A 107,256-nucleotide genomic window follows, 5' to 3' on the forward strand; every position below is an offset into this window, starting at 1 on the left:
GTTCTCGAAGCTACCAGCATGAGTTTGACCAAACTGCGGGAGGCAGTGGAAGACAGGAGTGCCTGGTGTGCTCTGGTCCATGGGGTCACGAAGATTCGGACACAACTAAACAACAACAAAGTGGACAGAACAGATACCATTTCTGAAAATGCTATCTTAGAATGTCCTCAGCGTCAGCTTCTTACCCACACTTGTTTTCCAGGACCTTAGAGAGATATTTCCTAATGTCACTAGCACAGATAGTCAGGGTATGCAGTAGCTACATGACTAGATTCAGATCAGTTCAGCACTTTGGAAAGCAGCTTGCTCTGGTACAAAGCACTTTGGAGGCTCAGGGCCTGAATCTGTTGCATCCCTCCCCCCCCCCCCTATTATGGGGAATCAAAAATAGCTGCAACTCTCCCCAGCTCCCCCCCCCCTTAGACAGAAGTATGTGCAATCTGCAGGTATAGTAGCCCCTACAAACTGGATAAAGCCTGCCAAATTATAGGGTCCAGGCACCTTTAAAGTTCAGTTTGTGCGGACAGGAAAACTAATAAATTTGCTTTGCTCTCCGTGGTTAATTACGAATACGGCATACATCATGCAGATGTCTCTGGAAAAGTAGCATTTTCAGAAGCATGGGGCCAATAACAAGGGAGTAATGATAAATGTGTGGGGAACTTCAAGCTGGTGTTCTGCTCAATTGGCCCTGTAAAGGAATGGGAACTTACTGGACTATTTGAATGGGCCTTGTATGATGGACTGATGCAAATCATATGGGAATTTGCATCTTTGTTGTCTGCTACATCTCTTTCTTGATTTGAGTTTAGAGTTAACGTGTGAAGCCTGATCTGCTTTGGGGCTCAGCAGAACTTCATTGTGTATGTGAGAAATGGGAGATCTCTGGTCCAAGAGTGGGGAAAATTAAAAGCCACTAATTTCCTGAAGCCTGCAGCTCAAGGGGCAGAGCATGTGATTGGCAGGGAGCAGGTAGAGAAAGGGCATAGAAAAGGGAGCCAGGCTGGAGGTGGGTCTAGCATAAGAAGAAAATGCTCTGTAAGCTTGGAAGAAAGGAGAGTCTGGTAAAGTGAGGGATGGTTTATGTTCAGGGAAAGTGGCTGGTACTTTAATCTACTTTATTTTGTTGTTTTGCTCCACTGGGGAATTTGCTGAATTTGCATATTTCCTTGAAACTCTGTATTTTTTCCCCATCTTAGTATACCGTTGACTTGTTTCATAAACCTGTGTGGCCTCAGCTTATTGTAAACAAACTCATGTCTGGAAACAATAAACTGTGCTACTTTGAGAGACTTCAGGGAGACCCAAGGCTAGAGTTTAGGCTGGTGGAGAAAGGGCACACTAGCAGAGAAAATTTCCCCCAGCAAGTTATTAAAAGGGGAAAGGGAGGGTGCAAGACATGGGTGCGTATTCTGCTGTGGCCAGATAATAATAATAATAATAATAATAATAATAATAATAATAATAATTTATTATTTGTACCCCACCCATCTGGCTGGGTTTCCCCAGCCACTCTGGGCGGCTTCCAACAAAGATGAAAAATACACTAAAATGTCACATATTAAAAACTTCCCTAAACAGGGCTGCCTTCAGATGTCTTTTGAATGTTAGGTAGATGTTTATCGCTTTGACATCTGATGGGAGGGCGTTCCACAGGGCGGGCGCCACTACCGAAAAGGCCCTCTGCCTGGTTCCCTGTAACTTGGCCTCTCGCAGTGAGGGAACCGCCAGATCTTCTTTTCCCTGGAAGCACGGGACCCAGGCTGCTGGGAGACGGCTGTCACAGACACCCATTGATAGGTAGGAATGTGTGGGAATGTGCCACACAAGGACTTGAATGTCCAGCATTTCCAAGCAAGTAGCTATGATAAGATCACAAAACAGACAAGAACAAGGTGATGTTGTTTCAACATATCCTCCTTAAAGCACTATATTTGGAGAGCTCTGTAAAACTATCCCCCCTCTGATTTGAACCTACGGCTGACACTCTTAATAGGATCTCAGTATTGCTACACCACAAAAGCTCAAGACTTGAAAAACGTAACTGAAATTTTTTAATCATTAAAAAAACCCAAACATTGTGCAAAAACAGTTACACTAACCCCAAACTGTGCACCAGTTAAGACTCTGCAAAACTGTTCCTTGAAATCCTATTGATTTCAATACTGTGTTCCCACTCTTAAGTTTATGCACATATTTAAATACTGTGTTGACAAAGGAAGCAATCCACCAAGCATGGCTGATCTGCAGTGCTTCCATCCATTTGAAGTGGAAACTGAGTTTGCATAGTCCCAGTGCCTTGGTGGAAGGGGGCACCTAGCTTAGTGCCACAGATAAACACCGCCTGAGTCTTTGCGCTAACAGCTTCCAACTGTTCTTCTTCAGCATTGTCCGGCAGTCAAAGAGAGAAGAAAAAAACAGTAAGGAATTAGGGGCCAATTCGGTTTTAGCACTTCTGAAGCCACTTAAGCTCTTTCCGATTATATTTCCGCTTGCCATTTTGTCCCTTCATTCCTCAACACTTTCATTCATTATACTTGGCCAGTTTTAATCTGGGTATAATGTTCATAGACTGGAGTTCTTGGAATAACAGTTTACAGGCATATGGTATGCGCAGGGAAGACACATGACAGGAAGACTTGCAGTAATGGCACCTGAAAGATAGGAAAGAAACACCAAGGTCATTGTATATTTACGTAAAAGAGACCAAGAGATATATCCATTTCTTTATTGTATTTTATCACCATCTTTTGGCTAAATTCCTCCCAGGTTGGTTAAGAATTAATTGCAATAAAATAAATACAGAAAAAACAATTAAAATTCAATCAGCCTTTATATTGGTTAGTTTACAAAATGTTAAATTAGGAGAGAGGGGAGAGTATTTGCATCACCGCCAAAATGGCTTTGTCCCTGGTTGCTGCCTGCTTCACCTATGATGGTGAAGCACTTGGAGGAGAGAGTCTGCTGATGACCTCAAAACACAGACAGGTTTATATGGGAACAGGTGTTCTTCCAGGTACAGAGGATCCCAAGGTACACAGGGCTTTAAAAAGTCAACAGCAACACTTCAAATTGTGCTCAGAAATGAGGTAGAAACTACTATTTAAATGTTTAGCTTGGGGTAGCTGCCCCAATGAAGGTGGCAAATCATAAAACTCATGCTATTTATGAAGAATTACTACTCTGCCCAAAGTCATCCAGTTGTGGTCACCTAAGGCAGGGTTAGCCAATGTAGTGCCTTTAGATGTGGCTGGACTACAACTCCCATCAGCTCCTGCTACCAAGGCCAATGGTCAGGGATGATGGGAGTTGTAGTCCAACAAAACTATGGAGGGCAACATGTTGGCTACCCCTGAGCTAAACTCTGTGTACTGGCACTACAGAGCTGAACCTAATGTAAAATAAAGCCAGGCAAATTGTTCTTATGGTAGATGAACAGCTGAAGAAGGAAACTACATTACTTTCCCTACAGAAGGCAGACTGGCTGCCTTTGCAGCCAAGGAACAGAATAGCATCTTACCTAACCAAGACCCCAACTCTTCCCCCACTTCAACAGCAGTTCTATTTAATTTTCCCACAATCCCAGGGAGAACTGCTATGATAGAAGCATTCAGGGACATAGTAGGATTTTTAAACAGTGACTCCGCTCTTCCCCTTGAGCACCAGAAAAAGGGGGGCAGGTCCAGGACAGTCCTTCCCTGTCAGGGTGCTGAACCCCAAACAGCTGCCTGATGACACCTGGTACTGATGCTGAACTTGTGTGTTGCAATTTTGGAACTGGATTATAGTATCACTTTGGCGATTGGTGGCTTTGAAAGTGCTGCTTTTGAGTAATTATTTTACACCTCTTTGCAAATTACATTTTAAGTATGAAATAGGTCAGCATTATCTTATAATGAGCTAATTCCAGTCTACAAAGAAGGGTCATTCTGTACGAGTTCCCTTCCTCTCCCACCCTACTTCCACTACTGGCCCACCTGCTGTAAATGTTTAATGTAAACTGGTGTGCTCCCCTAACTGCAGTACGAGCCTCTGTTGCAGCCCTGTATTACCAAGGAAACCTTCAGTCAGAGGCACAGAAATGTTAATTGTGGTATTCCAATTTAGGGGTGAAGAATGAGGTGCCCCCTCAATCTAATTTGTGTGCTGAATGAATGGCCAGACCTGTACTTGCTGGAGCTGAGAGGAAAGACAACAATACGTTCACCCACACACCACAATTAACAGGTTTCCCTGAGTACGCCTGTCCAAAAGCAAAAGGGAGCCCACTAATTCAGTTGCTCATGGTTTCATTACGGCCAAGCACATACATTTTTAGGGATGATTAAAAAAAAGAAAAAAGAAGGTGGTTTGGGCTGTTTGGATCTTACTCCCCAACCTGTGTAGTGAGATTAAAATCTTCCTCCCACAAGTCATTTGGCATCACATTGAAACAGAGGCAATAGAGGGGGGAGGCGTGTGTGCCTAAGTCCTGTTTCCCCCACTGCAGGTAGAAGAGCAGGGGGGCTAAAAAATTTCCAAAGAGCTCCCAGGATGTCAGTTTTCCTGGGTTGATCATATATGTAGCTGGGGATGCAGCTAAGGACACCATTAAGTTGGGCATTATTGTGCCTTTGAAATGCCCATAAGCATCATCCTAGAGCCTACCCAGAAAAGGTTACACAGCATGTTGGGAAGAGAAAATGGCAACATGAAGACTAATCCTAGAAAGTGTTGCTTGGAGATAGGAGACCACAGATCTTGTTTGCTCAGTGGGTAGTAGCCCAGTTGGGAGCATGAGACGCTTAATCTTAAGGTCATGGGTTTGAGACCCCTGTTGGGCAAAAGATTCCTGCATTGCAGGGGGGTCAGACTAGATGACCCTCACGGTCCCTTCCAACTACAATTCTATGATTCTAAGACAAATATAAATAATAAAAATTATCAACCGCAACCATCTCTTGTATACTTAAATCCTACAGTTTGGCTGCATTTCTGGATAATGCACAGACCTAACTGCTTTGGGCAAGGGTCGCGGCTCGGCAGTAGAGCATTTGACTTGCATGCAGATGGTTCCAGAGTCAATCCCCAGCAAGACCAAGCAGGGCTGGGACAGACTCTGAAGAGCTGCTGCCAGTCAGTGTGGACAATGCTGAGCTAGATGGACCAATGGTCTGACCTGGTATCAGGCAACTTCCTGTGTTCCTAGAAGTCTGCTGGTGGTACAGCAGGCTCCAAGATTGCCTCTCTATGTGCCCTGCCTCCCACTGCAGGGCTTCTTCATGCAAAGATGGCAGAGTCAAGAAGAATGCACTTTCGACCGACTGGAAAGAAAGGCCAAGAGGTCGTGTGCACTCTTTTGGGTCCATACTGTTTATCCAATTCCCTTTCCTACTTCACTGTGAATATATAGCACCATCTATGTGCTTGATGCTTTATAAATGATGAGACAGGTCTCTGCCCCAAGGGGCTTGTAATCTATAATTCCACACAGGGAAGACAACAGGTGAAGCATGAAGGCTTATTTGCCTTAGGCCTGCCTACAAAAGGGTATGTGGAGCAAGAGAGGCTGTGCTGAAGGCTTCCCAGAAAGACAAATACTTCCAGATCTGTGAGATAAAAAATCTGCTTAGCTCAACACGTCATCATTCTCCTGGATTTTCTGCTTTGGCAGCTGCATTCATATAGTCACCAATTCCAGCCCTCTCATAATGGCTTTCCAAAATAAGCATTTAGAAACTCCAGCTTAAGGCAAGGCAGCCTCCCACAACCTGGGGGCCTCTGGATGTTTGAGACTGCAACTCCCATCAGCCCCTGCCACCATGACCAGTGACCAGAGATGATGGGAACTGCAGTCCAAAATGTCTGGGGGCACCAGGTTGGGGAAGGCTGGTGTTAACGTCCTTGCTGAGTGCTTGAAATTCTGGACTAAGGCAATGCATAGCTGATGATTGCATAAAGTAAAAACATTCTGGATAGCATTCTTTTTACTCTGCTGTCCCCCTCCTTGAAGGAGCCCAGTTCTAGCGCCAACAAAATTGTCCATTGTTAAGTTGCACTAGAAATGCTATCTGGTTGACGGTTCTTGGTGATACGTCCAACTCAAATAGCCACCTTCCTTTTCAGTCCATGTAGTTTTGAGAGTCATGTCGTGCAATAAGCTTGTTTATATACCAATTCCTCACTAAAGCTGGCCAAGACCATTTCAGAGGTCTGGAGCTGCTGTAATTGCCTAGTTTCTATTGTGTTGCTCATTACAGGGCTGCTTGGCTCCCACTATTGACAGACAGAACACATCATCACCTAATAAGAACCTAATAACTGGACAAGAAACCCAATTACAGGTTATGCTCCCTCAACCAGTAAATACATTAGAAGACCAGAATTGCATGCCTTTCCAGAGTTTATATAGGGCAAATCACAACATTTGAACAAGTTTTATGAAATTGCAAATGTCATTCTTCATATTTACCTTAAAGCTGTAATCTTTTCCTGTAGTAAGTGGCCATAGCTATGAATTGTAATTTTCTGCATATTTAGCTTTTTTTTTTTATGGAACCCAACAACGGACACAATCATGTGAACCTCAGTTGTTGTTTTTTTAAAAAGATCTAGTTTATAATCCTTATGAAAGTATGAAAAGTAGTCTGAAGATTGCAAATTCAAATGTTCAAGAAGCAAAGCTCCTACACCCTTCCATGGCTACATGCATCTTTTTTATAGTCTTCAGTTGCTTTCCTCTGACCTCTAAAAACCTCTAGTTCTTGTTTCTTCCTTTTGTTGCTATACTACACCTGGCAAAGTATCTGCATGCATATTGAGGATGCAGAATCTTCTCTGCTTTGCTGCAAGAAAAAAGCCCAACCCTTGCTGCACTTGCAGATAAATGCATGCCGTGTATAATGCTAGCCTTTATGTTTCCTACATCCACCAAATACCAAAGGAAAAAATATATATGAGAGTCTAAATTAAAGCCCTTAAGCTTTATGAAAAGAGCTAAATGACATTCAAAATGCCCGGTGCCTGAAAAGCCACATGATGATGGTTTATATGTATAATTTGTCTTGGCATGAAAAGCTGGGTGTCAGAGTTGGAACTGGGCGTGGTGGCATACAGTCCTTGAAGGAAGCCAATCGTTTGACGTGTTTTCTTCCTAAAGGAAGAGGTAGTTGGGTTCTGGCCAATGTTGCCATTGTGCAAATGGGGGGAGACTTCTGCTCATGTAATGGGACTTCAACCTGTAGCCACCCCCCACCATACACCCTCAAAACTCTGCTTCAGGAGGTCGGGAGGCCCTTTAGAGCAGATTTCTGGGGAAGTAGAAGTTCTGTTGCTCGAGTGGAAGTCTGCTTGCACAGCACTGGATACAACCCATAGCCTTTCCCCTTTCCACTACCTTAGTAATACTTCAGGTGTCTGCCTCCATTTATCAGGTCTTAAGTGTTTTGAGTACACTGTGTAGCAATCTGTTCACCATTGAAGAAAAGCTTCAAGAATTTTCTAGGTTAAGCAGGAAAACCCATGCACACAGGTAAGGCCAGGGAGGGCCACTTGATTTTACAAGCAAAATTTGCAGGGAGAAAAAAAAGTCTCCCTCACAATCTCTGTTACATCCCTTCCCTCTGCTTTTGCTCTGCACGAGTCCAAGCCACTGAACAAAAGGTATAGCCCCACTAAGTTCTTTTGCCAGCCTTTTCAGTGTGGTCTAATTTGGATCTTAGATGAGAAAAGGACATTGACACAGCTGGTCTCCTCTCTTCTGAAAGCACTGTGATAAGTCAGCTATTTGTAACATGGGTGAGACAGGCAATCACATCTTTGTCTCAATTCCTACACTCAGCCCTTTTTGTTTGCCTAAGTTTAGATGGTAGCTTTTATATATATATATATATATATATATATATATATATATATAGTTGGAATATCTCCAGAAAAGTAGATAATCTTCTGCCAAAAACACAAGGGAGAGCCCAATTCCCTTTTAAATGATTTTTGTCCTGTAAAGACATAATCCAGAAGCTCTGCGGGCACTACAAAAACTTCGCTAAACCCCTGACTAGAAGGGACTAAATAATCTTTGAGGTTTGCTTTGTAAGAAGAACACAGGCATCACATTAATGCCAAGAATAAATTATTAGCATTTTTTTTAAAAAGCCTTGTAAAGAGCTACCTTCCTTCGAGTTTGGCATTACAAGTATCCTCTGTGTCACAGGTCAAAATGCAACTTGTGCAAAGCACCGTATTACATTCATTTGTCGAGGGAAAGCTCTCACTTAATGTAAAAGCAGGGACCACACACATATGCAAGCTTCTGGGTAAACCACATTGAAACATTAAAAGTTCGGTTGTCTGCTTACCAGCCAGAGTAGCCTAACAATCCACATTGGCCACACACATCCACTTCAAATGCGTCGCTCGAAATCATAAGTCTTTCCAGCAGTAGCATGCTAGCTCCATAGCCTATCAGGCAATCCCGTTCCATTTCTCCCAGCCGTAAGCCTCCATCACGCGAGCGGCCTTCCGTCGGTTGCCTTTCAATCAAACAGGTAGAGACTTTTGAGAATGTTGTCCCACTGAAACAGGTAATCCCACCCCCCACCCCCAAAAATAAACCACATCAGAATGCTGCTAAATGTTCAGCATCAAAAGAGTGTCTATCTCTGCTACAGGAGTCTAGAGCAGGATTAGCCAACATGGGACCCTCCAGATGTCGATGGATTCCCATGAACCCCAACCAGCACGGTCAATAGTCATGGATGATGGGTGTTGTAGTTCGGCAACATCTGGAGGCCATGACACTGGCTATCCCTGGTCTATGTAAGGCTCATACGTATGGTCTAACTTAAGGCTGTAGTTAGGCCCAATGATCCAAAAGGAATGAGGCTGGCCTAAGAGGAGGCATATGCAGCAGAAAAGGGGCATGCATTGCTCCCTGATCCTCATTCAATCGGCTTATAAAGGGCGACTGGGTGTGGAGAAGTAGAAGAATGGGAAGAGGTTTCGATTCAGCTAGAAGACCACTTACCACTTCTAACCGCCTCTCCTGGTATGTCCCACAGAGGACCTTACGGTCTTCAAACAAAAACATATTGGAGTTCCTGGGCCACAGAGAGGTTAGGCTGGCCTCAACCAGAGCCAGGGCTTTTTCGGCTGTGGCTCCAATCTGGTGGAACGCTTTGTCACAAGAGACTAGGGCCCTGCGGGACTTGACATCTTTCCACAGGGCCTGCAAGACAGAGCTGTTCCACCAGGCCTTTGGCCAGGAGACAGCCTGACGCCCTCCTTTGGCAATCCTCACAGAACTCTAGCCCAGTGGTTGCCATTAATCTGATTTGAACTGATTTTATAATGAAATGATTTTAGAATGTTGTATATTTTGCTGTTGTTAGCCGCTCTGAGCCCGGCTTTGGCTGGGGAGGGCGGGAAATAAATAAATAAATAAATTATTATTATTATTATTATTAAAGAATAATGTCTCTCCACTTGCTATGTGAATTGTGTATTTTTCTTTTTAAGTAGCATCCAGATTCTGCCCCCCCCCCCCTTTGAAACCAAAGAACACCAACACGTCACTCCCTGGCTTCAGAATGACCCGTTTACATTTTTTCAAGCTATAGTTGAAGCGGAGAGCCTTTGCATTCTGTGCAAGATTCTGCACGGCTCTAGCTGTTGAGAAATGGAGCAGACCTGAAGGCTGCCGTTTGGTGTTGTGCATTTGTGCTTGTGATCCTGTCTCTGCCATACCTGGTAAGGACAGCTCTGGGCCCTCGAGCTCTTGCATGCATCTTATCCAAAACCATGTGCTTCAGTTTCTGGTAATACACTGGCCCAAAATAGATGTAGGCTTCTAATGGCTCCCTGAGAAGGAAGAAGAAAATTTCTTTCAGAGAAGCTAAGAAAGTATTGTTTATATAAATAAGATTACAAAATGGAAAACAGGTATTAGTGACTGTGAGAGTGAGTAGGATAAATCCCAGTTCCCCCAAGTCCTGCACTTTCACCAACCACTAGGCTTCCGGTTGACACATTCTCTGCACCCCCTTCAGAAATAACCCACAGAGAACTTCAGGAGGATGATACCTCTGTGGATACCTTCGAGAATAACTAAAATGTTAAATAGCTTCAAGAGAGTTCCTCCAGCTATTAAGATTCCAGGTCATGGGCGAGTTTCCATAAGTCATCCTCTTAAGTCAGTCTATAAGCTGGTATGTGGAGCTGCTCCTGAATTCTTGGTAGGTACAATTGCAATCCATTGCTGTTACATGACCTTCAAGAAAATTATTGGAACTGAAAATGATAGTGTGGGAGAAGGGAAGCAGTTTTTGGCACCCGAAGCAAATGTAGACAAATTAGAGGATTTCAAAAAACACATTGTGGGGCAAAAGAAAACATTTTCCACCCTGCATAATTTCCCTAAAGGAGTCATACTGCCAATGTTTTTCAGCTAGGATCATCCTCATCTATTAACTGAAAGGTCTCCAAGTGACTTACAGCACATTTTAAAATGTAAATGCATCATACCATTAAGAGATTCATACAAAACACCTGCAGTTCATTAAGATAAATAAACGTATTCCCCCCTATCCTTAACTGGAGTAGCAAGCCAGATTTAGGACAAGCAAAGATATAGTTTATGAAAGAGGAAGAATTGACAGATGGAACAGGTTAGTGGCCCAGATTATGTTGGTGTTAGAGTGGGGGGGGGGGAGGATGTGGTAGAAAATAGAAAGGTAGGATTAAGATACATTTTAAAAACACAGACGCGTTGGGCCATATGGCCTTGTCTTGCTTCCTAAACCTTCTCATATTCCTTTGAACTCCACATCTCTGAAGACAGTCTGATCAACACAGCAGGAAGTTAACAGACCAGCCAACTATGCCAGACCGACTCCACAATTGGCAAAAGCCGCTCACAAAAACTCCCAACGGACAAGCACCTGCCTTCAATGCCGTATTTTGCTATTGCGTTTGGTTTAAGGCTGCTAATCATATTCCAAGAGCACACGGCACCTCTGCCAAAACTGCTTAGAACTTTTTGTATTTTAAGTGACAAAAAAACAACCTCACTGCAAGAAGAAGCTGGCTTCTTAATTTTGTTTGATGCTCTAGTGGCAGGGTTCTTTTTAAATAATAATAAAAAACCATGTGCAGCTATTCACATTAAAGTTATCCACACATGGCACTATTAGATATTAGAAACAGGAACATGTACATGGCACAGCGGTCGCCTGCAGGAGGTTCTTACCCGGTAATGCCAGATGTTACATAGTCCTTCCCCAGGTAGTTATACCCGTGACGCACAAGATCTTCACACACGTCCTTCACTTTACTCCCGCCAAACGCAGTTCCGTAGTGAAATCTGCCATCCAGGACACCAGCTTTTCCGGCCAGAAGTTCAATTAGTTTCCCCACCTATGCAGCAGAAAGCAGAGATGTTTTAAGTTTGGCGAGAAGTCTCCAAATATTGTAGTCTTCTAGAGATTTCTCCCTTCATCTGTCTAAGGTGCAAAGAGAAGGAACTGACGAGGATAAACAAAATCCTGTGGGCAAATACTAGTCCAAACAAGACAGGCTACTAGGCCCGCATATCCAAGGGGATATTGGGCTTGTGTCTCTTGTTGCATGGCAAACTGAAGGGACTTTCAGCAGCAAGCAGCCTGTGAGGTGGAAGGGGAGGCTGCCGCTCAAATAATCAGTCAATTAATATGTCCCACTGGGTGGGCCCAAACCCATGAGCATACTTAAAGCAGCTTTTCAGACCCCAGACAGAAACCTGAAGTTGATCCTATATTCTGTAATCATGGCCAATGTTAGGTAGAACAAGTGAGCTGTTTCAGGTAGATTGAATTTGGATATTTTATAAAGGCAGCATGTTGTTACGCACGCGCGCTCTTTCTCTCTCTCTCTCTCTCTCTCTCTCTCTATATATATATATATATATATATTTGTGCCAAGGAAGGGGAGAAGAGGTTGTGAAATTTTCAGCATCAGGTACCAAAATTACTAGGTTGGCTTTGGGTACTATGCACCCTGAGCTGTGGGAATGGGGGAGGGCATTTGTTGCTGCACCTCAGGCTGCAAAATGCCTTGAGCTGGCACTTGGCCAGGCAGTTTTCCTGAACCTCTTCATGTTATTCCCACGCAGACCAATGTCTGTCAGCACTGGAGAGCACTACCTGTCAAGATACACAACTTTCCTATGCCACCTTCTGCCCTATGAAGAATAATGCACAGTGTAAAAACTTGCGCTTTTCTTTTATTAACAGTAAATAGATATTTACTCCAAAAGGGTAAGTAGCATTTTTTAATAATGCATTAAGGTCAAGGACTGTAAAAATGTTACAAACCGTCATGCGAGATGGGAAGCCGTGGGGATTCATGATAATGTCAGGACAGATTCCTGAATCACAAAACGGCATGTCCTCCTGAGGCATAATCAGGCCGCAAACCCCTGAAACACAGAATATATACAGGTTTTTCAAATGACAAAAGCAAGCAATTCATTTTGCAGAGCCAAATGGACAAGAGCTAAATGCTATTTTAGCCTATCCAATTAAAAATAGTTCACTCAAAAACAGACATTCCCTTACTAAAGGTGTTCATGGAAATGTAGCTAATAATCCTGACTAGGATAAATGAAAGATGTAAACTTAAAAAAAAATCATTTTGCAGTGATTAACACCACCACTTGGCATCCTACAATCCAGACTACTCTGTACTTTGTGGGAGTCAAGCTATTTTGCAGAGGCTTTTATCTGAGATACTGACCCCAGAATATGTATTCCTTCTAAACTCAGGCCCAATACAGAAGCTTTGACTAAATTTTGAGGAAATTGAGAGTGGGGGAATCCTCTAATGTTCCTTGTCTTTATTTATTGAGTAGGGTACAACTTTGGTCCACCTGTCAGAGGGAAGGACCTGCTTGTGCAAGGAACTTCCCTCCCTGCCCTGCAGAAGGTTGGGGAAACATTAGCAATATTGGATTACATGTGTTTAAATAACTTGAAAACCTTATGTGTTTATAAAAAAACCAAGGATGCATACAATTGAACCACAAACATTTAGAACAAAACATCATCTATTCTTTCCCACGTCTATGCAAACCAAATTTTCTCACTGTGTATGGTGGCTTTATTACAGGTGGGCAAAAAACTAGTTGAGCGGCACAGTAAAATGTTTTAAAATACTTTAGAGTTTGTAGATTTTTACAGTAAAGTGGGCAATACATTTTATAACTGGAGAAAAGAGTTTTGGACTGGAGAAGGTTAAGCAATGTTTACACACTCTCTAAACAAGGGCTTACTCGACCAGGCACTTGTGGAGAAGGGCAAGAAGAGATTGTGATACTGGAGCTTGGTCAGAAAACACCAACATCCACTGCCCAATTAAAACAACAACAACAACACACACACACACACACACACACACACACAAAAGAAAATAAGAACAGGGCCTAGGTGCATGGGATAGCTGTTAACAGTATGTGGAAGGATCGATGCAATGAAAGAACCAGATCAAGCATTTCTATAGTTTATTTTGTGCTTTTCAATTTAAAAAAACCACATGATTTTTACCATTATTACTGGTTCCTACCCCACAAAAAATCCTTGTCAAACCAATCTTTTGGTGGTAACACCATACCCACAAAAAAATCATTTTAGTAATTTTCTCACGTGTGAAAAATACGCAAAAGAATTGCAACGTAAAATTTACACCCACTTAAATTGTGGGTTTGGCCAAACATACATCCCTCCCCCTCCTCCAAACGAGGAAATTGTGTTTGGTTGCATGAGGAGGAAAGGGCACCTGTAAGCCAAAAATTAAATCTGCACTAACTTAAAATTACTTCAGGCGCTGGAAACCCTTTTATATGCCAAGACGGTTCCCATAGCAGACAGGCGCTGTGTTGTTTGTTTTGTGTGAAAGTGAATGATAAAAGATCCATGAAATCGACACAGAAAGGCAGAACAGCAGAAAGAACCGAGGCCCCTCCATCATAGCAGCTTCTACCCTTTGCTGACTTGTATAACAATGGAATCGAGACGTCCAACTGCAGATCTAACACAGCTGTGCATTTCATTAGATGAAGAGTACTAGTGACACAAGTAAATAATTAACTTATTCTGGTCCGCTGACTGTGCTTATGAGACCAGTCATAGCTGACAGATTTTAATACAAGTTAAACACAAAGAGAGCATAATGAGATTAGACGTTAAAACAAAATATTTGGACAGATTTGGAAGATGGGGCGAGTGGAGTGAACCCCATCCAACTCATCGGGCAACTTTGAAAGTTCTTCTTTCCAAAATAAGTGAAAAGTTCTTAATTCCAAGAAAAAATCTTTTAGCACTCTCGTTTGTAAATATAACTAATTAGCTTCCTAACTAACTAAAGCAGCATCGGTCTGTGAAGATCTGAGAAAGTACAACTGTACATCTGCAAAAACTCTTTTTTTTCTACAAGTTTATTTTAAATTATTTTCAGCCTATTTAATATAGATATATTCTTTAATCAGAGAGTTTTATTTATTTATTTATTTATAAAATAATGCCAGTCTACATATTACCTTAAATTTAATGTTCATGACTATTTTAAAACAAGCTTTCTGTCTTTCTCAAGTTCTAGAAAGAAACAGAAACTGTTGACACATTTGCCATGCCACCTGTTTTAAGGTTCATTTCATGAGCCACAAAATAAGTATTTTGAGTAAAGCAGAATAATGCAAAGCAGTCTTCTAAAGGGGCTACAATGACTGCAGGACAACATCTCCAAGAAACTTTTTTTTTTTTTTGGCTGCTGTCCTTTGCACACATTACTTGGGAGTAAACCCTACTGAAATCAACAGTACTTCCTTTTGCATATATGTGCATAGGATTACGTTGTCCTCCTTATTTGAAGATACATTCCATTTAGTTATATACAGTGCTTACAAAACTCTCCAGCAGTAAAAAAAACTAACCATGCTTAAACATTAAAAATCCAGCACAATGACTCAATCCAAAACTAAGAATTATTTCAAAATACCACTTTTTCATCAAGTAGCCTGACCTTACTAAAATATAGAACTTGCTTATGGAAGATCACCAGATATACACTTTAATAAAAATGCCTTGTATTGCTTCCTAAGCATTGGAGTGGAAGTGGACTTTCCACAGATCAACGGCCTGCTTGGGTGATGAGGTCCTTCAGAAAGGACTTCACCCATTTTTTTCTGTCCCACCCGGCACCATCGGATGTGCATTTGGCAGGAACCTGAGATAAGACCTTCTCACTAGGTATGCACAAACTTCAGAATTCCCTATCGAGCAAAGTCTGCTTAACCTTCGGGTTCTTTTCAAGTGACAAGTAGAAACCTTTTTTTAATTAGTATTTAAACAGGTGTTTGACCCACTGAGCTAATTTGTCTTGCTCTGCTGCACCGTATTTAAAAATTACTTATTTGTTTAGGAGGGGGAAACACCATACAGAACTGAAGACATAAGAAACAACCACGTGAGAAAGATATAAAGCAAAGGATACAGTTAAACGATAAGTGAAATGAATGATATTCAAATGAAGTTTTACTACGGCAATGAATGGACCACAGTTTGACAGGACTATTAATTTCAATGGGTCTGGTCTGAGAACTAGCATTGGATACAACTCAGTATATAAAAGGTAAGGTAAAGGTACCCCTGCCCATACGGGCCAGTCTTGACAGACTCTAGGGTTGTGCGCCCATCTCACTCTATAGGCCGGGGGCCAGCGCTGTCTGCAGAAACTTCCGGGTCACGTGGCCAGCGTGACAAGCTGCATCTGGCAAGCCAGCGCAGCACACGGAACGCCGTTTACCTTCCCGCTAGTAAGCGGTCCCTATTTATCTACTTGCACCCAGGGGTGCTTTCGAACTGCTAGGTTGGCAGGCGCTGGGAACGAGCGACAGGAGCGCACCCCGCCGCGGGGATTTGAACCGCCGACCTTTCGATCGGCAAGTCCTAGGCGCTGAGGCTTTAACCCACAGCGCCACCCGTGTCCCTTAACTCAGTATATATAATATACAAAAAAAGTACAACGTCCCGAGCAATGTGTGCAGTTCAACATTATCTTACATTTTGTGGTGCCAAACTATATTATAAAGAGGCTACCCTTGTCCACAAAATGACCAGTAAGTTGCCTACTTTCCTTTATTCTGTATCTTAAAATTTGTACCACTCGCCACGCTTAAGATAACCAGTCCTCTAATGTAGGTGGTTTAGAGGATCATAACTATTTACCACCTGTGGAGCTGTTGATAATAGTAATAATGGATAATGTTATTACTGTTAATTGTATTTATTAGCCACTTCCCACTCCCCAAAAAAGTGAAACAAAGCAACTTGTAACCCCCCCCCAAAAAAAACACACACACATTAAGAACATGGGCAAAATAACCTAAAATACAATATGCACACATACACCAAATCCATCTCAAATCCACCTAACTAGAAGATAAGCAAAAAATGAAGCTCCAAAGGGCTGGATGAGGAAGAATGTTTTTGCCTGGTGCTTATAAACAAACATTGATGGAGCCAGGTGTGCCTTCTTGGAGAGAGTATTCCATAAACATATATATATTCACTTCTTCTAATACGTGCTGCACTGTCTTTTAAGTTTAACACGTTTTTAGCTAGCTGTCATCTTCTGATTTTTTTTAAAATGGCCCTTACTTGTCACATTGTTTTTACTGTGTTATTCTTTATTATGTTTATTGTTATAATCATTGCTCACTTTTTTAGATGATGTATTTTAATTGCATTTTGTCGTGTGTCAGCTTGGGCATTTTACAAGGAAAAGCAGGGTATGAATTTAGCAAAACAAACAAGGCGGTTCTGCAAGACAAGGAGCCACAGCTGAGAAAACCCCTACACACACAAACACACACCAATCTGAGATTTCCGGTCCAAAGAGACAGTTGCCTGGGGTGCAGTCCCATGTGGCTGGCAAGCCACATGATGCACAAATTTTGGCTGGGTTTTCCCCCACACAGATGTCATGCTTCCTCCTGTACAGGATTGCACAAGAAGGAAGTGGCTCCCATGCAACAACAAGGTACACGTGAGAGGTGGGGGAGAAGAAAGACCCCCACCACAAAGAAGAACCTTTCCTGATCATCTTAACAGATGAGTGATCTCAATGTGTAAAGATTAGCATAGGACATAACTCAAAAGGTGGTTCTCCTGCACACAAAATACCAAAACCATTGCGACAGGGGTAGGAACTTTTTTGGGGACTTGGGGGGCACCCTGTCATCTGGGCAAACTCCAGGGGTCACTCGTTGGTGGTGGGTGGAGACAGCCGCAAGAGAGGCATGGAGGGCTGTGTTTGTCTCCCAGGCCTGTGGTTCCCCAGTCTTGCATGGGAAGAAGAGCAAGAGCACAAATCAAAATCTTAATTCCTTTCCAAGAGGCAATCCCAGTGGATTGTGTACAAGGCAGCCCCTAACGTAGCCCCTCTAGAAGAGAAATTATAGTTCCAAATCAGATTAATGTGAACAATTCACATATTATCCCAGCAGGGTGACCGGAAGCGGAGTCAGGCATATGGGAGTTCACCTGTGTGATTTGGACGTGCTTAGATCCATCCCCAAACACAGATCCTCAAATGAATGAACATTAGACAGACAAGCTAGATAGATGCTTTCTTCCGATGGTAAGGGACCCAACAATTCTGTGCTGTTTCAAATACAATCACATGGAGTCGTGGGTTTGCTTTTTCTTTTCTTTTCTTTTCTTTTGAATTTCACAAAAAGGGTATTGGGTCATTGAGGGTACAATTAAAATGTTATTTATTTATGCCACTTAGATGCTGCCCAATAATAAAAGTCCTCTGGCAGATTACAAATGAATGAAGGGGAAAAACCTACATGCTCAGATTATGTGGAGTTGTTGAGTATGTGCGGAAGAGAAGAGCTGTAGCCCAGTGGTAGAGAATTTGCTTTGCATGCAGAAGGTCTCTAGATCAAACCCTGGCCATTTCAGATAGGACTGAGAATGACCCTTTTGAAATTCTAGAGAGCTCCTGCCAGTCAGTGTAGTTACGGAGCTGAATAGGTATATTGCAGCTTCCTGGAGTTTACTATGATCCTGAATGCTGTGAGCTCTCACACTTAGCACCACGATAGCTATATTATTGGATTCTGCAATTGAGAATCTATTTTGGTATTATTTTCACTCATGCCTCAAGGTTATTAGAAATGGATACTAGCAAGGCATTGCCAATTTATGTTTCAACATACGTTCATTATAGATCAGATACCATTTATCTGTGTATTCTCTATAGCGTCTGCTTAGTAAAAAGTATAACCAATATGCCCCATTTTCTGTGGAATACACATCAAGTAACTTTTTGTAAGGAGCATGCAAGATAGCGTAGATGTTTTGCACAAATATATATATATATTGGGCATAAGACATAATCAGACAACTGTTGATAATTTTGCCTCATTCAAAATATTTTAGCGGGGAGTAGCACAAAATCAAAAGCACCACATATATTTTAGAATACTTTGCAAAAGTATTTGGGCCTTTTGTTTGGGCTTTACTGGTCACGGAGTTAGTGGCCTCAGAACTTGCTCTAAAAGACATAAAGACCTTAGAATTTTACCCTGGCTGCTTTTGTTGATGCTCCCACATAGCTTAGCTATTATTGAGAGATCTGATCACACGGGGAGTGCTGGGCACATGGGCCCTGATCCACTAATATGGCATCCTGCAGCTCATGAAGAAGCAGTTTCCATGTGTCCAGGGTCCATGTGAAGGGCCCTGTAAATATCAGAGCCCAGATTGAATGGGGCTGTGGTTCCAGTTTTCAAGCCCAAAGTCTTAGGCAGATATCCTGAAGCTTTCAGATATATCCTGCACCAGTTTTGTGTTTTCCCTCCATGTACAAAATCCAAGGATCCATGTCAATTATAGCAGAATATGTTGCTTTCATAATAATAATAATAATAATAATAATAATAATAATAATAATAAACCCATATTACTCAGCTATCAACAAAATCTGTCAGTAGGAGTAAAATCATAAGCATAATATACTTTTCATAAGGGCAAAGCTCTTAAGGTTCTAAATAAGGCAAATAATCCTATCATGCTTAAAGTCTGATTCAGCCCATAGTATACAGAGTGCAAACTATGACACATTTGGGTCAAAAGCAACAGCTGCAGTGCTGCTAGTTTCTGTTGGGTAGGACTGCCATATTTTAAAGAGCAAAAAAGAGGACATTATGATGGCCATTCAAAGCAAATAAATACAATTTGTCTTGAATTTTACCTTCTACTGTTCTATGCCGCTCAAGCAGAGATCTCAGAATGTGCAAAAATGCTTTTAACTGTATGCTTTCAAAGTTCACCCACAAGCCACATGTTCAAGGTGTGGGATAAAGATGATTTAAATAAATGAACCGATTCAATGCTATTCCTGGCATTAAGAGACCCAGATAATGTGATCTAAACCCATCCCTGTCCCCCAAAACCCTCTGTTAATTCAGAATTGTATGGAAGTATTTGGGGTTTCAATTTATCATATAGCAAAATAAATTATTGCAAATGCCAAAGCTACATGGTCTTCTAGTTAGCAGACACTATTTGCCTAAATATGTGCAAGGGCAAAGCAGCACCAATTAATTATAGTTTTGTTCCGTTGCTGAATCATTTCTGGATCTATCCTATCACTTAGTACTTCTCATATGACATCGAGACGGCCAGAATTAAAATTGACAGATAAATAATACATAAGCAAACTTGATTAGCTTCTTTATTAAAACCATTTTAAATTAGAGGAGGCGCTAGAAGACAATGCAGCTTGTACACTGGTTTCCCATGAGCTGCTGAATGGTCTGGTGTGATAAATTTGCATAGTCTGAAGCACACAAAGAGCTGATTAACTGAAACCCCTACAATGCTCCTGGAAGCAGCTATTGTAAAACAATAACCATAGGAACTTTACAAAATACACATAGCTGAATGACTTGAGAGCTTCAGAAAAATGTGTTTAGGATATATACTATTTGGAAACAGAATTGGGAGATTTTTATTCTGTGCCATAAAATGCTAAACTACCGTAATTTGGGAGAAGGGAGGAGAGGGGGGAAATTGGGGGGGGGGGAGAGCTTTACTGAAAAGGGTCAGAAGGTTACCTGTTTGTTATTTGAGTTAAAATGCTTACTTGACACTCAGAACAGCAAGTTAAGCAGCGGTTAAAAAAAAAAAGTTACGAAAGTTGGGAGTCTTGTATGGACATGCTTCAAGTGGAAAGGGGGGGAAGGGGGGATAATTCTGTGCTTCGTTTTAATTCAATACAATTTTGTAATGCTTTCAGTGATACAAGGGATGAGATGGGTTAAGACAGTGGTGGCCAAACTTGGCCCTCCAGCTGTTTTGGGACTACAACTCCCATCATCCCTGGCCACTGGTCCTGTTAGCTAGGGATGATGGGAGTTGTAGTCCCAAAACAGCTGGAGGGCCATGTTTGGCCACCACTGGTTAAGAGATCCAACAAGATGGAACCAGATGTTATGGTTAAAACAACCTGTCCCCCAACTCCGAGTTCCACTAAGGCATCAATGGCCATTTCTCTTCAGGCAGAGCTAATCCACATGGTGCTCCCCAGTTGTCGGACTCCAACTGCTGGGCAGGGCTAATGAGTGGAAGCCCAACATCTGGATGGCACCATGTGGGCTACTCGGGTCTAAAATATATTGCTACTACTCCAGATTATTTAGTACTTAATGGATTGACTCCCATTTTCACAAGGAATCTTAAAGCTCCAAAACTGCATGGAGTTATACAAGACGCTTGTGTGTGGCAAAAGTCACAAGAAAAAGAAAAACAATGAATTCACTTATGCTTAGAAACTATGAGCAATGCTTCCTGCCCGCCCCCCCAGCCCTCAAAACCTCCTTCTGTATATTTGCCCAAATAACTCATTGCTGGGGGTTTTCCCCCAAAGCGGTCCAAGGCCTCCACACTGGAGCTTCATGCACGATTTTAATTCTTTCTACTAGAATTATGTATTTGTCTTCCAATGGATTAACTTGAGTTCTGCCTTTAATAGCATTTTAATTGCAGTTTTATTGCACTTTTAGGCTGCAATCCTATACATGCTTCCCTAGAAATAAGTCCCATTGAATTCACTGGGGCTTACTTCTGAGCAGACCTACATAGGATTCCTCAGTTAATTGGATTGGCTGATGTAAGCTGCTTTGGAAGCCTGCTGGCTGAAAAGCAGGACAAAAATAGACTAAGAAAGATACTTCATGTGGTCCTCAGGTCACCATATATTTTAAAAGGAATATGTCTACCATCCTGTGTTTGAGTTTGTCAGACCTGTGCTTTTAATAGTGCACACTAATTAAATAATACCAGAGAAGAAAAAGGCTATAAGAGGTACTGGATATTGTGAATAATGTATCTTTATTCTGCACTAGTGAACACGCACTATCTCAATGCGAAGGGCCACAGAACTTTGTTTTCCTAAAGATAGCATTTATGAATTTGAAGTCATTTCCTTGTCTTTAGAGGCATTTTAGTGCAAATACTTCAAGAAATGTTTAAGCCTTTATCTGGGATCTTTAGCTATTAAAACAGCTTCTGTTTGCCATTTCAATCCTCCTTCCTTAAATACAGTTCTTCCACTTCAGGAATACTGCTCAGCATTGCTGCTTAGCTCTGTGATCTGCAGGACCATTGTTGGAGGTGTTAATCCTTTTTCACATGAGAGACTGCAAAACCTTCTTTCAGAGAAGTGATATATTGCTTTTTTCACATCAAAGGAGCCTAACTTTCCCCCTTCACTGGGACTTTTACAGAAGCAAGAGGAAATCTGGAAATATAATGATCTGGTGAATATAGAAGTCAGAACTTCTGTGTTCTCCCAGCCCTCTGTGGAATCAAGAACTGATTTCAGTTTTTGTGAATTTGAAAAACAGTAAGCATGGCTGCTAAATCATTCCTTTTGCTTGTTAGAACTCAATCAAAAGATATCTGGTGGAAGTCAAGCTACTGATATAACAACATGAATATTATCTCAAATGGGTTTAGGTTTCTCTGTTTGGCACTCCAAAAGAATGCAAGGATGTTCCTTGCAAAATTTCAAGTATCCCCTAAACTGTACCCTTTACAGAAGGGTAAAAAGGAGAAGCACCAACAAAGTGCATCATTACTGAATAGAGTGTGGTTTTACGTCTGCTTATCCACAACTTTCAGAAGATACAGAATTCTGAAATATTATTGAAGCAGCATTTTTTTTTAAAATGACTTTGGGGCAGTATTTTCCCTAGCTTCCTCCTTTCAGTAAATACAATTTCCACTCTGTTTTGTCAACTGCAGAAATGTGGGTGCTGCAGAAGTTTCTGGGGCACCTCGCAGCATACACTCAGCTCCCAGGGGGCACTGACTGAGGCTCTGAATGTTCTCAATAATGTCTCGTGCTGCACAGAGCAAGAGAAGATCGCGAGTGGTATGTTTTCAAAGGGGTCTCATAAAACAAAGAGGAACCAATACTGAGCCTATCCGCTAAGGACAACTGTACCCTTCTCTTGCAAGAAGATATCTTTTTTAGGTTAGACATTATGGGGTGGGTTCAGGGGAACAGTCATGCAGACTAAGCAATGGAATAAAGTTCCAAGGTATGCTATGGCATCTCCTGCACTGAAATATTTGAAGAAGAAAGGTTTGATGGGCATTTGTTGGGAGCTGTTTCCAACAGCAGAACTGCGGCTTGGAAAGTGGTCAGGCATCTAGCAAGCTCCAGCTCCACGTTTTTCTATGATTAACATAATTAGGCACGGTATGCAAAGCAGTCAAGCATACCATTCCAAGTGCACTGAAAACAATGCATATATTTTGTAGAGCACTTGGGGAAATTAACAAGTCTGAATGCCTTACGCAGGAGATGTCCTTATCAAGAAACTTCACCTGGGGGATTCCTATTGGTTTCCCCCTAGATTCTCTGAAAAGCAGGTCTGCTACCTTAATTTTGCTGCAGAGTTGCTAAGGGAAGAGGTAGACACTGAGGCCTTATCAGCAATGCATCTGAGCAAGTGGTTTGTTTATAGGTAACAACCTCATTTTCACACTGTGATTGATGCCTGATAACAGAAAGCAAACGAGGCACTTATGTGACAATATTCCTAACTTGATTTTTATTTATTTATCATTTGTTTGTTTGTTTCATTTACAACCTGCCATTCCTTCACGAAGCTAAAGTTGACACACACGATACTGGTCACTGCCTTCCAAGACGTTATTGTCACAATCACTCTGTGAGGTAGGTTAGGCGGAAAGATAGTGACTGGTCCAAGGACACCCACTGAGCTCTGCAGCATTAAAGATGCATTATCTTTCAAAAAAGATAGCTGGTAGCTTCTGCTTATAAAAATTCCAGGCATGCTCCAAAAGGCAACCCCATCAAGGTCTTGGAAATATTAGAATTTATTCAATTGCCCAAGCTGTTGAAAGGCAGGTTTTTCATCAGCTAAATATTCCTTAATAAAAAGTTAGAAGATATAGTGAGTTTTACACAACTGAGAATTATAAGTAAGGGGTCCAAATTCAGTTTGCATCAGTCCGTCACTGCAAATGAACTCTGCATGTTGTACCATCTTTTAGCCAAGTGGCCCTGCAGTGACCAGAGTAGGATGAAGTACCACCTAAGGTCTGGACAGCAGATTGGAAGTGCTGAAACACTCCTAATACTCATAGGCAGAGCAGGCTAGAAACATCGTGAACATCATGAAGGGATAGTCAATTGCTTTACTTCAATCTCCTGCCACTGCTGCTTGCCATGCACCCATAAAGTAAACCAAAAGGCAGCACAATGGTGGTTGCACTCAGCTCCAGTAACCCTTTTAAAGTTTCAACAGATCAGTGATAAGTAAGGTAAGTAAGATAGCAATTCCATCTCCACTTGGATATATGCATTCACACACATACACACACACACAGACAGACAGACAGAGAGAGAGAACATGCACAAGCACAGAGAGATTGGAATATTTTGGCCAATTGTGTGCAGAATTGTTATTTCAAAACAGAGCAATTTCCATTCTTTGTTAGCACTGTTACATTGTTATATTCTATGTTTTACACCAGTGGCGTAGCATGGGTTGTCAGCACCCGGGGCAAGGCAAGTAATTTGCGCCCCCTAACCCTCGCTCTCTCTCCGCACCGCATGCCTGGCACCCCCCCTCCACAGTGGGCGGCGACCCGGCGGCTCGGATCGGATTCGCACAGCCAGCACTGCAGTGAGAGAGAGAGAGTGAGTGAATGAGCCAGGTAGGGGCAGAGAGCTGCGAGTGCGAGCGCCCCCCCCCCCATGTTGCGGCCGGTGCGGCCAGCCCCCCTTGCACCCCCCACGCTACGCCACTGTTTTACACAGTATTAGGCTCCCAGTCATTTGCATCCACTGACACATTTTTAGTAACAGGAGCATATGTACTTATGAATAGCTGAGAGCGGCATATATGTATATACCAATTTTATGCAGATACCCCCATATGCTGTAAAATAAGCAATGCATCTTGCATTATTTCAAGGACAGCAAACTAAAAAAAAATTAAACATAACAATGTATATACCTTTTTGCCCATGGCGACTGCTAAATTTGTCTCCAATTTCTGGCCGCCTCGTTTGCCTCAGCAATATTTTGATCAAAAATGCATCCTCAGCATTTGAAGATATCATGACTTTTTCAATGTATGAATCAGTTGCACCTTTGTAACTAACGATTAGGAGAGAAAACATGTATTTAATTTCTCAGAAATAAAGCCACATTGCTTGTGGGACATCAGGTTGCAAGCTTTAAGCTCAGACAGCAAATGTACTTTTTTATACTAAAACTACTGCTAAAAAGTATTTGGAATTAAATTATAAGGAAAGGAATGACAAACACCTTTCTGTCCCTGATTTAAAAATGATACCACTGCGCTTGAATATTAAAAAAGAACATTAACAGATAAATAAAGAATAAGTTGCAGCCCAGCCCTTCCACGATAAATGAAAATTATAATAGAAATGACGTTTACCTGAACAACTTCTGCATTTATTGTTACATGAGTTTTGGATGTTCTCTTCAATTAATATACAGCTCTACAATTCTGTGATTCTATATATTTGAGGTATACAGCATGTTCCAGAATGGAGCTAGTTTTCTTTCAGAATAAAAGTGGCCAGCTTAAGCACTTTAACAGCATGATTAATGCAATGTGTACTTTAGCCTACAGTTATTCTACACTGCACAACCTGGAAAACGAAGTTCACTAGCCGTGATCCAATGAAGTTCCTGACCTGGTCTCCCTGCCTTCTATTGCTCAGCCCTATTCCCCACTTTTCCAGAACTAAGCACGAACTATCCACTCTTCCTTTTCCCCCTTTGGCTTTTAGAAATAAAGTATGATGGTGTGACATACGTTATGGGCACATCTTTATATTGTGGTTGCTGCGGGATGCTGCTGCCTTCCAGAGGCGCCTGGGTCACAGTTGGCATTGATTTGTTCACAAGCACCTGCTTGTTTTCTACCTTCTCACCTGTAAGGACGTAGGAAGAAGAAAACAGGTTGTGCTTTTTTAATGCATCAAGTTGATCAAAATTATGAAGTACAGTGGTACCTCGGGTTACGTACTTAATTCGTTCCGGAGGTCCGTTCTTAACCTGAAACTGTTCTTAACCTGAAGCACCACTTTAGCTAATGGGGCCTCCTCCCGCCGCAGCGCGATTTCTGTTCTCATTCTGAAGCAAAGTTCTTAACCCGACGTAATATTTCTGAGCGGATTCTGTAACCTGAAGCGTATGTAACCTGAAGCGTATGTAACCTGAGGTACCACTGTATTTAAAAAAGTTTTCAAGTAAAGAAAAAATTGGCAGTGAACAGACTACTGAATCTTATTATTCTAAGTGGACAGTTTTAAAAAGCCACCAATAAGCTTCTTATTATTATTTATTGCACTTATCTGTTAATATTACATAAAATGTCTCAAAAAGACATAGAGTTGTAAAAGAACATCAAATACAAAATTTTAAATAACATTAAATCCCCATCAATGACTAAAAGTGCTCATCCTGCAATGTTACAAAAGGACAATCATGTTCCGTCCCACTAAAGGATGAACACATAGTATTATTTACTAAAAGTGATCATTTTCATGACAGTGCCTCCTCCATCATACTAAAAGATGAACACCAATACAGGCTAAGGTTTCAGCGTATCATCTGATCCCAATTAATAGGGCTGGCCCAAAATATTATGGCACCTGAGGCGGACCCCAAAATGGTGCCCCCTCCTCATCAGGGAAGAAGGGGTGAGGGAATATCTACATCAGGAACAAGGTGGGGGGGGAGAGATAGATTGTCATCAGGATCTTCTGCCCCTGTGACTCCTACCGCCTGAGGCAGTCACCTCACCTTGCCTCATAGGTGGGTCGACTCTACCAATTAAGAACCAAATGCCAGGGCAAAGAAGAACATATTTGCCTGGCACAAAGTTTTCACTTTGTTTAGCTATACTCCATCTTAAAACTTAACTTCATCAACAAAGCATGTATTATAATTTCAGCTACTCTCTGTTACACTGAATGCTTCCCCACTATTATTACAGTGGTACCTCAGGTTAAGTACTTAATTCGTTCCGGAGATCCGTTCTTAACCTGAAACTGTTCTTAACCTGAATCACCACTTTAGCTAATGGGGTCTCCCGCTGCCGCCGCGCTGCCAGGGCACAATTTCTGTTCTCATCCTGAAGCAAAGTTCTTAACCTGAAGCACTATTTCTGGGTTAGCGGAGTCTGTAACCTGAAGCGTATGTTCAAGAAGGACACTGACAAACTGGAACGTGTCCAGAGGAGGGCAACCAAAATGGTCAAAGGCCTGGAAACGATGCCTTATGAGGAACGGCTAAGGGAGCTGGGCATGTTTAGCCTAGAGAAGAGGAGGCTAAGGGGTGATATGATAGCCATGTTCAAATATATAAAAGGATGTCACATAGAGGAGGGAGACAGGTTGTTTTCTGCTGCTCCAGAGAAGCGGACACGGAGCAATGGATCCAAACTACAAGAAAGAAGATTCCACCTAAACATTAGGAAGAACTTCCTGACAGTAAGAGCTGTTCGACAGTGGAATTTGCTGCCAAGGAGTGTGGTGGAGTCTCCTTCTTTGGAGGTCTTTAAGCAGAGGCTTGACAACCATATGTCAGGAGTGCTCTGATGGTGTTTCCTGCTTGGCAGGGGGTTGGACTCGGTGGCCCTTGTGGTCTATTCCAACTCTATGATTCTATGATTCTATTCTATGTAACCTGAGGTACCACTGTAATCCCTCAGCCCTTCATATTTACTCTGTTACTTTGATGGAATGCCACAGGACAAGGGGCTGCCGTGTTCTGTGTTGTACCTAGCACACTTGCACAAAATGACAGTTTCTTAAAATACACAAAACATCACTGTATACCTGGAGAGCAAATACCATCAGCATCTAGAATTTCATGGCGCCAGATTGGCTTGTGTGTAGCTGCATCCAGCATGGGTCCCATCACCTTGTCAAATGTCTGGTTTGTGTAACGCTTCAGAGTACACTTGGCATTCTTGTACACGAGACACCTTCCAAAACCTCAGAGAAAGCAAACAAGTTAATCAAAATTCCTACCATGAGAGGTAAGATAGTTAAGTGAATATTACATTGCAAGTTCACAATCTACCTCTACAGTACAGAAATGGACCCTCTGAAAAGTTACTTATAACAGTGCTTCTCAAGCTATCTGATGTGGTAGACCGGCAATTCCCATCCCAAGGTGCCAGGGCCTGGTACCCTATTGAGTCCCTGAAGCATCCCACCCAACCTGGGCTGTGGTGGAGTCACTGGGGTTTGGCAGCCGATGGCTTGTGAACTGGCACTGGTCCGTGGACCACCACTTTGAGTAGCACTGATTTATAAGATAATGCAACTAAAAATATATTTCCCAGACACCTTTAAAAGTGTAGGGCTGTGATCCTGCTAGAGAGGGCCTGAAAAAATATATATGGAAAACATTGGCGTGGGAAGTAGGTCTCCTGCCCAATTTTTCTGGTCTCCCCCCCCAAGCTTGCACATATCTAGTTCCTATGTGTAATTGCAAGTATAGGATCAGGCTGCACCAATTTTGGCATGGACCTCTGCAGGCTACAAAAGCCGGCATTTATTTATTTATTAAATTTATATCCTCCTCTTTCTCCGTGAAGAGCCAAGGGCAGCAAAGATAAAACAACACAATTAAAAATAAAACAAAAGAACACATTTAAAACATTGCAAAACAATTAAAAACGTCTCTAACAAGTACTATGAAAATGCGATGGGGCCTGGTGAACGCAATAAAATTGCGTTAAAATTGTGTTTGGTGGGCCCTTATGACGCAATAAAATTGTTAGTTTTAAAGCTCCAGAGATTTCTAATATGGCTACTCTTGTTAAAACTGTGAGTTCAAAGTGGCCAGAAACTTTCCATAGTTTTAATAAAGGCCTCAAAGTATTGTTTAAAAAAGAAGTATCACCTCTAGTTTGCCCTTCTAAAAATATCAGTCAATAATACTGATAACTTTTGCTTGTAAGAACTAAAAGTTAGAGCTAAACATACAAATGCACTGAGTTTCCTTCCTTAGCCCTAACTGACTAAAAACACTTACATATTTCTAAACACAAGTAGAATGCCTTTGAATAAACTTTGGATTGAAAACCCAAAAATAGCTGTAAGTTATGCTTGACGTATCTACATTATTCAGTGATACGAAGTAATTCTGAACAGTCTTTGATTTCTCCCCAATGTTAGCAGTCTGCAAGAAGGAAAACATTCTGCTTTAAATCATGTCTGCCATTGTTTTAGAAAAAAAGAATAAATTAAGTGTGCAGACATTAATGCCAAAGATACATGTCTAGGAATACGAGTAAGGCTGCCTGGCAACTAGCAAGGAGGGGTGCAAAGGCTGGGGAAAGTGTGCTAGGATGTATCAGCACAAGCTGGCAGGAAAGTTTTGTGGCCACGCAAAATAAATGTTAGGCATTTCTCAAGGGAGATGGCACTTTGAAAATGATTGTTGGCACAACACTAAAACCAGATCATCCAGACAAGCTTCATCAAAGTGAAGACAGCAGGATACATTCACACACAAACACCAACCTCCGGCAAAATTTAGTACGTTCCTTTTGGTCAGATGCCAGCTCCGCTAAAGGATATATAACACTGCAATTGTACGCATTAAAAAGCACTGGTTTAGAGAGCTTGCTTCCTTTTCAAAAAGTACTCTGGTTCAGGATTAAGTATAGAGATTTGCTAGGCAATTTTATACTGCCTTTTCCCATTTTGTTTGCTGTAACACAGTGGCTGCAATTAGGTGTAATGATAAACGATGGTTTATTGTTATGGGAAGAAGTCAAACTATGGTAATAGCTTAGCCCTAAACCATAATTTAGGCTTCAAATGTACAGGCCAATTGGGTTCAGAGATGCCTGCTTGCTTTTGTTTTCAATCAGCTCAGCATTCCCAGTTTTATCTTGCAGGGGCTTCTGAAATCAGAGCAATGGCCACAACTATGATTTTCTGGTTCAGGAATCATACGAAACCATAGCTTTTACAAACCACGGGTTTAAAAACACATGACAGGTCACAAACCATCTGCCCTCCAGTACTTTTTGGACTCCAGCCCCCATCAGCCTCAGACAGCATGGCCAATAGCCAGAGATGATGGGATTTGTAGTTCAGCAAAATGTCTGAAGGATACCACGATGGCTACCGCCTCCACTGAACTGCAGTTAAATTTATGTACCATGGTTGAATGAATTGAGCTGAAGAAAGAAACATAGCACTCAATCCACTGATAACGGCAGAGCATTACGAGGTCCTTCTTACCTCTGTCTAAAGAAGCTTTGTTTAACACAAGAGCATCTTCAATGTCATAACCACTGTAACTCATCACAGCAACTGTGGCATTCTGTCCAGCCGGCAGTTTCTCAAAATCTATGAGTTCTATGGTTTTTGTTTTAACCATTGGTCTTTGGGGATACGCCAACAGATACATAAGAGTATCTATTCTGTTTCTCTGATTATATCCAATGGTACCTGCAATTTTAAAAAGATATTAATTATTATCATCATCATTTTATTTATACACTGACTTTTTTGCTGTAAGGACTCAAGGTAGCCTACAAATGAAAACAAGAATTGCTAAATACATTGAAAAAACAATAATAAAAGCAAACAACAGTAAAAGCAAACACTGATAGAATTAAAACCATAAACATACAGAACATATGTTTAAAACATACAAATAAATGCAATAAAAACAGCCCAGCACCAGCCCTTTCACTAAAAGCAGACAGTTTCCCCAAAGCCTGTTGGAACAAGGGCTTCGGCTGCCAATGGAAGGACAGGGAGGGAGCCAATCTAGCTTCTCCAGGGAGGAAGTTCCAGAGTCTGGGAGTAGCCACTAAGAAGGCTCTGTCCTGCATCCCCACCAAGCGCTCTTGTGCGGGTGGGGTGACCAAGAGGTAGGCCTCCCCTGAAGATCTCAAAACCCAGATGGGCTCGTATGAGGGAATACAGTCTTTCAGATAGCTTGGACCCAAGTCATGCTGGGCAATTATCATCAGCAAAATAGCTTGGATGATTCTTGAAAACGCTGTTTTTTACAATACCAACTACTAGTAAGTGGTATGGAAAAGTCATCAGAAAAAGCTGCAAGTACCCAGGCTTTATAATTTGTCTGATAGTGCTTTCAAATAAGAGACTCTAAAGAGTGCTCCATATAGCACTTCTTCAATCTACCTTCAGCCAAGTCTCATCTGTCCTCCTCCTCTGTCTATGTATGCAGTATTTATAGAAGAATGCAGCAAAGTGGCACACATATCAAATGAACAGCAATATATATACATGGTTATAAAAGGACCGTCGTTCATATTTGTAGACCCATGGGCATTAATGGACTTAAATTAGTCATGTTCATTAATATCAGTTTGGGCCCACTTCAAGTATGACTAGTATTGGAGACAGTGGGTCTAATCCCTAATGGATCTATGCTGAGTAGAACTTAGTTGAATAAAACTCATAGTCATAGTGCCAATAAGCAAATGTTATTATTAAAACTGTGGAAAACAGGAGTGCCTGGCGTGCTCTGGTCCATGGGGTCATGAAGAGTCAGGCACGACTAAACAACAACAACATAATAAAACTATCCATCTAAACAACTTTATATTTTAAAAAAACCAACCACCCTGGGTTCACCATTGCCTCAGTGTTTCTTTCAACCTCACTAACCAAACAAAATTTTACAATACATGACTTTTCTTTCTCCCTCTTCTCTCTTTTTAAAACAGTAACATCATAAAAACCTAAACCTAAATCAAGAAATGGCTTGTACAGTGGTACCTCGGGGTAAGTACTTAATTCGTTCTGGAGGTCCATTCTTAACCTGAAACTGTTCTTAACCTGAAGCACAACTTTAGCTAATGGGGCCTCCTGCTGCCACTGCACCGCTGGAGCACGATTTCTGTTCTCATCCTGAAGCAATATTCTTAACCTGAAGCAATATTTCTGGGTTAGCGGAGTCTGTAACCTGAAGCGTATGTAACCTGAAGTGTATGTAACCCGAGGTACCACTGTATCTCCAAAGGCCTGAGCGCATCAGTCTACTTTTGGCAACATTTATTTACCTCAAGGTATCACCTGTCAGCCCTTGTGTTACCCACCCTAGAGCTAGGCTGCAAAAGCCACTATAAAGTCTATTTCTCTATCAAGAACTGGGCTTGCAGCAACCTAGTTAGAAATACAGCAGCTATTTCAGTGGATTAGCCATGGGGCAAGGCATAATGGCTGCAATCCAGAGCTGTGCCTGTAAAAGTTTCCCTTTTCAGAGACATGAATGGTGAGTGCATTCCTGAGGTTCCATAAAACCTTTAGATAGCAATCAGTGTATGAACATCGCTCCCTGAAAAGGCCAACCTTTCCTGTATGTTTGGAACTTTACTAATGAACAAGGCACAGAGAGCTGGATCCAGACACATTCCCATTGATTTCAATACGTTTATTCTAAGCGTGACTAAGTTTGGATCTCACCCTCAAATATTTTTAATAAGCAGAACAATTCATCACCAATATTTTAAATAGCAACATGTATCTTTCTTAAATATGAACATATTTGACAGCTGCATGAGAAGCTAATATGCCAGTTAACTAGTCTAGGTACCTATTCCATTTGAGCTTTTGGAAGTACAGTGGTACCTCAGGTTACATACGCTTCAGGTTACATATGCTTCAGGTTACAGACTCCGCTAACCCAGAAATAGTGCTTCAGGTTAAGAACTTTGCTTCAGGATGAGAACAGAAATTGTGCCCTGGCAGCGCGGCGGCAGCAGGAGGCCCCATTAGTTAAAGTGGTGCTTCAGGTTAAGAACAGTTTCAGGTTAAGAACGGATCTCCGGAACGAATTAAGTACTTAACCCGAGGTACCACTGTATGTATTCTTCCCACTCCTCCATAAACAGAGGAAAGAATGGTAAAGTATCAGTTTGTGTTTTTAACACAATTCAAGAAACACTGATAGTTATGAATCCTCATCTGATATCCTGCTTTGCTAAACTATGGTTTGCACAAATTAGTTTTCTGTAATAAGACAAAATAGGAAACAGCAGTTTGTTACAAACCATAAATGGCAGGTTAACATTTCCTCTTTTTGTGTGGGAAAGCAGAGAAGAAGGGCAGGGTGGCATGTGAGTTCCAAATACTGGCTGCAGCATGTTCTTGTAACAACAAACCATAGTTTGCTGTGACATCTTATGTTTTTAGCTTGTTCTGTTTTATCTGTGTAAGCTACCTTTAGTCCTGGACTGGGGAAAAGATGGGAGATATATATATATATATATATATATATATATACTACTCCTCCTGTTGCTGCTACTGAATGTATTATTTATATGGATAATTTATCTCTGAGTTCCTTTTAATATTATGGCTGGGATCCAATAGCCTTGCACATCCAAGCATTTCCACATGTGCACTAAAGCTTCCTCCAATTCTGTTCTACTGAAATAACGCACACCGCATGAGACAAGAGACTTGAAGGTCCTCCAGAATTTGGAGCAGCTTCTCCACAACCTCTAAAGTTCTGCTGCACAAATAGAAGCTACTCAAGAGTCCCTGTCATCATTCATCCAGAGACTGCTTGGAGGAATATGATACTATTACATTGTTAAAGCCTAGCTAGGTGTCACCCTGCTCAGTGCCTGGATGCAACACCACCTGGGAGCCTCAGATCAGTTGCATTCTAAGCTTCTTGAAGGAAAACCAGGATATAAGCATTATGAGTAAAATGCTTAAATAGTCTTGCAACAGCTCACCCAAGCCTATAACCTAAAACCATATTTTTCGCTATTGCGTATGCCTCCCATACTTTCCAAAATACATCTACAGCACCTGCATATTATGGGACACACCCATTTCCCTCACTTGAATGACTGCTAAGCCCAAGGATGCAATTTTTGCAAGAAATGATAGCATTTCAGTGATCAGAATGGGGCAAGGCTGAGCAATGGGTCCTTTCTTCTCAGCAGGAAGCTAAAATGCTATCTCAATAATCCCAAGCTCTTGACAGCCCAGGAAGTGACTAAATGGACTTGAACATGGATCTCCTCCAGGACAATACAAAGACAGTTAGTGGCAGCAGGGGGTGGGCAAAGATGACTATAGAGAGGGCTGGGGTGATTTTTTTTAAAGGGCAAACGTATCTGATGAGATGAATCACTGCAGACAGACTCAAAACAGTCAGTTTATGAGACTCAGCACAAAATTTCCTCCGTGCTGATATTACTTAGCAAATATCCTAGCAAATCTAGGAGAGAATTGCAACTATGACCACATAGGGTGTTTTTTCCCCTGGTGGGAGGGAGGAGATTCCATAGGTTTTTCGCAAACGTTCCGCATACAATGTTAAAACTCAATTTAAACAAATCTGTAATATGCCAACTTTAGAAATGCAGTTTTGTCTCCCTGCTCTTTCTTCAGAGTCAGGTGCTTTGCAATAGCAGACAGAAACAAAGCCTTAAAAAAAAATATTACTAAAGATATTCAGCAGCTTTTGTGTTCCCAGCGTCAGCAGTAACGTCAGAGGATTGTATCCAAGGAGCTAAATGTGCAAGACCCAGGGTCAAAGCAGCTGAATACACCAACCTCAGAAAACACAGACAATGAATTGCAAATGACACTGAAAACAAAACGAGAAAAAAAGACCTTCACACAGAAAACTACAAAAGAACTCTACAGATACTGAATTGGCTTTCTGTACACACTGATCCTGCTTAACTGTGTGTGGTAACTAACCAAACCTTCTGAGGCTAATAGTCCTAAAATAGAGTCCCCAGGGCAGGGACGGGGAGGATCACAGTAAAAAAAGAGAGGCAAAAATAAAATAAAAAGTACGCATATATTTTTTTCTGCCAGAAGAAGTGACAGAGAAGGAACACGATTCAGTTTAAAAATTTATTCAGGGAAATGTGATTTCCAGAAATAACACATACATAATAGTAAAGTATTAATAGTAAATATTTTAAACACAACTTGGTGTTAACTTTTCAAGAGTAAGTCTTAATAACTGAACATGAGATAGTAAGAACACAACTCTCTGGCACTGCTTGCAACTGAAACTGCTCCAGATAAATTTTTCAAGGACAGTATCCAAGAGTGGGGATGGGATGGGATGGGATGGGAGAGATTTATTCACAAAGTTTTTTTTTGGGGGGGAGGGGTAAATGACCCAGTTTAAAGCTATATGATACAATGCAAATTGGTAAGCCCAGGAAGTGCTAAGTTTATTTTAATGAAGGCTTGAAAGTTTGTGTGTGTGTGTTTGTGTGTTATCATAAATGAGCAAACATATGATACAGGGGTCAACATGCGCACAATGCACCCATGCATTGCCCCATTCATTTCAATGGAAAGAGCAAGTTTTGTGTCCACAGGTTCTACAGACTGGGGAGGTGGATTTGCACCCCTGGAATTACCATGCTCATTTAACGAAATAATAGTGATTGCTAGATTGAGACAAAATATCTTTTTTGGAAGGCGATATTGTATTCCTGCATTGACTTATGAACTGCATAATTAGCACACTCTAATATGAACTACTGGCAGGTGGGTTTGTTTGTTTTTGTGAACCTTATACACTACTTTATATGTATTTGTAATAAATAACTAATGGGGAAAGGTTTAGCCAGCGAGCAAAAGATGGCAAAACATTTGTGAAATAGGACAGCGATGCATTACTATTTGAAATTTAGCATATATGAGAATCTGCTGCTTTTCCACAGTTGTAGTTTGGTATTATGTGTCTTTGCTCAAAGGTATCATCCACTGAACTCAGATCTGTAAATGTACTTAAGATTTCAATGCTCGTATTATTTGTTACCACATTAAGAAGCCACTGATAACGAGTGCATTCCAGCTTTTCCCAGAAAGGGAAAATTCATTGTAACTACATTTCCATATTTAGATCTTGTTGTTAAAGAACTAGCATTTAATACTGAAAGGTTACACACATTAGTGATTGACAGGAAATCTCCATGTTCTCTGTCAGTCTTTGTGTGCAGTTTTTATTTTTATTTTAGAAAAATATATAGAGCACAGAACGCTGCAGTGCAAGGTGACATAAAGACACTTACTAGCTCTCCAGCAACACTGAAAAAGCAAGTACAGTAACTTTCATACTAGCAATGCTGTTTTAAGCATCTTTAAAAACAAATTTGAATCTCACATTCCACTATGGAAAAATCGGCTTATCATCAATGGTTTTAAAATAATTTAATACTATAGAGCTTGCATAACAAAGCAACTACTAAGATGTGAAGCACAGGTCTTACCCATAGCTTGCTTCCCCATAGCACACTGGTAAGTGTTTCTTGGAGACTGGTTATGGTGAGGGTAAGGAATGAGGCCGGCACACACGCCAAGAAGAGTAAAAGGTTCAATCTCCAGGTGTGTTGTCTCTCTTTTAAGCAGAGGTGGGAGGAAGGGGAGAGAAACAAAAAGATCATGAGTATGTCGTTACGTTTCGGCTCCCAAATGCCGAAAACCTGGAAGTAAATGCTCCGGTTTTTGAACATTTTTCAGAACCTGAATTTCCAACACAGCTTCCGCTTGAGTGCAAGAAGCTCTTGCAACCAAGCCTTGGTTGTCAAACGTTTCGGAAGTCAAACGGTCTTCCGGAACGGATTACGTTCGACAACCAAGGTTCGACTGTATTGACAAACATGAAGGCTCAAATATGTATTTCAGGGCTTTCATGAACCAGGGAAATAATGGAAAAGTCACACAGTTAGACAGCGAAGAAGAGAATGGCAAATATAAGGGCTGCATCCACTCCATACATCTGAAGCACTAGTATACCACTTTAGCGGTGGTGGGAACCCTGGGGACAGCAGCTTGTCAAGTCTTCTGGGAATTGTAGCTCTGTGACAAAACAGTATCATCATGGTGTGACTGCGACCATGCATTCTAAATCACACAAAGCGTTCCTCTATTGCATTTTACAAGTCAGTAATCTAGTGATGCCTTATAGGCTGGAAGCTCCAGGGTGTACAAGAAATCCCCCACCCACTCCAAGGGTTTCCATAGGGGGAAAATGTAAAGAGATATGCCGCCCTGGGACCTTTGGATGAAGGGATGCATACAAATTAAATAAATAATAACAATATAATATGACTGATCTAAATGGGGAAGCACGCTTGTTCAGGAGCCCCGTGAGTGCATTCACAGTTCCATCAGGTATACAAATGAAAGACAACATAAATATCCCTGAGGAGCATTTTTCATAAATATATAGCATACTTTATCTCAGATATCTGCATATATATGCATCATTCCCTGCTTTCTCACTCCTGCAGGCCACTCAGCACAACATGAGGAACTCCCTCCTATGCCACTACCAGCTTTACCACACAAATTTCTTAACGCAGAACACTTACTTTGTGATTGTATGTTCATACAGTGCAATGTTGCAGTCATTTTCCTCGTTCACATCCAAATATTCAACCAGACTTTCGTGTAAAAAGTCTTCAAAATTCCTGAAGGCAGAACATGAATATGTAAAAATAACTTACAAATTCCACATTAAGCCTGTGTTATCGCATCTATTTTAAAAAGTGAATGGCCAATTTGTGTAGAAACTGAACTGTTACTCTACTGTGAACTAAATTCTTCGGAAAACCAGCTCATATACTAGCATGAAATGAAAGTGGGGTTTGAGGCTGCCTGATACAGGGTCAGATTGCTGGTCTCACTAGCTCAGCATTTCCTACACCAGGGAGGGGAAGCCTATGGCCCTCCACATGTCACTGGACTCCAAGTCCCATCAACCTCAGCCAGCATAACCAATGGTCAGAGATGATGCAGTAGCTGAAAAATATTTGGAGGGACATGTTCCCCATCCCTGGTCCAAACTGGTAGAAGCATCTTCTTTTTTAATTGCTACAGGATCACCTAATGTGATTTATCCTAATTTCTGCATAGCTATACCTAGACAAGGAAACAAGCATGCTGCATCTTGCCCGGTTCCTTACCTATAACCTTGTGCAAGTTCTTCCATATGCTTGCCTGTAACTGCAGGTTTTTGCTTCTTTACAATAATGTAAGGCCTGCATTAGGGGAAAGGAAGAGAGTTAAGCAACACGTTGCATATTGGTTGATAAATCCTTCAGGAGCCTCAGGAGCTGTAGATCCAAACAGTTTTCACTTTTCTCAATCCTCTCCTTAATCAGGGACCATATTTTAATTTCAGATGAAGGTTTCAGTTCATCATACCAAGTCCTGTACAGTGTTCCTTCTAACGGAACAGTATTATTTAAGCTTGCCAATGAGTATCGCAACATTTATTAAGCTTAGGTAAAGGTAAAGGGACCCCTGACCATTAGGTCCAGTCGTGGCCGACTCTGGGGTTGTGGTGCTCATCTCGCTTTACTGGCCGAGGGAGCCGGCGTGCAGCTTCCGGGTCATGTGGCCAGCATGACTAAGCCGCTTCTGGCGAACCAGAGCAGCGCACAGAAACTCCGTTTACCTTTCTGCCGGAGCGGTACCTATTTATCTACTTGCACTTTGACATGCTTTCAAACTGCTAGGTTGGCAGGAGCAGGGACCGAGCAACGGGAGCTCACCCTGTCGCAGGGATTTGAACCGCCGACCTTGTGATCGGCAAGTCCTAGGCTCTGTGGTTTAACCCACAGTGCCACCCGTATATAAAAGGACAAGGGAAGTCAAGTTTATTATATCACGCAGGAGATCTAAACACCAAAACAAATGCTGCTGTATGTAATACAGCAGCTAATGCAATAACTAAGAAACATTAGCAAGGGAATAGGAGGGGTATAATATATAATATATTGATCAGCGAATATAACATTCCGTTGGTATCACCTACCTAAGTCCAACTCCACACTGGAGAACAAAAGTATAAAATTTTTTGCTGTTTGGCAGCATAGCTTTCAAGCAGGAATGATTTTTCTAAAAGGCTTCTACCAGCACCACCACACAGAAACACTGATACAAAGAATGGCATGCACAATCAAAACGTCAAGGGCTGTTTCTGTTTGGACAAGACGCTCTCGCAGTGTGCAGTAAATAACTGCAATATACTTGGGAATTCCACTCCAAGAGTCCATGCTAATAGTTCAGAGGCTAATTAGCACTTTTAAATGTTGAAGTGGATATCGGAACCACTGCGAAAGGATTACGAGGGAGTTGGGAAAAGCCACAGGAAAACTGACAAAACTTATTAGTCACCCAGTGGCCCAGTTCAGACAGTTGTTCAAGGCTTCATAAAACATGGTTTGCAAAGCTGGGAAAGAGCACTAGGACTTAGCAGTCCTCCTTCTCTCCTCCATCCTAAGTACTTGCTGGCTTAGGGTTGTAAATCTTGACTACTTAAAATTAAGCCAGAGTTTCCTGTTATGTCTGAACTAGACTTAATATCAGTCAGCTGGTTAACTTTGTTAACGCTGGCTTATTTTATTGGTTTAACAACTGCCGTTAAAAATAGATTTTCCCCGTTTGGGCAGAATGAGGAACTCTGCTATAATTCCAAGCTCAGATCTTCAAAATGAAGCTGGCATGTGATGGGAGGAGTCGAGCTCATTTCTGGCTTAAAGCCTTGAACAATCATCCAAACTGGTCCAATGTCAAATACACTGGTGCTGCCTTTTATTGCTGAAACATGCATCCATCATGCTGGACCTTCTGGACAAAAAAGGGTTGTTTAGCAGTCACCTTGTCAAGTGAGTTTATACGAAACCTGTTCCTGAGAATGAGCTGAACGAACATGAAACTGCAGTTGCAGTCATTCAGGGAAGGTGTATTTCAAGTTTCTTACCTGCACAATCGTCCTCCATCGGAGGAAATATACACACATCTGTCGGTAAGATTTGTAGAGATTGAAACAAACTCGTTGATATAACCAGCTCTCCGCATTAGCCGAAATGTGTAGACAAGTTTCTGATGGTCTCGGATGACTCCGAGGATGTTGCCTGTTCAATAAAGCAATTATGTTAAGCACTCTCATCTCCATTACCCGCTATTGCACAACTCTGCCACCTTTCAGACAGAAGGGGCCAACCGTGGCCTATTTTGCTGCCAGTCCTGCTCAATCCCACTCTTTCCTAGGACTTCAGAATTCACGACTCAGACAGGTGCAGTGCTAACGTTTGTAAACCACAAAGAAGTTTTATTTGCAATGAAGTGGTATACAAATTCTGTCAAACAAAATAAAATTTTAATCTTCCACCTATACTTCTAAGCTAAACAACCCAGAAAATTTCAGAAGTGCCATACCGTTAAGGAAAACAAGGAACACATTTGGATAGGAAAGTTCTTCTCCACACAAAAGGTTTACATCTTCTACTCCCAGGTTACCAGCTAATTTAATTATAGGACCATCTTCCATATCAGTCGTAATGTGAGTCATGAGCGCTAGGTTTTTAACCAAGCCACAGGCCTGAAAGGAAAAGAAATAATAATGAAAAAATACGCACAGTTAATTCATATAAAATTATTTTATTTATAGCCAAATAACCAGAAAAAGACAGCACAACTGCCTTATATAACAATAAGTGGATTTCCTTAACTCAAAACTGACCAATGACAAACTGAGTTTAAGGAGTTGACTGGTCATTTAGAAAGTGACGTAATTGCCTTGACCTTAATTCAACAGAAAATCTGGAACCGATTAAAGAAACTTGTTAGTCAGAAGCAACCAAGGAATAAAGCACAATTGATAGAAGCAATCATATAATCTTAGTTTCACATGATAACACCTGACGAACTAAAATCCTTGGTTCATTTCATGGGATGCCATTTTTAGGGCTGTAATTGCGGCAAAAGGTTTCCACACTAAGTTCTGACAGAAATGGTGAGAAGTTATGAAATATCCTTTATTGTGGTTTTCTGTGTATAACTGATTTTATTTGGCTATAACTTTTGATAGGATAAAGATAATCCAACACAGCTTGTTGCATTATAGTCTGCATTAACTAATCTTTCTAATGATATGCAATATTTCAGTATTATGTTATGGAATTATTCTAAAGAAGATTGGTGTTATGAGCCATCAAACCTCAGAAATACACATTTTCCAAAAGGTTTTCACTATTTTGGCCACTAGTGCAATTGTTCAAGTTCAACTGATGGTTCAGCATATCAAATTGTGATGGGGGAAAATAAATCAAGTTTATGGTTCTTACCTCTCCTTCAGGCGTGTCTGATGGACACAGCATACCCCACTGAGATGGCTGCAGAGATCGGGGACCACTCACTTTTCTAGTCTTTTCAAACTGAGAAGAGATCCTTGTCATCATCCCCAGAGCAGAAATATAGGACAGGCGGGACAATACTTGAGTCACACCCTGACGATCCATCTTGAATCTCTTCAGTGACCAATTCCCCTAAAAGTCAAGAACGACACAAGTCTGTCAGAATGCAGTAGAGATTTTTACTTTTAAAAGTGGTAAAATAGTATATGAAAACAGATCAATCCATATTTGAAAACATGGATGATTCTTAACTATGGTGGTAAAATAGCTTCAGCTTTCCACCTGTCCTCAAGACTTTAGGGCAGAAAAGCCTGGTGAATATTTGCATAAACAGTAACAATACAAACCAGTGCTATTCTGAAATCAAACTGTGCAAGAACAGGAAGTGGAGTTTGCAGCAACCACCAGTCAGCTGGTTGGCAAAGACTCCAAGCCACACTTTCGGCAGAGATAGACATCACTTGGAAGCAACCAAGGGGATCCAATCCCAGTGGCGATTGCATTTGGTGACAAGCTTTAAAAGGTGCCAAATGAAAGCCTGGTTGTCAAGGGCAAATGGAAGCACTCCTGAAGGATGCTTTGCATCCATGTATTTACCTGCCCCACTCCTGACATCATGCATGGCTTGGGGGAAATGTTCTCATGGGCCAAATGAGGACCCCCTGTCCAGCCTAATCAGGCCCATGGGTCAGAGATTCCCCAGTGCTCTCCTACCCCTTCCACAGCAAATGAAACACTTACAGTGGAGATGGCATTCACCATGCCATTGGTGATCTGATCTTGCCGCATGTGCTTAACTACATCAAACTGGGCTGCTCTCTGCTTGGGAATTACTTGGTCAGCGATCTTTTTCAATTCAGAGTTAAATTTTTTGAACAAGTCTTCAAACAGAAGGGAAAGAAGCTGCAACAGAAAAAAGGAGATTTACAGCGGGAAGCAAGCAATGGAAGTCACACTGGAGATACATTAATTGTAGGGCCATTCCTTTACGTTGCTCATCCTGAAATAAGAATGGCACTTTTCACAATCTGACCAAACGACTGCAACATAAACAAATAATTCTAGTTTATGGGTAAAGTAGTAATCTGATTTTCAACAAGACAGAGTCAGAACTCTTTCAGCCTGTTCTTAAGAACACTTGAAATAAAACAGCTAAACTGTTATGTAAACAACACAGAGAAGTTCTATTGAAAAGTACTGTAAAAATAACTAACTAACAGATATATAAAACACCAGAATAGGCCTGTTTAAACCCTGGATTCTATAAACCTAACTGCTCATCTGCTGGCTCACCAAATGACATCTTTTAAATTTTAAATGTAGAGCTTTTTAAATAGATATGCCACATTACTATAGAAGAACTACTCTAACACATTTTCATTTTCAGAATTGCTAACACATATGTAAATGTCTAAGTAGCCAAAATATGTTATGAAAATTGAACCGGGAGTAACTCCTTGAATAACTATCAGTATGGGGAAAGGAAGTCCCCATGATGTATGGAAGTGAGAGCTGGACCATAAAGAAGGCTGATCGCCGAAGAATTGATGCTTTTGAATTATGGTGCTGGAGGAGACTCTTGAGAGTCCCATGGACTGCAAGAAGATCAAACGTATCCATTCTGAAGGAAATCAGCCCTGAGTGCTCACTGGAAGGACAGATCGTGAAGCTGAGGCTCCAATACTTTGGCCACCTCATGAGAAGAGAAGACTCCCTGGAGAAGACCCTGATGTTGGGAAAGATGGAGGGCACAAGGAGAAGGGGACGACAGAGGATGAGATGGTTGGATGGTGTTCTTGAAGCTACCAGCATGAGTTTGATCAAACTGCGGGAGGCAGTGGAGGACAGAAGTGCCTGGCGTGCTCTGGTCCATGGGGTCACGAAGAGTCGGACACGACTAAACGACTAAACAACAACAACAATAACAATGGGGAAAGGATGGTCCTTTCTAGCTTTGTAAATCTGTATTTGTTCTTTATTGAATTATTTCCTTCCAGCTATTTCTTTCACTTTTTAACATCACACTCGTCTTTTGGTTTGCTCTCCAATTAACCCATTCACATTTCACCCAACTTCTACTAATGAACTTTAGTGGGAACTTAATCCATCTAAAATTTTGCACTGCAAGCTACACATGGATTGAATGCCCACTCCCCACCCACCCCTGCTCCAAAGAAAAGCCTTTCCTGCATCCCCTAAAGAAGAAGTATAAGCTCTAGAACTTGGCAATTCTATTCTAACTCTTGGTTTTTACAGCAGCTCTGTCAGGAAGACTAAAAATACAGCAGCTACCGAATGCCAAAAATACAAGTTCCCAGTATACAAAGCATTGTTAACTGCTAAACAAACTAGGTATTCAAACGGGCCCTGTTAAGACATTCTGGAGTCTATTGCATTATTTAATTCCTCCATGGAATTAAACCAATTTAAAACTGTCTCCATTTTCGAAGACGCATTAACACTACCGTGACCCCCCCATTGGCCATGGGCCAGTAACTGAATCTACTCTCCCAATGAACATTTCCACTCACTGTATTTGCCATCTTTTCATCATTATCACGTCCCTGCTGATTTGCAAAAAGCACAGACCATTCTTTGCCTTCCATTGCATAACATAATCGTGAGAATTCATTTGATGACTAAAGTTGACATTTATGTGGGATAGTAACTTGAATTTAGGTCAGCTATAATGATCTAGTTGGGAACTGTCACAGAGGTCAATCATGGGTCATGGGTAGATGGGATTCTGTGTCAATTGCACATATCAGTGACTACTCAAAACCAATGCTGGGCACTGGAATCTTTCCCCCTTTGATAGTCAATCTTTCCTTACATCATGCAAAACTGAGTTTCCCATGAGATAGTTCCTAAAGGATCACACAGTGGCAAGTAAATGGTAATGTAGATTAATCTACTAATGTGAATTCATCTGCAGAACCTGTGTGCAATGCAGATGCTCTATATCCCTTCCCCTAATACTAGAACATGAGGTCATCCAATGAAGTTGAACACTGAAAGATTCAGGACAGAGAAAAATACCCGATCCTTCGTATAGCCCACAGTTAAAAGTAAAGAATTAGCTACCCCAGGATGCACTAATAGCCCACAAATTGGATGATTTTAAAGGGGTTCATGCAAATTCATCAAGGTTAAGGTTCTTAATGGCTGCTAGCCATTATGGCTCTGTATTACCCCCAGTCTCAGAGGCAGAATGCCTCAGGAATACAAATGGAGTGCTAACACACTTGTCATTTCCAGCCTGTAGGCTTCCGATATGGTTAGTCACTGTGAGAACAGGATCCTGGAGTTAGATCAGCCTTTGGTCTGATACAGAAGGGCTCTTCTTATGCTCAGATTCTGAAGTGAATTTTGGGAAGAGGCCAATATGGCATGTCCTGGACGTTCACACATTACTTGCAGATCTCTGGTTACTTTGGGGCTTGGGTACCCATGTGAATGCTATCAGAATGAATCTTCCCTGGATGAGCCTAGGTAAGCCACAGGAATTTGCCTTATGATCCATCTAACTCACTACTGTCAACACTGACCAAGATAGGGGTCTTTCGGCGCAAAGTACCACTGAGTTATGGCCCTTCCCATATCTTTCTCTATCTATATTTTAAACAAGTACTAGGAAAAGGGCTGTTTCATTGATGGCATTAAGATTATTAAATAATTAGTATATACATAACTAAAAATTTCAACACTGACTTCAGAAGAAGTCACCACTGAACACCATTTCCCAGCCCCTAATGTTCAAAATAATATAGTTAGGTTAGGGGGATACGCTAACTTCTTGACATTTTTTTAGTCTAAAGCATTCCTTGGCTAATTCCAGTACATCCACAGGCTTTCTCTAAGAACATAGCAAAGTTTCACAATAGACCGTTTTTAGGTCAAGAGTAAGTGATTAAGGAGTAAACGGGATGGAATGCTAGTGATAATATTCATTTAATTTTTGTAGTGAACCCAGGGTCTTTCAGACAGGAGCATTGAAGAGCAAATTAAATTTGAGGGGTGGTGGCGGCGAAACATAAGGGAGAGGAACTGACAGCTCATCAATTGATTTCCATTGAAAATCCTGAGGAAAAAAATTAATAAAGTAGTTAAGCTGCTGAAATACAGTTTCACCAATTAGCTTAATGTCAGAGAATTCTAATTAGGCGCCTTGAGATTGCCATTTAGTGTTTAAGGCTTTAGAGTGCCAAATTCTCCTTTTCACACAAACTGGTTGCAAAATTAAAGACATTAGGCAGCCTTAATTATATTATCAGAACAGCTGGGATTAGTCAATCTCTGAAGTCAAGGCGGTTTTCTTTTGTCACAGGGTAAAAATCCCTTCCTTTCCAGGGTGCCGGATTTTGGTGCTGTTCCATATCTCGCCCATACAAAGCAAGCTGAATTAGAAAGAAAGGGGGGGAAATGCCAAACAAACCCTGAGGACAAAGACGAGGGAAATGCTCGGCAAATAATGAACACATTAAGGAAAGAGAAAAGGTAGGTGAAAAGATTAAGCTTGGAATCGGTAGGTTTCGCTAACACCTCTGCTGGCACCTGGCCTGCCAAGCCTCTAGTGGGCAGAAAGACTAAGAGAAAGCTCTGTAAACCAGCTTGGCTAGCGGAAACAACTGTTATCTAAAGCTAAAGCACATTTCGTACTCCCTTGTCCCATGGGGTGTGAAATTAGCTGCTATTGTTTTCACACATTTTTATAGACACAATGCCTTTTATGTCTTCACATTGTGTGGACTGCTATGCTTTTCCTCCTCATACAGGAACAGTCTTTTTCATTCAAATTTTTAAGCAACAGGATTTTTAGCTCAGAAACACAACCAGGGGTGGGTGTGGGTAGGTGGTGTGTTATAGGCTATTTGGAAAGAAACTCTAGCTGAAAACACTGAGCAATAGGCTTAAAGTGAGGTGTTCTATCAATTTGCAAAATACAGTCAATCATATGTCAACAATAGAAAAACACACACATAAGGGATAGAAGTCTGCTTTCAGATGTATTTTTAGGAAGCTAGACTAAACAGTTTAAACCGTTACACAACTCTCAACATATTAGGCATATGCCAGTATTTATGAACCTTTATCGTTTCAGAATCACTAATCAACAGAACCCACTGCAACAAGCTTAAAGTGTGTCTGAACCAGAAGCATCTGGGGACCACAACACACACGATTATTTTTCCACACTGAACCTGTTGTGCTGCAGCCTAATTCTCTAATTCATCATTTGGGTTGCCTTGGGCAAGGTAAAGCAACCAACAAATTTAATAAATAAATAAATAAGATGGTAACTCCATATCAATGTTTGCATGTTGTATAAAAACCCCCAGGGTGGACTTACCTGTCCTGCCAACTCCAATCGTTTGTTTCCATAGTAGTCTCTGTCATCCACTTTGTTGTCCCCCTGAGCTAAAATCACTCTGCGGACCATCACAGCTGTATAAATGCACTTTGAGCGGAAATTGAACTCTTTTACCTGGAACACAGAAAAGGGGAGTAAACAGTTTCTAGTAAGGAACAGCTAGTCATTTGTCCAAAATGCAGCTTAGGTTAAACTCATTTTGCAGTTCTGCAATATTCCCCAGATTCAGAACAGTGTGGCAACATTTTCTCATTGCATTCACCCTTCCAAAAGCCCTATTAGACCTTCACAATAGTTCTCATTTCACGAAGAGAAAGAGAGATCAAGCAACAGCACCTTGCTTAAGAAGATCACTAGGTCAGTTTATGGCTAGATCACACACACACACACACACACACACACACACACACACACACAGCTTCTGAATTTTACATAGTGTTGCCTCAACCCAACACCAGTAATCACAGGTTAGTGTGCAGAGAATCACATACAGAGCTTCACATACCATACTGCTGGCATGCAAAAAATAATGAATCAGAATACTAATCAACAGAGGCATTAGATCAGGAGCAGAAAGTATCTGACTCCTCCTCTAATACACACAAAGAATTAACGATAGAACTAAGCAGCAGCTCTTCCTGAGGTGCCTTCCTAAATAAGATTGGGATGATGAACAATAGGTGAAGATACAGTCACCCTCACAAGTTCACCATGGATTAGTGAAGGTGCTCTGCCAGAGGACATTCAACCCATTCAGGACTTGTATGGCAAGAATCCTATTTCAGCCCACACGCCCTACCCCAAAATCTAAGATTTACGGTCGTACAGGGACATGGGCAAGAATGGTTGTTGCCAGCAGCTCTCTTGCTTCTTCCATCTTGGTTTTTTTGGGTCCTCCCCACATTCTCTGCCTTCGGACCTTATTTCCCAGATACTTCAGTGCCTGTAAAGTGAAATCCAAATCCAAGTTAGCATAGTACAAGTTAAAAACTCTTCTTGGAAGTCTCCGCTTTCAGGGAATGACATTGCATATTAACAACAGATGACTGTGTATTAACAAGATAATCAGCATGCCAAAACCTAAGTTTTTAAAATGTAAAACAAGACAGCAGCGTAAGATGCTTCTTTAATAAGATGACCAGTGAAAATGGACTAGGCCAATCTAGGACTGGTATCTAATGAAGAAGATCTGTTAGCACAAGGGTTTCTGTTTGCACCACGGATATTCCTCTCTCTCTCCGCTCCTAGTAATTCCCCAGCACCTCCCCCAAATCTGCTCCAGAAGGTTGGGGGTCACCCCTCAAACTGGTTTAGGGGGCATGTGGAGGGACGCAGGGAGAGGAGTGAGGAGGAAGTTCCGTTGCACAGCCAGAAGTCCTTGCACTAATGGAATTACTCTTTGGACGCTGCCCAAAGGTACACAACTAACAATACTAACAATAATTATATTTCCTAGTATGGTTTTAACCTTCCATGAACAAAAACCCCATGTTCTGGTCAGTGGTCCTCTAGTCACTACTGTTGTAATAACTCCTGTCTAACTCCTGCTACGGTTCCAAGGGGTTGCTCGTGAGCAAGCAGGGAAATATCTCCCTGGCTGGCTGCGAAAGTAAACTTTATCTGTCCAGAGCACCACTCGCCCATGACTGACTCAATCGCTGGCAGAATCCGTGAGTGGGCGTTTCTTGAACTTCCTCAAACAAAGAAGCTCCTTGACGCCCAGTCTGCGCCGTCCCTCTCTGCGCGAATGCCTTCTGCGCAGAGAGGGCGTGGGCAGTGGAGCACCCCTTCCCTCCTCGCTTCTCCCAGGCAAGGAGTCCTGGGACCGCCTTGCCATTTCCGACGTCTGCGCCTCCTCTCCACTGGACCTGCGTTTATCCTCTTCCCCGGAAGAGGAGCTACTTCTCCCGATCCCTGGAGGCTCTCTATAATGCACCTGGCTTTTGCTCTCTCCCTCCGGCACTGATGGCAGTTCCCTGACAATACCCAACATTTCTGCTAATCATGCAAGCCAAAGTAGAATTTTGTTAATAAAGAACTGAACTCTGAGAAGGACTGAAACAGGAAAGAACAGCCACAGTCACAATGTATAAAATGATCTCTTGAGGTCATGCTAATTTTGCTGCTTACTTACACAGTCCTCCCAAACAATTTCCCCATCTTTTGCACCATAATGTTCATTCTATGTCCACTTTTAGCCATGATCAAAACTCTTCCACCTCAGCCTGAGTAATGCACAGATCAGCTCTCAGAGATGGGCTTTCTTACTTGGAAAATAACTTTTCCAATCTAGAGAAAGCAAAGGGGCTTGACAGACAGAAGACTGTGGCCAGTGCATTCTCTGAGCCGTTCCATCAGCTCACAACAGGCAAAACTAAGAAGCCATTTTCTTCTTAGACGGATGCTCAAAATGTCACACACCTGCATCTGTGTGAAAATCTGAGCTTTTTGGCACTCCTCCAAGCTGGGACCAAATGCAGCCATCACATGCTCCTCTGTACCAATCATCTGCACAATCTCCTGGTCACTCTCGACGCCCATAGCCTAGAAGAGGGAAGAAAAATAAAAGGTAGAAAAGGAGAGAAAGAATGTTGGCGTGGTGCTAACTTGCTGACATTTGCTTATGCTAATTTTGCCATTGTAGTCAGTATTACTCCTAACTCAAAGCGACTTCTCTCAGAAACAGGGCCATCTGGCACTGGCAACAGCACATACTCAAACTATGAAATGGAAATCTTGATAAGCCAAAGCAGCAGCAGCAGCAGCAGCAACAGCAGCAGCAGGAAACACAAACGAAAGGAGTAGAGTAACGCTATTGGCAGCTCATTTGCAGAAGAAACCTCATATAGTTTAATAAGAAGCAATGCTCTGCTACAGTATTTGTATGGGACAAATGCAACAGAGGAAGCCTGTTGAAGAGCTACAGGAAAGGAATGAATGGTATCTTTTTATACACACACCCTCTCTCTCAAGTTATGCAAACTTGCTAACGATTTTGTGCATAGCTGGCGATGATTAGCTCCCTTTTTCAGCAGTAGCTGCTCAGTTAGGTGGTTCACAGGAGGCTTCCAACATTTGCCACTGAACACTGCTGCCTGAAGGAGGGGTGACTTGGTGCTATTGAAGTAGAGAAAGTGGGGGGGGGGGTTAATAATAAGAATATAATAATAATAAATTATTTATACCCTGCCCATCTGGCTTGTCTTCCCCAGTCACTCAGGGTGGCTTCCAACAAAATATTAAAATACCGTAATACATCAAACATAAAAGCTTCCCTAAACAGGGCTGCCTTCAGATGTCTTCTAAAAGTCTGGTAGTTGTTTTTCTCTTTGACATCTGGTGGGAGGGCGTTCCACAGGGCGAGCACCACTACCGAGAAGGCCCTCTGCCTGGTTCCCTGTAACTTGGCTTCTCGCAGTGAGGGAACCTCCAGTAAGCCCTTGGCGCCGGACCTCAGTGTCCGGGTAGAACGATGGGGGGGGGGTGGAGACACTCCTTCAGCATGCACTGTGCAGGTGCATGGAACTCATGAACATCATGTGGACGCTGCCAGCCAATCGGCAGCCTTGTACCTGTACCATGCTGAATTAACCTCCCCCACATTTCTTCCATTGCCTCAAAATGCATTCTGGTAAGATTTCCCCAACCAAGCTCAATGTCAGCACACGACATCTTCAGGCAGCTGCTGGGGTCCTAACACCATGGCAGGTCCCACCATAACTGCGCTGAGGTCTGCTCCCTCAAGCCGAGAGTCAATGCTGCTCCATTGGGCCCCATGTGAGGGTACTTGGAACCATTGTTTTAATTTCCCACAGTGTCAATGACACAGTGTAGGAAATTATAGAATCATGGAGTTGGAAGGGGCCCCAAGGGCCAAACCCCCTGCATTGCATTACAGTGGTACCTTAGGTTAAGTTCTTAATTCATTCTGGAGGTCCGTTCTTAACCTGAAACTGTTCTTAACCTGAAGCACCACTTTAGCTAATGGGGCCTCCCGCTGCTGCTGCGCCGCCGGAGCACGATTTCTGTTCTCATCCTGAAGCAAAGTTCTTAACCTGAAGCACTATTTCTAGGTTAGCGGAGTCTGTAACCTGAAGTGTATGTAACCTGAAGCGTATGTAACCCAAGGTACCACTGTATAATGGCGGCAAGGCATAATAGTGGCTACATGTCTGCCTGCCCAAAGAATTTTTGCCAAGATCACAAAATCCTGTCAGAGATAACTGGCACAGGAGAGGACCCACTAGAGGGCACTTTGTCCAGGACCCCTCAGACTTGGAGGCAGCTCTGCTCCGTCTCCAGGCAGGTGCACTCAATCACAGGCACTGGTAAATTGCCTCACAAGTTGCCTCTCATGGGTTGGGGAGAGGCAAAGGGAAGGCAAAGAAAAGGATTTCACACAGAAAGCCATCTTGAAAGCCATTTTATCTTGGTTTTTTCCCCACAGATCCTTAAGCACCAGGTTATAGCTGATATTGTAAAAGAGGCTTAATACGTTAAGAAAATGTTTAACAGGTTTAGAAAGGAAAATCTCCCCAATCTCTCTGTGAATAAACTGTTTCAAGGCAGCAGCCAGCAGTGCGGGCCTTTGTATGTTCTAGATAATGCTAAAGCTTCTCCTTTCACATATTTGTCTGGAGTTCTGCCATATCAAGAAACAGGGAATCAAGTCAATAACACCTCTTTTTGGCAGAGCTACAATATGCTTCTCAGAAGTTGGAAGGGTGAAAAGCTATGCCTTGCATTAATGTTTATCTTTAAACTAGGCATAACAAAGATACACCAGCGAACACACAGTGTACTCTTGGGCTCACTGTAAACAGACAATGCACCTCCAACTCACTTTCTTTTTAAACTGCATTAAATTCCTACCTAATTAAATGTGATCACTGGGCCTATTCCTTTTAGAAAGCATTTGCTGCAGCCATTGGCCCCTACAAAATGTTGTTTAGGAAATTACACATTACAGAAGGCAGCACATGGCAGTGCTCTGAAATACATACTCCCAGTGCCCTGAAGATGTTCCAGACCCCACACAGCTAAGTGACAGTAGTGGTGCTCTAAACAGCTGGTTTTACTGCTAACAACTCCACCTACAACACCCCTGGCCATGCAGCAAGTAGTTGAGGGTAGAAGAAGTTGTCCCTAATGCTCAAGCCAAGCATGTCAAGAAGGACTTTAAATAGTACTGCCTATGGCTTTGCCCTCTCCCTTGCAACTCCTTCCCCCAGATAACAGACACAAGCAGGAGGCATCAGGCAGCTATAGCTGCTTTAGAGCAGAGCTGGGGAACCTGTGCGTCCTCCAGATGTTTCTGGACTCCCAATAACCAGCATTGCCAGTGCAACTGAGAGTCCAATACCATCTGGCTTCCCAAGCAGGTTTTCCATCCCTGCTTTACATGAAAGCTTCCAGTCCCTTGGTCCCAGACTCCACAGACCCCCTAGCTACAAAACTATAGTCCTTGCTGCAGAATGTCACAATTTTAAAGGTCATTTCACATATTACACTGCATGCACACACATGCTGAGTATTCAGTTGCATTTGAAGCAGTTGCATATACAAGGAATGGCAGCAGATTGCAGCTCCCTCCGGAACATGAATGTGATAGCTTAGACACGGCTTGCCATTCCAAGGGCGTGCAGCTTACAAAGCAGCTCTATTTATGTTATTTATATTTCCATTATGCACCACTCAAAATGATTTGCAGCCATAAAAAAGAACCCTTGGGTGGGAGTGCATGTGCTGAGCGCCACACTGGAAGGCATGCACCAGTATAACAGCTTTCTGACAGTACTAGATATAGATCAATGGGCTGCAGACCCCTCAAAGGCTGTGGAGTTATCTCAAGGGGTTTGTGAGTAACTCTCCTCTGGCCAGTGAGTGACTGACTTCCTCTGCTGCCCTCTTCACAACAGCATCTCCAGAACCACTGCCTCCTAATTACTGATTGCATTCAGGTTCCTTAAAAAGGTAAAGGGACCCCTGACCATTAGGTCCAGTCATGACCGACTCTGGGGTTGCGGCGCTCATCTCGCTTTATTGGCCGAGGGAGCCAACGTACAGCTTCTGGGTCATGTGGCCAGCATGACTAAGCTGCTTCTGGTGAACCAGAGCAGCGCACAGAAACGCTGTTTACCTTCCCACCAGAGTGGTACCTATTTATCTACTTGCACTTTGACATGCTTTTGAACTGCTAGGTTGGCAGGAGCAGGGACCGAGCAACGGGAGCTCACCCCATCACGGGGATTCGAACCGCCGACCTTTTGATCAGCAAGTCCTAGGCTCTGTGGTTTAACCCACAGCGCCACCTGGCATTATTGGGGATTGCTTCTGGGGTTTACTGGGATAAATTATGTGGATGGGAGTTGCCTTGTTCTTTTGGGGGGTGCCAGCTTTTTTCTAATAATGATGATGATTTTATTCTTTATACTCCACCCATCTGACTGGGTTACCACAGCCACTCTGGATGGCTTCCATCATACATAAGAATGGCTTAGGTCGTTTTGGGGAAGTAATTTTTGGGGCTGTCTGTTGTCCTGAGTAGCATTTGCTGTTCGGGAGTTATTACCCCAATGTACCCACCAATCAACAACCCAAGTAGTTATCTCCAAAAGAGAGTAAATATAAATGTATTTATTCACAAACAGAAATTTATTTATTTATTTCCCTGGTATGCCCACTGATCAATTCATTATTCAAAAGCTGTACAAGATCATTTATTTATAAATAAATATTAATTCATTTATTTCCCCAGTATACCCAATCAGCAGCCCAACTAATCAGTCAAATTGTACTAGATACAAACTTATTCATTTCCAAGTGAACTCAGTTGAACTAATCCCCCAAAGAATTAAAATTAAACTTTAATTGCCACTGATATAATATATTCCTGCTTACAGAATCCTCAAGAGGGTACTCATCCTTTTTTCTAAAGTAAGGGGAGAAACGGCCTCACGCAGGCTTTGGAGATTATTCCATTAGTTAAGTCTTGGAGAAGTGCACATGAAGTCCGTGTAAAACGGTGGCAACTGGCCCTAGATTTTTACTCAGGGCTCCAGCTGATCCTCACCATATCAAACAAAAAAAGTACAAGAAAATAATAAAATGTTTATTCTTAACTCCTCCCGCAGTGGTCAACTATAGTGTGTTGCAGAAATAAAATCACACTGTGGGGGGGTGTTACTTCCACCAGCCTCGTGGTTTACAGACATTCTAAAGCAGGCATGGGGAACATTTTGTGTCCTTTAAATTCTGCCAATGCTTGCAAGAAGAGCTCCACAAGATTGGCTCCTGTGAACAGTACCTGATCAGAGCCAATCCCTGTCAAGAGTGGGGCTTGCTGTCAGCACTGGATTTAAATCCAGTACCAAATGCCAGTCTTGCTTCTGGCAGAATTTTTTTGCAGTCACAACTTGGTACCAATGGAAACATTTTTATAATTCCACTTGTACCACCAGATGTGTGGTTACAGTTGCAATAGGATGAAGGGTTAAACATTACTTCCCTATGCAGTACATTCCTAATTTTTTTTTTTTAATAAATGGGAGGAATTATTTTAAAGTATAATGTGATTGGGAGCGACACAAATTAGCATCCCATGCAGTAGACCCTTAACCGTTATAGATGTTCTACCTTAAAATAGATAAGGTAGCAACCCAGTCCACAAATCCCACCCTGTTACATCCACACAGCATTATTTACACATTTAAGTTACAAGCAAGTGCTGCCCTCTTCTGGCAGTGCTCTGCGATCTTTTTAGGGTATCGTTTGGCACATTCCCTAAAGCTGTTCTAGCAGCTGAATACATTATATAAAACAGGAAATGAACTAAATATAGAACCAATATGACCAAGCCAACATTCTGGCCAATAGCTGATGCTCTCACTGGGAAAGATTGCAATCAAATCTTAAAGGGGAAAAAAATCCACATGAAAAATTGCATTCTCTCAAGGTACGCATTCTCTCAAGGCATTTTGATACTATTTTTGAACCAAGAACTGTGTAGGAAATTTCAGGAAGTGCGAAAGCACTGAAAAATTACCGTATTTTTTGCCCTATAGTACGCACTTTTCCCCCTCCAAAAATGAAGGGGAAATGTGTGTGCGTCCTATGGGGCGAATGCAGGCTTTCGCTGAAGCCTGGAGAGCGAGAGTGGTTGGTGCGCACCAACCCCTCTTGCTCTCCAGGCTTCGGGCAGATATCCGCAAGCCTGGGGAGCCCGCGGAAGTTCCCGCAGGGCTCCCTAGGCTTGCGGATAGCAGCCTGCTGCCCGAAGCCCAGGGCGCGCAGCGGAGCGCACCCCGGGCTTCGGGCAGCTCTCCACAAGCCATGGGAGCCCGGCGGGAAGTCGCACCGGGCTCCCACAGCTTGCGGACAGCAGCCTGCAGCCTGAAACCTGGAGAGCGCAGCGGAGCGCACCCCGGGCTTCGGGCAGATATCTGCAAGCCTGGGGAGACTGGCGCGACTTCCCGACGGGCTCCCTAGGCTTGCGGATAGCAGCCTGTTCTGGGGGCTGGGGTCGGGGGAAGCTCGGGGTTCCCCCACCCCAGCCCCGTGCCTGGGGGGGGGAAATATTTTTTTCCCTTTATTTCCCCCCCAAAAAACTAGGTGCGCCCTATGGGCTGGTGCGCCCTATGGGGCGAAAAATACAGTAAGTTCCAACCTGCAAATTGAAATTCTCAAACATCCCTGCCTGCAACTCACTTTTATTCCCCGCCCCCATCTCCCCTACCCCTGCCTTTTCCTCCTTTTCCATTTTTATTGGCTTAAAAAAAAACCAAGCAAAAGTAATGGCAATTGTGCCAAAGATGAACCTCACATTCCAACACTTCAAGACTAGCAAATAAAAGTTTCCTACGGTGTAGAGCAAACAGCTAAAAGAAACTTGAACATAGACAAAGAACAAAAATAAATAAATATTGACTCTTAACCTCAGGGCTGTGGGTTTGAGGTCCATGTTGGAGAAAAAAAATTCTGCATCGCAGGGGCTAGACTAAATGACCCTTGTGGCCGCTTCCAACTCTAAAATTCTACGATTCTATTATTTCCCCCTTTATACTAAGTATTTGAAGTTCTTCTATAAACTGTTCTAGGCTGTAATTTTATACAGGCTTACCTGTGAGAAAGCCCCACTGAACTCAGTGACACGTACAGGATTGTACTCCAAGAACTGATAATGGAGATTGTTCTTTTAAAAAATTACCTTGAAGATTATTGCAATGGGAATATCTTCCGACAGGGTGTTATGCTTAAGGTAGAATCTTCCTTGCTTCACAGTTATATTAGTTCTGCTCTTCTTTTCATGAGTAGAACTACACATTTGTAAAAAGAAAAGGAAAGACCTCATTAATTCTACAAACCCTGACAGCGAGGGGGGAAACTTATCATGGCTTTGTACATCAGAACACAGGATTGCGAAGGTTTTTTGTGCATAAAACCTGGGATCTTATTACTATGCCAACCTCCTTCCAATTCATGTCTTCTTTGATTGCAAACCTGTAAGCCAGGGAAGGGGAACCTATCATCCTCCAGATGGCCCTGGCCATGCTGGCTGGGGCTGAAGGGAGCTGGAGTCCAGTAAGATCTGGAGCGCCATCTGTTCTCCACTGCTACTGTAAGTGGTTATCTATTCTGTCTTTTGTACCATATTTAATTCTTGGTTTGCAGGGATTAAATAAATAATTTTGTCTGACTATCTGCCGGTGTTTTCAGAACACAGGCATGTTGCATTTTTCGGAGCACTTAAAATACAGCAAACTTTGCATTTTCTACCGATCCACTTATTTTAGACTAACCCAAGTGGTTTCCCCCTTCCACAAAGCTTTGGTTGAACTTCTGCTCTGTTATTTTTAAGGACCAAGTTGCAAACGTTTGGAATTACGTTTAACAAATGGTTACCAAATGTGCATGAAAAACGTATTCAAACACAAGGCTCTTTCCATGATCTTTGCATGAGCGTACAACTAGTTCTGTATACTCAGTGGAACTTTGAACTCATGTTCCTCAAGCTCACCCTGCCGCCACAATGAAATATAGAAAGCCGCTTTTCAGTTAAGTAATGTTCAAAAGCAGTTTGTTATATGGCACTGAGCAGGCTGCCACTTTTTTGGGGAATCTGTGTAGTGCAGTGGTTAATGCGTTGGACTAAGACCAGGGAGGTGTAAGCTCAAATCCCCACTCAGCCATGAAGCTTCACTGAGTGACCTTGGGCCAATCATGCTCACTCGGCCTAACTTTCCTCACGTAGTTGTTGTAAGGACTGTGAGGATAAATGGAGAAGGGAGAAAGCTGTGTGTGCCACCTTGGAGGAAAAGTAGGGCATAAATAGCACCCTCATCATACTAGGCATGCCCAGACTCCTGGCTGTGCCTAAAGTAATTATTTTGATCCCAGCCATGGTATCATAGGAAACCAGCCCGCAGTTACTAATGAGTTCTTTTACCTGGTAACTGATGCGCCAACCGTCCCTTTTCTGTCAGCTTCCACAATTATTCTGTTTTTCGATAACTGCTCTTGAATAAGAATTACCTTCTCTACACCTTTGACAATGAAGTAGCCACCTGTCCAGTGGAGAATGGAAAATCTCGATTGACATTAGTTTTAAACATTAATGGACTTTGCAAACCTCTGAAATGTACATTTTTGCTTTGTCAGCTACACTGGCCTGCAGTATTTAGTGAGGAATAATAATAATAATAATAATAATATCTTTATTGTCATTGCCCCCTCTCAGGGACAACGAAATTACTCGACTGCTCCATAAAAACACTAATTAAAACAATACAGTATAATACAGCAAGGAAGATTAGATGACTTTCAAAGTCCAGGCTTCCCATTCAGGGCTGAGATCGCTCTGGAGAAGAAGCTGTTCTTAAGACGGCTCGTTCTTGTCTTCATCGTCCTGTATCTCCGTCCCGACGGCAGGAGCTCGAAGAGACAGTGACCAGGATGTGATGGATCTTTTACTATGTCCAGTGCCTTCCTATGGCACCTTGTGGCATAAATCTGCTCTAAGGTGGAGAGTGGGCAGCCAACAATTCTCTCTGCTGCCTTAACAACTCTGCACAACCCCATCCTGTCCTGGGTAGTACAGCTTCCGTACCACACACATAAGCCATAAGTGAGCACGCTCTCAATGGCACAGTGATAGAAGGCAAGCAGCAGTTTCTGCGGGAGATGGTTTTTCCTTAGAATTCTCAAAAAGTACAGTCTCTGCTGCGCCTTCTTCACAAGCCCCCTTGTGTTGACACTCCAGGACAGATCCTCTTGTAATTCAATGCCCAAAAATCTGAATGTTGTTACCCTCTCCACACAGACCCCATCAATCAAAAGTGGCTGGATATTGCTGACTCCACTTGTAATTGCAGAGACTGCTATACAATGCCTTCAGTAAACCGAAGAAGGCACCTTAATGCATGGACCTACTTCCCTCAGTATGAACTATGAACTTAAGATGGCTATCTAGTGAAATTCTCCATTGTGCTATCATGACCTCCTGAAACCAGAAGCGGCATAGACAAAGTCTTGGAAGATTCCAGGAATACTTGGGAAATCTGTACAGCAAGTAGATGACAAGGCTTGCAGCTACCAATGGTACTTCCCTGTCCCTGGGTAGGAATCTTAGTAAACTGCTCTAATCAAAGCAGAAACTTCGCTTAGACCCCTCTACAGTCTGAAAATCTCTCATTCCATAATCTGTAGCGGCTCATGTGTTAGAAGGCTCCATTGAGTAACATAGCAAAAGGGATCACAAGTCATTCAAAAGGAACAAACACTATTAGAAAATGTTGTTACCTGGATCTAAAGGGCATTCATTAAGCTTGGCAAATTCTGCTGGAGTTTTTCCAGTAAGAACACAATTGGAACTTCGCAACATTACTGGCATCCTGCAAGAACAACAAAGTAAAAATTACCTTGCAGGCTCAGAGTATAGACTGGATTGCCCTCTTTGATTAAAAGCAAAACAAGTCTCTCACATTTTATCACAGCAATTAACACAGAACGTGACCAACACACAAAAGTAGTATTTATCTTTATATTGGTAACTTACCTGCCAACAGGTAATGCATTGCGAATAATCCTCTGGCTACCTCGGGTGTATTCAATGTCTACTGTAATTGGAGCAGAATACGTCATATCTCTCAAGCGACACTTAAAGAGAAGAGCCACACGGTTAAATATTTTTCAGGTGGAACGCTACACTCCTTTGAAGTCCTCGTATTTGTTCTTTTTCCAATCCTCAATCATTAAAAATCCCAGAGACTAAAATTTATTTGCTAGATTTTTTTTCTTAAGTTACTGCAAAGAAGCAAGTCTATATATTGCAACACACACAGCACATGCAAGTCCTCCCTCAGATGAGACATGGTAGCTTCTCTCTCCAAAGATCTGACTATTTTCAGCAGTGAAAAGTCTAACCTAATCTTGCAGGTGTATCAGACCTCAATATACAATTAACTGAAGAAAAAAATATGAGTAACAAAAATGCACCATGCAACAGTAATATACTCTTCGGGACATAATATGACCAAAAATCAGTCACAGTTCTTTCACAGTCATCAATTACAACAAGAAGCTCAATTAGCTGGTTCACACAAAGGTACAAAAAGGCTGAGTAGATGCAAATACCTCATGAGGAGAAACAGGTCTTGTTACATTAAAGCTTTCTTCAACATCTGGAGTACCCACATATATATTGAGGTATCTGCAATGAAAGACCCAACTTAAAAATGGGATACAACCCAGTTGCCCAAATATGCAACTCACATTCCATTTTGTTAAACCTTTGGTTTACTAAAAACCAATGAGAAATATATAAGAAGAACCATAATCTTAATGGGAGCAAATAAAGGGATAGTTTCCCCTCAGCTATACAAGTGCTCACCAGATTCTGCTCGAAGAATGGGAAGATTCCTGGGCTGACATCTTTCTTTGTATAGAACCAAAAGGGGGTGGAACCCTCTTAACAGCAGATGTGAGGAATTAATGGCCCTCCAGATATCCCTGAACTGCAACTCTCATCAGTCTCAGCAAGTAGGGCCATTGGCCTGGGATGATGGGAGCTACAGTTCGGCAACATCTGGAGGGCCAAAGGTTCCCTGCATTTGTTAACAGTAAGGCAAGAGTATCATTTAAGATGGGGTGTGTGCATGTCCATGAAGCAGAATGGGCAGCCTACCTGTAAGTAGGAATGAAGCCTAAAGCTAAATGTAACCTAAACCAAACTTCAGAAAAGGATATAATGGACCATATTGCAACTGAATCCTATTCAGATGGATCACTGACACCACAGACCATTTTGTACATTTATGCTGCTCCACACAGGATTTCCACTGCCTCAAGGGCTTTATTAAATTAAAATGGATTAACCCAAGGACTAAGAGCTACACAGAAAGTATATCAGGATATTCAAGCACAAAGCTCATATGTCAGCTGTCCACCCACATTCTCTATCACCACCACCAAAATCAAAGTCAGACTTACTTTAAGTACCACATTGGGTCAGCATCACTTGTAATTTTCTCATTGGCTTTCATTATTTTCTTAATCTGGAAATAAAAGAAGTCTAAGTCTACACATTGCTGAAGGGCATGCAATTTATTACACGTGTTGATCTTTCTGATGTTGCTTAAAAAAAAAAAGCTTACCTCTACATTGATGAAATAATTGAATGAATCTATGTGCTGCTTTACAAGACCTTTCACCTAAAATAATCACAAAGGGACATTACCTGGGGTATTAAAAAGAAAGAAAAAGAAAAAAAGCCCAGAACAAAAACATCCAAATGCATAAAGAGACATAATTTAATTAGCACTCAAAATAAAATTTACCATACAAATCTTAAACATCACTCATGAAAACCAATTTTTCAACCAACTCAAAGAATGAATTTATGCTTCCTAAAAGAAGGGCACTTACATGACTGAAAATGTACACCAGCTATATTCAGTGCTTGCAGTACTTATCATTAATGAAAACAATGAGATTATTTCAGATTTTCATTTTCAATTTACTTCAATTTATTAAAACCTGTAAATGCCATCAATGGCAACTGCACAAATATACTAACCTTCAGAAACGCTGGAAGTAATCTCCATTTTTCCTGAAAACAAAGGTATAGGATAAAACAACTTTTAAAAGATAGGGAATCAATTTTCAAGAAGCTAAACAGGTATATACTCTTCTATGTAAAATGCTTAGTTCACTTGTAGGATGATATTGATCTTATTAGTAGTAATAACACTTTTTAGATCATCAAGCAAGCTCTTAAAGTCAATTACTCTAACTCACAGATGTGGATGACTGAGGTTTAATTATTTATTAAGTCCATTTGTGTTGTCTTCTCTTCCATCATGGAATTCAAGGCAATGTACATAGCTTACATTACTGGCAGCAGCTCTCCAGGGTTTCAGGCAAGGGTCTCTCCCAGCTCTACTTATGAGATTCTGGGGATCGAACCTGGGACATTCTGCATGCAAAGCAGATGCGCTACCACTGAGCTATGGCCCTCCTGCTAAATTGCAAAATAACCCATTAAGCCAAAGAGAAACCAGCTCAGTCCTTGCACTTTAGCCCCTCTCTTCTAGAGCCCCTGAAACTTCTCATCAAACCTCAAGACCTAGGGAGCTATCGGTCACAGGAGATCCAGACAGAACAGCAGAGTCACAAAGAGAGATGACAATGCTTGCAGGCTTTTGTCTATGTGTGCTACAGTAACGTTTCTTTCTTTCTTTTTTAATGTGCATTTTTTATTTGATAGCAAACAAATATTATCCAGACAGCGTCCATGTGACAAGAGCGGGTGGAAGTGCCTTGTGCCATTCGGATTAACAGGTAAGTAGCAGCAAGGACAGACGCAGGTGGCGCTGTGGGTTAAACCACAGAGCCTAGGACTTGCAGATCAGAAGGTCGGTGGTTCGAATCCCGGCAATGGGGTGAGCTCCCATTGTTCGGTCCCTGCTCCTGCCAACCTAACAGTTCAAAAGCACGTCAAAGTGCAAGTAGATAAATAGGTACCGCTCTGGCGGGAAGGTAAACGGCATTTCCGTGTGCTGCTCTGGTTCGCCAGAAGCGGCTTAGTCATGCTGGCCAAATGACCCGGAAGCTGTACACCAGCTCCCTCGGCCAATAAAGCGAGATGAGCGCCGCAACCCCAGAGTCGGCCACAACTGGACCTAACGGTCAGGGGTCCCTTTACCTTTACCTAGCAGCAAGGACAATGCCCCCTCTCCCACCAACAAGTTCACCAAGATAGCTTAAAGAAGATTAAGGAAGTCCAAGTCTTACTAATCACTATTACAATATATTGAAAGGGGGAAACTCCAGTTCATCTGATGCGCAGATACACCAGGGATATGGACCATGTGACCATCCAAAGGCTATTGGACTCCAACTCCCATCAGCCCACTCAGCATGGCAAAAGGGCAGGGAAGATGGGAGCTGGAGTCTTTTTAAAAAAAAGCACCTGGAGGTCCACAGGTTTCCCATCCCATCACTACCCTGGGACCCGCCAACCGACTTGTCCCTGCTGTATCCCCGAAACGGGGAAGAGAGTATCAGGTGACTGAAAGGGGAGCTCTGCGCATGCACTCCCTCCCTCTGCCTCGGGGGCCAAACAAAGGCCCGAAAGAGCCGGAGCGGGAAGCCGGAGCGCGCGTCCCCCTGAAGCCGCACCGACGCGTCGTATTTAGTTTTCCACAGCGAGGAGGCGCCTCGGCAGCCAAGGCGCCGCCCCCGTCTCTCCCCTGCTTCCTTCTCCTTTTACCAACTTCTCACCTCCACCGTGTTTACGGGAGCCGCCGCTTGCTCCGGAGTTGAAGCTCCCAGCTCCGCCGCCAGCGTCTCCATGGCAGAGAGAACCAGCCAGTCCGGGGGGTAAAGCGACGAAAGCCCGGCCTGCGCTGTGCAGAGCGCACCGAGTACGGTTGTGAAACCGGCCCCCAGATGCAACTTGACCCGCAGCGCAGAGGTTCCGCCGCAGAAGTGATCCGTCTTTGCCTCAAGCGCTGCTTGGCCAGGAGCGAGTGTGGAAACGCCAGAATTCCTCTTTACAGCTCAGCTTTCCTCAAAACCGATCCCTGAACTGAGGAAGCTTCTTCCTGTCCCTCGTTTCCTAACACACAGGAAATTGTGGCACGTCGAGTACGTTCCGGTGTAAGGTAAAGGTAAATGCGGCAATCAGCATCGAAATGGATGAATATAACATAATAGCTTTTTGGTGAAATTGCTCGAATGGGAGCAATAGAAACACAAACCGCTGGTATAGATTTCCCCATCAAGGAATCTGCTAATCATCCCCGTTCATCACAATAGAGTAAAATGCAACAAATAAAACTTTCTTTTGTGATTGCACTACAGTATTAGATACTTAACGTTCATGCCACTTCTTTCCTAATTGATTATATATGTTTTGAGAGTTTTTTGATAGGCCGAAGTACAATAGGTGTATGTATAGTTGCCCATTTCTGCATCTCGGCCAGGAAGAGTTTTACCTGTGGGATTTCTGACATGCAGATGTCACAGACCGCACTGTATAGAAAGCAAGAAAAGAAAGGATTGGTATCCATAGAACAGAACCTACCTGACTTTAGAAATAAACTACTAACCCAGGAATGTTTGAAACGTAACCTGATTCAACCTAGGCACTGCCATTGTGATCATATGCCGTCACTTGGACTGATTCTGGGTGTCTCCTCCTTCCTCAAATGTTGGATCACTACCAATGGTTGGGTTAGCAGTTTAATGCTGCTTCTAACAGTATGTTGGCAACCCAACTGGCAGCTTGGACCTACTGCAACCTACTGCATACATCTAGGTGGCAGCAGTTTGTTTTCATTATGCTGCTAAGTATTCCTGAGTCCCAACAACAATGAAGGCAACAGGTACATACTAATGGCTTGTAGTGGCCCCTTTTTGCTTATTGTTAATAGTAATTTTTAATTAAAACAAACGCTCACACTGCCGTGGCTAAAGTAGTATTGCTTTTACATGAAGATGCCAAGTGTGCCCAATAGGCAGCTCATAGGGATAGCTCACAGGGAAACAAATGCAGCTATTTAACTTGATACGCTCTGCCCACAACATAGTGAATATTGGCAAAAGGAGAGATTGTGAACTGTAATGGCAGCCTTTTTCCTTCATTTGATATGCCCTGCCCACAGCTGTTCACACCATTGTGAATAGTGGCAAAAGTGGAGCACAGTGGGCGATCCATATTGGGGACACCAGAAGCTGCCATTGGTCCATCTACCATATTGTTTACACTGGAGCAGATCCCTAGGATTTCAGACAGGGGACATTCACAACCCTACCTGGAGATGCCAGGGATTGAACCTGCTATCATCTGCATGCAAATCAGATGCTCTGTTGCAGAGCTATGGCCCTCCCTGGTTCTAAATCTCCCTGGATTTTTGAATTAGTTAGCAATGGCAGCTTCTCATGGGTCTGTGCAGAGCTGAACTTCATTTAGCCATCAGTTGACCTGTTCCCAACTTGGGCTGCAGCGTCCACATTCAAAATAGCCAAGAATAAATGGTCTCTGCAGTTGCATCTTTTTTTGTTTTACTACTTTAAATGAGAGGGAATCTCCACAACATTTTAAATCACAAACAAATTTTAATGAATACGAAATATTAACACACAGAAAAACCCATCTCACAAAGCAGTTACATACACTATCTTGCTTTCGTTAAGCTAACAAAAGTAAACATATTTGGATTATTTCAGCAAACAACATGCAGGAGGGACAAGTTAACTGATTAATTTCAACATCCAAAAGGCTGTGAACATTAGCTAAGAAACATTCAAATATTGCTGAATGGACATACCATGCTATATAAAATGCCCCTTTAAAGTCATTTATAAAATCACAAAACAAAGCTTGCTTTCTCTTAGGCCTCTGCATGAGTGTTTTCTAATAAATATTATTGTTTCCCAGATAAATTAGAATCTTGTGGAGGGACTGTGGCTCTATTTGACTCCTGCAGAGTGCTTAAGAAAACAGAAAAAGATATATACCACAATAAAATGATTACAATAAGGTTTCTTGTGGATGTTTATAACATAACCTAGCCATATCTAAGTCACACGTATTAGTTTAGACTATTTAATATATTTTCCTTTCAAATTTAAGAAAGTATAGAGTTCCCTTATCAGAATTTGGGGTGCTATTGGCTTCTTGATACAAATAGTTTGTGCATCAAGTCTTATTATTTATTGTTAACATACGCTTTATATTGCAATAGCTCCCACAAAGCAGAGGTTCTCCAAGTCAGCCTAACAATTTTAAAACGTGAAAAATATATATTAAATTCCTATTCCTTGTAATTGGACATAAAATCTTAGAGCAGCCTTCCTCAGCCTCGTGCCCTGCCAGGTCAGCGGTTAAGGGAACGAGTCCTGCAACATCAGGAGAGCAGCAGGCTGTGGAAGGCTATCTTAGTGCAAGGCAAGTGCAGGGCAAGGAACACTCTCTTCCAAAGGCATCTTGAAAAGGATTGTGTGGTTTGAGAGAGTAGTCTGTAGAGTCACATATGGCTATCACTAGCACCACTGAATTCATTGAACTGAACAATAACTGAATACGCATTCACCATTTTGTCATTTTGCTTAATCCCACAGGGAAATCAAAACTTCTAGGAAGGAAAGAAATAATTCTGCCTCTCCCCACCCTCAGGCAGGAAGTCAGCCTTAGTCTGAGAGAGCTGAGATATACTTGGTAGAGATTTTAAAAAGAAGGTTGTACATTTCCATTTTTTTTATTTAAAAAATCAAAATTGCCAATAAAACTACAATGCTTTTTATATCAAGGTCCTCTGCGATAGACACATCAAAAACATTGTATGGCAAATGGTTTTGAACCTTACTCCCAAAGTGAATAAAGATTCATTCTTACCAAAAACACACTTTAAGGATATAAAATATCGATTGGGAGTATTTAGAGACTCCCAATTTATATACTTAAAAAGTTTGTTATTGAAAAAGATCACAGTGAATTAGTATTATAAATTGTACTTCCTAGAAGTAATTTTGTTCAAGTCATGATTCATTTCTGGTATAAAAGGGATGATTAGATAACCAAAGTAATGAAGCTTTCCTATATTGAATAGTTTGAGATATGCAAATATATATAAATATATCGTTTGCATATAATAATGCAGGCTCTCAAGCAATCTACTACATCAAAACATTTCTGTGGCTTGCTTGAAAAATGTGCACTTATTACCCTTCCATGTGCCAGCTAGACTATGCAGGGGGTTTGTTTTTTAATACCTCTAAGCAGTTTGGAACTGGGCTGCTATGAAGACTGCTTATGAAGCAGGCAGCAGTTCAGGAGCAATCAGATGAGAGCCATCCCCTTCCACCCCACCCCACAGTTGCCAGCACAGAACCAAAGGAGGGATATGGGGGAATGGAAATAGGGTTTTGTTAACAAGCCAATTTGGAAAAAGAGCGGTGGGGTTGGGATTAAGAGCTTAATATTTTAATTCAGATCAAATCTGAACCACTAACTTCAGTTTTATTGCTCTGAAGGCATTGGAATAAGCATGTTACTAAAACATCAGCAAGCATTTCTCCAACATGTCAAAACTGTTTGCAAGAGAATACATTTACAGTAAGCAAGTGCAATAAACGTTACAATCTGCCATTATAAACAAAATTAATTCTTAAATTTTTTTTTTTAGTAACTTTGCAGATTCAAGGGACATTTTATTTATATATAGTATCTCTGGTCTAGCCCACTTAGACACACAGATTTATCTCTCTGTAACAGTCATCGTTGCAAGCCATGCACGTTGAGAAGAATACAAATCACAATATAAATACTGTGACCAGGAAGGAACAAAAGAGACCCAAGTATTTCAGTTAGTAGAAGGTTCAGGCTCTGCTTTGCTTGCTTCACTGAAGAGCAGTTTTCGGAAAATACTTGCATAGAATGGTCCATACACCTGTTTATTCAGGTTAACAATGTTGGCATACTGTGATCCAATGGTCTCTATCTCAGTCTGAATCACAGCAAGGCCTCCTGGAATTGTGGGCGTAGACTTTTGAAAGCCTGGAGAAGCAAGCAAGCTACTCATGTACAAATGAATCCGTTTATCTAGAGGGGGGGGGGAACACATCACATAATTAGAATTTAAGAAAGTAAGAACCGGCCAATAGTGAATCTATCTAGTAATAGTAGCAAACCCCACCACACAGATTTAGTTACCCCTGATCTACAGTCAGAAACCCTTCAACCAAACACATGGACAGATCCCTCTGCACACACAGCTCAGCGTGTGGAAGTTCTGTTCACACATAAACGAAATATGTGTAGAGAAAGGTACAAAGTCTGTTCTCCCCAATTGCAGAGATGGGGGCTTACATACACTGATTCCAGACTTCAATCCATTTGAAGTTATCTGTTATACAAAGAACTATAAACTAAGTTTGAACTGCACACAGTGGCTAAGTTCACATGTAATGCCCTAAGCCTAGATGGGATATCATAGCCAGTGTGTTCCTGCTTCAGTCCTGCCACTGCAAGCTAAGCCCTGGTTTGGCTTAGCCTGTCATCCGAAGCCAGATAAACCCACAAGGCATAAGACATAGAACAAACGTTTTGGCTACAGCTCCTGGCTTGTCAAGACAAACCATGAGTCCTGATTTGGATGATACACTAAGTCTAACCATGGTTTAGCTCACAGCACTGCAGTAGCAGCAAGACCAGAGGAGAAACAAAGCAGCCACTATCTCTCTAGGAACCTAGGAACCATGGCTTAGCATTACATGAGAACCAGGTCAATGGGGGCAGGCTTTTTCATGCCACAGTATTTGATAATAGTGGCTGGAAATCACAATTTTATTTGAAATCACGACAATGACATATACACTTAAAACATTAAGATGCCTGTAGCCAGTGAGTTAAGTTACTAACCAATTAAGGAGTTGATAGGATTGTCTTCCTCAATGATGTTGCAGAGCTGCCCTACTAAATTTGTTTGCACTTCCTTATTTAGTGGTGGGAAGCCTCTCTCAGTCACCGACTCATTTATTTCACTACACGTACGAATACCTATTGCATTAAGAGCTTCTTTCAAATCAAAACTCCTGCAAAAAGGGGGGTGAGGAGAAAACCATGTTAATTCTATCAGATACTGCCTTTGATTCCTGCCCCCATATTGACTTTTCATATAGGTTTTCAGTAAGTTCCAACACTCAAGTCTAAATACTTACTTCTTATTCATTCCTTCAAGTAGCACAAATGAAATCCGCTTTTGTTTGTCTACAAAATCGGGAATGCCCTCAATAACTGCAGCCAACATGTTGCTTGTTATGAGAGACACACACGCTATAACCTTCAGCTGATTCAGTTTCTCTGTTAACTCCTGAAGACGACCTTCATCTGTCATTAATGTCTGGAATAAGATGTTTAGAAAAGAGTGTCAACAAAACAGTCAAATCCCCAATGAGACTGAATATAAAGATATGTATTTTACCAGGAGTTCAATTTTTTGTCAGAGGAGTTCATTTAGACCACATTCACATCATACATTTAAGTTATCCCACTTTAAAATAAGTCATGACATTCTCCAAATAAACCTGTGTTCTGAAATTTTTACAGGTTCTGATAATTGTTAAAGGTAAAGTTAAAGGTACCCCTGCCCGTACGGGCCAGTCTTGCCAGACTCTAGGGTTGTGTGCTCATCTCACTCTATAGGCCAGGTGCCAGCGCTGTCCGCAGACATTTCCGGGTCACGTGGCCAGCGTGACAAGCTGCATCTGGCGAGCCAGTGCAGCACACGGAAACGCCGTTTACCTTCCCGCTGGTAAGCGGTCCCTATTTATCTACTTGCACCTGGGGGTGCTTTCGAACTGCTAGGTTGGCAGGCGCTGGGACCGAACGACGGGAGCGCACCCCGCCGCGGGGATTCGAACCACTGACCTTTCGATTGGCAAGTCCTAGGCGCTGAGGCTTTTACCCACAGCGCCACCCGCGTCCCCTCATCTGATAATTGTTAGGAGACCCCTATTCCCCCTTCCCGGAGCTACAATTCCCATAGTTCCCTGGGAAGAGGGGCAGGTTGTTAAAGCTCTTTGGGAATTGTAGCTCTGTGAGGGGAACAAGGGCCTCCTAACGACTCTCAGCACCCTGAGCAACCTGCAGCTCCCAGAATTCTTTGAGGGATGCATAACTGTTTGAAGTGCCATCATGGTGCTTTAAATGCATTGTGTGAATGTGCCCTTTGTCAGATGGATTGATTGTTGAAAGCACACTGAATTGTAACCATCCATGTGACAACTTCCCACTTTTCTTGTGTGCATTTTGGCCTTTTTAATAGTTTATTTTGCATCTTCATTTTTCAATGTGCACATTCCAGCACATAAGAGTTCCTTTGGCTACTTAGCCTTCCTTCCTTCCCACAAACTTGCTGCAAGGCTACTTTCTTCACATGGATATAGAAAACTATGCTCTGGGACTGGTCATGGTGGGTGAGGAGGAAGCTCTTAAATCAGGGCTGGGGATCCTGTGCCCTTCAGATGTTGTTGGACTCCCATCAGCCCTGGCAAACACGGCCAGTGGTCAGGGATGATGGGAGTTGTAGTCCCCCAGCACCTGCAGGGCCCACAGGTTTCCTGGCCCTGTCTTAGTGAGCTTTACCTCAGGAACAGGCTTTTTCTGGTAATCCCACTGCAAGAGTTTCAAGTAGCTGTTTGTTAGCACCAAAGTAGGACTCAGATTTGTTTTGGACATCCCATTAGCACCAGCATGCGAAGATGTTTCACAGGAAAGAGAAGACAATTCATCTTGTATAGATTCCCTTATCCATTCTGTGGTCAAGTCCAGGGCACCTAAACATTGCAAGACAGAAAACAGAAACTGTAGTACATGTTTTATTATTGCACAGCTGGGGGAGGCACACTCTATGGAGGAAGGCAAACCCCAAGGCCCTGCTCGCAAAAAGGAGGTAGAAGTAGAGAACTGCAGAAAAGGCACAGAACAGCTACAGTGCTCTTTGATGGAGATCACATCATAGCAGACCAGTTGCAATTCTGCCTGCATTGTATTATAATGCCGCTGTGTGTATTGCAATGGAGGTAGCGCTCACTGCAAGAAGGAAGCTGCCTGTCTTGTGCCGTAGCCACTGTCAGCACAAGTTCTGCCTGCGCAACAAGACATATAGCATCACAACAGACCGTGTAGCAGGAAGGCAGGGCCTTCTTCTGGAAGAACAACTGCATTCACATGACAGTTTATTCTTTTTTCATGACTTTCCCCTAACTATATTTGAGTCTCCACACGACATGTTCCTTGAATGTGCTTTAGCTCTCAACCAGAAACAAAGCAACACCCCCCAACTTCTCTGCTCCCCCCCATCCCTGACAAAATGGTGCAGCACTCACAGCATCCCCTGATGAAAACACTGCCTGAATATAACATTTCCAAGCACAATTCAAAGTGTTGGTGTTGACATTTAAAGCCCTAAACAGCCTTGGCCCAGTATACCTGAAGGAGCGTCTCCACCCCCATCGTCCAGCCTGGACACTGAGGTCCAGTGCCGAGGACCTTCTGGGGTTCCCTTGCTACAAGAAGCCAAGTTACAGGGAACCAGGCAGAGGGCCTTCTCAGTAGTGGCACCCGCCCTGTGGAATGCCCTCCCATCAGATGTCAAAGAAATAAACAACTACCTGACATTTAGAAGACATCTGAAGGCAGCCCTGTTTAGGGAAGCTTTAAATGTTTAAAAGATTACTGTATTTTAATATTTTGTTGGAAGCCACCCAGAGTGGCTGGGGAAACCCAGCCAGATGGGCAGGGTATAAATAATAAAATTAATAATAATAATAATAATAATAATAATAATAATAATAATAATTCCTGTCATCAGTTGTGTCAGTATGTTGGAGTCCAAGGATTTGCACAAATACTGTATAGCTTGCAGGTCTCTCGTATACTGAATAAGGAGACTTGGCTAACACTCCTGACCCAAAGCATTTTTTAAAGGTTGCTTCTCTGTTATAGTGCCACGAACAGGTTTTAGAAGGTGGCTTAAAAGATCAAATTTCTTCCTGTTGGAGCTTTTAGTTCATTGAGGAGGAAGGAAAATGTAAATCTCCCCTTGGACCTCTTCTTAACTAGAGGCCCCAGGCAGCTGCCTGCATCGCCAGGCCATTGGCTATATACCCGCCTATGTAAACAAAGGACATACTTGGTGTTTCTTCAAGTATATCTTGGAATTTTGCTCTTTCATAATCCACCAAGTTACGCTGGAGATGAGGTCGAAGGCTCCGAATAGTAAAATTAGCCATATCCATTGTCATGAGATCCAGAACGTGGAATATTTGCCTGTAAGAATACAACAAACAAAAATAGTTTGCAGCCATGACATCATAGGAACCTTGATTATGTTGTCCTTTCCCCACCACGCAGCATATGCAGAGACACAGGCTTATCTCAGTTCCCCAGTAGTCCAGTTTGCAAAGGGCAACCGCCCCACTGCTCAAGCATCAAAGATAAATTGCAACACAGCCAAACTATTATTAGACACCACCATGGCAATTCATGAACTTACTCTGTGCATTTGTAGTATCTCTGTGTTAATATAATGCACAGCTTCTAAATGCTCACAAGCAGTGCAATTAAAATATTCTGGTCTACAACCAACTTAAAATAGTGTATTTGCAGTTAAGCCAGCAAAACCCCACTAAAATGATCCAAGGACTCCCCTTCACATCACTGCTTGATTTACCATGTCACAATGGCTTCACAATAGACATAGGAAGATAGCAAACATCTTAATACAAAATCAGACCCACTTTGAGGTACAGCGGGTGATCAGTGCTTGCAAAGCACTATAGGCAGGGCTTGGCAGCTGCCTGCAAAACCCGTTTGGCTCAGATGTATTTTTGTGTGCCCCACACAAGGAATATGCGTAGAAGCTGGATCCAGTAGAATTAATTTTGATCTTGAAGAGCACGGAGAGCTGAAGGAAGGAACAAGCATCACTCTTGCAACATCCTCCTTCAGCTCTACTTTTCAAAGGAGAAAAGGGCAACCACTCTCACCACCTCATGACCAAGTGGGTAGCAAGTGGGGCATTCGGAGGCTTTGTGGGCATCAGAGGAAGATGTCCATGGGTGCCACATTGGCAGGCCCTCTGTGAAATGGTTGCTTCATGGAAAGCGCTACTAGATGGAGCAGCATGTTTGAGTGGTAAAACTACAAATGTTAGAATCAATATAAACAAGCAGCATGAAGGGAAATAAAATGCAACAAGGTTGCTGGCCTAGGTGCACCCTCTTGGCAACCCTTAATTTGGGTTTCCTGTTGTTTTTTGGACTACAACTCCCAGCATCCCTAGCTAGCAGGACCAGTGGTCAGTGATGATGGGAAATGTAGTCCAAAAACAGCTGGAGACCCAAGTTTGGGAAACTCTGGATCCCACTCCAGATCACTATATTTGAAAAATCCAAGCTTTTCACCAATTCTTTGAACAATGATAAAGAACGATGTTAAAAAGGAAAACCACACACCAACCTGAACAATACGACAATGTTCCCAGTAGCTTTTAACTGGTTGACGTCATGATCCCTTATTGGAGCACACAGCTTCCCCATGGTGCTAATGACATAGTTTGCGAGACCCTGGATGTCAACTGCATTGTGCTTGGCCTGCTGCCTTATGAGGTCGGCATCGAGAACTTCACAGATTTGGCTTCGCATCCTGTTAGCCCCAGGGTTCAGGAAAGAAAGAAGAATCTGAAATATTTAAACACACACACACAAATCAAGTAAGGTGCAGCAGCTGTAGTTAAACTGGCTCACCGTGGTAATGCAGGTCTTGTGTGAGCACGATGAGAACAGAAGTGTTGCTGTACTGATAAAATTATATATCTGGACCTAAGCTGACAAGGGAAAAAGAGAAAAAAAGAAACCCAAGGTTAACTCACCTCTTTAATTTCTTCAAACAGCTTGATGGCATGTTCATATTCAGGAGGATCTTCATTCAAGTCTTCCTCCAAACGATCCCAGAATGCCTGGTGCACAATTTGCTTCACCCTTCTAGTCAAGCTGTGGCAGGCAGGAAAATAATGTAAATAGTTAACAGTGTTGACATTTGCACTGAAATGAATGATGCTGAATAAAACACACATTGTATCAGTATATATATATATGTGTATTTTTTTCTGTGGTTGATACAACCATGAGAGTCAAAACAACAGCAATAAGCAATCAATTTTTAAATAATGTAATTACATAAAATTCCACCACAGCAGACACAGAGACAAATAAGTGTTTTTTGTTAGCAACTGAGCTGCAGCAGGATGGAAACAGCGCTGCAGGTGACAAACACAGGCTGGAATGAAAACTGATGCCTCCTCACATCCCTATGGGGGAGGCATTTGGGTTGATGCCAAGGAGTGTTGTGCCAGATTATATAATTTGAAGTTGTGGCAGTGGTCCCACCAGAACAAGTGCAGCTAGAACAGAAAACTAGGAAAAAATTGTTCCTGTATCTACCAAAGAGAAAGAATCAGATATGCAATACTGGAAAGTTTCTATGCATATTTAGGTTTTCTTCTTAATTAAACGTGGATATAAACCTCTCCCTCAATCCTGTTTCCATTCCCATAGGAAAATCAGAATGTGTGGAGTCACTTGGTGGATTTAATTTTTTTTAGCTGCCAAGCAGCGGTGATTCATACATTTTAGGTTTAAGAGCCCCTAGTGTCTTTTCTTGCTTTAAAACTGAATTTATTATTTTACTGCATTTTGCCCTTATTAAAATCTACCTGTTGTGTTGGCCAGACTGAAACATCTCAGTATACCTGTCCAACCCTAAATGGTAAAAAAACTTGGTTGGGGCCCTAAAGTCCCTTCAGTGAAATTACTAAACCCCTCTTGCTTACCTGTTTGGTGGATGTTCAGTGCGCTCCAAATGAAAGTTTTCGTTTACAGCAATTTCATGAGCCAGAGTCAAGTTTGACAAGTTCCTTGCTGCTGCCATCATTTCATCAAATGTAACCACTTTGGGAGGGCTTGTAGCTGGGACAAAGGAAGGGAAAACATGTTTAGCGTGAAAGCTTAACATGAAAACACTTCAGAGCTTTAGTATTTCTGAATGAGTCCTTTGTAAGTGGAGATGATAAAGGGTGAACCTAATAATATACATAAACACAATTTATATAAACATTCAGCCTCTTTCCATAATGGTAGTTAACTGCTTGGAGCAAAGGTGGAGAATTTTGTAGAGTCTTAGAACTGGAGAGTAGGGAGGGGCGCCATGGGTCATTTAGTCCAACCCAATGCAGGAATTTCAACTAAAACATACATCTAGATTTGTGGCCCTCTAGATGTTGCAGGAGAAGGGACGCGGGTGGCACTGTGGGTTAAACCACAGAGCCTAGGGCTTGCCGATCAGAAGGTCGGCGGTTCGATTCCCCGCGACGGGGTGAGCTCCCGTTGCTTGGTCCCTGCTCCTGCCAACCTAGCAGTTCGAAAGCACGTCAAAGTGCAAGTAGATAAATAGGTACCGCTCCAGCGGGAAGGTAAACGGCGTTTCCGTGCGCTGCTGTGGTTCGCCAGAAGCAGCTTAGTCATGCTGGCCACATGACCCAGAAGCTGTACGCCGGCTCCCTGGGCCAATACAGCGAGATGAGCGCCGCAACCCCAGAGTCGGTCACGACTGGACCTAATGGTCAGGGGTCCCTTTACCTTAGATGTTGCAGGACTACAACATCCATCCCTGTTGACCATTGGCCAAACTAGCTGAACCTGATGGGAGTTAAGAACCTAAGAAAAGTCCTGCTGGATCAGGCCAGTGGCCCATTTAGTCCAGCATCCTGTTATTACAGCCATCCAACTGCCTATGGGAAACCTGCAAGCAGTTCCCGAGAGGAATAGGATTCTCCCCACTTGTGATTTCCCACTGCCTCCAAAAAAGATAAGAGAATATGGACTTCATGGAAGATAAAGGCTAGCAACACCCAGACAGCCACTGCTTCCCCCCACTGGCCTACAGCTTGGATATTTCTTGTACAGTGAAGCCAGCAGATGAAACCCTTGAAACTGCATGTGTGTGTGGCGGGGTGGGGTGGGGTGGGGGAAACCAAATGCAAACATCAATTTTGCACACAAGGTAGTTGTTCTCAAATTTCCTGCCATATGCACCAGTAGCTCATGCTAGCTTACAAGCTGGAGAGCCGGGCTTGCTTGAAGAGTCACTGGTGAAACTCTGCCTTGAATATTCGGAGTCGCTGGAAGAAGAAGCTGTGCTTTCGGAGAACCGGGAAGAATCGCAGTCACCATTCTGCTCATCGTTGAGAGGCATTTTGGGATCGCTTTTGTCAATACAGTACACAGAACCTGGGGTGAGGGAACATATTGAAGTCATCTAGACCTGTTCAGGGGAATTTTTAAATTTTTTTTTTACAAAACGCACTTCAGTTTTTTAAATTATTATTATTAGAAGGTGGAATCCAGGTTAGTGCTCTTGCACCACTCACAGAAGTGCTTTTGATCCAATGGACAAAGCCATGACCCAAAGGAGAGGCATGAGGATTTTGCCAAGATGTGCTTCCCATTCCAAGGCCACCCATGCCATCTCTCACCCTGTTTGTAGGGGGTCCCCCAAACCTCTGAAGTCAATCTTCTTTTTTAAAAAGTATTGCGGCTGAAGAGGAAGAAGGAATCTGCCACAAATAAAACCCCTTTCCCCACTTTTCCATTAGCAGAGGGCATTCACGGGATCTAAAGTCCTTCCACAAGCACCAGGGCCGCAAGTGGATGGTGCCCTAAGTCACCACGCACAGATGTCATTGCACAAAACAAGCAGTGCTTGCCTGTTGAAACTGAATTTAGTTTAGTTTTGGTATGAAGCTGAATCAAGCCATACTAAGCCTGTTTGGCCTTTGGTTTTCATAACAAGCATATACAGTATAGAGCTTGGATGTTTTAGAAAAAGCTCTTAAACAAAAGCACACAAAACGGCTGTCTCCATGGGGCAAGGTCATAGCTCACCATGCAATCAAAGCTTTTTCTCCCCACCAATATATTTTGTTTGATAAGAAGCAATTAGTCCTTTGGAGTGGGGGACGGGGGGACTTTAAATGAGGACTTTGAAGGTTTGTGTGAGGGGAATTCTTTGTCACCGAGTAAAACATCAGACTAACCTACTTAGGCCAGCAGCTCACAGAATGTGACTTTTGCAATTGTGCGGAGATAGATGCAGTTCTCCTGCAAAACAAAAAAACAGAACCGCACCTGGAAGTTACCAGATTAAATACTGAACATTTATGTAACACACAGGTGTCAAACACAAGGCCCGCGGGCCGAATGCGGCCCGCCAGACCTCATCATGTGGCCCGTGTAGCCGCCGCCGGCCTTCAGCTTTTATTCTCGGTTTTTTGGGGTTTTTTTACACAAGAAAGCCGCCTCTTCAGCGCATGCGTGGCAGCCTACAAAAGCCAGAGAACGTCTGCCCTCTAGCGGCGCCGGCCGTTCTACACAGGAAACCTCCACTTTGAGGGTGACCAAACCACGGCCCTTTGAGGGTGACCAAACTGCTGATGCGGCCCCCGATGAATTTGAGTTTGACACCCCTGATGTAACACAAGGATGCAAAGGTGCATACATTATTGTTGCAATTCTTGTAACGAAACTGTTAAGTAGCACACTATTTTCCATCTATTTTGCAGCTGGGAGAGGCAGGGCTAAGGCAAACACATTGGGCTGTTGGGCATTGGGCTGCTTGTGTATTGTGAAATAATGGTCGCACTTGAAAAAGAGTTAACTCAAATTCAACCCTTCCCAGGAATTTAACAGATCAGAGAGTCATCGGGGAAGGGCTGTGGCAAAGGGGCAGAGCACCTCCTTGGCATGCAGAGGGTCCCAGTTTCATCCCTTGGCACCTCCAGGTAGCACTACGAAAGACCCCTATCTGAAATCCTGGAGATTTATATGGTAGTAATGCTGCTGCTGCAACCCACCTTAGATCAGGCTACAACCTAACAGCAAGTCCTAACCCACCACTGGAAGACCAATGGTGCAGAAGAAGTGCTGCACGGGCCAATGGCCTGACTCCGTATAAGTCAGCTTCCATTAATGCTGCAGTCCTATGCTCAGATCATATGCAGAGGGCAGTCTGGGGATGGGGAAACTGTGGCCCTCCAAGGGTCCCAGCCGGCATAGCCAATGGCGAGGAATCATGGGCATTCTAGTCCAATGAAATATGGAAGCCACAGGTTATGCGTCCATGGCTCCTCCAGCAACCATGGCTAGCTGGTCATAGGTTAATGACTAGGACCAGAAGGCCTGAATAGATTACATCGACTCCAGCCTGACTGCACTGGTTACCAATTTGTTTCTGGGCTCAATTCAAAGTGTTGGCTTTTAAATCCCTATCGCAGGATTTCCCAAATGTGGGTCTCCAGCTGTTTTTGGACTACAGTTCTCATCATCCCTGACCACTGATCCTGCTAACCAGGGATGATGGGAATTGTAGTCCAACAATAGCTGGAGACTCACATTTGGGAAGTTATAGGGCTGAAGACCACAATACCTCAGGGACTGTTTTTTTCCATATGAACCAACCCAAACCCTGCAGTCTTCAACAGAAGCCCTTCTCTGTGTTCCTCACCCAAAGGAGGCGTGAATGGTGGCCACATGAGAATGGACCTTTCAGGGTTGACTCCATCTATGGAATGTTCTTCTTAGGGAGACATGTCTGACACCATCTCTGCCAGTCTTTAGGTGCCAGGCCAAGTCCTTTTTATTTACTCAGGCCTTTGGCTAATCAATGTGGCCTCCTACGGTGGTTTTCCTATATTGTGTTGTGGGTTAGAAACTCAGGTATATAAGCTAGGTGCCAAATTGCTCCTTTAACCAGGGTTACAGTCACCAAAACTGAATGCCTAGTTGCCATTTTGGGGCCAGACGGCTCAAAAGTCATATCTTTCAATACAACCTTTTGGTTCCCAAAATTCATTCTGATTGTGTAGATAAAGTATCATTAATAGAATTCTACAGGATGTGTTGCTAGTGTGTGAAAATAATCAAGATCCAAGGATCTCCAGGAATGCACCTACAGATGATGGAGATATCAGGTGCCATTTTGGCACCTGGGCATCTTCACTTGGTCGCAGGTGGCCGGTAGCCAGGTGCAAAATGTGCCTGGTGAATTTCAAACGCTGGTGGGTAGGAATTGTCTTTATGAAACATGTTACTAAATGAGCCTTTTGCATTGTTTACTGACATTGCTGTTATGTCTTGCATTTTATCCTGTCAAGTTACCTTGAGGCTTTTTATCGTTTAAAATGACGGAGAAATGTTTCTGTTCCTTTTTCTCTTTGCAGATGTTGGCACTCAGAGCAGGTGGCCATTAGGAGAGGCTTTGTCTCTCCCCGCCCCCCGCCCCCCCGCTGTGCTGAAAGCAAATAGCTCTCACTCCTACTCTGGCTAGCAAATGACACCACAATGCTTTCTTTTTTTGAAGCTGCCACCTACACAGCAATCAGCTTTGTGAAATATTTGACAATGTTTAACCACAATCAAATAATAAGCAGTCAAAAGACCAGTCAATTAATTGACAGGCCACTCGAAGACCACCTAACTAAAGGCTCATTCGCACTATACATTTAAAGCATTTAAGCAGCCATGTCTTCCCCAAAGAATACTGGGAACTGTAGTTTGTTGAGGGTGCTGAGGATTGCTAGGAGATCCCTGTTCTCCTCACAGAGCTACAATTCCCAGAGCGGTTTAACAAGCAAACCCTCTTTCCAGGGAACCGTAGCTCTGGGAGGGGAATAGGGGTCTCCTAACAATTCTGCAAGGGACGCGGGTGGCGCTGTGGGTTAAACCACAGAGCCTAGGACTTGCTGATCAGAAGGTCGGCGGTTTGAATCCCCGCCATGGAGTGAGCTCCCGTTGCTTAGTCCCTGCTCCTGCCAACCTAGCAGTTCGAAAGCACGTCAAAGTGCAAGTAGATAAATAGGTACTGCTCTGGAGGGAAGGTAAATGGCGTTTCTGTGCGCTGCTCTGGTTCGTCAGAAGTGGCCTAGTCATGCTGGCCACATGAACCGGAAGCTGTACGCCAGCTCCCTCAGCCAATAAAGCGAAATGAGCGCCGCAACCCCAGAGTCGTCCGCCACTGGACCTAATGGTCAGGGGACCCTTTACCTTTACCTTTAACAATTCTGCAACATACTGCAACTCCCATAATTATTATTGGGGGGGGGCATGACTGTATAAAGTGGTATCATACTACTTTAAATGTATGTTGTGAATGTGACCAAAGTTCAAAATAAGGACAGATTTGGACAAGCCACTATCCAGCATAGCTGCTCACTTGGCCCCTGCTCTCATTTTTGGGGAGCCAGTGATGGAAAGAGCACCTCCAAACACTTCACACAGATCGTAGGGAGAAGCTTCTGCATCTCAGGATTTAATGTGGTGAAATCACTTCCTGTGCCAAGGAACAGCAATCATTTTCAATGTGGCTCAGGTAGCTCAAGAACGAAAAAGATTTCCAGGTATGCACCTGAGTCAACCCGTGTAAGACAGGAAGCAAATATGTCATCATCCCATTAAAAACAACCAAATGGAATTTAGATTTTCACATGGTGCAAATGACTCAAGCTATTTCGTAGCTAACCAGCCAGCAGACCTGTACTTGCATGAAGTGCCAGAGTTAGGTGTCTTGTTTACAGTCAACAAATCTGCCAGGTGTCCCTTACTTTTACGGAACATCCCATATTCTGAAACAAAAACCATTACAGAATGCACAGAATGTAGCTTCCCTTTAAAATATATGTGGCAATATGCAGAGCAGAAAGCCACAACCCAGGTGTCCTGTGTTTTCACACATCTACCCTAGAGCACACAAAACCCGTTTTTTCAAAAGCTACAAATCACTGTACAGAGAAACAGAAAGAACGCATCTTAGTCTCAGGGTCATGGGTTTCAGCCCCACATTGGGCAAAAGATGCCTGCACTACAGGGGGTTGACTAGATGACCCTCATGGTCCCAGTTCCAATTTGATAATTAAACAAATGATCTTTAAATAAATCAACCACTTCCTGTGAAACATCTCAAAGCAATTTAACACCTACGATTAAAAACATATATATGAAGCAATTTCATATATAAAAACAATTTCTTATTGACAAAGCACTCTTTGGATTCCCATAGGCATCACTTTAGATTTGAGTAAGATTTTTTAAAAGAGATCTATCAGAACAATCTGTACAGCATCTTGGACACCAGATACCAGCTGACTGCTAAGGCTAGCATCAGCCAGAAAACTGTACTGGGCAAACTTGCAATCTGTGCAAATTTGACACAAGGATATATCAGGGACCTAGAGAGGGACTAAAAATAGACTCAAGACTCATGGCCAAAATAAAAGAAAGGAGAGGCATATGATCAGGAGCTCTAAGAGTTTCATTCATTCATCCTAATAGACACATACTGGATATCATTTAGCTTCCGCTGAAGAAAAAATATCAGATATACTGGATAAGCTCTTAACCTAAATACAGCCTCACTAGCCCATCATCATGTTCTTTCTTTTGAATGGACAGTGAAATGGCAATCACCACTCACGTTTCTCCCATATATTTATTTATTATCGTGTCAGGCCATCTCTTAGGAGCAAAGTCCTCATATGGCAGCTTCCATGAAAAACAACAATATACTTAAATCGAACATAGAGATATCAAAAATATGAAACAACTGCTGGAAGAATAAAACCAGTTAAAACATCTAGTGTCATTTCAACAACAGTTCACACCAAGAGAACCAGCTTAAGAGTTTGAGGGGGAAGCAACCTGAAATATGTCATTACAGGCTCACAGGCCTGTGGTGAAGGGGCCACATGTCCCCCAGCTGTGGTTCCACTGCTGAAAAGGCCCCATCCTTTATGCTCACTTCAATGGCTGTTGTATGTGAAGGGCCTCCAAAGCTGATCTTCAGGCAAGGGCAGATTCATACATGTGAAGGTGCTTCTTTAGGTAATCTGGTCCCAAACTACATAGGTAAACTGTGCCCAGAAATGTACCAGCAACCAGAGCAACTTGTACAATATTGGTGCTATGTGCTCCAACCACTTGGCCATCACCAACATCTGTTTGGAGGCAGATGTTTTACACCAGTTGAAATATCTCGACCATGCTAATCAAGCCTGGTTCTCATTAATGCCATAGTACAGTCGTACCTCGGCTCCCGAACACTTTGGGAGTCAAATGTTCCTGCTCCCGAACAATTGAAAACCGGAAGTGATTGCTCCAGTTTTTGAACGTTCTTTTGGAAGCTGAACATCCGGTGGAACTTCCACGGCTTCCGATTGGCTGCAGGAGCTTCCTGCAGCCAAGCAGAAGCTGTGCTTTGGAAGTCGAACGGACATCCAGAACGGATTCTGTTCAACTTCCGAGGTACAACTGTAAGGTTATAATGTTTATCTACGGTGTGTGTCTGCAGTAGAAGATGTACTTGGGCTAGCTTGCCCATTCTACCTGCTCAAGAGTTGTTCCGCAAACAGAATCCGATCCAATTCATTGGAGGCAATGTTTTCGACACTTGGTGCATTTGAGAACATTAATCAGATGCCCAGCAGATCTACAGACGGAGACAAAGAAAATAAGAGATTTATGATCAGTGCCTGCAATTGAATTGTGTGATGCACCTTCTGAGCAGGAGCTGCCTTGTCTTCATGGGAAGACAAGGAGACCGATTCTGTGATCATTAAGTCCGAACATTGAGATTTCCATGAACAAATTCAGTCTTGGGTACCTCTGTATGCTATTCATCCATCTATTCCTATAGCAGCCTGTGCCTCTAGCGAGTTCCAAGCAGTTATTTTGGGTGCACTGGGAAGGAGCAGAAGGTTGGGAGCTAATGCTTTGCATAACTCTCATTGGTCCATTATAGTTCAGTACACAGACTTGAGGTGGCTCTCCCAGGTCTTAGTCAGGAGCCTTTCTAGAGATTCTGGGGATCAAATCTGGGACCTTCTGCAATCAAAGCAGGTGCTGTACTTTTGAGCTGTGGTTCTTCCCGTGACCTGCCAATTCTCTATGGTACTTGATGACCAGGTCAGATGTCTCACTCCTTTGCTGATTTTTGGCTGCCTCTTGGCCCTCCCCATGGGGATTCTCCCAGAACTCCAATCAGTCCTCATCTTTCTCCTCTTGGGACCTGTGCCTCTAGTGTGACCTGGTTATTAACAGCTCATCATGGGCATTAGGGTAAATGGACTGCCAGTCAAATCGACTCTTCCCTCTCTTCAATCAATGACTTCGTTAACAATCAGCGCTCCATGCTTTCATGTTTGGTGCAGACAAAAACCAATCAATTTCAAGCAAAACCCACCCAAGAGCTACTGCAGCGTGGCCTCCATTCATTTCCATCGGGCCTCTGTGGAAAGGCTATGAAGGGCCCAACAGAAAGGTCTGCTCCAAGTACATATAAACCAAGTGAGCCCGGTCTGGAAAGTGGGGCAGATCATCTCGAGGGGATATAGACTAGGGGGAAGTAAGCAGTAGGCATGGAAGGGTTCTGCACTTCTCACCTGTACACTGTTTTTACTCTTTATATCATACCCCACCATCACAACACACACACTTGTGATACATACTTTAAATTGACCCACATTTAAAGTGATTGCCCTGCCACCATCGCACCTAATCTGGCTCTCCAGTGAATGGAAATTGGACAGCACCTTAATCCCATATTGCAATAATTCCACAGCTACTGATAATTAAGTGCAATTTTCACTTCAAACATCTACTACTCAATTTGGTGATCTACATTCGTGTAAACATCAGAAAGGGTCTTTCTAAAAATGGGACACACTAATGGTTGGTGGCACTCGGGAGACTTCATTTGACAAACAAATTAGCCTCCTTCAAAAAGACTGTACAGGCAAAAGGCTTATTCTACACTGAATAATATTACAAGGTTTTTTAGGTAGGTGATTCTGGTATATTTTTAACCTACATTCTTTGTTCTCCTGTACAGTTAATGCAGTTTACTAAGCTTAGGTCCTTACTGGGGTTTCCCTTGGTTTTTCTTAGGGCTGCAACAGACAAGGTGTGGGTAATCAGTAACTGGATCGCCTGACACTCCCCCCCCCCCAAGAAAGCAGTGTCTATTTTGAACTGAGGAGTACATGAGGAGTGGAGGCTTAACCCTTCCTTCCCTGTCCCATAGTACTGTTTTATACATCTAAATTGTTTATCCAACGTTGCCTTGGGGCCTCCAGTAGAAAAAATGCAAACACGTTATTTTAAACAAAATAGCTGTAAATCTCAGCAAATGTAAGAGTAGAAAAACCTCACACAAGAAAAATCTGTAAATGCAATGTTGCAACATTTGTTGAAGATTTTCGGTTTGGAATTTCTCTCTCCTGGCGTTAGCAACTTGCAAAACATGCTTACATGGGAGTAAAGCCCATTGAACCCAGTGGGATTTGCTCCCGAGCAAAAATAAAAACGCGGAAGATTTTGCTGGCTGTCATCAGTAAGGGACCAGCAGCAAAATGTTGCTGTTGGTCTCCCCTCCTGAGAAGAACCCTCAGGATTCCAACCAGCCAGCCTTTCCCTTACAGCTATGCATTCCACTCTCCTTGCCGTCCATGGTCTTCTATTTTATGTTCCCAAATTATACTCACCACTGTCAAGTTACTGAGGATGCTCCATCTTCATTGGGCTGTTTTGGCAGTTTCTCTCCCCACCCCAGTATAAAGTTGTTTTGTACTTCTTCAGGGGTCTCCTGAAGGGTTGTAGTGCTGTGATAGGTTCAATCTCCGGCTGGGGTTGGGAAAGACCCCTGCCAAAACTGGGGGAGAGATTCTGTGAGCTGATGTAGACAATACTGAGCTGGATGGACCATCTAGGTGGTTTGACTTGGTATGAGGAAGTCTATTACTTTCATTCTCCTCTGTGGTTTTGCTTCATTGCTGTTACCAGTTACCACTTGAGTTCACTATTAGATGGAAGAGATATTTGACATGCCTTTTGATCTTTTTAACCCATATATGTTTCCCCAGATAACCAGGCCTGCCTCATCCCATCTCCTGCCATTCCTACTAGCCTTGTGACCCAGTAAGCATAGTTTGGGTTTGTCACATTGGCTAATTCAGCTTAGATCCACTAATAGCACATCCTGTCATCCCATTGCTCTTTGCTGAGCTAATCACAAATCAGCTTAAGAGACCTTTGAGTGTTCTGCCATGGAAGACAAACCGCAAATGGCTTTTTTGCCTATATCACTTTATTTTACCCATATACAGTACAGAGAAATAAAGAACATTTTTATTTCTCCAACAATGATTGGAGACAGTAATGATTTTTAAATGCCTCTTAAAAACTTAACCCAAGCTTCCTAGACTCCGACAAAAAATTCTTTCTTTCATGTACAGTATTCAGCTTTATTTGTGACATACAAGCGTATATTGCTTTTATCTTCTTTTTAAGAATTTGCACTGAATGTTATTGTGCTTTTATTACTTTTATGTAAACTGCTTGGCCATTTTTATTCTATCATCATGGCAGTCACAAACTAGCACTGTTGTTCATTCTTGTGTTATTAAACAGAACACAGTAATTCTGATCCGGAAATTATGTATTTTATGTTGTAATTTTACGTTGTGAACTGCCCTGAGGTCTACAGGTAAAGGGCAGTATACAAATGTTAACACCACCACCACCACCACATTTCTGGGGGTGGGGGTGGGGTGGTGTACCTTGGGTCTAACCACTCATCTGGGGTAGTTACCCGCACTCCCAATTCAAGATCTTCACTCCTCCTATCAGTCCAGCCTATGTCAACCCGATTCTTAATCTTTTGACATCCTCATGAATGCTGAGGCGCAGGAAAGTTTGTAGACGCCTGCAAATGCAGGACGTAAAAAGAAAAAAGGCCATATGCTGAACTCGGCCATCCGAGCGGAGGCTTAGTTCAGAATAAACACGCATAGGATCAGACTGCACAATTTGGCAGCCTTCTCCTGCCTCGCTCCCCGAAATCGCCAGCGCTCAGCCGTCGAGCAAGATTTGCGCGAGCAACAGCGGCTCTCGCTGGCCCCCATTTAGGCGAGCTGCCCGAAGCTCCTCCTCTTCCTCCATTTGTTTCAGTTATTCCCTCCCCACAGATGTATTTTTGGCAGTTACTCGGAGGTACGAGTGCTTTGGCATTGACCGACCAAAACAAAAGCAGCGTTTCCAAGGAAAGCATTTAAACACACACACACACACACACACACACCCCTCCAATCTACTCCCTTCCTATCCCCTTCGCCGTTGCCTCTTCTGGTAACATCTATTTTGTTTTCTTTGTTAAACACACAATCCTTTCTTTAAAAAACAAAAAAGCATCTACCGGTTCCTTAATTATACAACCCAGGAAAATCGGGGGGAAGGGAGAGACGAGAGGAGAAACTTTAGGGGCCTATTTTTATTTTGTTTAAGACACGCAACCACAATAAGGCTTGCAAACCACGAGCGCTCCCCGCCGCAGGTTCTGCAAGAGGACAGCGGGGTTGTTTACCACCACCGCTCGGAGCAAAGCCTACTACTGCCCTAACCGCCATTACTCAGGTGTAAGCGCACTGAATAACAGGACGGCTCACTTGCAAAAGGAAGGTCATAGGATCGAGCGGCAGGGCTTGTTCTAATCTTGAAACAGAGAGAAAATAAGTCACCTTGAACTCCCCCCTCCCAGCCACGCTGAATCCAGCTCTGGAATATCCCTCTGCAAGCCAAGATTCCATCACACTGGGAGCTGAAGTGCGGGGGGGGGGGAGAAAATGCGGAGCTGAACCGGATTATAAGATAAATTCCCCCGGGGAGGTGAGAAAAGAGGTGAAAGAGATGGAAGGGACCTGCTTTCTTCCCGCCTCCCCCCCCCCCCAAAAAAAACGCCCGATCCACTCACCCCAAGAGAGCCTCAGGCAGGGTCAGCCTTAACCCCCCTTTGCTCCTGCTGCTACTCAGCCGTTCTCACCGGGGCTTTAACTCCCTCCCCCCGCTTCACTTAGTTATACATAGTCCTCGGGTGTCTATTAGCAAGCTGCCTGGACGCTTCCACTTCCCTGGGGAGAGGGGGGGAGGAAAGAGATTTACCGGTAATCCCGTATGCGGCAAAGCTCTGTCGGCACGGAAGAGAGAGAAGGGGGGGAACAATAGATTTCAGGCTATTATCAAGCAAGGTGCATAACTCAAATCATGGGGAACGAGGAAAGTGGGTCCATAAAGCAGGGCTCTTTCTCCACCCCCATAGGGTGAAATGCTGCTTTCCCGGCAGAGGGGAGGGGACTGAGCGGTGTTTACGGAAGGAGAGCCGTGTCCTCAGTTCTCCCTTGGCTGCTGGGATGGTGGGTTTCCTACTAGTCCGTCCGCCTCCCGCCGCGGGTCTTGGGCTGCTGCCAGCATTGTGGCCAACGCAGACCTCTCTCCTCTTCGCCATCCCGCGCTCCGTCCGGGCATCGCGAGCCTTTGCTGCTTCCAAGCCGGCGCCAAGCAAGGAGCCGCTGCCTATGTGGATGCTCACTTCATATTGCTTTTATCTCCACTCAGCCTTCGCCAAGCTGGTGCCCGCCAAACGTTTTGGACCACAACTCCCGTCAGCCCCAGCCAGGGCAGCTTAGTGACGTGGGAGCCGCGGAGGGCGCTAATTTGGCAAAGGCTTTCGGATTCTCTGCCTAAAACAATCGTGAGCTGGTTTGGAATTATCTAAATAAAAACATGTTTTTGGACCGGGGATCAGGGCCGATCCACTCATGAGACAAGGTTGAGGTGACTGCCTCTGGCGGCAGGATCCACAGGGGCAGCAGATCCCGATACAGCAGACTCTGATGTAGCTATTATCACACCTTCTTCCTTGGCCGGGGGCACCATTTTGTGGTTCACCTAAATGACTTGGGCCGGCCCTATTGGGGATGGACACCAGCTGGATGGGAAAAGAAGAATTTGACATAGAAGATCTAACCCCCCCCCCTTATTTTTGTATTTTGCCTTTATTTGATCCTGCAGGACAAGGCAGTGTGCATGGGCTTCCAAAGCTGTCTCCCATCTGACCTGCTTAGCTGAAGCTTGGGGTTTCATGTGCCTTCACACCAGTTAGCCCCAATAGCTAAATGGCTCTTCAGTGTTGAGAGATGTTATATCAATGAATACCAGCTGTCGGCAGCATTAGGAGTGGATTTGCTGAAGGAATCTGATCAATTTTTGATGGAAACAGGATGCTAAACTAAATGAACTTTTTTGTTTGATTGATCAACAATACTTCATGTTTCCTCACCCTAAGCATTTCAGTATTGCAGGAGGAACTGTCAATGTTTTTGTGTGATCCAAGGATGAAATATTTGTTTGGTAACAAAATGTAGTTTGAAAAAGTCCTGCTTCTGGAATGCAGAGTTAAATTTAAACTTAGCACCATGTTGCAGGGAAAGACATTTCATGTGGAAAGTTTTGAATAGTTTCTGCTACTATTAAAAAAACCTAGTGTAATAAAAAATGTGCACAGGGACTATATTATGCAATCAACGACGTGTTTGTTGTTATGACCAACCTACTCCTTGTTAGAATCAACTCTTTGAGTCATGAGCTTATGACTCCACCTACTTGGAAGACAGGATGCCAAACTAAGTTATCAGAGTTACCCAAGACTTCAGACACACTCCAGTATCACAGAAGCAGCATATGATGTTTCTCTTTTCCGCCCAGTACAGCTATTACAGCAAATACAGGCGACCTGTTTTCTTTAAGTACATACTTTTGGGAATAGATCTCTCTTCAAAATAAGAGCATGTTTTATGTTATAAATAATGTGCTGCTCAGATTTTTGGGGGGTGTTTTCCAATCTACTTCTCATCAATAAAAATTTGAGTGTGGCACAAGTACAGTGGTACCTCGGGTTACATACGCTTCAGGTTACATACGCTTCAGGTTACAGACTCTGCTAACCCAGAAATATTACCTCGGGTTAAGAACTTTGCTTCAGGATGAGAACAGAAATTGTGTGGTGGCAGCAGGAGGCCCCATTAGCTAAAGTGGTGCTTCAGGTTAAGAACAGTTTCAGGTTAAGAACGGACCTCCGGAATGAATTAAGTACTTAACCCGAGGTACCACTGTAAATGTTTATTCTGAAAGTGTGGCCCAGATAAAAAAGTTTGTGAGCAGCTGCATTGCATCATATACAAAGTCAAAACAGCCATTAACTCATTTGTCACGTGTTTAATGTTACTAAGCAACTGGACCTATATAGTAAAATCAGCTTGTTTCTAATATCTATCATCTATCTATCATCTATCTATCTACCGCAAAATGCCTAGGCCCCGCTAGATTATGAGGCCCTGGGCTGCAGCCCGTATGTGAACCCTGGACTGGTTGCAGCGGGTTGGACTAGATGACCCTCGATGTGATCTCTTCCAACTCTACAATTTTGTCAAGTCCCGCGGAACTAAACGGGGGTGGGGAGCAGCAGCAGCACTAAGCACGCCTGGAAACGCGTTCCTGCGATGGTTAGAGACCAGAGCCGAGCTTCTCCTTCGAGCCCAGCTCTCCTCCGCGGTCCTGCTTAGGATGGCAGTCCTTTCCCCATGCCGACGCCCACCTCCCGCTGGGGAGAGAGCGAGCTGCAGAACTGCCTCCCGTGGCGTGGCCGCCTCCCCACCCAGCCTCGGGCGGCTGCTTCTTTCCCCTCCTAGTATGCGTGGCAGCCTCCACGCCTCCCCCCCTCTCGGGCGCCTTAGGGAATTCGGGGCGGTGCTGGGAGAGGGGCGGGCAAGAAGAAGAAGCGCGCTCGAAGCCCCTGCCTCCTTCCTTCCCTCCCTCCTTCCTTCGTGCCTCGGACTGAATGGGGGAGGCAGCGTCGAGGCCGGCTGCGGTGCGCTAGCTCCTGCTATTCTCGCCCGCGCCGTCGAGAGACACCGACGTTCCGCCTCCATCAGCATCGGCGAAGCCCGGCGGCTCGCGGCGCCCAGCAGCATCGAGCGCAGCATGTCTTCGGCCAAACAAAGGAGCGGCAAGAGCGGCAGCTCCGCGCCGTCCGACAAGGGAGCCCATTCAAACCTCCCCGATGACGTGGCAAAGAAGCAGCAGCAGCAGCAGCAGCAGCAAAGCCAGCCTCACGCCAAGGGGAGCAAAGGAGGCGCCTCGGCTGCTGGAGGGGGCAAAGCCTCCTCGTCGTCGCCGTCCTTCTGCAGCCTGGCCAAAGCCTTCAACTTCCTCTTGTCCCTCGCTCTCATAGCCGCGGCTGCTTTCTCGGGCTACTTCGTCCATCACCTCTCCGAAGAAGTGAACCGGATCAGCGTCCGGCAAGAAGGCTTCGGGAGCCAGCGGGAGGAGTTGGCCCGCGCCTTGGAAGGGGCTGTGCAAAAGGTATTGGGGGAGGAGGCTCACCGGCTCTGCATTTTCTTAAAACTTCTTGCGAAGTTGCAGGGGGGTGAGGGGTGCCGTCGGGGTAGGACTTTGGCTCCGAAGTCCAGGGCCTTGCTCTGTATTTTGGAATAAGTGGAGTGATCGACGTCGTCCCCTGGAGTTCTCTTCCTTCTCCTCCAAAGGACCATTAAAGCCAGAGTCTTACAAATTATGTGTCTCTGCACCCCTAGGCTGAGTGCAGGCCTTGCAATGGTCTCCCCGTCCCCTCTGAGGCCTCTGGTGAATGCGATGGGGTGGTAAGCCAGGAGGAGAAAGTTGGCGAGGACCTCCAAACTTTGCAAGGGCGACTTGGTTCAGGAGAATGCCTGGCACTTGTGGCGCCCCAGTTGGATGTGCCAAACGTTCATTTGAATGGAATCATGGGAATAGCTTGGATTGTGAACAGCTTTTGCCTGGGAGTGTTTTTATTCCTTGTGAGGAAAATTCTGGGAGGGAAAGCACTTAGGCCTCAGCAGCCAGTTCCCATCTTCCTGTGGATTCTGTTTGCACCATGTTTTGTGTTTCCTTTCGGGCCTGGGAAATCCCCATCCTAAATCAGTCATCCAGTTTAGCATCTTCCAAAACTTGTCCTCATGCACGGAGTATCAAGCCAGTGCAGTCTCACCTTTCCACCGTGTTGCATAACTTGCAGTTATGGCCGCTCGTGCAAGATCCTTGGCATGACTCAAATTTCGAGAAATTTTTCGAGAAAAATTTGAATAAAATATCATTTAAAAAAGAAAAAAAAAGATCCTTTTATGGCCGCTCGTGCAAGATCCTTGGCATGACTCAAATTTCGAGAAATTTTTCGAGAAAAATTTGAATAAAATATCATTAAAAAAAGAAAAAAAAAGATCCTTGGCATGACTCTTAGACCACGTCTAGGCCCCGCCTTCAGTTTTGCCTTGCACCCCTTTTTTATTTAATTTTAATTTCATTAACTTATGAATTGTTTTCCATGAACCATCCGTAAGCCCTTAACAATAAAACATCAATAATAAAAACAATTAAAATCCTTATAGATGCAGACCAGGATAAGAATCAGGGTGTGGGGAACATCTAGACCTCCAGAGGTTGCTGAACTACAACTCCCATCATCTCTGTCCATGGGCCAAGCTTGCTGGGACTGATGGCAATTGTAGTTTGGTAACCTCTGGATGGCTAATGGTTCCCCACTCCTGACTTAAAAGGAAAGGTATTTTGTAAGTGCTGATCATGTACATGACAGGGGCAGCACTTGTCTGAGACGTCACGGGAGGGAATTCCAAAGGGTCGGCCCGTTAAACGGTTGAGTCATACATTGTACAGACTGCACCTTCTGATGAGACGGCATCTGCAATGGGTGAGATGATATTTTAGGTAAAGGAAGCCTTTGCCAATCAGGTGTCCACCAGATGTTTTAGGCTATGGCTGCAGTGGCTGTTGGGAATTGTAGTCCAAGCATCTGGAAGGCACTAAGTGGGCAAAAGTTGGTTAAAAGAAACCTAAGGGGTGGTATCCAACAGAGGAGATCCACTAGGGCAAGGATTTCTGATGGTGCAGTGGAGCTTCCCTTTCCACTCCCTGGGTGCCCCTAAATTGAGCACCCTTGCAGGGCGAAATTACATTGCATAAGCAGACATTCTTGCACTAGAGAATCTACATGGTTGGATACTACACAAGGTTCTTCATATGTTATATAGAGATTTAACCACGTAGGTCACATTTGCGCCATACATAAAGTGGCGTTTCTGAAATAATTCCGGGAACTGTAGTTCGTTAAGGGAGCTGAGAGGTTCCCCCCTCCCAATTTTTTAATTGATTTTCACATTTATCACAAAGAAAAAAGAAAAACATTACAAAACACAGAACAGAGAAAACACACAAAAACCACAAAAAAGAATTATTACTTCAAATCCCTAATTTCATTACATTGATAACTGACTTCCTCGAGTCCCCTCTAACTGAATTTCATTATCTCACCTGTTTAACAGTTCTCCAAATTCATATTTCTAATAATATTAACTCCTTTCAGGAGCTGAGACTTTTTAGGATACTGGTGTTCCCTTCACTGAGTTATAGTTAAACAAAGAAACAACCCCTCTTCATAGGATATACTGGGAATTGTAGCTATTTGAGAGGAATGGGGTCTCTTAACAGCTGTCTTAACAGGGCTGTTTTTCTAGAAAAAGAGGTGCCAGAACTCACCATGAACACCTCCCTTATTCTCTTATAATGGCAAGGGTGCCCACCTGAGAGCTGCTGGAACAGTTCTGGCAAGTTCCAGCTGAAAAAAGTGGCATCACGTTGCTTTAAATTCATGGTGTGAATACCTATGTTGGTGTAGCTCCAGTTGTCCTTGGGGTCAGGCTCCTAAGAGTGTTTAGCTGCAAAGTTAAAAGCATTCAATAGAAACCATTTAACTCTACATTATAGTTAACTATTACCAAGAACGAATTTAGACATGCCCTTGGCAGAGAGTTTACTCTGCCAACTCATGGGGTAAATGCTGGCTGTGAAAGTGGATAGTTTAGTTTTTGGTTTTTTAAAAAAATGTCCTCCACATCTACTTCCTACAAAGTAAGGGTGGCTGAAGAAATTTGCATTTCTAAGGCTGATAACATCCATAATGCTCCTAAATTAATGCCTTGTTTTGTGCCAGCATGGCATTCTAAATATTAAGGTAGGGAAGTCTGCATTCTGCTGGAGTGACACCCAGTGGGGCCATTATTTTGTTGTATTGCTGCTTATTAAGGGAAGGACCATGATCCTTTGCTGCGCACACAGATTCTTGTGAGTAGTGTGCGTAATTGCAGAGAAAATATGAAACCCAGCAGACTTTGATCCAACATTGATTTTGGGATTGTTTGGAACGCAACTTTTTATTTTTTTATTTTTTACTACTCAGGTTTTTACTGGTGGTAGATGGGCAGCTGGTAGAGATGTTTTAACAATGGTGGCACATGTCGTTGGCTGTGTGTTCCCACCAGCAGTCTGGCTGCTGCATTCTGCACTAGTTGGAACCCAGCCCAAGGGCAGCCCCATCCAGAGCTCATTGCAGTAATCCAGACTTGAGGGTACCAATGCATGGACTACAGTAGTCAGGCTGTTCCTGTCAAGGAACAGCTATAGCTGGCGAACCAGACAGATCTGATGAAAGGCACTTCTAGCCACATAGGCCACTTGGGCCTCTAGTACATGAGTCGGCAAACTAAGGTCCGTGGGCTGGATCAGGCCCAATTGCCCATGGGCGGTTGTGAAATCGCCACTTGGCTCGGTCTGATCGTTCGAGCTGCGCCATTTTTTTGCAATTTTTTTCCTCGGCTGCCTCCCCGCCCCCCATGGCGGCAGCTCCTCTCTTCCGCCTCCTGGCTTCTCCCTTCCCTGCAGAGGAAGGGAGCTGGGCTTTGATTGGTCCCAGCCAATCTGAAGCCTCGCCGCCTGTGTGCTGAAGCACGGCCCAAACTCGCCACCCACCTATCGGCCTCTCCGTCCATGGCCATGCTGTGGGCATCATGACGAGGCTTCGGCTGGAGCTTGGCATGCCTGCTGGCCCTGTGCCTGACACCCGGGAAAGCTGGCTCAGAAATGAGAGGAGGCGGTGCCGCTGGCGGCTCCCAACCACAGGCAGAGTGGTGGAGAAGGTAGGGAAGCAAGGGGAGGGGAGGGGCTGGAGGAGAGAGGGAGAGAGAGAGAGAAAAGCCCCCCTCCGTCGTGTGCGCATGCGCTTGCAGTCTGGCCCGCCACAAGGTCTGAAGGGCGGTAACCGGCCCCCTCCTAAAAAAGTTTGCTGACCTTCTCTAGTGCTGAGGAGTACAGTGGTACCTCTGGTTAAGAACTTAATTCGTTCCAGAGGTCCATTCTTAACCTGAAACGATTCTTAACCTGAAGCGTTCTTTCACTAATGGGGTCTCCTGCTGCTGCTGCTGGCGCGCGATTTCCATTCTTATCCTGGGGCAAAGTTCTTAACCTTGAGCAATCACTTCCTGGTTAGTGGAGTTTGTAACCCGAAGCGTCCCTAACCCGAAGCGTCTGTAACCTGAGGTACCACTGTATTCCTGGCTGTCGTTGGTGCATCAATATTATTTTAGAAGCATTGTGACCAGTTGCTGTGCGTATTTCATGTGCTTTCCAGCATAGAATCTAGACCAGCAGTTCTCAAACTTTTTTCTCTGGGCCACACTTTCAGAATAAAAACTTGCTCGTGCCACACCAATTTTTTTATCGATAAGAAATACATTGGAAAACGAAAAGAAATAGCTCCCAGAAGTGCTTGATTTATAACAGAACGCTTCCTTTCTTGCCACACTAGTGTGGCGCGCTAAATCCTTTGAGAACCGCGGATCGATACATTAGCACCCAATTTATGTGCGGAGACAGATGCATGGGGAGAGTCATCCCCATAGATCTGATTTGCCATTAAGTGCAGAAGATTCCTGTCCCTGTTCTGCTATTATTGAGAATTGCTGAATGGAGGAAGTTAAAGCCTTTTATGCACTTAAATCATGTGCTCTAACATGGACGCATGGCTCTACATCCGATTTCTGAGGCTAGATTCTGGTTCCACACCTAAGCACTGCAGAGTATAAGATTAGAAAGGATAAGCACCCCAGACAAAACACGTTTGGATAGCTCAGTTGGTTGGAACATGGTGCTGATAATGCCAAGGTCGCAGGCTTGATCCCCCTATTTGGGGTAGATGGTCCTCAGGGCTCTTCCAACACTACAATTCTATGATTATTTGAATTGGAAACTTACTCAGTCTAAATGATTGAATCATGGGTGCATCAACATAGGTTTGTGCAGATAAGTGCACTTGAACTCACATTAATTTTCGTCCACTGGTGCTGCTCACTTAGTTCCATTCCACTGCTCATTTCCCCCATCTGGATTCCTGTGAGCCTTGTAGAACTTCCTGCAATGCGTGCGCCATGTCTAGATTTATCTATATGTGCTTTTCTCTTTTAGGTGCAGTCTCTTCAGTCTGCATTTGGAGGTTTTGAATTGACGCTGAAAAATGCTCAGCAGAAACAAGAAGTCACAGAGAAGGCTGTTAGGCAAGGGGAGGGAGAGATCGCTCGCATTGGTGAGGTTCTTCAGAAACTGCAAAATGAAATTCTGAAAGACCTGTCTGACGGCATCCACGTTGTAAAAGACGCCAGAGAGCGAGATTTCACGTCGCTGGAGAACACCGTGGAAGACAGGCTAACTGAGTTAACTAGGTCGATAAACGACAATATTGCCGAATTCACAGATGTTCAGAAACGGAGCCAAGAGGAAATCAATGAAGTGAAAATGAAGGTGGCTTCCCTAGGGGAAGCAGAGGTGTACAAACATGAACTTCAGGCTTTGAAAGGCATTGTTGACGAGATGCAAACATCCATGAAAGCAAAAGAGAAGACTATAGAGTCCTTGAAAAGTATGATAGATTTGATGGAATCAGATGTGTTGTCTGAAGTCAAAGAACTGGTCAATCTCAAGCAGGAGCACGAAAAGTTCAAAGAGGTGGCCGACGCAGAGCACATTTCATTGCAAGCTCTACAAGATAAAGTTCTTAAGGCAGAAGAGGCTATTGGACATCTCCCTGGTGAGCTTGAGAGACTCCGGGAAGATCTCGTGCACATCAAGACTTCTGCCAATGCGCAAGAAGGTGATGCTCTTTCCAGAGACATTGTAGCGACTCTGCAAATGAACAGTGAAGGGTTTGAATCCAGGTTCAGGTCCATAGAAGAGGACCTTGAGGCTTTGAGGTCACCATCTGCACAAGACACCGAAGAAATGGAATCTCTTCTCTCCAAGTATGACAGCAAGCTAGCTGCTTTAGAGGAAGAGCTAGGCTCCATCCGGGGTAATTTAGAGAAAGAGGTGCGTTCCGTGACAGATACCGTAAGGAGCCTGAGTGAATCTCAGCTCTCCATGTACAGTGATGTTGAGGAGCTAAGGAGGAGCGTGAGCGACTTCCCAAACAATGCCGATGCACTTGATAACATCCAGAAACAAGTCCGTGCTCTGCTGGATAAAGAAAAGCCTCAGATGGATGCAGGGCAGTCGAGAGATAATCTAGGAGAACTCTCTTCTGTGATAGGCTATGTTGATGAGCTGCGATCTTCTCTCGGCCAGGCTGAATCGGACTTAAAAATGCTCAGGACTGCAGTTGACAGTCTGGTTGCTTACTCTGTGAAAATAGAAACCAACGAGAATGACGTTCAGTCGCTGAAGAGCTCCTTTGAGGATGTAAAGAAGGACCTGGACAGGTTGTTTGTGAAAGTAGAAAAGATACATGAAAAGGTTTAGCTACCTAGTGTAGAGCATGTGTAAGTATTGAACTGCAAAACCAAAAATAGTTTTCATAGACCAAAGAGTTTTGTTGCTGTTGTTGGGGGAAGTGGAATATTGGTGGGTTTGAAACTAAAATCTATTGGTGCCGTTTTAAGAATCGTAACACGTTCTAGTTAGGCCCCTATGATTTTTTTTGTTTCCTTCAGTTGCTAGGACAAATCGTTTTGCTTCTGCTGTTTAATCCACAGTACAAGAGGAGGAAGCCAAATTATGACAACTGTTGCCTTGATCCATTGGCAAACATGGGGGCTCTGTTATTTGAATGAAGGAAGTAGACTTGAGTGTGCTTGGCGTTGCACATTCAGATCTGCTTCATCCAATCAAATAAAGCAGCTGGTGCGTGCAGGAGCCTTGTGCGTACAGCTGAGTGTGTGCAGGGCTCTGCTCACGGTTAAGAAGAAAAATGTTATTGTGTAATCCAATTCAGGATGTGGACTCCCCGAAATTGGGTTGAGGCAACTTTGCAGCTCTTAGAATCAGTATTGCTATTCCAAAGAGCACACATCTTCTGGTGCTTTGGAATTGTCCAAGGTGGATAAAAAATGGCAATAATGGATAGAACTTAGCCATCAACCAGTCTTGTTGGGACCATTTATGGATTGAAGGCTGGATTTTCAGTTGTGATGCCCTAATTCGTTCTGCAGGGAGCTATAGGAACCAAGTCAGGGAGATGAAACAAACCAGCTAAATAAAAATGTGCCATTTTGATTGTCATGCCAAAAAGAGTGGGTAGCGAACACAGAATTGTTTCCACACACACGCACACTCCAATTCGTTTTTAACATGTCCTCTGTGCTGCAGCAAAGTATAATATGTATTACTAAGATCCACACGAAGTTCCTGATCTTATTGTTGACTTTGATGAAATAGAATTGGACCTCAGCCTGATTTTTTATATATAAAAAATAACTTGGGTCGTGGGCAAATGTTGAAAGAATGAGAAGTATTAAAAACTGTTGTTCATTTTTAAGAACCACTGAACATGGACTGGATCCTTGTTTTACTTCCGTTAAAAAAAAGTTTGCATTTTTGTTTTTCACTTTTTAAAAAATTTGTATGTTTAGAAAGGTACCTAATTTTAGGAACAGGCTTTTTTGTTTTTTTGGAAGCGTTCTGCACATAAAGACCTCTTCGCGTACAAAGAGGTTAGCACTTACTTTTGGAAACAGTACAGCATCAGGGGTGACGGAGACAGAGAAGATGTCTGGCCATATCCGGATGTTGTCAGCAATGTGTGTATTCAGAAACTGCCTCCAAGGGACCCTAAGCCTTAAAAGCCAAGGAAGATCCATGGTGTTGAGATCAGCTGTTACTTTCCTAAGCTGCTCTTCACCAATTTTTCCTTTTGTGAGTCTTGAACAATGGTATAGTTGACTGTGAAATTAACTTTTCCCAGTATCTGTAATGCCTAATAAACAGTTGGAATTTCTGTTAATGTATATCGTGAACATTTTTTGGGATGCAATATGAAAGTGCTTCTGCACATTTGTGGAAGGTGGGCATAGCAATTGGTCAGGGACTGGCAGGACACTGATGAGTATGCACTGGGAGAAGGGCGGCTGGATGAACACCCAAAACAAGCAATAAATCACATCCCTTGTATGACCTAAGTATTTTTGCTAACTTCTCAAAGCTGCATGAAAATTCACATTTAAATACACATTCCTAAATGCATTTTCCTCTCCAAACGCACCCTTCTAAATGTATTTTGATAATGCTTTCTTTGGATTGCGAACTGCAGTTCACTGGTTTTTGTGTTTTCTGAACATTGTACGTTCCAATCTGTTCCATTAGTCCAGAGCCGTGGATCAGGCCAGTTCCATCTGAATTGGCACAGCTCAGATTCTTCCAGCCTAGCTTTTGCTTACCAGTGTTTCCAACAGTCAACAAAAATAGCTAAGTGGTTTATATAACCACAATAGAAAATGTTTCTATTTTGCCTGTGCTTTGTTTTTCAGTTCCCTCCCCCAGCCCATCTTGCTCCTCATCACATCAGTTCATCTCTTTCCTGTCATTATTTAGCCCTGAAGGGGAAGACGGGATGTTCAATGCCCTCCATGTCCCTCATGAAAGAATTCCAGAGCTGAAATGGAATTTTCAAAACATTTTTTGGGCTGCTGTTCAAGGCTTTTCATCAAATTTGTGCACACATCTGAAAAGGGAAAGTGGATTACGAATTGGAAGCTCAACCTGTGAGACTGCACAGTTTCAGGGTCCAGATCTTTATAACTTTGCTGGTTCCCCTCTCCCAGCAAGTGTGCAAACAAATGAATCACAGTTGTGTTTAACGTTTTTCTTCTTTTAGATGCTTGTCTTGGTAAGCTCAAAAGCGAAACTTCTTGATTGAGGATGCAATCTAATGCACATACTTTCTGGAGTAAGCTCCATTGAAGAAGCCTGATTTCTGGAAAAAAATCATCCTTTACATCTTTGCCCTGCTTCATGTTATACAAACCTTGGTTCTAGTCTGTGCTGTGACGGCTATTTACGGTGGTACCTCAGGTTAAGAACTTAATTTGTTCTGGAGGTCCGTTCTTAACCTGAAACTGTTCTTAACCTGAGGTACCACTTTAGCTAATGGGGCCTCCCACTGCCACCGTATCGCCGCCATGTGATTTCTGTTCTCATTCTGAAGCAAAGTTCTTAACCCGAGGTATTATTTCTGGGTTAGCGGAGTCTGTAATCTGAAGCATCTATAACCTGAAGCATCTAACCTGAGGTACCACTGTACCTATAACAATTTGTTACTTTCAGGCCAACCTCTGTGCAAAGAGCTGAGTCAGGTGTACATGAACCCACAAATTCTGAGAAGTTGGATAAATTGAAAACGACTTGGTTGGGGGTGGGGTCACCCAGCAAGCTTCCCTGCTATGTGGGAATCTCAGCCTGGGCTGTCAAAGCGCAATACATATGCCGTTGTAAGACTAGACTGATAGCAAGACTTTGATGGAAAGGTTGCTACAGAAGCAATGGGAGAATATATCTTGTTCAGCCTGCAACCTTACCTATCTTAAGCTGTCAAGATCAGGGCCAGCCTGACCATTAGGCAGCTTCCTCAGGAATAAAATGTTAGGGGCTGTGGGTGACAGACCCCTGGCTATTCCTCTCTGTGGAGGACATAGTTCTGTGTGTGCCCCACCACCTGCCCCACACCATCTAAGCTAGTCCGCTGCCCTCCGACACTGGGGAGGACACTGTCCTGTCCCGAGTACTGAAATCTGATTCAGCTGCCATGCTGATCAGCTTCTGCAGATGGAATGCAGGAGGAGGGATCATCCTTTGCCTCAGGCAGCAAAATGTCTTGGGCTGGCCTTGGTCAAGATAAACAGCAGGAGTACATTTTAAAAAACAGCCTTGAAGTAATGTAACCTGTATACACTGTAAACATGAAGCAGCATTGCGTCAAAAAAAGGGAGGGTGCTCTGCAAGTGATGAGGAGGGAAAAGGAAGCTGGACATGGCATTGAAGACCTGCTCCCAGATATCCATTAGTGATAATGAAGTTTTTAAAGGTGGACATTTTTCCACTTTCGCCGCATCAAGCAGTTGGTCCCTTACCTTTCCTGCCCCGACCTGGCCACAGTGATCCATGTGACGGTCATCTCCAGGCTTGACTACTGTAATTCGCTCTACGCGGGGCTGCCCTTGAAGCTGTCCCAGAAACTCCAGCGGGTGCAGAATGCTGCAGCGAGGCTCCTCACAGGGTCTCTGCCATGGGAGCATATTCACCCAGTGCTTTTCAAACTGCACTGGCTCCCAGTAGAGTATAGGGTCAGATTTAAGGTGCTGCTTTTGACCTTTAAAGCCCTTCATGGCCTAGGACCCTCGTACCTACAGGACCGCCTCTCCCGGTATGCCCCATGGAGAGCCTCAAGGTCCATAAATAGCAACACCCTAGTGGTCCTGGGCCCTAAGGAAGTTAGATTGGCTTCAACCAGAGCCAGGGCCTTTTCAACTCTGGCTCCGGCCTGGTGGAACGCTCTGCCTCATGAGACCAGGGCCCTGCAGGATCTGATTTCTTTCCGCAGGGCCTGTAAGACAGAGTTGTTCCGCCTGGCCTTTGGCTTGGAGCCAATTTGATTCCCTCCCTCTCTTTTTTCCTTTCCTTCTCCTCCTGCGATGAGGCTACATTTTAATATTTTAATGTATTTTAATTTTGTTTTTAAGTTGTAATCATTCAACTTGTTTTTATTATTGCTTGTAAGCCGCTCTGAGCCCGGCCTTGGCTGGGGAGGGCGGGGTATAAATAAAAATTATTATTATTATTATTATTAAAGTTTAAAAGGAATGTTGGGAATCTGAGAGAAGACACGCATGCAGAGGAAGTGTGGATCTAGGTTGCCCTTGAAATAAAAGTTGCCACACAGGAGTAAAGTCAGCAGGGTCCAAATTTTAATGACAAGGAATAGACACACAGCAAACAGCTCTGGATGAAATCATATGAGGAAAAACAAGTCCCAGCTTGCAGGCTTTTTAGATACAGATACAGATACAATCTCTTCCAAGGCTTCAACCGCAACGCTAATACCTACACTAGCTGATTAATTACACAGATCTAGCAAGAGCTACTAGCCATTACCACAGCAACTGGCTCATTTGACCTTGCATTTGTGATTACCTCTCCCGTTAGGTGATTTATGCTCATGAAGGAAATTCATCCCTTCCGACATATGCCCAGCTATTTCTACAAGGAAGTCGCAAGGAAAAAAATTAAGCAAGTAAAGAGTCTGGGTGCTTTTTTTCTTTGATGGGGTGCCTTCTCAGTGCTAGCAGTTTAAATGACAAGTTTAAATGAAAAGGTTTGCATTTCTAATCTGGACCTGGCAAGACTGCATAGGATTTCTCTTCTTTTGTTACTGCAGTTAATTCAATCTGTTGGGCTAGGGATGAAGAGAAGTCAGATCTCTGGGTGATGTGCAGTCAAGTGGGGGTGGGAAATTAATGGCCATGTTCCTTTAAGTGGGCCTCATGTCAGTGGTGGGGGGAGAACTAGATGTGAATTTTACCTTTGTACAATAGGCTTGTTTCTTCACATTCACACATGTCAGTTCTTCATTGAGGCAACCAAGAGTTTAATATGTGCGCCCCCCCCCGCCCAGCAAAAGCACTCAAGGACAGTGCAAAGCATAACTGGTGAGGGGTGTGGCTCAGGAGGGTGTGTGGTCTACAAAGAGTCCTGAGGGCCAGATACAGAGTCCTGGAGGGCCACATCTGCCCTTTCCCCAGGCGTGGCATTTCCTGTTGTGGCAGTAATGGCCAAAGGTTTCCAATTCCCTTTGTTTAACAGCAGCAGTAATAAAATATTCTTTCCCCTCCCTCCTCTCCCCACTAAAACAGACTCCTGAAACAAACAATGTCTGGAATAAAACCAGGAGTGGATATTTGTGTAAAAGTACTGTGAGCTCAGTTCTAGTACAATGGTACCTTGGGACGCGCGTGGTGCTGTGGGTTAAACCACAGAGCCTAGGGCTTGCTGATCAGAAGGTCGGTGGTTTGAATCCCCGCGACGGGGTGAGCTCCCGTGGCTCGGTCCCTGCTCCTGCCAACCTAACAGTTCGAAAGCACGTCAAAGAGCAAGTAGATAAATAGGTACCGCTCTGGCGGGAAGGTAAACGGCGTTTCCGTGCGCTGCTTTGGTTTGCCAGAAGCGGCTTAGTCATGCTGGCCACATGACCCAGAAGCTGTACCGGCCAATAAAGCGAGATGAGTCCTGCAACCCCAGAGTCGGCCACGACTGGACCTAATGGTCAGGGGTCCCTTTACTTTTACTCAGTTCTAGTACAATGGTACCTCGGTTTACAAACGCTTCAGGTTACAGACTCCTCTAACCCAGAAATAGTACCTTGGGTTAAGAACTTTACTTCAGGATGAGAACAGAAATCGTGTGGTGGTGGCACGGTGGCAGCGGGAGGCCCCATTAGCTAAAGTGGTGCTTCCGGTTAAGAACAGTTTCAGGTTAAGAACGGACCTCCAGAATGAATTAAATTCTTAACCCAAGGTACCACTGTACTGAACAGTTCTAGGCCTAAACTTGGGGAAGGGCTGTAGCAAAGTGGTAGAGCATCTGCTTTGCATGCAGACAGTCCCAGGTTTAATTCATGGCATCTCCAGTTAAGGCTGACGGACATCTCTGAAACTCTGAAGAGCTGCTGCCAGTCAGTGTGGGCAATACTGAACTAGATGGACCAATGGCCTATTCTGTAACAAATCCCTGGATGGAGCATGTGCTCCCTGCTCCTTAATGCTATGTCTGTTCCTTGAGCTACTGTTTGGCACCAGTTGGTGAGCTTCAAAAGATGAAGACGACAACAACAAGAATCCAGCAAGTCTGAAGTCTGCCAAACTTTGTGCTGGCTGCCCTTAGAAATAACTTGAGAATTGAACAGCTGAAGTCTGCCATCCAGTGGCAATATTTGTAACAGCATTTGAAAATATAATTCTTGGGTTTTGCTAAGCATATTCATTATGTTTCTAAAATACCTTTCATCCAAAGATTGCAGGAAACCATGGAAAATAGAAAACCATATAAAAATATGTGAAAACACATACGGACTTAGAGAATGTAGAGTTCTCCATACACATCCAAAGTTTTCATAAGCACTTGTTGACTCTATAGTAAGCTAACTGAAAAACATCATAATTTTCTGAAGGTGACTTCCATTGGGAAGCTGTGCTAGTCTGTTGAAGAAAAGCAAAAGTGTTTTGTGGCACCCTAAAGACTAATAAATTCGCTTACGGCATGCGATTTACTGGTCTGGACTAGAATCCACAAGATAATTCAGAGGTGGGGAATTTGTGGCCCTCCAGATGTTGCTGGACCACAACTCCCATCACTCCTAGCCATTGATCATACTGGCTGTGGCTGGTGGAGGTTTGAGAGCAACAACATCTGGAGGACCACAGCATCTGCATCCCTGAAGAAAAAAATGCATCTGATGACGTGAACTGTATTCCATGAAAGTTTGTGCCGTAAGTCTTTTAAGTGCCACAAGACACTTGCTTTTTCTTCTCCTAATGGTTATATTTTAAAGTTATATTAACTTTATGTGACCCTTTGCATCAATGGCTTCTGAACTCCTGCCTTTTACACAAGGTGTAGTGGTGGCCATCAAGTCTGGATGGCTTTAAAAAGAAGAAGGAGAAGGAGAAGAAGAAGAAGAAGAAGAAGAAGAGGAAGAAGAAGAAGAAGAATTATTTATTATTTATACCCTGCCCATCTGGCTGGGTTTCCCCAGCCACTCTGGGCGGCTTCCAACTGAATATTAAAAACAATACAGCATCAGACATTAAAAACTTCCCTAAACAGCCTTCAGTTGTCTTTTAAAAGTAAAATAGTTGTTTATTGCCTTGACATCTGCTGGGAGGGCGTTCCACAGGGCAGACGCCCCTACCAAGAAGGCCCTCTGTCTGGTTCCCTGTAACCTCACTTCTCACAGCAAGGGAACCGCCAGAAGGCCCTCGGCGCTGGACCTCAAAGTCCGGGCTGGATGATGGGGGTGGAGACGCTCCTTCAGGTATACAGGACCGAGGCCGTTTAGAGATTCAAAGATACAGTATATTCATAGAGGACGAGGCTATCTGTGGCTACTAGCATATGTTCTACCTGCAGCATCAGAGACAGTTTGCCTCTGCGTACCAGTTGTTGGGAACCACAGGTGAGGACTGTGCTATTGCGCTCAGGTCTTTCTTCCTGCATCTGGTTGGCATCTGTTAGAATAAGATGCTGGACTAGATAGGCTTTTGGTCTGGTGAAGCGAGGCTACTCTTACAGCCGTACAACTTCCTGCTTACAGTGCCCTTGTTAAAGGCAAAGAGTAAAGAGGCAGTAACCCAAACAGGAAGTTAGCCTCCTTTCACCACTTTCATCTTCACAGCAGATGCGGTTACATGGTGGTTATAGAGACCTTCAAGCGGTTCACTGGCTTGCTGGAGCCCTGACCCCACTTCCTGCTGATCTACTTGTCCAAGATAATGTATATTTATTTATTGAATTGCATTCATATCCCGCCTTTCTCCCAAAGGGGAGTCCAGGGAGATATTGAAAAGATTTGAAAATGGATCAAAACAATCTGACAACAATTACAACTAAAACATCTAAAAGCAGTTCCAGTTACAAACATTCTAAAAGTGATGGCAATTAAAAACATACTTCCATCCAATGATCTTGAGGTTGGCAGCGACAGTATTCTTTAGGCACTAAATGCCTGGGTAAACAGGAATGTGTTAAAATTCCTCCTAAAAGTTAATAATGATGAAGACAAGCACACCCCACTAGGGAGTGCAATCTGCAACTAGGGAACCATCATTGTAAAGGTCAGCCCCAGGTGGACATCCATAGATTTAGCAATGCTCAGGTTTGAAACAAGAGTTTTTTTATGCAAGTAAGTCCTACATGGAAGACACCAACTGAAGTTAATAGGCCAGATTTAGTCATGTGATGTCCAGGATTTCAGTGGGTCTACTCTGAGTATTACTAACATTGAATGCAAGATTTTGTGTCTGGCTTTTCAAGTAATAATAATAATAATAATAATAATAATAATAATTTGTACCCCACCCATCTGGCTGGGTTTCCCCAGCCACTCTGGGCGGCTTCCACAGAGACCAAAAATACACTAAAATGTCACACATTAAATACTTCCCTGAACAGGGCTGCCTTAAGATGTCTTCTGAATGTCAGGTAGTTGTTTATCGCTTTGACATCTGATGGGAGGGCGTTCCACAGGGCGGGCGCCACTACCGAGAAGGCCCTCTGCCTGGTTCCCTGTAGCTTTGCTTCTCACAATGAGGGAACCACCAGAAGGCCCTCGGTGCTGGACCTCAGCATCCGGGCAGAACGAATGGGGGTGGAGACGCTCCTTCAGGCAGCCCAAGTGGGCAAAGTTGAAGGGGAAGATTTGGTTTCGGAAGACGGTTCCTCTGTGACTTTGCTGCGGAGGAGATGAAAGGGAGAGCTTTCAATTTTAGCAGACTGAACTGTAGGGCAGGGGAGGGGAGTCGACTGGTTGAAGTGTTAGTCATCCCCACCCACTCTTCCATTCCTCCATAATGACAATGGGTGGGTTATTGTAACTAGGTCAACATTAGAAAAAATTTCTCCTGCAAGCTAGACATAAATATACAAAATTCCAGTGGAGAACTCTTTCTTACCCTGGCCATGATGGTCTGTGGTGGAATGAAACCCTAAAAGTTATGAGACAGGGCAGAAAGCATAAGCATGCTGTGATTAACAATTTCCTTGGAATTCGTTTGTGAATTCAAAGTGAACTTTTGATGCCATTTTGCTGTAAACATTCTGTCCCGGCTCTACATCTCTTCATTATTTTTGTTAAAGAATCATGTATACACACTGTGGCTTAAAGAATTTATATATATTATTAGTAAGGTTGACGGGTCTTTTTTTTTAAAAAAAAAAACATATTTCCCAGGAAGGAGGCTGTGTACTTTTAACAGTGGTAGGAGCAAGGGAGACATTCAACTGTCATTGTCTTTCTTGAAGTAGTGGCAGGAGAAAGCCGTACCTGTTGAATTTTTCCTTATCACAAACCTGCTAACAGAGCTGCTGAATGGATATTAATAGCTGCATTGACATGGTCATGGCCATAATGTCATAAAAATAATGCCATTTGTGCATTGGTTTACTCCACACAAGGGAGAACATATTCTTTGGGTTTGTTGTGGAGCTACAACAACGAGCAAATTTTTGTTGACATCTGTCTGCCTTGAGAGACAATGGAGTGTACCTCCGGGGGTGATGTCAAACCACTGCGCTAGCAGCACCAAGTGACCTCCCCAGGGCACAAATTTATTTTCCATTTGAGAAAGTTGTTGGTGTCCATCTGTCTCGGGAGATAATGGAGTAGTGCACCTTTAGGGGTAAAGTCTAACCATTGGAGAGTTGCAGCGCCTGCTGTGGCTGTAGAAACTAATTTTGGAGAGGCATGTTTTGTTGCTGCTGGGGCAGATGAAGGCGTCTGGTTGTGCTGCTGCAGATGCACCACGGCATTTATTTTCTCTGTACTCCTCCCAGTGGTCATTCCTTCATGACCTGTCTGTCCTCCAGGCATTGCGGTCGTCTGCAAGGGATTCCCACATAGTGGGGTTGATACCGCCAGCCTTCTTGCAGACATTTTTGTAACGCTGAGATGGTCTGCCAGCGGGCCTGGTGTAAGCTGCTGGGTTTCTACATTCTCATCTTGGAATACAATGAGAAATAGTAACACACCCACTACAATTTTTATTTGTTACCTTTTTATCTGGCCTTTCTTCCTAGCTAAAGGTGGCACACGAATGACCCCCCCTCCCAAATTTTATCATCACAACAACCCTGTGAGTTACGATAGGCCAGGAGATTGTGGCTACTCATTCAGTGAGCTTCATGGGGACCTGCAGATGGGTCTCAGTAGAATGTGAGAAAGGTTTTCCAGAAGTTCTTGTGGTTCTGAGCTGTAAAAAGCTTTATAGGTCAAAACCAGCACTTTGAATGTGCCATTGAAGATATTGCCTCTTGCCTGCTGGATGGAGAGATGTGTGTAGAATCTGATTTTTGCATGGCTGCAGTGCAAGTATGTGTTGCTCTCACCTTCCCCACCAGTGGAGATTGTGGCCCCTGGAAGGTACCTGTGAAGCAGTGAGTCCCTCATACTAGAAAAGTTCCCTCATGCCTGCCTTAGACAGAGTTTCGTAATGCCCACAGGTGAGCAACTGTTCCTCTTCTAGTTAAATATTGCCCCATTTTGAGGCATTACTGAACTTCATTTGTTTTGTTTAACATGACCTAATGGGCCATACTTTTTCTTTACTGAGCACAGATTCCATACATGTGCTAAGAGCTATAATGAGGTCATAGCTGTGTGCGCAAGGGAATTACATACCTGTTCCTTTAAAAAATTGAATTTCCCACTTCTGTTATTGCTTGGGGGGGATCAACTATCTTCCAAACACTTTCTCTGTTCCAAGTTTGTATCTCAATCAGGTTTTTTAAAAAATCAGTTTTGAGGGTTTTTAATTACAAGATCTAGCTATGAGAAATGATACAAATACAGTGATACCTCGGGTTACATACGCTTCAGGTTACATATGCTTCAGGTTACAGACTCCGCTAACCCAGAAATATTACCTCGGGTTAAGAACTTTGCTTCAGGATGAGAACAGAAATTGTGCTCCGGCGGCGCGGCAGCAGCAGGAGACCCCATTAGCTAAAGTGGTGCTTCAGGTTAAGAACAGTTTCAGGTTAAGAACGGACCTCCGGAACGAATTAAGTACTTAACCCGAGGTACCACTGTATGTAGAGGTTTTTGCTTATTATAATAAATGACAATCCAAAGATGGATCTATGAACTCTTTGTCCATTATCAGCTATACTGTTTTTATACAGCATTTTTCTTAGTCTGCTGCCCATGTTCTAACTGGGGATGGGCAACTTCAAGGCCCCTGCTGCTCTCCTGTCTTACGATTCTTAAACTGGACTTCAAATCTCTCCTGCGAGGCTATTTATTACAAATTTCCTTTGTTCACTTTTCTTAGCATTGCATCTGGCATTACTTATTCATTCCATGATAATGGACACAAGTCTCCCTTAAAACATTCTAATTTTTCTGAGTTGAATGAAACAATTTCCAGTTTATAAAGAGAAAAGACATGGCCCACAAAAATGTCAGAATATTTGTAATGGTGTGATTTTTGCTTGGCACAAAATGTTTCCCACCACCTGGTGGAGCTAGAGGAAGAAACATGTTGAGTTCATTTCCTTCCCCACTACCGTTTGATGAGCAACAAATAATTCTTCCTTCACCTGCCTGCCTTTCCATAGCAGCAGGATGCAAAACACTTGCGCCTGTACATCTACCTGAGACAATATAAACCATAACAATATGATTTTGCACTAGTGCAACAACAGCCAGTTTCAGGAATTGCTTTCAGAAGTATTCATTGAGCATTCAACCTGATTTGTTTGCACAAAGTTTGCAGGGAGCTGAGACAACACCAGCTCTTTGCAAAGAATTCATTCCGATTTGTTTACAGGGAGGTTATATGGAATTGCATCTAGCAGTCATTATGCCACGCTTCCCACTGCATTTCCCCATTGCCTTCCTTATCGCAGTAAGTTCTGTTTTGGAGTAGGGAAAGCAGATTTGTTGTGCAAGACCACTAATCAACTTTAACTGTGCAGCCTAAATTTCCCCGTATGTGATTGAATCCCACCTCCAAAAAACGAAAGTCTGGAAGCTTTTCTGGGATGCAAACAGCTTGGCCTAAAGTACACGATGCGGCAAGATTTCAGGCTTAAAAAAAAGGAGAGTATATCCCACATGCTGTATCACAAGCTACTTTTAGAAGTCCCTTTTCTCCTCCCCAGTTTGAAGAGCAGTTTTCCA

The 107,256-nt window shown here is 43.2% G+C and overlaps 3 protein-coding genes and 1 long non-coding RNA gene across 8 annotated transcripts; 2 read left to right on the plus strand and 2 right to left on the minus strand.

Annotated features, from left to right (window-relative positions):
* Positions 1–2,031: 2,031 nt before the first annotated feature.
* On the minus strand, positions 2,032–62,041 carry POLR3B (RNA polymerase III subunit B). Its single transcript, XM_053406339.1, has 28 exons — positions 61,941–62,041; positions 60,235–60,267; positions 59,813–59,869; positions 59,649–59,713; positions 58,794–58,869; positions 58,216–58,316; positions 57,960–58,051; positions 56,608–56,725; positions 55,369–55,477; positions 48,585–48,707; positions 46,990–47,106; positions 46,143–46,277; positions 41,534–41,695; positions 40,724–40,924; positions 39,816–39,978; positions 39,358–39,511; positions 37,556–37,630; positions 36,962–37,060; positions 35,858–35,985; positions 29,862–30,071; positions 27,435–27,593; positions 25,406–25,523; positions 24,575–24,717; positions 12,327–12,430; positions 11,225–11,391; positions 9,724–9,837; positions 8,337–8,510; positions 2,032–2,654 (listed from the first exon to the last, which is right to left on the minus strand). Exons 1-28 carry the CDS (start codon positions 62,010–62,012, stop codon positions 2,525–2,527), a joined length of 3,399 nt encoding a protein of 1,132 aa, XP_053262314.1. The 5' UTR covers positions 62,013–62,041; the 3' UTR covers positions 2,032–2,524.
* Positions 62,042–62,214: 173 nt separating this feature from the next.
* On the plus strand, positions 62,215–72,311 carry LOC128422401 (uncharacterized). The gene is made up of 2 exons (XR_008332496.1): positions 62,215–62,323; positions 72,119–72,311. It is a non-coding gene; the product is annotated as an uncharacterized LOC128422401 (long non-coding RNA).
* TCP11L2 (t-complex 11 like 2) lies at positions 65,007–85,203 on the minus strand. Of its 5 annotated transcripts, none has more exons than XM_053406357.1 (12): positions 85,078–85,200; positions 80,658–80,760; positions 75,324–75,383; positions 74,340–74,513; positions 73,058–73,193; positions 72,098–72,218; positions 71,686–71,906; positions 70,358–70,494; positions 68,809–68,999; positions 67,383–67,564; positions 67,084–67,256; positions 65,007–66,264 (listed from the first exon to the last, which is right to left on the minus strand). In XM_053406357.1, the coding sequence occupies exons 4-12, from the start codon at positions 74,476–74,478 to the stop codon at positions 66,026–66,028; spliced, it is 1,539 nt and encodes a 512-aa protein (XP_053262332.1). In that variant the 5' UTR covers positions 74,479–74,513; positions 75,324–75,383; positions 80,658–80,760; positions 85,078–85,200; the 3' UTR covers positions 65,007–66,025. The 5 variants fall into 5 exon arrangements, with proteins under 5 accessions (XP_053262332.1, XP_053262331.1, XP_053262335.1 ...); XM_053406356.1 differs by having other exon boundaries at positions 75,320–75,383; XM_053406360.1 differs by lacking the exon at positions 80,658–80,760 and having other exon boundaries at positions 85,078–85,203.
* A 2,761-nt stretch (positions 85,204–87,964) lies between these two features.
* On the plus strand, positions 87,965–96,309 carry CKAP4 (cytoskeleton associated protein 4). Its single transcript, XM_053406347.1, has 2 exons — positions 87,965–88,523; positions 93,510–96,309. The coding sequence occupies exons 1-2, from the start codon at positions 88,143–88,145 to the stop codon at positions 94,833–94,835; spliced, it is 1,707 nt and encodes a 568-aa protein (XP_053262322.1). The 5' UTR covers positions 87,965–88,142; the 3' UTR covers positions 94,836–96,309.
* Positions 96,310–107,256: the final 10,947 nt, after the last annotated feature.

The sequence above is a fragment of the Podarcis raffonei genome, chromosome 10 (genome assembly GCF_027172205.1).
Source record: "Podarcis raffonei isolate rPodRaf1 chromosome 10, rPodRaf1.pri, whole genome shotgun sequence".
NCBI classification, from domain to species: domain Eukaryota; kingdom Metazoa; phylum Chordata; class Lepidosauria; order Squamata; family Lacertidae; genus Podarcis; species Podarcis raffonei.

What these genes read in the sequence shown, in the direction of transcription:
- POLR3B (XM_053406339.1), bottom strand. Translation starts at nt 62,012, where the DNA reads ATGGAGACGCTGGCGGCGGAGCTGGGAGCTTCAACTCCGGAGCAAGCG. An exon ending in GATTGGAGTTGGCAGGACAG is followed by an intron (nt 41,696 to 46,142) that starts GTAAGTCCACCC and finishes TTTCTGTTGCAG; the next exon opens with CTTCTTTCCCTTCTGTTTGA. An exon ending in CAGTCGCCATGGGCAAAAAG is followed by an intron (nt 12,431 to 24,574) that starts GTATATACATTG and finishes TCTGTGTTTCAG; the next exon opens with GGGTTTGCGGCCTGATTATG.
- TCP11L2 (XM_053406360.1), bottom strand. Translation starts at nt 74,478, where the DNA reads ATGCCTCTCAACGATGAGCAGAATGGTGACTGCGATTCTTCCCGGTTC. An exon ending in ACTGAACATCCACCAAACAG is followed by an intron (nt 72,219 to 73,057) that starts GTAAGCAAGAGG and finishes TGCCTGCCACAG; the next exon opens with CTTGACTAGAAGGGTGAAGC. An exon ending in TGTTTGAAGAAATTAAAGAG is followed by an intron (nt 71,907 to 72,097) that starts GTGAGTTAACCT and finishes TAAATATTTCAG; the next exon opens with ATTCTTCTTTCTTTCCTGAA.
- CKAP4 (XM_053406347.1), top strand. Translation starts at nt 88,143, where the DNA reads ATGTCTTCGGCCAAACAAAGGAGCGGCAAGAGCGGCAGCTCCGCGCCG. An exon ending in TGGAAGGGGCTGTGCAAAAG is followed by an intron (nt 88,524 to 93,509) that starts GTATTGGGGGAG and finishes TTTCTCTTTTAG; the next exon opens with GTGCAGTCTCTTCAGTCTGC.